At 39.4% G+C, this 117,561-nt stretch overlaps 1 protein-coding gene across 7 annotated transcripts; it reads right to left on the bottom strand.

Annotated features, from left to right (window-relative positions):
• Window positions 1–2,715: 2,715 nt before the first annotated feature.
• On the bottom strand, window positions 2,716–96,431 carry EYA3 (EYA transcriptional coactivator and phosphatase 3). Of its 7 annotated transcripts, none has more exons than XM_055573971.1 (19): window positions 96,221–96,428; window positions 95,715–95,835; window positions 73,726–73,826; window positions 63,954–63,997; window positions 59,718–59,797; window positions 54,180–54,246; window positions 51,229–51,365; window positions 42,483–42,620; window positions 36,016–36,101; window positions 33,378–33,561; window positions 30,090–30,229; window positions 25,927–26,010; window positions 24,618–24,707; window positions 22,497–22,555; window positions 20,041–20,201; window positions 17,854–17,968; window positions 16,756–16,877; window positions 11,018–11,118; window positions 2,716–6,367 (listed from the first exon to the last, which is right to left on the bottom strand). In XM_055573971.1, exons 3-19 carry the CDS (start codon window positions 73,756–73,758, stop codon window positions 6,287–6,289), a joined length of 1,722 nt encoding a protein of 573 aa, XP_055429946.1. In that variant the 5' UTR covers window positions 73,759–73,826; window positions 95,715–95,835; window positions 96,221–96,428; the 3' UTR covers window positions 2,716–6,286. The 7 variants fall into 7 exon arrangements, with proteins under 7 accessions (XP_055429946.1, XP_055429947.1, XP_055429945.1 ...); XM_055573972.1 differs by lacking the exon at window positions 95,715–95,835 and adding an exon at window positions 80,383–80,487; XM_055573970.1 differs by lacking the exon at window positions 95,715–95,835.
• Window positions 96,432–117,561: the final 21,130 nt, after the last annotated feature.

The following is a 117,561-nucleotide window of genomic DNA, read 5'->3' as shown; positions in this document are numbered from 1 at the left end:
GGGCCTGGAGGAGTAGCCACAACACTTGGTACCAGGAAGTGAATACAGGAGCGCAGATGAAGAAAGACCTTCTTGCTGGGAGCTCAGTGGGAGTGTGGTAGTGATGACAGGGGATGTGGATATGGGCTATGGTGTCGGGGAGGTGGAACTTTTTGCTGTTCTGGGAGGTCTGTGGTTTGGAGAAACAAGGAGCAGGAAAAGGGTGCTGGAGACAGAAGGAAAAGGTTCATCACGACTGGGAGGGGACCCAGGAGAGTCTATTATTCATTCATCTGGTGGAGACACAATAAACAGAGAGTGTATCAGTGTTAACTGCTAAAAGAAAAAGAAGGTAGGGGAAGTATGTGTGTTGGTGGGAGTTACTGATATTATTTTATATAGAATGGCTGGGAAGGCCTCCCTGAGAAACTGATGAGCCCTAAGGGAGAAGATTCTTGAGAGTCCCTTGGACTGCAAGGAGATCCAACCAGTCCATTCTGAAGGAGATCAGCCCTGGGATTTCTTTGGAAGGAATGATGCTAAAGCTGAAACTCCAGTACTTTGGCCACCTCATGTGAAGAGTTGACCCATTGGAAAAGACTCTGATGCTGGGAGGGATTGGGGGCAGGAGGAAGAGGGGACGATAGAGGATGAGATGGCTGGATGGCATCACTGACTCGATGAATGTGAGTCTGAGTGAACTCCGGGAGTTGGTGATGTACAGGGAGGCCTGGCATGCTGCGATTCATGGGGTCACAAAGAGTCGGACATGACTGAGTGACTGAACTGAACTGAAGGGAGGTGAGGGTGCACATGTGCTTTATCCCGGATGCCAAGTCAGCAGTGCCTGGATGAAGGAGGGCTTGTAGCAGTCATGTTGGCCTGGGGCCAAGGCGGACAGAGATGAGGGCTGGGAGCAGAGACGCTCTGGGAAGATGATGCTGGTGCTTTTTACACACACAGAATGGTTTACACACACAGAATGGTAGAGGCAGAAAGCATCTCCAGGATCACTTAGTTCAATGATTTCCAGACATTTGAATTTCATGAACCAGTAAAATGGCCAACATGTTTGCCAAGTTAATTTTAATAAAAAAGGGTAGTAAGGACTTCTCTGGTGGTCCTGTGGCTGACTCCGTGCTCCCAAAGCAGAGGGCCTGCCTGGGTTCGATCTGTGGTCAGGGAACTAGACCCCATATGCTGCAACCAAGAGTTTACATGCCGCAATGAAAACTGAAGCTCCCTCATGCTGCAACTAAGACCCAGCACAGCCAAATAAATAAAATATTTAAAAAATACTATGTATGTATTATGTATATATGTGTGTGTATATATATATAAGGGCAGTAAAAACTACCATCATCTATTATCTATATTACCTTATGAAAGGGTATAACTTCAAAAAAAGACTATTCTTTTAATTGAATATATTTAAACACACACACAAAAGCAAGATTGTTTTTCTTCTCAATTCAGATGGAATATCAAGGGTTGAGACCTCAAGAGGGCAGGCCTGACCTTTAGAAATCCCTGGTCTTAGTGGCCAACCCAGCCGCAAACATAAGAGGTTCTTAAGGAGTCCACTCAAACTACTTGCTATCAATTATACTTCAGTAAAATAGAAATACTTGCTACATTTACTTTTCTCTACTTCTTCCTGTGATATGTGGAAAAGACTAGGCTCAGGGGCGATCATCTCGGCTAAGCTTTCATCTGCATCGATTCCCTTTAGATGAAACTGTCAAATGAGAATAATAGGTCTGTAGCTTAAAAAGCTGTGGAATCGAGCGGTTACATTTGTAAATAAGTACAGAATCAAGAATTTTAAAAAGATGACAGTGTTATTACTTGCAATTAAAAATTTCTTTCAAAGACTCCTATTATTAAATGTTAAGAAACTTGTTTTTGAAGAATAAAGCAGCTCTTGATTTGCTCATTTTAACTTGCCACTGGAAAGGTTCTTGAGAAATGTGCAGATATTACACCTTTTGGAAGAGGAGGAGATGTTTTGCTCTTTGGGCTCAAATGGTAATTGATACTCTGATGTACTTCTGACCAATGAACAAGGTTACTTCAGCTACACAATGTGGCTCAAAATATGCACCTTCTGAGCAAAAGATTTAATGCCCCAGTATACAAGGCAATGTCCTCTTCTCTGGGGGTATTTATTTGGGGAAAAATATATCTTATAGTCTGACATGGATGGTATTTGGAAGCTAGAATTCAATTCTAATCTTATTTGGAATAAAAGGCAAAAGGACTCGTTTTCCAGACCAATGAAAAGTCAGACTCAAATCTAAAAAAATGACAAGAGAAAAAGTAGCTAATTTAACATGAAAACAAGCCAATCAGTTTGATTATCAATTTGTCAGCTTTATTGCTTTTGCATTTGAAGCTCAGCACAGCAAGGTATTGATTTCTTAGTAATTAAATTTCAGCACATTTGACAGCAAATGAAATCTTTTGGCATTCCAGTCCTAAACTTTGAAAAGCAATATTTTTAGAAACAATTGAGAGAGACTTTCCTTTGAAAATTATTTTAAAATATTTATTTTCTCATTTATCTGTACTGAATGGCTAGTGTTTTTGTTTTTTTGGGAAATTAATGATGAAGTTATTGAGAGGGTGCCATCTTTCTAATGAGCTATGCGTATTTTTTTGAAGCCTGACTCAGGAGCATACTCAGCTAGGCAACTGGGTTGATCCTACTCAGAAAAGACACAGGAGCAAACCATATAGAAAATAAAAACTTTATTTTTTCAAGTTTATAAGATAGTTCCCATTACATATAACATTATGGTCAAGGACTCGACAGCCACAAATGCCCGCAGTCACATAAATATATCCAATCAATGCCTTTTCCTGATAAATGAGGCACCTGAAGTCCAGAGGGTCATGTTTCGAGTAGAAGTCGTCCTTAATGGGATGGCTCCCATCAGTGCATTAGGAACTAGCCAAGTAACCTTGCATGCTAGAGCTCTCTGACTCGGGAGAGGAAGGGACAGGGCCTGCTGATCAGAGGTGGGCCAGAATTGGATGTTGTCTTGTGGTTAAGATATTTCAAAATCTAAGAATTTCGATTTGGCTTCTACAGCTTGAGTATTTGGGGAGTTTCAACTTTTGAATGAAAAGGGAAACCGATTTAGCGGTGAGAAACAGAAGCTTGGCTTAAGAGGGCTCCTAATGCCCCCTTCTGCAGGAGCAAAGCGAGAAAGGCCCAAAGCTCACCACCCCATGGTTTCAGCCATCGCTCCCCCAGGGAGAGGGAGTGTGTGGCTCCACCCCTTAACCCTCTCCCCCTTGGTTCAGTGGCACTGACACCCATTCAAGGCAGTGACACTGAGAAGCTCCATATGCTGCAACTGGAGTTGGCCCATCCGATTCTGCTTGGAGCTTTAACGCGAACAAGTTTGTGTAAACTGCGAACAAGCTGTGGCACAAAGTCTCCTGGGACACTAGGTTTGCTCCCCCCCGTTGCAGAGCAGAAGACAGAAATACCCCAAACCAAATAAAAGCCCCACTAGGCATCTAGATCTGGAGCAGGCATCCACTCTCCTGGCCACCACCTGCTGCCCCAGGGGCACCAGACAGGGTGATGCTAAGGCACAGTCAGTTTTACATTCGAAAGGAAAACCACCTCTTAGACCCAGGACACGGCTGACAATTCCAGATCCCTTACTACAGATGGCCCAGCTCTCACCATGAAACGTGCAGACCCATCTTACAGAACCCATGGTGCCCAGCTGGGAAAGGGACTCATCGGGTGGGGACTCTTTCTGGTAGAAGGCTTTCCCCTAAACGAGAAGGACCCATAGTATCCTTTGGACCTCAGCCTCCAAGAGCTTGCTGCGCTGCCCACTTGCTTTCCTCTCCAGATCTCTGTGCTGTGGAGGAGGAAAGCAGGTTTACTGAAGAGCACTGGGTTCCCCGGACGATTCATTTTGGCAAAGAGGAGCCAGGAAGCTCCCATTTTCTGTCTGCCCTCTGAACAACCAGAAAAGAGCAAAGACGGCACTGCCCAGGGAGCGTCCTCACCTCTCTTAGCCAGTTTCAAGTTCCTTTTGCAAAGACCTAAGCTGTGCAGTCAGAGCAGGAGTGGAAAAGGCCATCGAAAAAGGAGTCCAAAGTCATACTCTAGGAATAAAGAGCTCCCAGCAGGCAAGCAGAGGAAAGTATGTGAGTGTGTGTGCGTGTGCTTGTGAGCATGATGCGCGGACTGCTCGCAGTCTCAGCAGCCTGAAGCACGGCACCAACCGGGTGGCCTATGGGCAGGGCAAGAAGCCAACAGCTCTACTGCTAGGATGGGGTGGGCGTGGAGATCCACCACGCACCCTAGAGCACGCTAAGATCAATTATCAAGCAAGACAGAGCAGCATCTGGGCAACTATGGTGAACTCGGACCAAGAAGGTCCGCCTCAGACTATATATCCTCCCCCATCCAAAGGAAACAGCCCAAAGAGGCAGCTTGGTGATAAGCACTGATTTGAGCTCCTCTCCAAACACCTCTTCCCTACAACTGAGTTATGAAGCACTTTCTCAATTCGTTCTGAAGGAACGTGTACACCAGCCTTTCTCTGGGTGATCTGGCATTAGAGGGAATCTGGCCCCTTCTGTGCTGGGAGCATCCGCAAGTGGATGAGTGGAAGCAGTGATGGCTGTAGTTGGTCGAGGCCGCCGCCTGCTAGGGACCCAGGCTGCATCTCTCTGAGATGCTTATAGAATCACCTCTCTCCGTGCAACCGGGGAGAGGCTGAACTTCCTGAGCTCTAAGGAAGTTTATGCGGCCTGAGCACGTGTCCAGGCTGCTCGTGGAGGGTGGGGCATCCACAAATACAGCTGGACTGAAGGCTGTGACTCATGCCTGGGCACCCACCCAACTTCCCAGAGGTCAGGTTGGGAGGTGTTCCCGCATTTGGCCCACGGTTGAGTTTTCAGGCATGGTGTAGGGGATCTACAACCTCATTTAAATCAGGTGAGTCTTTCTGGCTTTCGAGTTTCCCATTTTAGAAAGGGACTTGAGAAGTGGGAAGCGGATACCATAGGAAAACTGGGCTTTGATCACAGCCATCTGGTCTTCAGTTTCAGGCTGAGATCTGGGTAAATACATGCCCAGAACACCACTCACAGGGCTTAAAGGATTCAGAGCATGAAGTCAAATTCCTTAGTAGTTTTGGCCAAAATGCAGTTATGAGCCTCTTCTCAGACTTGATTTGACTACTTGGGTCCAAAGCCTGGGGACAGGCCAGAGCTGTGTGGGGGTGGATATGAGGTGCAGAGGGCGGACTAGCCTGGCACTGCTGACTAAGAAGGCGGAGGCCCGGTGGGGATGGCCTCTGTTGGGGAAGGGTGCTTTTTTGCAGGAGGAAAAGTTGGAATCTTCCTGTTTCAAGGGCCAAAGAAGTGGAAATTCCTAAGAAGCCTTAGGTCTTCTCTCCAGTTTGAAGGTAAGCCCTCGTTAGTTTTGACGAAGAGTCAAGCTGAAGGCTTAAAATTTACTAAGAAGAGTTTCTAGGGTTGTGCCATTTGGTCAAAAAGGGAGAGGGACTGGTAAGGGGACTAAGGCTTCTAGGATGGGAAACAGCAAAGTCTAAAATTAATCAGTGTCCCAGGCCCCACAGTTCAGCCAACCAGGAGGTGGAAGCGTGGGAAGGAGCCCACCCTTGAGAGCAGACCACTGGAGCAGCTAAGGAGGTGCTACTGTCAGAGAGAGGTATCTCAGATATTTCAGTTACGATTTTCCAAGGAAACTTTACACACCCCTTTCTTGCTAGAAAAAGAAAGGGGGAGGGGAATCTGCTTCAGAGAGACCAGACCCTTACCTATAAAAATAACATATACATTCACTGGGAGTATGTTCTACAGCTAAGGAGATTACAAAGACTGCAAGAGATGTTACAAAAGTCTGCTGTGTTTATCCTATCACCACAAGTTAATAGCAGTTCTCAATCTGGTCATGGACGCAGAGTACAACTCTGCCCCAAGGATTTCCTTTTCTTTTTCTTCATTTTTTTGAAACAAAATAAAACAAACAAACAAAAAAAAACCCAGAAGAATTAAAAGCACTGTAGCTGCGGTGAGTCTATTGTTCTCTCAATGCAACCATCTCCCGCTCCTGTGCGAGGATGAACACGGGGCTGCAGCTCACGCACAGCAAAAATCAGCTTCATCTCTTGCAGCTGTTGGTTTTGATTGTGTTCTCGCCAGCATTCCATGGAGAAAGAGAGAGAGAATTCCCAGTTGGTTCCGGTCTCTGGCTCCCTTCAAGGAGTGAAAAGGAGCTCATGGGGAAGGCTCATCATTCCAGTTTTTAGAGAAAATCAAGCTCCAAAGCCTGGTGGAGGGACACCAGGTCTCCGTGGTTTGTGATCCTCCAGAAGGGCATGTTGTGCTGGAAGGGGGAGCAGGGGTAACTGGTTAACTCAACTTCTTCCGGGAGCTCATATTCATCCACACCCCTTCCTCCATAGACCTCTCCCCAAAGTACTTGGAACCCTCTCTACTACTACCTACATTGTAAGATCATTATACTGATCAAATATGTATAAGGACTTTGTACTTCCCATGTGGCGCAGTGGTCAGGAATCCACCTGCCAATGTAGGAGACATGGGTTTGTCGGGAAGATCCTCTGGAGTAAGAAATGGCAACCCACTCCAGTATTCTTACTTGGAAAATTCCATGGGCAGAGGAGTCTGGTGGGCTGCATGCAGTCCATGGCTTGCAGAGTTGGACATGAGTGAGCGACTGAGCATGTACACAGGGACTTTGTATACACTTACATATGTGAGCGATTTTAATTAGGTTTCAGTGGTAACCCTGTGCTTTGAGATATACTTGTTAGCTACTATGTAGGACACTCAGATCAAATAAGATGACCCATGTAAGAAATCAGTATTAATATAATATTATTTTATAATATTACATTTTCACATATATCCTGGAATGTGAAGTCAAGTGGGCCTTAGGAAGGAAGCATCATTATGAACAAAGCTAGTGGAGGTGATGGAATTCCAGTTGAGCTATTTCAAATCCTGAAAGATGATGCTGTGAAAGTGTTGCACTCAATATGCCAGGAAATTTGGAAAACTCAGCAGTGGCCACAGGACTGGAAAAGGTCAGTTTTCATTCCAATCCCAAAGACAGGCAATGCCAAAGAATGCTCAAACTAACGCACAATTGCACTCATCTCACACGCTAGTAAAGTAATGCTCAAAATTCTCCAAGCCCAGGCTTCAGCAATACGTGAACCGTGAACTTCCAGATGTTCAAGCTGGTTTTAGAAAAGGCAGAGGAACCAGAGATCAAATTGCCAACATCCGCTGGATCATCGAAAAAGAAAGTTACGGAAAAACATCTATTTCTGCTTTATTGACTATGCCAAAGCCTTTGACTGTGTGGATCACAATAAACTGGAAAATTCTGAAAGAGTGGGAATACCAGACCACCTGACCTGCCTCTTGAGAAACCTGTATGCAGGTCAGGAAGCAACGGTTAGAACTGGACGTGGAATAACAGACTGGTTCCAAATAGGAAAAGGAGTACGTCAAGGCTGTATATTGTCACCCTGCTTATTTAACTTATATGCAGAGTACATCATGAGAAACGCTGGGCTTGAGCAAGCATAAGCTGGAATCAAGACTACTAGGAGAAATATCAATAACCTCAGATATGCAGATGACACCATCCTTATGGCAGAAAGTGAAGAAGAACTAAAGAGCCTCTTGATGAAAGTGAAAGAAGAGAGTGAAAAAGTTGGCTCAAAACTCAACATTCAGAAAACTAAGATCATGGCATCCAGTCCCATCACTTCATGGCAAATAGATGGGAAAAAAGTGGAAACAGTGGCTGACTTTAATTTTCTAGGCTCCAAAATCACTGCAGATGGCGATTGCAGCCATGAAATTAAAAGATGCTTACTCCTTGGAAGGAAAGTTATGACCAACCTAGATAGCATATTCAAAAGCAGAGACATTACTTTGCCAACAAAGGTCTGTCTAGTCAAGGCTATGGTTTTTCCAGTGGTCATGTATGGATGTGAGAGTTGGACTGTGAAGAAAGCTAAGTGCCGAAGAATTGATGCTTTTGAACTGTGGTGTTGGAGAAGACTCTTGAGAGTCCCTTGGACTGCAAGGAGATCCAACCAGTCCATCCTAAAGGAGATCAGTCCTGGGTGTTCATTGGAAAGACTGATGTTGAAGCTGAAACTCTAATACTTTGGCCACCTGATGCAAAGAGCTGACTCATCTGAAAAGACCCTGATGCTGGGAAAGATTGAGGGCTGGAGGAGAAGGGGATGACAGAGGATGATATGGTTGGATGGCATCACTGACTCAATGGACATGGGTTTGGGTGGACTCCGGAAGTTGGTGATGGACAGGGAGGCCTGGTGTGTTGCCATTCATGGGGTCGCAAAGAATCAGACATGACTGAATGACTGAACTGAACTGAACATTTTCTTACAAGTAGTCTATTTTCTATTAGGTGCAGAGCTGCAGGCCCAAATCTTATTCATGACCAAGATGCACAACATAGAGATCAAGGAAATAGTCCAGGTTCAATGCTTGATACAGGATGCTCGGGGCTGGTGCAGTGGGATGACCCAGAGGGATGGCACGGGGCAGGAAGTGGGAGGGGGGGTTCAGGATGGGGAACACGTGTACACCCATGGTGGATTCATGTTGATGTATGGCAAAACCAATTCAATACTGAAAAGTAATTAGCCTCCAATTAAAATAAATAAATTTATATTAAAAAAAAGGAAATAATAATCCCACTATCTTAGGTGATCAGTCATGTACAGAATACTGTGTGCCATTCTGGAAGCCACATTTTAAAGAAAAGCTTTGAAAAATGTGAGTGGTGGAAAACATGTTCTATAAAGTCGATGCTATGCTAAGTCACTTCAGTCGTGTCCGACTCTGTGCGACCCCATAGACGACAGCCCACCAGGCTCCCCCGTCCCTGGGATTCTCCAGGCAAGAATACTGGAGTGGGTTGCCATTTCCTTCTCCAATGCATGAAAGTGAAAAGTGAAAGTGAAGTCGCTCAGTCGTGTCCGATTCTTAGCGACCCCATGGACTGCAGCCTAAGAGGCTCCTCCGTCCATGGGATTTTCCAAGCAAGAGTATTGGAGTGGGGTGCCATTGCCTTCTCTGATAAAGTCGATGGAGGTTAGCTTTACCAATCATCTTGTTCAGACTGGTTGCAAGTTACCTGGAATATTGAAAGTCCCGAGAACACAGTTCTTTTGGCATGGAGCTCAGTGCTTTTTCAAGCCTACTGCTCACATATAATATTTTAAAAGGTCTTTAATATACAGAAGAGGAGGGCTTCCCTGGTGTCCAGTGGTTAAGAATCTACCTTCCAATGTGATCCCTGGTGAGGGAACTAAGATCCCAAATACTGCAATTACTAAAGCCTGCACCCTCTAGAGCCTGTGCTCAGCAATTAAGAGAAGCCTGAGTATCGCAACTACAGAGAAGCCCTTGCACACTTCAACAAAAACACCCATCACAGCCAAAAAAGGAGAAAAAGAAAAAAACGAGGAAGAAGACTTGTGCTCAGCAGTGCAAGATTAAGACCAGGAAGCAAAGGAGAAATGTTAAGCTCAATGGAAGGAGGAACATTCTAAGAACCTGAACGACTCCACAGTGGAACAGGATACCTGAGAAGCAGTTTCCTCATCCTTAGGTATACTCAAGCAAGGACTTGACAGAAAGTCTTCTGGCAAAGAGGCTGCAGAAAAGATCCCTGACAGGGAGGAGACTGACCTGGATGGAGCTCTAAGACATTTTCCAATGGCTATAGTCTATGGCATCTACTTGGAGACATGAAGTCTGAGAACACTTGAGTTGTTATCTTCCCCACTCCCTTCTTTAGACCAAGCAGCAGCAGCGCCTACATCCACTAGTGACTTCCCCAGAGGGCAACAAGCACTTTAAAATTAAAGTTTTGGAGATAACATATGAAAAAAAAAACCAAAAACAAACCTTGAAGAAAGTCCTTGAATTGCTACCTAGAGTGGCAAATGAAAACATAATTAGGTAATAATGCCACTGACTATCAAACGTAGTTCATTAACAGCTGCTGAAGGTTTGTGTGTTAACTAGATGGAAAAAACTCAGGGCAAATGGTTCTAGCTGGCAACCCAGTGCCTCCATGTCTAAGAAACTGCTGGAAGAAAACTGAGGTAGAGAGGGAAAGAACTTCTGTAGGTCCATTTAGCAGCTGAAAACTCTCAAAGAGAGTAAGTCAACTGTCCAAAGTTACAGAGCTATTAAATGGATGCAATGAGACATGAACGAGTCTTCATAGCCAAGACTTTTTCATCTGCTGTTCCCTGTATTAAAAAGGGATGACCTGGAGTTGGGACTGCTTAGCAAGGAGGTTAACATCGGGATAATTTTTCCAGGGCTCAGGAGCAGGCAGGACTTTCTCTAAACAACTCCCAGTTGATCGCACTGGTTTTTTGAGAATCCAAAGCCTAGGAAAGACTGAATGATTGGTCTTTTTGGTAGTGGAGTCTCACCCTCTTGAGAAAGCATTGCCCTGTAAGATGAAGATGAGGCCCACATCAGGTTTAATCATGTGGGCTCCTTGTAGGAGGGCTCAAAGATTTTAAGATTTTTAGCATGGCAGGGAGGAGAGAGAAGGGGAGGATCTAATAACTTACAGGGAAAACTGCACGGAGCAGGGAAAAATGACCCTTTTGCTTTTTCTGATAAAAGAAAAATGGGGACTTCCCTGTGGTTCCGTAGCTAAAACTCCATGCTCCCAATGCAGGGGCCTGGGTTCAACCCCTGGTCGGGGAACTAAATCCCACAAGCCACAAATAAGAGTCTGCACGCCACAACTAAAAGACCCTGTATGTTGCAACTAAGACCCAGCACAGCCAAATAAATTTTTTTAAAAATAAAGATAAAATGGGAGAGGAAGGGAAAACAGTGTAAGTGCACAATAGATTGTATAATTTCCAAGTTTTAGGATTCTCCTAACTGCTCAATGTATTCGCATATAGACTATGTTTTTTGCCATGGTTACCTGTTTGGCTGCAATTTCTTCATCTCGTCCATCTCCAATCACTACATATGTGACTTTTTTTCCAAACCTCGACACAATTCTCTCGAAGCAGCTCTCCTTACCTGATAAGAAAAAGACATTTGCTCTTAAGACATTCCTTCTTTTTTTCAATATCAAAGAAAAGGGATGCTGCTAGGTTCACCTGCCTGTGCTTAGACAAAATCAGGGTGGCAGCTAGAGACCCAGCAGGCCCTCTGCCCAAAGAGTGTGCAATTGTTCCATTCACACCACAGACTTTTTAGGCACTGGCTCTCTAGGTTCTCACTTTAGCAGTGAGGGTGAAGTCCCGAAGATCTGAGCGTGGGGGTTTCTATAAACACAGGGTGAGAGCTGTGCACACTTCCCCCCTCTTCCACAGCTCCTGGACTTCACGGCATACAGAGCAGTTTTCAAGTAATTCTTCCGCTTAAGATAATCTGGTGAGATGAGATCCATCCTCTATTTCAGTAGATGGAAATACACCCAACTTGCCCCAGATTACAAACAAGCCAGTAGCTAGACTCTGAGCCTCTGACTCTAAGTCTAGGCTCTGGTCACTGTGCCACGAAGAAAGGATGATTTTTGAGGGGACACCATTAGTGAAAGAAAAAGATGAGGAAGTCCCTGATTCCTGTTGAGTAATGGGACAAACAGGCATTTCCTTCCAACCCTCCATTTCCGAGAGAAACAGTTCTAGGCGTGGGCCTTCTGTCTCTCAGGAGGGGAGGAGCCAGAGTATCGATGAATATGGCCGTGAATATGGCAGCCACGTTTGTCACAGCTGGAATTCCCTCCCTCATACTGTGTAACTACAACTGAGACCCTGTATCACTTTTAGTCACCTTGGGAAACGGGTGATTTTACGGGTGATTTAAAACCACTGAAGACAGTTCTTGGAAACACAGTAATGTATCAGAGCTCAAATCCCACCTGGAACCAACATCTAAACACTCACACATGACACTGCTTATGGCAAAGACACTATTTGCACAAGTAAATAAAATTATTTCTCTTGCTCTTCCTTCACCATCTCTTAGGCTTTATTTCTATTTCTGCCATATTCTTCACTTAAGTAAGGCCCTAACTCTGCTTCCTTTTTTTATTCTGCTCCATTAACCTTCTTGTCCTTCCCGATTCAAGTGACTTAACATCAGGGCTCCTGTGTGAATAAGAAAAAGGTGCCTCCTCCTCAAGGCACTTGAATGCCATCTGCTGGAAAACTGTTGTAATAAAATATACAACTACAGGAAATACACAAATCTCAGATGACTAAAACATAAGTAACAAGAACCTTACACCCATACTCAGAAATCCTGGGTGGTACAGCTGAGCAACTGCAAGTCTGTGACAAGCCTAGCTCAGGTGGCACCTCAAACCTGGACTAGACTCTAGCGCACTCTTAATACAAGGGGCTTCAACCTCCCACTCAATACAAGGCTCGGTTTAGATGCACTTAGGTCCTTTTCAACGTTCCCACTTTACAACAGCATTGTCACGCCTTACACTGATATCAAGCATTCAAACCATGTTTGCTGAGTAAATACATATTAATTTCACAAATGATTCAGGGGATGACACTAGTCCAGATCTTCAGCCCCAATTTAAGCATTAAATAATTCAACTAATAATGAGTTAATATATGTTCTTATTAAGTGTTAAAAGTTGTGTGTCTAATCCCACTCCAACCATTATGTCCTTACTACCTAATCCAACCTCTGCTAGAGCCACAGTCAAATTTATGATTTAGAGAAAAAACTTTTAGTAGGATCCTAAATCAGTAGAATTTTAGAAATTTCTCCTAAGACCTAACAAAGGGAAAGTCTTATATTTAGAAGTCGGAGACACTGAGATGTTTTCATTGTCCTGGCCTGCAATGATCAAGGAAGAAATACAATTAGGAATGTCTCCTCTAAAAGGATTAAGAATGAGCTATTAACAACTCAGAGTAAAGTAGTAGCCATTTGAAAAAATAATTCCAACATAGTTGGTAAATACATTTTCATTTTATACTTTCAAAACAATCCTAGAGATGAGCTTTCCTGTTGGGGAGGATGAGACCAATGAGTGGTAAGCTCACCAAATGTCAAGCAATAGACTATGGCTGTAACTGCAAGATGCCCAGGCCTGTGGAGATTTAAGTTCCTGGGCTTCCTCTATTAGAAATACTGTTGACATTTTCAGAAATGATCTTGAGAATTCTCTTTAATGTCCAGATCACAGAGTGGCCATGCAGAGAACTGCAATTCTGAAATAATTTCAGAGGAACTGAACAAACATTTCCTCTGTCCACTCTCATCTTACAGCTCTGTGAAGGAAAGCCTCAAGCCTCTTACTGTGGTTACCATGGTGCCAGGTACCACTGGAGCTCAGCTAATGAGCTCTGGATGAAATGAGAAAATCACCAAATAAGCACACTTATTGTCAGAAGGAATAAAGTCATGTCCATTAGTTTGATGAGCCTCTGAGTGCCAGGAAGCAGAATCAAGCACCACAGAAATCTCCCTTTCAGGTGTGGGAACCTAAGTGAATGATCAGAGTTCTTACAAAATGCACAGTAAAGCAGTGGCAGCAGCAAACTCTGAAGGGGAGGTTTCAGATGCATCTCCCCTATCAAATCCCTTGTAAATGAAGTAATTCAACACACAAAAAAAGAACAATAAAAACAAATGCCTGTACATCTACCACCAACACAGCTTTGTCAAACCTTAACACTATAGAGTTGCTTTAGATAAAAAAATATATATAAGAATGAGGGTTTCCCTGGTGGATCAGTGGTAAAGAATCTGCCTGCCAATGCAGGAGACATGGGTTCAATCCCTGTTTGGGAAGATCCCACATGCTGCAAAGCAACTAAGCCTGCGCGCCACAACTATTGAGCCGTGTTCCAGAGCCTGTGCTCCGCACCAAGAGAAGTCACTGCAATGAGGAGCCAGAGCACCGCAACTACAGAGGAGATGTGCTGGCCGCAGCCGGAGCAAAGCCCACGCAGCAACCACGACCCAGCACAGCCAAAAGTAAAAAGAATTATATATGTAAAGAAATACGAATGAGATCATACAATTTGAAATTTTTGATGTATGCCTACTTACTTGATGCTATTCTTTCTCCTCCTTTCTCTACATATCTATAAACAGTGTATGGTTATTATTTTGAATTTTTTTTACTTTTATGTAAATTTTGCATACTGTACATACTATTTGCAATGCGTTTTTTTGTGTTCAACACTTTTTAATACTAATCTTTAGGGATATATATAGCTTTAGTTCACTTACTTATGAGTGCTTTATAGTATTCCATTGTTTCATGTCTATTTTCTGTTCACAGACAGGTTCACCTGCTGTTTCTCATTATCTTTTACTATGAATAAGACTGCATAAAAAAAAGTCCTTACATGTACCTCCTTTTGCAAATGAGAATTACTCAAGGGAAGGAGCTGGCATATTTTAGGCTTTGCAGGTCATATGATCTCTGTTGTCCTGTGAAAGCAGCTATGGAAATAATCAGGCACGGCTTCTGTTTCAATAAAACTTTACAAAAACAGGCAGTGGGCGAATTCAGTATGTGGCTGTAGTCCAAGACCCTCAAAGTAGTTTTTGTCAACCTAGTAAATGGGCTATGTATCATATTTTAATTTGCATTTTCTTAACTTGCAGATCCTTAATCGATGAGGTCAAAAAACCTCTCATATGCATTTACTAACAATTTGGGTTTCCTTTTCTGCAAATTGGCTGTTCCAAGGTTTACGCCTACTTTTTTTTTTTTTTTAATTACGTTGCTTATTGATTTGCAGGAGTTCTTTACTAATTAACAACTACATGTATTACAAATATCTTCTCTCAGTCTGTGACTTGGCTTGTCACTTTATGTCATCTTTCACTGTATATAAAAGTTCCATGCAACCAAAATGATTGTTTTTTTTCTGTTTTTTGTGTTTTTTTTTTAACACTATTTTTTGGGTCTCTTAAATGAAATCCCTCCCTACCTCAAGGTCATACAGATAGTTTTATATTTCTCTTCAAAATTGCAAATTTTGCTTTTCATGTTACATTTTTTATCCACCTGGAATTTTAGTTTTGCAAATAGCATAAAGAAGAAATCCAATTCTGCTTTTTCCCCCCATACAGAAAACCAATTATCCTAGCACCACTGACTGAGGGTAAGTCCCATGAGGACAGAGGATTCTGTCACGGCTATATTCCTAGTGCCCTGGCAATGCCTGACACCTTTTAATCTAGTGGATACCTAGAGTTCACCTTCACACTAGAGCTGTCTCCTCTGCTGCGACAGGGAAGCAGGAACTGTAGACACAGACTAAAGCGTCTGCAGGGGGCAGGAGACGGTTGTCATTGGACCTTGTACAGCACATATGATTAGAGTGCGCTGCCTTCTCAGCAGAACAAGTTGGTTTTATACAAACCTGGTACCAATTAGTTTTATCAATTCAGCACATACTTATCAAGTACTTACTATTTCATATACTTAGTACTGAATACATTTTTAGCGGATAAAAAATACCTTCTCATACACAGTCTGGTTTGATTTTCAAAACCTCTCTCGTAGTTTCTCATCTTACATGAGGAAACTGAGGCTCAGGAGATATAGTAATTTCCCGAAGAGCTAATAAACGGGAATTAGGACTCTATCCTGGTCCTCAGTTTTTTTTTTCTTTTTCTAACCATTTAAAAATGTATTTTTCAGTAATAATAAGCATACTCACATTGTTGAGTGACAGTTCTCCAGAACTTTTCATTTTACAAAATTAAAATTCTATACCCACCAAGCAACAACTCCCTATTTTCCCTTTCCCCAAGCTTCTGTTAACCACCATTCTACTTTCTGTTTCTATGAATTGAACTACTCTAGGAACCTTATCTATAAGTGGAAATATACAGTATTTATCTTTTTGTGATTGACTTATTAGCATAATGTCTTCAGGGTTCATACATACCCATATGACAGGATTTCCTTCCCTTTTGAGATTGGCTACTATCCCACTGTATGTATATACCACCTTTCATTTATCCATTCATTTGATGGACATTTGGGGTTGCTTCCACCTTGGGGCTTTTGAGAATAATGTTACTATGAACACAGGCTTGCAAATATTTCTTTGGGATCTGCTTTGGATTCTTTTGGCTATATACCCAGCAGTGGGACTGCTGGATCACCTGACAGTTCTGTTTTTAATTTCTGTGCAACAGCCATACTGTTTTCCACAGCAGTTGCACCATTTTACAATCCCACCACAAGTGCACACGGGTTCCAAATTTTCCACATTCTTGCCACATTATTTTCTGCTTGTTTTTTTGATAGCAACCGTCCTAACAGGTGTGAGGGATTTAATCATTTTAAAGTACAGAGCTTAGTCCTTGATTTTTAATCTGGTGTTTTTTTGATTATACTATACTGCAGCGCTCTATGAAAGATAAATCTGAAATGAGGCACAAGTAGATTTCTAAACTAGGTATTATGTTCTTTCAAATGGAAAAGAAAAGAGCACAATACATTTTAAGTCTGATAGACTTGGATTTGAATCCTGTGAAGCTGTGAAGTCCTGAGTCAACCTGAACTGCCTCATTAGTAATGTCAGAAGAAAGCAGAGGATTATAGATATACCCATATGTAAAGTGTCTAACAGCAGGACTGGTAAATAATAAGAGCATCCTAAGTAGCAAGTATTACTGTAAGGCCTGTCACAAGAAACAGAATTGACACCGTACCAATTTTGGTAGCACTGTAGATGTTTTCAATAGGAAATATTTCTCCTAGCCCATATAGGAGAACCTTGGCCAGAGCTGGAACCAGTTGGGTTGTAGTGATCAGAACATTTACACAATTCTTTCTGCAAGGGAGAAAAAGACAATAAAAAAGTGAAATCAAACCAACCTGGGAACAAGAACTCAAATGAGTCTTCTCTGCAGGATCTACTTGTGTAAAATGAACCTCAAAGCTCCTGGTGTGGCCATCTGCTCAGCGCCAACGCTCAGCTCCTGCTCCAGCTCAGGTTTACTCATCTTCCAAATTAAAAGGCAGAGATTCTGTGGTGGACACAGAACAGCCCCCTGCTCTCCCCTCATTTGCATTCTAGCTCACTGCACTGCTGGCAAACCCCACGAGCCCACGGCACTGACACCACACTACAAGAAACACGGCAAGGCTTCAGCTGCAGCAGCACCTCATCTCAACGCAACTCAGCCCTTAAAGGAGATGCGACTTCAGTCCTCTCTCTCGTCACACAACGGCGACACACAGGTCAGAATATACATTCTTTTCACAAGTCTTTTCCCTTCACAGATATCCATCCGTGGGTGTCAGTTTCTGTTTACTCTACTAGGCTGTTCGTCTGGAATTCTTGCTTTGAAGGAGGGACGAATAAGGCTATGTTTTTATTTCCCATTCTAAGCTTTGAGCTCAAATCTCCTTAATCTGCTTAATGTACCCTTTTTCTTTTGAATCCTGCCTTCCTGAGTAGGCTGTGCTACATTTCTTTGGAGCTTCCTGTATTCAGGGTATTTGTAAAGTCTCCTCCATGTATTCTTCGATCTTATCAGGTGCATCCACCTCCAGTGCTGGACACTCTGGGTTACTGAGTATAATTTTGTGAGCAAAAAGTAAGAGAAAAGAAAAAGATGCTCAAAACTCTAAGGCATGCTGATAGAGTAAAATGGCCTTGCCTCCCATCTGTGAATCCTTGCCTGCATCACTGAACTCCTCTCACCCTTCCCCACAGCCTGTTTTCGGGAACGGCCTTATCCTGGACCAGGGTGGGAGAAAGAATCTCTCTGAGAGGATAAGACCTAGAAAAAGCATTTCCATACCTGGACTGGATGAGAAGTAAAGACTTCAAGGCAGTTCCTAACCAGGAATCTGTTAAAACTTCAATTTCTGCTCTTAGTCTCTGCAGTGCTTCCTTTCTCTGGGGACTGAGGAGCCCTTTGGGAATAAAAGAAGACACAGTCATCATTTGACAAGATCCATGCTGGCATCGAGAAAGCAACTTCTAAATTCAATTTGGAAATAGTGTGTTACTGAAGTATCTACTGAGCTAACACCTCTCTCTCCTTGATAAGGCCCTGGAGTAGCCTACTCAACATGCCTTTTTGACTCTTTCCACCAGAGTTTTTCGCTTGGTGTGGCATAACCACAACAAAATCAGCTGAGAGAAACAGTGTGATTAGGATCTGGCTCAAGCTCGTTCTTTCATTAACCAACCAGTAACATCATCTGTAGACTGGTGGACCATACTTTGAGTAGCACTGGTATAGACGTGACATCAAGAACCAAAAAAAGGGGGAACAATTACAGATGGAAAAGCCCATGGCATTTTCAGTCTCTTTCTAAAGAAAACAAAGCTCAGGGAGGAAAGGAGGCTGCCTAAGAATACAGAGCAATTGATGTCTTTTGGTCTCAGAAATCTTCCCACTGACATACGCTGCTCCCAAGGCGATGATGGTGCTTTCACCTTCTTCAGAACACATCAACCTGAGATTCCAGGTTGAATCACCAAATTCTGATCATCTGTACTGTACTTACTTCTGAAACAACTTCAGCTGATGAGAGACTGAAGCACTGCTTTAAGATCAGATAACTAAACACAAAACAAAAAAGAGTTCATCTGATTGGAACATGTTATCAGATGCTTGAGTTAGTATATTCAAATAATAAATCTGGCCCTAATTTTCTACAGTGAAGGTAAAAAGAAATTCTACTACCAGTATGCCATAAAAACAGAAATCTAGTGTAACTGTTTATAATTTATTTTCAGACAGATGGTTTCATAATGTAAGCCTGCAATTTGATGACTCTCAACATTTCTGATAAAACAAAAACCAAACAAATATATGTCATGTATGACATACACAAGCAAGCCTATGTCACAGGTTTAACTACTATGATGTAGCACTTTTGTTAATTCACTTAAAAAAAAATACAGGTGGATATTACTTTTAATATGTTTCCCAGGGTAGGCTCCAAGGATTCTCACAGAGGGTTATAAAGCCCTTTCTTCAGGAAACCAGGTCGAGACACTCACTGGGCAGAAAATGGACCAGACACAGAGGTTGTATATGAAAACTAATAAAAGAAAGGCTAATATCTGTGAGAGAGAAAAAACAAAATGACCTGATTGCCAAAATAAAAAGTACTGGGGCCTCTCTTGACCCAGGGTCATATATTTCTAGGCAGTCCAGGGAATCCCTGAAACTTCACGCAACGTTCTGTGTGGATGCAGGTGTTTGAGGGTGATGGTTCAGAGTTTTCAATATTTTCTCACAAGGGCATGTCACTAAAGAGGGGTCTGTATGAATGTAAAGTGCTCTGGACCAAAAGTCCAGTTGTGGTATGGTCACTAACTTGCTACATGTCCCGCCTTTGTGATCCTCATGATGGACCATCAGTTTTCTCAAATGCAAAATGAAGGATTTAGATTAGTTCTTTACTAATGTCTCTTCTCATCCAAACAATCTATGGCTAATTAATTCCAAATATATGAATTTTAGGCATAATGGCACCTGATATGTGAGACATAGCTGGGCAGAAAGAAGTCCAAGGTCCTTCAAATCACACTGCATGGATGGATACTGCCAACCTATCAAGCTGGACCTAGTTTTCCATCCACTATAAACCTGGTCGCTAATTCTACCTGACTTGTCCTGATGGCTAGATAAATCTGTCCAAAAATATGGCAACCTCTTCAATATTACTGACAGTAGCTGTGAGTCCAGAAAAAACACATGCCATTAAACATGATCTATGGAACACATTTCCTTTAAAAAGGAAAGCTGTCTAAAAAGAACAAGAGAACTTGGTGAAGTTATGCTAAGGAGAGTCCATGAGGAATGCAGAGCTTCCTCCCCAAAGGGTTTCAATCAACCCCATTTTTAAAACAGAGTTAAAATGTCCCTGTGCCACAAATTCATAACCCAGGAGCTCTAAGGTAAACCCCAGAAAGGAAAACAGGAAATCAGAGCAAAAGAGGAAATTGGCTGGTTATATGCCACACTTACCACCCACGTTGCTTTTATGCTTATCATAGATTTCTCTCACTTTTCGGTAACGGAAAGCCAATTTCCTCATCCAGTCCACACCTCCCTGGACGCCCACAGACGAACCATGGCTGCCACTGCCTCCCGAGCCGCTGAAACCATCTGTCGAGAAACTGTAGTTGCTGCAGAGAGAGAGGATGATGAAAATGAAAATCTATACTGCACCGAGTTTTCAGCTGAAGGCCACCTGAAATTCTCTGTCCTACTCCATAGGCATCTGACATCAAAGCCGTGAGACTCTTCTTCCTTAATCTCTGTATGTCAGAGGCTATCTTCCATCGGTCTGTCATCTCACCCCTGTTAGTTCTATCAGAGAAAGGATGGAGAGGGAGAGCAAGAGGGGCAGGAACAATTTGAGCGTCAGCATCCCCTAGAGGCTGGCTTCAGATAGACCATCCTTTCACTAATGATAGATGACATCTTACAGTGAAAAAAAGCCTTCAGAATATAAAATTTTTTGTACACACCCACGATATGATTGCAACTATGTAAAAAGGAGAAATGTGAAAAAATAATGGGAGGAATGAACCCCAAGTTCTAATAACAGTAAGAAAATGGGAATGTTCTCCTTCAGGGATCTGTCGACTCGTTAAGTTCATGGGCCACTATTCCTCTCTTCTAACTCCACTCCCTTCGGGTACAGACTATATTTGAACACAAACAGAATGTGGTGGAACTGATGGTGTCAGGCTTTAGAGACCAGACTTCTCTTATAGGGCTTGCTCTAAGTGTCAGCTGTCACGTGAGAACACTCAAGCTGCTACATGAAGGGACACAGTGAGGCCTGAGGCCTCCTGCTATGAGCCACACACAATAGGTTGGAAGCAGGTCCTTGGCTCCACTCAAACCTTCAGATGATTTTAGCTCCAGCTATCCTGATTTTAATCTCAAAGACCCTGATTCAGAACTACCCAGCTAAGTTACTTTCAAGTTCCCAAACTACAGAAACATTGAGATGATAAATGGTAATTGCTTTAAACTACCAGGCTTGGGAGTAATTTGTTACACAGCAATAGACAAGTGTTACAGTTAAACAGCCTGGGCAGGATGACTACTTCCTAAGTCAAGATTTAAAAATGACTGATGGAATTAGGGACAACTTGGTTCAAAAATCAAAACAGAATTCCATAAGTGTGAGATTCTATATTTAAGGAAAAGCTGCCAATAAAAAGATAGGCCATTACTAGTTAGCCATATGTATGTGCTGTGCTTAGTTGCTCAGTCGTTATCTGACTCTGTGACCCCCATGCACTGTAGCCCACCAGGCTCCTCTGTCTATGGAATTCTCCAGGCAAGAATACCGGAGTGGGCTACCATTCCCTTCTCTAGTGGATCTTCCCCACCCAGGGATCGAACCAGGGTCTCCCACATTGTGGGTAGATTCTTTACCGTCTGAGCTACCAGGGAAGCCCAGACATATGTATACGAGAAACAAAAGAGCACTAGAACTCAGAGTGGATTGTAAACTGCTTCAGACCAAGCTTTTTCCTAAAGTAAGTAAAATCTCTTAAGAATGGTGCCCTTCACAGCTGTGCAAGACACAACATGCACGGCTGGATGCTGCTCCTGAAGGGAAACCTCTCCTCCTCCTCAGCGCCGCAGGGCTGTTTGTGTCCTTGCTAAGTGATGTGTCCAGATCTGCTCTAGAGTTGAGAATGCACAGAGGAAACAATTTTAGGGTAGACACATGGAAAAACTTTTTGCCTATGGAAAGGGATAAACATTAATAAAATAAATTAACATGAAAAGATGTGACAATTTTTTTTTTTTTCTAAAAGTCTTTAGATATAAGGGAGACAAATTTTTGGATTATTCTTAGCTAAGACTGCTGGGCTAGAAGACTGTAGCCAAGAGAGACAGGAGGGGACTGAGCAAGCATTTTGCCACTGAGACCTCCCTGGTTTAGTGTTCACTGTGATATTAATGTTTAAAATTGTCTTCCATACGGTCATTTGACACCACCAGACCCCTACCATATAACTTCCTTGGTGAAATTACCTGATGCTTATTTCTATCTAAGACTAACCAATCTGGAAGCACACTTTTCTTGACTGAAAATCTGGCCAAAGAGAAACAAGTATATCCTTTACTTTGGAATGCTTTTGTCTCATTCCATCATGCTCCCCAATCTCTAAGATTATACTCAAAGTCTACTGTGTTGAGAAGGCCACTCCAGTGTTGGCACCACTGGCTCCCCACAACCATCGGAATTACTTTCTACTCTATATCCCATCACATTTTCTACAGTCACCTTCTCTCACCGCATGCCATCATCAGCTGTCTTTGTTTCTATCTTCTCTAATAGACTGTGAGCTCTTTTAGGCCATGTCTTAATCACCTTTGTTTGCCTCTGAACCTAGTCAGTGTCTTGTGCATAACAGGTATACTGATGTTTAAGATATCATTGTTTTTATTACCTCAAGTCTTGGCCATTGTCATCAGAAGCCACATCTTCCACATGCACCTGGTCACACTCCTGTTAAAAGACAAAACCACCCATTATTTCATCCCAGAGAGCAGTTCTATTATCACCATGATATATTGTAAAAATACCACAAACAACGGCAGGATGATGAAGTACCTTATGGTTTCTTATGTGTGGAGGATCAGTCTCACCCCCGTTGCTGTCCACCTTCTTTAAAGGCCTAATTTACATTCCTCAGTCTTCATGCAATCTTCCTTAGCCATACCAACCCGCAGTTCTGCTCTTATCTCAATAGTTCATTTTCCCCACAGCCCATGGGTATAAGCACAAGCTCCCTTACATTGTCAGGTGTGCCTATGTCCTACATTAGACTAAGTTCTATCACAGTGTAGGCCTCTTATGGCACAACCATATCTTACATCTCCTTTTGAACCCTCCAGTCTAGTCCAGTGCCCTTATGTAGCATGTACTCAGTAAGTTTTTGCAGACAAAAAAGATGCTGGTAGAGTGTGTGCAGTATCAAAACTGAGAATGACTGAAATAGAAATTTGTAAATTCAAACTTAGAATTAGAAGAGGTCACCTAAGTCAATCTCCTCATATTCTAAAAGTGAGATAAAATGATTGGCCCAAGGTCATAAAACTAGTGAGTGGTAGAAAGAAACTAGAAGGAGCTTAGGTCTTTCGATTTGAATCCACGGGTTCTTTAAGCCCACACTACTACTGAGGTAAAATACCACCCACTGCCTAACTGACAGATGTATTCCTCTGACACCACCTAGGGCGGTGCCATGGTGTCCACCTGCATCAGAATCCTCTGGGGAAGATTTTTTAAAATGCATATTTTTGAATAGAATTTCTGTGAGTGAAGTCCTAGAGTCTTCATTTTTAACAAGCTCCCCAGGTGATTCTTATGCCCCCTAAAGTTGAGAACCACTGACCTGGGGGGCAGGAACACATTCAGGTCAAATTCTTCACAGAACTTTCAGTCCTGAGTGAGGACTATGTCTAGAAAATCATTACAAATACAATTTGGCAACAATTACTGGCACATACTAGGTTTTCAATAAATGTTTGCTGAATAAAAACTATAATGTTCCAATTTATCAACATGTGAAGTTGATGGAAGATTAAAGCACTGTGGAGCTTACATAAAAGTACTGGAGTTTAGAGCCCTACTAACTTAACTTGTTGGAGAATTGCTGAGTAGAACTAGACTGTGTTTGAAAAGAGAGAGGATTACTTTGTGTTTATTTTACTTTAAAATTTCCACTATTTAAAAAAGTAGGTAATACACGTCGTACAGAGTTCAAAATTCAAAAGGACATTAAGTGACAAATCTGCTCCTTCCCACCCCAGTGTCTTGGCAAGGCATTCTCATCTTCAAACAGAACAACTGTTACTAGTTCCTTGTGTAGGATAACTGCTTAACTGAGGCCCAGAATGGGGAGATAACTTTCCTAACTTGGTACTCGAGTCTGGTCCTCTGACTCCCGGTCCTGTGCTCTCTCCACTACACCATGTTTACCTCAAAGATGAACTCAAATGTCAAACAAAACAATTAACCAAGAAGCTCTCAGTGTTTCCAGGTTTCCCTCCACCTAAATATAAAATGATCTGGACTTCACGGCTTACCTATACATGGACAATAAGCAGGTACAAAATACAACAAGTTAAGAGTAGCCCTCTACAGATCTGACAAATCAAGAGACTATCTTTTAAGAAGGTAAAACTGAAGAACAGTCAAAATATAATTAAGAGTACAACCGATGCCACCTTCTATATATTATTTAATATAGATGAGTAAATTAGAATATTGGTTTATGTATCAGTGCTTTACCTGATGGGATGTACTGCCCCTAGAGCTAGATCACTTCCAAATACGCTAACAAAATCAAATTTTTGAGCCAATAAAACTGAAGCCCAGAAACAAGACTGTGCTGACCTAACCAAGGAACTATTTCTTCAAGACTATGTATACCTAAGTGCCCAGCTGGCCTCACCATACCTACCCTGTTTAACCACACTTCCTCTAAATGCAAAAATCACACTCAATAAATAAGTTATGGAACAAAGTGTTTCACTGAAGTACAGAAACAATTTAAAATGCATACCTCTAGGTCATTGAAAAATAGATGTGTGTCAGCCACTTCAAAAATCATTTCTTCCATTGTTAAACCTGAGCCAATCACTACTGTTGGGTCCTGAAAGGCAATAAGAGGATTTGTTTGACTTGGCACTTACAGCACCAGTTCTTACCTCTAAATGTTTCAGAATTATTTGAGGTCAAGGCCAAAACAACACTGGCCCACAACGGTGCTTCTCACTATTACTGATGCAATTTCTTTCACAGGTGTAAGAAGCTTAGATTGTGCAAAGTTAAAAATTTCAGGACTTTAATCCACTTAAAAAAAAACAACAACAAATTGTGGAAAAATTCCCTGCTTCAGCAGAAATTCTAATTATTGCTAAAATATTGCTATTGTAATACTCATTATCTTACACACACACACACACACACACACACACACACACACAGTATAACGCTGGAAGTCAGTAATCTGACAATCTAAACAACCAGGAAATCAGTAAAGAAATATTTGTAGGAAAACCAATGCACAAAGCTTTAAAAGGAACTATCAGACCTTCACTTAGAGGTGGTATGATCTTATTTTGTATACTTTCATAACCAGTCTTGTTATAGAGTATATAAGCTTATGTTAGTTTACCAGCCTAGATACTAAAAGCCTATGGAAAATACTTCTAATAGAAACAAATAGTGACAATAAGAAATAATTAGGAGTAGATAAAGTAGGATGGTAAATGAGGCAGATGTTTTTATAAAATTTATTCACAGAAACTAAAAAAAAAAAAAAAAAAAAAATAGGAATCTGGAGGTAATTTAGTATAGAAATATACCAACAATACCTCAAAAACAGCTCACTCCTCTATCAAAACTGACTTTACTACTGATGATTAAACTTAAATTCTGCTCAGTACATTTTCATTTAAGAAGCTATACAATCTGTTTTAGAAAGTTATTTAATATTTTAAATGTACAGATCTCGCAGATTCTCAGCTAAATGAAATGCTCAGTTTGGATTGTCGCATGTGATGGAAGGGATAACAGATCAGTCTTTGGAGCACGTAATCCTGAGACTCCACTCTGTTTTGAGTTCAGTCCCATACTTAGTCTTTACCACCCTCCACCAACTTCAGCTTTCAGTACTAGTCCGAGGTCTAGTTCCCAGCTTTATAAACTCTGCCTGACCATGTAGTCTGCCTGCTATAAGCCACCAGGCGAAGTTCTATGTGAAAAGTGAAAGGTCAATAGGTAAGACGGAGATAACAGAGACAGTGATCTTGGTTACCTGCACGCATAGAGAGGGAAAGTTATAACAAAGGAAGAAAGACTCAAATTACCTTTCCATACTTCTGGGCATAGGATCCAGTAAGAAGGGAGTGGAAGATGATGATGGTTTCATCTAAGTCCCACAGAAATACCCGCTGAATGAGGGAAATATTTTAAAAAATGAGTGAGCATCTTTTTAAATCATAGTAGAATGAAACAAGTAATCAATAACAGAAGAAAAACTGGGAAATTCACACATATGTAAAAATTAATATAATCTTAAACAACCAATGGATAAAAAAGAAATAACAAGTGAAATTAGAAAATACCTTGGAATGAAGACCAAAAAACAACGTACCATAATTTATGGGATGCTGTGGAAACAGTTAAGAAGGCATTTTTTTTTCTTTTCTTTTTAAGGCCACACTGCACAGCATGTGGAATCTTAGTCCCCCAACCAACCAGGGATCAAACCTGTGCCCCCTGCATTGGAAGTAGGGAGTTTTAACCACTGGACCACCAGGTAAGTCCCAAAGGAAATTTTTAGTTCCAAATGTATACCCTAAAAAAAGATCTCAATCAATAACCAAACTGCACAATTTACACTGCTAGACAAAACCAGTAGAAGGAAGGAAAAAATAAAGGTTAGAAAAGGGTAGGAAAAAGCAGAAGATAGGAAAAAAAATAGAGAAAATCAACAAAACCAAAAGTTGGTTCTTAGAAGAGATCTATATAATTGACAACGTCTGGTTAGACTAGCTAAGAAAAAAGACAGAAGACATAAATTAATAAAATCAGAAATGAAAGTGGGGATATTAATACCAATTTTGAAGAAATAAAAAAGATTTTATAATCCTTTATACTATGAAGAGTTATACACCAATAAACAATCTAGATGAAACAACAAATTCCTAGAAATATACAATGTGATTCAAAAAGGAAAAGAAAATCTGAATAGACCTTTAACTGGTAGGAGGCTGAATCAATAACAAAAAACATCCCAAGAAAAGAAAAGGCCAGGGTCAGATGGTTTCACTGGTGAATTCTACCAAACACAATCCTTCAGACCTTCCAAACTGAATAAGCAGGAACACTTCCTAATTCACTCTGTGAAGGCAGCAATTCCCTGATACTGAAGTCAGATAAAGACAAGAAAACTACAGACCAATTGCTCATCTGAACACTGATAAAAAAAAAAAAACCTCAACAAAACAGTGGCAAACAAAGTTCAGCAGAATATTGAATTATATACATCAAGACCAAGTGGGATTTGTTCCCAGAATGTAAGAATGGTTCAATGTAGGGGAAAAAAAAAAAAAAAAATCAATGTAATATACTGCATTAACTGAACAGAGGAAAAAACCCACATGGTCATCTCAACTGATGTAGAAAAAGCATCTGACAAAACTCAGCACACTTTCATGATAAAAACACTCAATATACTAGCAACTTCCTTATCTTGATAAAGGTCATATATGAAAAACCTACAGCTAATATCATACTCAATGGTGGAAAACTGAAAGTGTTACCCCTGAGATTAGGAATAAAAGAAGTATGTCTCTGTTTTTATCAAGTCTAATCAAACATGGTACTGGAAATTCTAGCCAGAATAGGGGTAAAAGAAATACCCAAGAAAAGGGTAAAAAAGGTACCCAAACTGGAAAGAAAGAAGTAAAATGATCTCTGTCCACAGATGATGTGATCTCACACAGAGAAAACCTTTAAGAACCCACAAAAAATTACTGAGAGCTACTAAAATGAATTCAGAAATCAGATGTTTCTATAAGCTTGAAATGAATAATCCTAAATGGAATTAAACAAAAGCATAAAAAATAATAAAATATTTAGGAATAAATTTAACTGATAGTTCAGGACTTATATACTAAATACCTATCAAAATCACAACACTGTTTTTGTTGTTGTTGTTATTGTTTTCCAACACTTTTTTAAAGAGATAGAAAAACTAACCTAAAGTTTGTACGAAATCTCAAGGGACCCTAAAGAGCCAAAATAGTCTTGAAAAAGAACAAAGTTGGATGACTCACATTTCCTGACATTAAAACTAACTACAAAGCTACAGTAATCAAAATAGTGTGGTACTAGCATAAAGATAGACACACAGACCAATGGAACAGAGAGAGTCCAGAAATAAACCCATATATATATATATATAAAGAGAGAGAGAGAGAGAGTCAATTGATTATTACTATTATTTCTGCAAGGATACCATGAACAAAGGGGAAAGGAAACTGTTTCCAAAATAAGGTCCTAAGGGAACTGAATATCCATGTGCAAAAAAATAAAATTAGATCCTTACTTCACACTATGTACAAATTAACTCAATATGGATCAAGGACCTAAACTTAAGAGCTGAAACAATAAAATGCTTAGAAGAAATATAGGTGTTTTCATAACCTTAGACCCTTAAGTATAATACCAAAAGCACAAGTAATCAAAACAGAACTTCAAAATTTAAAATGGTTAATCATCAAAGGAAACCATCAAGAGAGTGAAAAGACAGTGCACAGAAAATATCTGCACATCATATATCTGCTAAGGGATTAAACTCTAGAATAAAGAACTCCTAAGATTCAAAAACAAACAAAACCCCCTGATTTAAAGAATGGGCAAAGGATTTAGACATTACTTCCAATCAAATAGACAAATGACCAATTCACACATGAAAAGATGCTCAATATTATTAGTCATTAAGGAAATGCAAATCAAAACCACGAGACACCATTTCATACCCATTAGGATGGAGTGAGCAAAAAAGGGAAGCAACTGGAACCCTATTATAAAGCTGGTAGAAATGTAAAATGGTGTAGTCATTTGGAAAACGTTTTGGAGGTTCCTCAAAAAGCTGAACACAGAACTACTATATGGTCTAGCAATTCTACTCCTAGGTTTATACCCAAAATAATTGAAAAGAGGGGCTCAAAGTGATATTTTTGAGTACAGCAGTGTTCATAGCAGCTTTATTCACAATAGCTCAAAGATGGAAAACCCCCAAGTGTCCATCACAGATGAATGGATAAACAAAATGTCCTATATATACACAATGGAGTTATTCAGCCATAAAAAGGAATGAAGTTCTGAAACATACTACAGAATAGATGAACCTTGAAAATATTATGCTTAGGGGAAGTAATAAGCCTGACACAGAAGGAAAGATTTTGTATGATGCCACTTATATGAAATACCTAAAACAGGCAAATCTATAGTGACAGAAAGTAGAAAAAAGGTTACCAAGGACTGATAGAAGGGGAGAACAGGAAGTTATTGCTTAATGAGTACACAGCTTGTAATCATGAAAAACTTCTGAACAACACTGTGAATGTACTTAAAACTGCAAACTTGTGGTAAATTTTATATATACTTTACCACATTTACCACATTAAAAAAATTAGTGAATTCTCAGTTTTTCCCATGAAATGTATCAGCTCTTTACATTTTCTTTCTATCTCTCCCAGCCCACTCCCATCCTCCTAGTAACAAAAGGAAAGAGAGGTTCCAAACATAGCCTCAATTTACCAATGTCTTATGAACAAATGTCAATGGACTCATTTTTAAATATGGCTTTTTCTTCTCATTAAACAATCACATTATAGAAAAATTAAAGAAAGAAAACAAAAAGATTAGTATCAAAACTCCATTATTATTAGAATTTTGTATGGCTTTCTAGTCTTTTTAATAATGAAGCCAAATGTATATCCATAATAAATTTCTATAGGGTTTACACAGTAAGTGAGAGCCAATCTATCTCATTTACAAGTTACCAGATCTGGTTGCAGATTTCACAGCAACTTGGGCTAAAGCACTTCAGTTCTGTCATTTTACTCTAAGATTTTGAAATGGAGAACAGTATGACATTGTTTGTGATACCCTTTGCTTTTTGAATATGATGCAATGTTCTTTCTGTTCTCCTCTGGAATACAGAACAGATTGTTCTTTCCCTTAAAAAGTTACCTGGCTACCTAAATTTGAAAAAGCTTTTTCAAATTTGTTGGTAAAAAGGATCTGAAAGTGATATGGTAAAATGTGGGCATAGAGAAATGTGTTTTTATACTTCTCTTTTCACACTTGGCCAATTCATTTTCTACTGCTCAGGAATTAAACAGTACACAACATAGAACCACATAATATCCATGAGTTTCAGAAATATATTTGACAAACTTAAAGAAAAGAGAAAAGAAAAAAGCAGGTGGTAACTCAAATGAGTTTCTTCCCATACTTCTAATTCACTGTCCTGGGAAGAGCTGGCGTCAGCTTTCCTCTTGCCCCGGTTCTTGCCAGTCATGTTTTTCCTGGACTGGTCATCAGCATCTTTACTTGGTGTGGTCTGGGTCAAAGATGGGCTTGGAGAAGGGTCTCCTGAAAAGGAAAAGTAAGACCCTGCTATTGCCAGTGTGGTCACAGGCTGTAAGAACCAGAGCAGGCTCTCTGCCTTTAAGAATCATGTTGCAGGGATAAAGGCTGGGAAACCAAACTTTACTCAAGGAATTTGGAAATTCAGACCTAACAGCACGAAGAGCCATAACTAGAATTTGTATGCCTGCCTCCGCAATGAAAAAACTTAACTATGAAGTCATTTTGCCCCACCCAAAAAATTAAGCCTGCAATCAGTTTCTCAACTTGGTACAACTGACGTTTTGGTCCAGGCAATTTTTGTTGTGAGGGGACATCCTGTACGTTTTAGGATGTTTGGTTAAGCAGCATCCTTGGCCTCTACCCATTAGATGCCAGTAGCACCCCCTTCCCAGTGTGACAACCAAAAATGCTTCCACACATTGCCAAATATCCCTGGGTGTGGGTGCCTTAGGGTGGAAGCAGGAGGCACAAAACCACCTCCAATTGAAAACCATCACCCTAGATCTATTTACCAGTTTAAATAAAATACAGAAAGTAGTAGGTTGCAGCAAGCTACCCTCTAAGCTTTTAATTGGTGAAATTTATACTGACTTTATTTTTCTGGCCTTCAAAATCACTGCAGATGGTGATTGCAGCCATGAAATTAAAAGACGCTTGCTCCTTGGAAGGAAAGTTATGTCCAACCTAGACAGCATATTAAAAAGCAGAGGCATTACCTTGTCAACAAAGGTCCATTTAGTCAAGGCTATGGTTTTTCCAGTAGTCATGTATGGATGTGAGAGTTGGACTATAAAGAAAGCTGAGCGCCAAAGAATTGATGCTTTCGAACTGTGGTGTTGGAAAAGACTCTTGAGAGTCCCTTGGACTGCAAGATCCAACCAGTCCATCCTAAAGGAGATCAGTCCTGGGTGTTCATTGGAAGGACTGATGTTGAGGCTGAAACTCCAATATTTTGGCCACCTGATGTGGAGAGCTGACTCATTTGAAAGACCCTGATGCTGCCCTGATGAGGGCAGGAGGAGAAGGGGATGACGGAGGACGATATGGTTGGATGGCATCACCGAAACAACGGACATGGGTCTGGGTGGACTCCAGGAGTTGGTGATGGACAGGGAGGCCTGGCATGCTGTGGGTTCATGGGGTCGCAAAGAGTTGGGACTGAGTGACTGAACTGAACTTAACTGATACTGAGAAAACAATCTACTTTCTTCAACAAATAAATTACACAGGAAATAAAAAGAGATGGGGGAATTTATAGGTTAGAACAGAATATATATCCACCAATCACAATGTATGGACCTTGAAAGTGAAAGTCGCTCAGTCATGTCTGACTCTTTGCCATCCCATGGACTACACAGTTCATGGAATTCTCCAGGCCAGAATACTGGAGTGGGTAGCCTTTCCCTTCTCCAGGGGATTTTCCCAACCCAGGGATTAAACCCAGGTGTCTTGTGTTACAGGTGGATTCTTTACTAGCTGAGCCACAAGGGAAGCCCTTACTTGGACTTTAAACAAAAACAAGACTCTTAACGTTTATGAGAAAACTAGAAATATGAATACCCTTAGGCATTAAGGAATTATTGTTGAATTATTTTATATGGGATAATGGCATTGTGGTTATGTTATCAAGCATTTATCTTTTAGAGACATGAGACCTGGAATTTGAGGAGGAAATTAGAAGAAGTATAGTTGAAACATACCAGGTCAAGGACTGATGCTGAAGCTGAAACTCCCATTACTTTGGCCACCTCATGTGAAGAGTTGACTCACTGGAAAAGACCCTGATGCTCGGAGGGATTGGGGGCAGGAGGAGAAGGGGACGACAGAGGATAAGATGGCTGGATGGCATCACCAACTTGATGGACATGAGTCTGAGTGAACTCTGGGAGTTGGTGATGGACACAGAGGCCTGGCGTGCTGTGATTCATGGGGTCGCAGAGTCGGACACGACTGAGTGACTGAACTGAACTGAGGTCACCAGGTAATGCTAATGGTAAAGAGCCCGCCTGCCAATGCAGGAGATATAAGACATACAGGTTCGATCCCTGGGTCGGGAAGACCTCTGGAGAAGGGAATGGCAACCTACTCCAGTATTCTTGCCTAGAGAATCCCATGGACAGAGGAGCCTGGTGGGTTATAGTCCATAGGGTCACAAAGAGTCAGACACAACTGAAGTGACTTTGTACACACATAGCTGAAACAAGATTGCCTGTAAGCTGTTAACTGTTGAAGTTGGATGACAGATATATAAGGGTTCACTATACTATTCTGACAACTTCTGCCTATGTTTGAAATTCTCCATTATTAAAAAGTTAAAATTGTTATGAAGGACAAAGCTATTTAGAGAAATGAATTAAAAACTAAGGTATTAACGCATGGAATGATCTCAACGTTATGCAGGTTTGAAGCAGTGACCATCTGTACGTCCATCTAGTTAGAAGACCAGTAGAGGCAAGATGCATAGAAGACTGCTTTAGGAGATGCAGACCACTGGTTTTAAAAATGTGTCAGTGTTAACGATAAACAGTCTTCCTTCAAGTTATAGGATGTAACAGCAAACCACCAAATTTTCATGAAAAATAGAGATAAATAAAAAGTATGTGCATATGTTTACTGAAAGTTTAAGTCTTTATGTCAGGATATTAAAATCTGGACATCATAATTCACTGATTCATTGCTAAAGTAGAAATTTAAATTTGTAGGTTAAATTCTATGTATTTCTTTGGGGAAAAAGGACCACAGCTTTTCTCAAAATCTTAAAGGGATCCATGACATAGAAAAAGTTAAGAACTACCACCCTGAGGTGTAACCAGAAGTCCAAATGATGCACAGACTAAAACTGGACTTCTCCAGCTATTACAAAATGTGCTAAGATTCTGAAGTTCTCTGTGACAAGCTACGGGGAGGGTAGAGTGCGAGTCAGAAATAAAGTATTTTCATTCTTGGTCCTTTTCTGTTCACAACATCAAGTTTTATATTCAGTCTGCCAATGACTCATCACAGTCTGGATACAGTGTTAAAAATACCTCTCACCTGAGAGGGAAAGCCAAGAGCATGGTAACAGTGACTTAGATAAGAACAAAATAATCTTCACCATCACTGGCTGGATGAAATGCCCTTAAGCCAAAGTTTTTAGAGCCGCAGAGCTTACCAGAGGAGAGTCTGGCTGCTGCAGCTGCAGGTACCATGACACTGGGCTTCTCCGTCTGGTATGTGGCTGCTGCTAAGGTGCTGTTCTCAGCATCACTGTTAGTCTGGCCTGTGACTCCAAAGCTGGAGCTGGGGTAGCAAGCTTGGTATTGACTCTGACCAAGGATGGTATAGGTGGGATAGTCCTGTAGGTAAAAGGGAATAAGGGAGGAAAACAAGACTCAGAAAGAGAAAAACATGAATTTCAACACCAAAGACTTTCATGTCCCTCTGTCTCATAATTATTTCCTTAAAACATTAACTTGACTTCTCGTTTACGTACCTATATAGTTTTCCACCTAAGCCAGTGATTTTCAAAATGCATTCTGTGGAAACCCAAGAGCAAAGAGGAGATGCTAGGGTAAGGCTGAGAGGGAAGTATCCCATGCATTGTACACACAATGTCCATTTTCTACTATACTATTCTTTTTCTCCTACTTTATGTACAGAATTTCTGCATAAATATTTGCATAGAATTTTTGAAGGAAAGATTCTACACTTTAAGAAGTTTATATACCACTGCACTAGACGGTAGTGCTTTTAAGGACAGATGAGCATGAAAAAAAAAGCACATATCCTACATAGTTCCCCAGTTTAAAAACTGAGTATGCTGCTGCTAAGTCGCGTCAGTCGTGTCCAACTCTGTGCGACCCCAGAGACGGCAGCCCAGATTCTCCAGGCAAGAACACTGGAGTGGGCTGCCATTTCCTTCTCCAATGCATGAAAGTGAAAAGTGAAAGTGAAGTCACTCAGCCATGTCCGATTCCTAGCGACCCCATGGACTGCAGCCTACCGGGCTCCTCCGTCCATGGGATTTGCCAGGCAAGAGTATTGGAGTGGGTTGCCATTGCCTTCTCCAACACCTGAGTACATCTCTCTTTAAGAAAAAAAAAAAAATCACATTTTCTTTAAAAATAAAGTTATTTCAAAATATTTGAAGGGAACTTTTGGTAGTTACATAGGCACACACATGACAAAATTTATCAGGTCATACACTGGAACCTGTGTGGTTTACTGTATGTCAATTAAACCTTTAAAAAGCTGTAAAAAATGGATATGATGCACAGCTCAAACACACCTTAAAAAAACTCCACTGATATTGATACTGATGACAAGTAGGAAGATGCTAATTGATCAGATCAATTATTTATAAAGAGTACTGAGCATCTACCATAAGTCAAATACAATTCTGTGTGTGTGTGGGTGTGTGTGGGGTGCATGGACAGGACAAAGGAATATTAAAGAAAAGAGTAAGTCATACGAGCCGAACTCAGGGAGTTAAAAATCTAGCAGGGTATAAGGCAAAAATACTTCCAACAAGTTAGCGATAAAAAACGAAAAAGCAGAGACTTCCCTGGCAGTCCAGTGGTTAAAACTCTGAGCTTCCACTGCAGGGGGCATGGTTCAATCCCTAGTCGGAGATCCATATACCGTGTGGTGTGGCCAAAAAAAAAAAAAAAAAAGAAAAGAAAAGCAAGAAAGAATTCCAGGAATGGTTGGATCAGGGCTGGGTAAGGAAAAAAAAAAAATTGACGATGACTGGTCTGGTTTTAGGTGTAGGTATATTAAAAAACAGTGTGCATTCTAAGTTGCTTCAGTCGTTTCCAACTCTTCGTGACCCTATGGACTGTAGCCTGACAGGCTCCTCCGGGCAAGAATACTGGAGTGGATTGCCATGCCCTCTTCCAGGGGATCTTCCCGACCCAGGAATCGAACATGTGTCTCTTATGTCTCCTGCACTGACAGGTAGATAAGTGACAAGAATTGAGACACCGTAGGAAAAAGTGGCATTCCTTTTGGAAGATAATGAACAGCAAAAGGGTGGAAAGAAACGTTGGTTTTAGATATGGTTAACTTAGGGAAACAACAGGATATTAAAGGGAAAAAGCCAATCAATCAGCAGGAAGCCTGTAGATATCATGAGGTCAGGACTAGACTCTTCATTTTGGAAGTAGTAAATGGACACTGTGACTGTGTAAACATTCCTGGGGATGAAACAGTAAACATGTGGAAACCTAAATACAGACTGTCCATGACCGAGGCCAGGATATGAAAGGGAGAGAGACACCTGAAGAGTTCCAGGTACACAGCAGGAACTCAATAAATACTTGGGGACTAGAAGAATGAACAAATACAAAAGGAGTCAAACATAAAATGTGAACCAGAATAGTTAACTGCAGCCAGGAGAAAAGATCCATGGAGACTGTGGTTGATAATACTAATTGCTACAGAGAAAACAACAGATAAAAACATAACAACACAACCAAAAAACTTCTAAAACACTGAAGATGTTACCAGTGATCTAAACATAAAGTTAGCACAAGAGTGATCAAGACCAGACCACAAGGAATTCACAATGAAATGAGTGGCTAAATAGGGAGCAGATACAATCATATCATTCAGTCTTAGCAGAGGAATGAGAGAGACTGGATAGTAGCCTGAGAAACCATCTTAGGTCCTAGCTCTGGGAGCATCCAGGAAAAGGTCTCTCCATGGCCCATACTGGTTGCTTCTTAGAAATGGCAAACTGATAATGAAAAGAAGGGAAGAGCTAGTTAGATGAACCGTATCAAGTAGGATGAACAAAAGGAGCACCATACCTGGTTTGAGATGCTGGAAACGGCTGCTGTTGGAATATTGGCAATAGCAGATGAAGTGGGTATCAGGCTGGCATTTGTGCTTGAAGCTATAAGATTGAAAGTGTTAAAAGATATTATGTGAAAGGCTCGAAGAAATTGAAAATATATTCTGTCCTAAGTAAACAGATTGACAAGGAGATAAGAAACACTGGCAAAGGAAATAAATACTAGATACCAGTTCTGCTCTTTTGCATGCCATACGTTAATTGAGATTTAATTAGAAATAAAGCAGTTCACACATTTTTCCTGTTTTAGCTTGAGTCTTCAACTATTCCTACCAAAGTCACTATTCCTACTAAAGTCCTAGAAGGACACAACACAATGCCCTGGTTCATGCTAATGATACCAAGGAAATAAGAAGCTAAACCAAATCATTCCAGTCCATCTTCTCTGGCAGCTGCAAAATAACTCACCTGCAGTGTGACCTACTGACACCAGTAAAAACAACAAAAGCTCTGGCAAATCCACATGTAATTCCTATACTGTGATATTTACTGTCACTTGCCCCAAATGATGCCTTTTCTGATGCAACACAATTACTTTGAGCAACTGAGGTAGCTCTCCAAATTCTAAAGTGTTTGGGCTTGCTCCAACAAACACCATCTTCTGGCATTTAATGATTTCACCAATGAGCCTGGAAAAACTCGGAAAGTATTCAATACTATTCTGGTCAGGTAAAAAATTTTAAGCTACTTAGGCTGCCTGTGTCAGGACAAGGAATTTGGGTTAAGTTTTTCACACCCTTCTATCACAAATTCCACCCGCGTTTTAATCAAATCCTCAGGGACTAGCATTTGCCAAATTGATTATTTTTTTTCCAGGCAGACAATATAAGTGAAATTGTGAGGCACTTACTGCTCTTGAACTTCTCCTTCACTCATCATAAACATACTTACACTTGGTTCCTACTGCCGTCACACACACCAGACTGTCTGACTACCTATCCCACTGGTGACGAAGTCCTCAGAGGGAAAGGTATTAGGAAAATCTCCATTAACAGTAGTGCAGGTGAACAAACGTGGCAGAAACCTGAGAGTACTGGTCAAAATCAGAGGGAATTTTTATCCCTTTCCCCAAGGCTACTCTGCTTAAAGTCTAGAAGAGACTGAAGCAAGTTAGACATAAGGAACAGCTACTGATGCAACAGTAGCTTCAGAAGATTTGGGACAAAGAGGAGTTCATTTGTCCACAGTCACGAAGTTAAAGGTAAATAGCCAAACGATAATTGGGATCTCCCAATTCTTCATTCACTGCCCTTTCCTTCCTGAGTTAGGGATCAGATTTCCTCACTACTCAGGGACATTTCCTTTTCTATGGTACTCCCTCCCTCAGGTAAATGAAAGGATTATTTACTTTCTTAAACCCAACAACTAAATGAAACAGATTTTATAGTCTTATAGATAATATTTTCTTCCCATCAATATTTTTCTTCCTAAGGGGAAGTCCTAAGAAATTACTGTATATAAGCTAGATGATTCTGTAAGTAGCTTTTAAATTATTCTTGAAGGAAAAGAATTTTGGGTACATTCCAGATTCTATTACTAGTACATTATGCTAGGCAGGCCTGTTGGCTGAACATAGGTGATTTGATGTAGGGAAGAAAATGAAGAATTTACTTAATCTCTCAAGGTTATCTCTTTCAGCAAAGTTTGTTTCTAGATCAATTTTTCTTTAGCTCTAGTCCTAGCATATACTCCTCTGTTCCTCCTGCTGCTGCTAAGTCACTTCAGTCATGTCTGATTCTGTGCGACCCCATAGACGGCAACCCACCAGGGTCCCCCGTCCCTGGGATTCTCCAGGCAAGAACACTGGAGTGAGTTGCCATTTCCTTCTCCAATGCATGAAAGTGGAAAGTGAAAGTGAAGTCACTCAGTCGTGTCCGACTCTTCGTGACCCCATGGACTGCAGCCTACCAGGCTCCTCCGCCCATGGGATTTTCCAGGCGAGAGTACTGGAGTGGGTTGCCATTTCCTTCTATATCTCTTCCTCCTATTTACCTTTAATTCTGTTCTACCTTCTTAATAATTTATAAATGGTTAGAGGTTCAACTTATTCATATCTGATCCCTACACACATACAGGGAAAAAGGTATTCTGACAAGGTAGTTTTATAAATTTAACAATTTTCAGATCGCTTACTGGAGGTAAAAAGGTAGACCTAAAAAACAACTGGCCACACACTCTAATTATCCATGACAGGAAGTTTAATGTCTTGATTAGCTAGTTGCTGATATCAAGTTTTTAACAAGTACAGTACTAAACATCACAAATTCCTCTCAGCAATAGTGGCTTCCATTACAGAAAATGTTGGCCTGCTAACCTAGAAAGTTTACAGGACTTAATAACAGTTCTTTCCTCATCTCAATCAAATCATTCCTAAACTGTCATTCATTTACTCATGTGTTCATCAAACCAGGGTGTATTGTGTGCCCAGAAACTGTTTCAGTCACTGGGCATAGAGGAGTGAAGACAATGCCTGCCCTCATGTTATTTAAATTCTAGTGATAGAAGTCAGATAACAATTAAGCAATATTTATTTAGTTCTTGTAACCAGCAGTGAACTCAAGCTAAACTCACCTTAAAATATACACAATCACTACATGCCCTACCTCTTGCACTATGACAAAAAGTCAGGCACCTCAGGAAAAAAAAAAAAAAAAAAAGCACTGATCATCCCACAGAAATATATATGTAGGTCTCAACAACAACAAATTCAACTGCTGACTTAAAGAATAAATTTCAAGGATCATTTAAAACTCAAGTGGTAACTCCTATTGATATACATATCTAAAGACTATTAGCTCCCCAAGTGCCAATGGGATGGCCAACTGCTTTTGGATAGTTTCCACTCTTGTTTTGACAATGAAACTGTGAAATCATAGGAAGATAAGCTTCTGAGAACCATGCCCCACTCAAGGTCCACCTGCAACAGTCAGGATACACAGTCAGCTTTAATGAGAAGGCTGTGGTTACAGAACTGTGAGGGGCACAGTTATGTGACATTATCCCACAGCTGGAGGGCAACCCCAGGGTTAATGGCACATAGAAGTTGGTGCAAGATTTAGTTCCTGCCCACCTCACTAATTTTATATATGTCTCTCCACCACCCTTGCTCACCCCAGCTTTCGAGTTACTGAAAACAAGACCCTCTTTCTCACTTGAGGACCTCTGCAATGTCGCTCTCGCTGCCTGGATTGTTCTCCTTGGCCTGTCCCTCTTGCCCTCCAGCTTGATGGTTCCCGCTCAGCATGTCTACATCCACAGAGACTCTGACTCCTCTATTAGAACGAACTCCTTTCTTGTCTTCCCAATCACAACAGCCAGTTCTTTTCTCCTTTCAGAGCACTTTTCAAAATTTATTTCTCCCTTTACTTCTTTGTTCTCTGCCTCCCCTCCTAGTTCGTAAGCTCCATGAAGGCAGAATCTTGCTATTTTATTCATTACCTCCAACATCTAGCAAAATGCCTGGTCTGTAATAAGTGACGCTCAATAAATACTCATGGGATTTATGAATAATAGTATGTCAAGGTTATCAAAAACAAGTGAAGTGTGAAAACCTGCAGTCAAGAGAAGCCTAAAAAAACATGACAATCAAATGAAATGTGGTGTCCTGGATGAGATCCTGGAATAGAAAAAGGACATGAGGTAAAAACTAAGGCAATCTAAATAAACCTATGATTTAATGAATAATAATGTACCAATATTAGTTCATTAATCATAACAAATGTTCCATTCTAATGTGAGATATTAATAAGGAAAACTGCGTGTAGGGAAGGGGATATATAACTATCATCTGTCATCAATAAAAAACAGAGTCTATTAAAATACAGAACAAATCTAGTCAACAGAAGGCTGTTATGTGTCACCAACACTATTCGAGCCCAAAGACATTCACTGAACATCAAGGCTGGGTTAAAATTAATTTTGAAAATTCTACATTTTACTATTTGAATTTTAATTATTTTAACCATTTCAACTCAAGATAATAACCAGAAACTTGGCCACATAGTCACAGACACTCTAGGAAAAGGTTGATATAAAGAACCCAAATCTATTTAATCAAAGGGTTTTCATGAGCATTGAAGGAGAAACTAAACAAAAGGTTTTGATCAGAACTGATCAAGCCAGAAGTGGAATTTGCTATAATTTCTCTAATTTCTCCAGGGAAGATGGGCTATAGTCAACTGTTGAAAGCTTTTGGAGGGGATGAGGGGACATTGCCATTTTGATTACTTAAAAAAAATCAGTACAATGCTCCTTGCTTTTATTCCATGCTGTGACTGGGTAGTTACACGGAAGTGGGTGGGAAATGGGGGGAGACGAAGCCCTGGAGAGCTAAATAACATTCATTAGCCGAGCTAACGGAAATGAAAAGTAGGGGTGAGAAGAGTGATACTGATAGTGGAGAATTCAGGTACTCAAATGTGCCAAAACATCCATATTTCATTTCAGCCAATTGTTACTACCTTCTTTCTACCAACTTTTTCTTTTTTGCTAGAATAAATAGCAAAAATTGACAACTTGATGGTTAATTTCTGCCTTAATTTCTACCCTGTGTCAAAGCTCTAATGAAGAATGTAAAGGGCCAATAGATTAACCAGAAAAGGGAAGGAAAATGAATTTAAATACTTGCTAGTATAGGTTCTCAGTTTGGGGAGCTGATACTGATACCATGACTTCAATACTGAAAATCATACATATTACACTCATGTGCTGGGGCCAGACTGCCCAGCTTACATCCTTGACTTATCCACTGTGTCTTATGTGCCAAATCCGTAAAATGAGATTAATGACATACTTCCCTCATAGGTGTGTTATGATTACATGAGTAACACTTATCTGCTGCTAAAACAATGCTAAACATACAATACAAACTTAATAAATACCAACAATAATCATTAGCACAATGGAGGAAACTGGGTTAACTGATCTAAAGGGAGAAAATGTCCTAAAAGGTAAAGAAATTAGGATAGTGGCAAATTAAGTCACAGAATGGCTTTGTGACTTTTGTTTTTTAAAGCAATGGATCTTAAAAGACCCCCACAAGGTGGTTCTTCTTGTTTTACAAGGAGGGAGAAGTTAAACTCAGCTACCAGGTTCCACAAATTCAAGATACAACTACACAGGAGTGGTGGTTCTACACCTTGGAAGAGGATTATTAATATAACAGAAGAGAACTTGGTTTTCTTTCATGACCAAGGTGTAGTCATCAGAGATATAAATGTTTAGGAGGGACCTGTCTACTAGACTTGCCTATAGTTGGATCCCAAAGCCTACCAATCTAGAGAAACATTTTATAAAAATGAAGAGGGTTAGAGAAGATAAAGTCACGCTCTTAAGTTTTTCCCTTCTGGCTTGTTCCTATTTTAGAAAGAAAGAAGGGGGAAAGGAGGAAAAAAAAAGAAAGGAAAATAAGAAAAGAGGAGACATGGTAAAATAATTCAGAATAGAGGAGACTTGCTAAGCAATAAGAGATAGAGGTAGCTCAGAGTAAGGTCTTAGGAACATAACCAGTTCTGTTTCCAACAGACCAAGAAAAAGTAGTTCTTAATCATTTTATTGAAAACAGTTAACACCGAAAATCAAAACATTTTGTTTAATATCTAAATAAAAACATTTTTTATCCTCAAAGTGTGTATCTTAAGTTTACCTCAGACCAGCTGTCGCTGTCCTAATTCATCTCTCTAGCACCACCATTTTATAAAGAATAATATTTAAAAGCTGGGAGAAAAGAGGCAGATGAGAAGCCAAGTTGATGGACGTTAATTCTCTATTTGGAGCTATGACAAATTCCCTGCATTGGACTTGAAAGGATAGGGAATTAACTCCATAGTGCCTTTTGAGTTTCTTTGTCTTCATTCCTAATAGTCCTGTCTTAATTCTAACCTTTCAGAAGAAAAATTCGGGAAGGCAGAGAGGTTTAGAGTTCAAGCTTTAATGCTATGCTTTTCATCACAAAATAGAAACAAGACTGAATTTTTTGGCAAGAAAAATGCTTACCAAGAAGTACAAAATGGGGGAGGAGGTATGACAAAAACCACAGCAGAAAAGCAGCACACACCTTACAGAGCATTCATCTCACGTTCCATTCTATTTGCACTGCACAGAAAAGAAGTCAGCGGAGCTCTAACCTACAGTCTTCTGCTCATTTACAGGACAAGAAGTCACTGAAAACAGACTAGAACAAAATCAGACAGGTTTTCTGGACACCAACATGCAAAAGAGGAATCTTCAATTCTATTAAGCAGTTCACGAAGGCTTAAACTACTTATGAACCTCACTCCTAAGTTCTGGTTTGTCTAACACAAAAAGCATGCACAAATGCAAATATCCTGTATTACCCAGTATGTTTGGAGATACAGGTAGATTAAAAACAAAAAACAGTAATAATTAAAAAAAAATGAAACACACACAACCATGCCTGTTTACCTTGAATGGGATAAGAATAATGTGCTGGGCTTGGCTGGCTTGTGGTTAACCCTGTAGTGCAGGTAAGAACACTGTGTTGACTTGGAGATGGAGTCTGAATTAAACCACTTTCAGGTTTCATACCTGGCCACAATGCACCTGAATCAGATAAATTGGACCAATTACAAACAATACACTGGGACTGAGGAGCATATCAGCCAGTAGGTTTAAAATCTAAATCTTAAAACAATAATAAATTTGCTTGTAAGAGAAAATTACTGAATCTCCCACTTGTAATATACCACAAGCAAATACAATTTCAAAGAATTGGGAGTGGGGCCATAGAAATAAAAATCCTATCAAAAACCCCAATAGTAATATACATATGTAAGTTCACCTCAGTGGTTGGGGGAAATTGATCAGGAGTCAGAAAAAGAGCTACTGACACCCAAGCATTGTTGTAAAGAGTGTCTGACATTCAAATCATTTGTGTGCATTGTCAAGGTGGGAGATATTCCACATACGTTTAAAATCCACTTACCCATTAAATAAGAACCAGTATATATTTTTCTAAAATGTATATATACTTCTCTGCCTCCTTAAGCTGGTTATTTTGTTACCTTTTTTTCTTCTGATTAGGAAAGATATACCTGCTTACTTTCATAAATTAAAAACATTAACAGAAATATGTAATTCCTAATTTTTAGAAAAAATAAAGTCACATATAATCCCATCATCCAAACTTAACCACTATTCAGTTTGCATAAGAGCCACTAAGATTTCTTCTGTTTACAATCTTGTTTTTCCTTTTTAATAAAAATGGGATGTTACCTGCTGTTCATAATTTGCTCGTCCACGCAATATCTGAGAGACACATCTCCCTGTCAGAACATAAAAATCCACCTCACACTAACAGATATCACAGCTATTCACTTTTTTTTTTTTTATCACAATGCTCCTAGGTGGCAATCTTTTAAAAATATATTCATACCCTTTCCTATCTTCTTAGCAGGCGGAACATACCTTTTTTCAGAATTATTGTTTCCAAGAGCACTTCTGTGCTGTGCTATGTACATTACAGAAACATCCCCAGAGACTACTGCAATATGTCAAAACATCTGCTTAGTACTAAGGAGAACTCAATTACAGTTCTATGATTTGAAGGTTCTTGTATTGTTTCGCCTTTTCTCTGTGATCTGTCACTTCTTGACAATCTTCTGTTTCTGGCCGTATCTCCTTTTTCATCTGCATTAAACTAGGAAACTGTAAGAAAAGCATGCTTCTACATGAGAGTCTCAGGATATCCTTTATGCATGAATTGTTTCTGTCATAATTTTGGCCACGCAAAAGTCTATGAAAAACCTCACTGTGCTCTGAATAGTTATGGCTACCAGATCAATATAGTTGAAGCTGATAATTGGGTCCAAGAAGATTCATTGATGAAACACGTTCCAGGTAGGAAATCAGGATGAAGGTCAGCCACAGCTTCAAATTCAGTATTACCTTATTTCACATACTCTTAATCTCGTAAGAAATTTATAAATATATAATGCTTTGATAGTAAAGACCTCTGTTTCACCAGGGCATTCAGATATCTTAGTGTAACTCAGATCTATAAAATCTGTTGATAAGTAAATGTAAGAACAGTAAAAGGAGATGTGAAAATCTTAAAAGGTTGACAATGGAACATGGTAACTGCCTTGTCTCAAACTATTTTTTTTTAATTGAAGTACAGTTAAAATGTTGTGCTAGTTTCTGCTGTATGACAAAGTGATTCATATATACATGTATATATACATACACACACACACACAGATTCTTTTCCATTATAGGTTATTATAAAATATTAAGTATAGTTTCCTGTGCTATACAGTACAGGTTCTTGTTGTTTACCTATTTTATACATTGTAGTGTGTATATGTTAATCCCAAACTCCTAATTTATCAAACCCTTAAAGCATTAAAAAGTCATAGTCTTTTCTCACCTATTAAACACAGCAAATAACTTATTTGAAGAGATTAAGAAACACCAACATCTTAGCATGAATTAGAAGGGCCGTCCCCCTCCTTACTTAGTTCATGATGATTTTAAGTCTTGTCCAGGTAAGCCACAGCTAAAGTCCTTGCTATGGTTGACATTTAACAATAAATAACATTTCAGAATGTAGTTTTTTAAACATTCATGATGTGAAATTTGAATATCAGGGCTAAGACTCTTGGTGACTGACTAGCACAGTTTTTAGAAACAACTTGCCATTCCAGTGTCACAATAACGTTCAGATTTATTGTAATCAATTTTTTTTTTCCTAAATAGGTTCTGAACCTGGGGTGCTGGATTTCTGAACATGTTTATTATTACACTGTACTAAAATACTATCTTACTAATAAGAATAATATTAACTGAGAGGGTTTTGCTAGTCTCATTATTTAGTATGTATTCTTAAAAAGTTTCAAAATGTATAATTTCTATAAATTGGTCTTTCTTATAAAGTCAAAAATTAGAGCAAAATGTCCAAGACAAGTTAGAGGAAATAGCTAGTTTTGAATGTTCTGGGCCAGAAAAATGAAGTATAAACATGAAGAATATTTAATACTGTTTTATAAAGAATAAAGGACTAAAAGACAACATGGACACTGCTTCCGGCATCACTGCTGCTGCTGCTAAGTCGCTTCAGTCACGTCCAACTCTGTGCGACCCCATAGACGGCCTCCTACCAGGCTCCTCTGTCCCTGGGATTCTCCAGGTAAGAAGATTCTCCAGCCTACTGGAGTGGGCGGCCATTTCCTTCTCCAATGCATGAAAGCGAAAAGTCAAAGTGAAGTCGCTCAGTCGTGTCCGACTTTTAGCGACCCCATGGACTGCAGCCTACCAGGCTCCTCCGTCCATGAGATTTTCCAGGCAAGAGTACTGGAGTGGGGTGCCACTGCCTTCTCCATCCGGCATCACTGTAGCCCTACTCTTTAAGCCCTTCCTTTAAAAGCGCTCTTCTTAGAATTTCAAGTAACAAGCAGCATGACCACCAAACAGTCTGACTGTAGAGCACTACTGCCAACATCAAAGAAATAAAATCCTGGCTTCCTGACTCCTAGTCCACTGTTGCCCATAAGTTCAGACTTTCTCAAGTCATTTAAGCACCAAGAGCCTGATGTAGAGCAATAGCTGATCAAAAAAAGGTAAAGGAATTTTTGTCTCTGAGTGCCATGCTCCTGCTGCCCTACAGTGGGGTCTCATCACTAACTCTACTCATGTTTCTCAGCCCAAATACTTCCCTATGGGTTAGTTACTAACCAAACTAATCTGAGCACCTCACTTTGCAGTAACGTATGTCAGAGTAGTGGACTTTTAGAGAAGACTGTGCAAGCTCAGTCGCTAAGTTGTGTCCGACTCTTTGCAACCTGATGGACTATAGCCCACCAGGCTCCTCTGTCCATTGGATTTCCCAGTCAAGAATACTGGAATGGGCTGCGGTTTCCTTCTCCAGGTTAGAGAAGATTAGTTTGGTTAAAAACTGAAGTGCATGTACATGCTAGGAAAAAACATATGAAAAAATATCTGGTTGATTTAATAGCTCACTAGGATGAGCTATTATAAATACTAAATAATCTGAGTACTTTGTTAATAATAAAATAAGTAGATGCATATCACAGAAAATTGGGAAACTACAGAAAGTGAAAAGAAAAATATTGCATAGTATCATCATATAGAAAAAAATGCAGGCAGTTCCCGCTTTTGCGCGGGTCTGTATTAACTGAAACCGGTGCACAGTGGGACTGTGCATGCTTCTTCAGTAACTGAGACCAGACCTGTACGCCTGTTCTGTTAACATTCAGTTTTTCTTCCAAGTTATTCTTTATCTAGTATTTTAAAAAACTGCTTAGTATATTGTATTTTCAGTTTTATATACTGCTTTTTTCAATTAATAATGAGCTATGTTTTCAAGATACTAAGTGTCAGGAAGCATTTAACAGGAGGCTTCCTGTGTGCTGTTTTGGATCTGTCAGGAATCCTCTGTCCCTTATTAATTTCTGAATATTCAGGAATTAAGTGGAGCAGCAAACTGCTCCCGGGGGGCTTAGGAATGCATGCATTTCCTTCGTTCATTTTTCCATACACGCTGATAAGTAACTATTTATGACCCTCTTCCTTTTTATGGACCATACGGTAAAAGTAATTATTTACAACCCTTTCTCTTTCATATGGATGACCTCATGTTTCCTTGATAACTTGTAAGTTTTGATTTTATCTCCACTGAAAATAGCTACCTTGTAAGACAGTATAAATACTCACACAATGTTGAATAAAACACCCTTGCTCCATCAGAGCTTGGGTCCCAGTTCTCTCTCTCTCTCTCTCTCTCTCTCTCTCTCTCTCTCTATCTCATATTAAACCTCTTTTAAAAGAAAGCAGAACAATGGAGGTTAAGCCAATCTTTTGTGAGCTCCTAAAAACAAATAAGTACCCTTTCTCTCACACATATTCAATCAGATCACTGGAAGTTAAACCTCAAATCCTTATTCTGGCATCTCATCATTTCTATATAGCTGTGAAAAGATGACTACTATTCCTTTACTTTTAAATATCTGTCATAATATGGGATTCCTAGATTTCCTTTGTCTTTTCTCATTTCTTTAAAAGGAGGAAACTTTAATTTCATCTCAACTCTAATATTAACTTTTTCATACAGACCTAAATTTATGAGCACTTCTGGATTTAAACAGACTGGGGTGCAATTCTAATCCAAGGCATTTACAGGTTAGTCACTGAATCCTTCTAAATGTGTTTCCTCATCTATAACCAGGGATAATGCTACCACTTACTTTTTATGATGGTTGGTTTGGATTAAATAAGAAAATAATGTAAAGTGTGAAGTACTTATTCTCAGCATATTGCTTGGCACAGTAAGCACTCGTTATTATTTCAACGGCAATGCCAAAGAAAGCTCAAACCACCACACAACTGCACTCATCTCACACACTAGCAAAGTAATGTTCAAAATTCTCCAAGCCAGGCTTCTACAGTATGTGAACTTCCAGATGTTCAAGCTGGTTTTAGAGAAGGCAGAGGAACCAGAGATCAAATTGCGAACATCCGCTCGATCACTGAAAAAGCAAGAGAGCCAGAAAAACATCTATTTCTGCTTTACTGACTATGCCAAAGCCTTTGACTGTGTGGATCACAACAAACTGTGGAGAATTCTTCAAGAGATGGGAATACCAGACCACCTGACCTGCCTCCTGAGAAATCTGTATGCAGGTCAAGAAGCAACAGTTAGAACTGGACATGGAACAACAAACTGGTTCCAAATAGGGAGAAGAGTACGTCAAGGCTGTATATTGTCACCCTGATTATTCAATAACTTACTAAGATCATGGCATCTGGTCCCATCACTTCATGGGAAATAGATGGGGAAACAGTGGAAACAGTGTCAGACTTTATTTTTTTGGGCTCCAAAATCACAGCAGATGGTGACTGCAGCCATGAAATTAAAAGACGCTTACTCCTTGGAAGGAAAGTTATGACCAACCTAGATAGCATATTCAAAAGCAGAGACATTACTTTGCCAACAAAGGTCTGTCTAATCAAAGCTATGGTTTTTCCAGTAGTCATGTATGAGACACAGACCATAAAGAAAGCTGAGTGCCGAAGAATTGATGCTTTTGAACTGTGTGTGGTGTTGGAGAAGACTCTTGAGAGTCCCTTGGACTGCAAGGAGATCCAACCAGTCCATCCTAAAGGAAATCAGTCCTGAATATTCATTGGAAGGACTGATGCTGAAGCTGAAACTCCAATACTTTGGCCACGTGATGCAAAGAACTGACTCACTGGAAAAGACCCTGATGCTGGGAAAGATTGAAGGCAGGAGAAGAAGGGGAAGACAGAGGATGAGATGGTTGGATACCATCACCGACTCAATGGACATGAGTTTGACTAAACTCCGGGAGTTGGTGATGGACAGAAGGCCTGGTGTGCTGTAGTCCATGGGGTCACAAAGGGTTGGACACAACTGAGTGACTGAACTGATTATTATTATTATTGCATAAATATATTAATATAAAGTCATATTATTACAATAAGATTTTCTAAAGCTCTGTTTACATCTGAAATAAAAAACAGACTAGCTAATTGAGTGTTAGTGCTAAAAGTAAGAGAATAAAATTACTGAAACCTTCACAAGAATAAGGTCTTTCCTGATAGCTCAGTTGGTAAAGAATCTGCCTGCAATGCAGTACACCCTGGTTTGATTCCTGGGTCAGGAAGATCCACTCGAGAAAGGATAGGCTACCCACTCCCCAGTATTCTTCGGCTTCCCTTGTGGCTCAGATGGCAAAGAATCCTCCTGCAATGTGGGAGACCTGGGTTCGAGCCCTGGGTTGGGAAAATCCCATGGAGAAGGAAAAGACTACCCATTCCAGTGTTCTGGCCTGGAGAATTCCATCTACTGTATAGTCCATGGGGTTGCAAAGAGTCTGACATAAGAATGAAGAGTGAATGACATAAGTGAAGAGCAACTTGCACTTCACTTTTTCACAAGAAAAGGAATGGAGAGTTTTTTTTGTTTTTTTTTAACCGAAGGGTAGCTGATTTACTATATATGCTAGTTTCAAGTGTATAGCATAGTGATTCAGTTTTTTTGCTTCCCTGGTGGCTCAGTCAGTAAAGAATCCGCCTGCAATGCAGGAGACCTGGGTTCAATCCCTGGGCTGGAAAGATCCCCTGGAGAAGAAATGGCAACCCACTCCAGTATTCTTGCCTGGGAAATCCCACGCACGGAGGAGCCTGGCAGGCTACAGACCATAGAGTAGTAAGAGTTGGACACAACTTAGCAATTACACCACCACCACCACAAGTTATTATAAGATATTGGATATAATGCCCTCTGCTATACAGGAAGAAATGGAGTGTTTTATATCTGAGTGATATAAAACAAAAAAAGCCATGTGGTAAAACATAAGAAAATATCTTTAAAAAATACAGTCACTTAAAGTTATCACACACATACACATAAAAAGTATTACAAGTATTTCTTTGAAATTTCCTTTATGAAATTTGAGGATATGCCATACCTATCATTCAAAGGCAAATTAAGCTAATGAACAGTTCTCTCTGAACTACTGATAAGAATTTAAGAAACAAGTTTCCTTCATCCCGATTATTAAACAGAAACAGATTAATAAAAGAGCCTATTATAACCAGTATTTCTTTATAAAATACTGTCTCCTTCAAGTTTTTAACAGGGATCTACTTTACAAAATTTTCTTTCCTTAATATGAGGGAAATGCAGTGATTACAGAAGATACCATAATATCTAGAACCTACATGCACATGGCACTGTGCTATGTATTCCATAATCTGAGTTTAGAGATATAACAAGAATTTTACCTAACACTGAACAGCAGGAATAAACAGTTGTTCAACAATGTCATAAAGGGCTTTTGGCTTTCCAATAAAGAATTTAAATCAAAACAGAGAGTAAAAAAAAAAAAGAAATACTTTATACTTGCTAGCCTATTGTTGATATTAGGCAGCTGCTGGTAAATTAGCTTTAATATATACAAAAAGAAATAAACACAAGCATATTCAGGGAGAGTTCTGCATCTGAAAGGACTGCTCAGTCTTGGCTGGTTAAATATGTCAGCAACATAAGATTTTAGTATCCTTGCTGATACTGACAGGCACTGAGGCGTGGGTATACAAACAGGAAAACAAGAGCATTTCTGTTTCTTTTCTTTCACGAAGTTATCAGCTACCACTACCATTAAACAGAACTCCCAATTTTTGTTTCTAATAGTTATCAAGAACCAAGGAATGCTAACAAGTCTCAAAGTAAGAAAGTTGTAACTACCATAGAAGAGTAGCCAAATAGGCCAGGAAAAGTAGGAATGTCAAAACCAAAAGCAAACAACACCCAGAATCTGTGGCAATCTCTTAGAAAGATTTTCTAATTCCCAGCTAGTTGCAATAAAGGCTACCAAGTTATATTTTTATTAACATACTGAATATTTTTTTAAAAATACAGTATTCTTTCAATTTCCTGACATCAGTTCTAGCAAAGCAGCACTAAACCACACTGAACATATCTATCAGTACACGCACTGAAAAATCAGCAGATATTAAGTGCTCAAAGAACCTCACATTGACTTCTAGTAAATCATTCTAATTTATAGTTCAGTCCAAGATACCTAAAACCAAAGAACAAAACTCTCTATGCACAAGATAAGGCTGTACAAAATCAGGGATTTCCCCCTCTAAGATGACTTTTTGGTTCAGCAGAGCAACAACTGATCACTTTGTGATATGGGATAAGAAGGAAGGGGAGAGACTGACAGAGAGAGAGAACTATAAGGTATATTCTACCTGGATATGTAGATTACTTAGTTTTAGTAAGAAATTAGCCACCTCAAAATATATTTGTCATGGTACCATGTTTTCCACAAAGTAAGTCAAATCAATAGCAATTCCTCAAAGAGTTTCCAAAAACTTGAACATTCCAAGTTTTCCAGTCAAGACTTAGCATCTTGGAAATATCTAAATTATGGCAGATAAATAAGTGAGTACTGAAAAGTTATGATTTTATATTACATGCATCAAATACACTGTGGAAAAGCACACCCAACTTCCATCACACCTGTAACAAGCAGATGCTGTCAAGAACAACTTGCTTTCTCTCAGCTTCCTGATTAGCCATGCTTGCTTTTGGGGGAAAGATGGAAATTTCTGTGGGATAAAATCAATATTCTTAGAAACTGCTTACAACAGGATGCCTTACCGAAAGGAGGTAGTCCGTACGTCTGCGTTGCCTGAGGGTAAACAGCATAGGGTTGAGACTGCTGCAAAGTCTGGTACTGAGTCTGCCCAGGGTAAGCAGTTTCCGAAACAGGAACTGAGAGGATATGTGCATAAGGTCTAGAAAAGTTCAAGAAAATAAAAAATTTCACATAAGAAAAACAAAAAACAGCTAATATCACTAACAGCAAAGAATCAATACTGAGTAGACTAACCTGTCACATAACATGTCTCTTACTATGGTCAGAAAGCAGAATTTTTTTTTCCTTTTCAGGTCTACTTATCATCTACCTAACAAACAATTTTATAGAAAAATTAACAGTTTCAAATATCCTCCTAAGGTCCAATCACACCACAAACATTTGTGGTGTGCTACGTGCAAGGCCCCACGTGAGATACAAGTACTGACTAAGCTCATTTATGCCCTTATGTCTAAATATAGAATAAAATCCTAAAAGGACAGACAACTGGATAGAACAGATTGGCAACTGACTCCATTCCCCACCGAGCCCTCCAGGCCAAACTAAAGTTTTGAGAGTGAAAGTGGAACTTGGAAAAGAGGGTGAGACCTTCAGAGAAAAAGCAGGCAACCACCATATTAGAAAACCAGGATCAGGAGTGTGGCCCAATAGCCCTAGATCAAGCCTATAAAATCAAGAGTCAAGTGACTAATAAAATCCAGGAAGTCCTAGACGGGACACTGACTTGCCCCGCTGAGATTTAAGCCAGAGTATACTGCCACTAGTTGGTTTAGCTAGAGATGAATTCAACAGTGAAACTTCTAGGATTTTAAACGAGCTAGCTGACCTGCTCATTTCATCCATGGAATAAGATGGCGCCACATTTTATGCACTGAATTTTTAGATATGAGTTATTTTATTTGCTGAGTTATCCTGTACTTATAAAGTAAAAAAGTAAGTGTCATATGTACCATGTAGGTCATAACAATAAAATAATGGGGGGAGGTAGTTTCAGAGGGGAAAGTTTTTTGGGTTTTTTTTTGCAGTTTTTGGAGAGAAGAAAATGAAGAAAGGCTATAAAGAAGTGATCTGTGAGCAGACAGAATGTGCAAAAATAAGAGAGAGAAAAGGTGTTCTAGAAAAAGAGAAAGCCTCTGTCAAGGGTACAGACAGGGCTTCAGCCAACAAGGAGCAGAGATTATACTAAGGGAAAGTCTAAGACAGACAGCAAAGACCTTGAACCAGGCTAAAAGTGTTCAGACAAATCTGAAACAATGAGGAGTCACTGAAATTGTTGAGAAAAGGATGACAAGATCAAAGCTGTTCTTTAATAAACATTAGTTTGATATTTCTTTGTAAAATGGATGGGGGAAGGGGACTTGAAACAGAGACAGTTAAAAAATGCAATGGTTTAGATAAGTGGTAAGGAGGTCTGCTACTGCTGCTGCTAAGTCGCTTCAGTCGTGTCCGACTCTGTGCGACCCCATACACGGCAGCCCACCAGGCTCCCCCATCCCTGGGATTCTCCAGGCAAGAACACTGGAGTGGGTTGCCATTTCCTTCTCCAATGTGTGAAAGTGAAAAGTGAAAGTGAAGTCGTTCAGTCGTGTCTGACTCATAGCAACCCCATGGACTGCAGCCTACCAGGTTCCTCCATCCATGGGATTTTCCAGCAAGAGTACTGGAGTGGGGTGCCATTGCCTTCTCCGGGTAAGGAGGTCTACATTAAGGTAGAAAGCTAACGAGGTGTCCTGAGTGCAACAGGTATACAATACTTTTTTGAATAAATGAATGAATTTGGAATTTGCTATATTCACATCTCAGTAGACTCTAAAAGACTGAATTTGAAAATTTCTAGTCTTTTTAGCCAGACCTGAGACCAGAAAATAGCTCAGGCTGTAGCTGTTAATCAAATCATGTGGGAATGATTTAAAATCTTAGTAACTTCAAATGGATTAATCTCCAGATATGATAAAGATCATAAAATCTTTTTTATTTAGTGTCTTTATAGCTCAAATTATTTTATCACCTTCATAACGACCTCAGAGAACAGGTTCAGTCATTTCACAGAAGAAAAACACGGAAAATGACTGGCCCAAGGATGTTATTAATGTTAATGATAATACCAGATTAGAATTTGGAGAATTCATTGAGATGATTTTTCAATCAGCTCCTTTTTTTTAAACTGATGCAAAATTCAAAAGGCACTTAATACAAATGGGCACAAAAAGGAAAAGTTTTCTTTTATAAGAGACCCAGACATATTACTCACCTCTGTCACCAATTTCTTTATGTAACTTGCCTATGTAAGTACGTAAGAATTTATCCTGGGTTAATAAAGCACGCTTGTACGCATCTATGTATGCAGGCTCAACCTTTATCAATGTGCAATTGGTAGCTTGATATACACACTGTTCTGCAGCTACTCATCTTGGAGATGATTAACTTAGTGGATCTTAAATGCTGATCTTATCTCATGAGGCCCAAAATATTGCCTCTTAGTGATTTAAACTCACTAAACCTGTCTAACCTCAAGCCTACTTTCTACTTGAGGACACTTTTAAAAGAATAAGCTTCTAAAGCAGTAAGATGAACACAGATTAGGCCCAGAAGTCCCAGTCTGAGGCTGGCTTTAGCTTTTTTAATTGATCTCTCTTTTAAAGTGGAGCAAAGAGAGAATAATGAGAGGTTAAGCAGTGATATATTTTCATCATTAATGGTATTTTACACTTTTCAGTGCCTATTCACTTTGAGAAAGCTCCTGGGTAACAGTGATCTATTTCAGACAATCATTAACTTTTTAAAAGGACGATACCTAGACTATATTTACATGGAATAAAAAAACTGGAGTAGGGCCAGAGAGAACAAGAGAGGTGAAAATAAATGTCAACTTAATAGCTTAAATATCAAGTTACATTTTGCAATGAATCTAGAGAAAAAGCATACAGACTTTTGAAACAATTATTCAACTTACTTTGCAGAATACATTTGTGAGGTATAATCATTGGATGAGCGAGGGATGTAATCGGTGCATGTCATAACTGAAAGAAAGATATCACCAGGTAAAAAGTTAGAACATTCCAAAAATGAAAGGGGGAAATTTCATGTCTCACTGTATAGTCTTTCAAACTAAGGAACAGAATAAAGCTTGGACATCAGAAATTTAAAAAGACTACACAGTAGAAATACCTCACTCTTCTAATAATGAGTTTATAGAGACAGTAAAAAAATCTAGAATGTCGGCAGTATAGAAAAGAGCTGCAGGTCAGTACCAACTGATCTCTATTTTTGGCTGTGCTGTGTGGCGTGTGGGATCTTAGTTTCCCAACCAGGTATCAAACCTGGGCCCTTAGCAGCGAGAGTGTGGAATCCTAACCACTGGACCGCCAGGGAATTCCCAATACCGATTGATCTTAACCATCACCATCACTGTTCTAAAACCATAAATGAAGCAATTTCTTAAGCTCTCATCTATGCTCAAAGGTGAAGTTAAAATGCAAGATCCATGTCTAGGAAGCCACATTATACTTCTTCAGCTTATTCATTCTCTGGATGCTTACCCTATTCTGAGAAAAGGTCATAAGGATGACCTGCAGGAAGACAGATTTGGAAAAAGTATCCAATAACTATTGCTACTGCTATATATAATCAGCAGCAGAAAGATGCAAGCATGCTTTTATACTATTATTTTTTTCAGCTTTGTAATAAAGCTTTAAGTTTGGTAAAGCAGAGACAGACCTGAGGAACTGATGTAATGCTCTGATAACCCATCAAGTAAAGGGATTTTCACAGCTACTGCTCTCTTGACCTTCATGATTTCATCTAGAATAGATACTGTCATGAGGCTTAATCTTCATTATTTCATTTGGGATAAATACTATAAGTTTGACAGGTAGCAGAATCCTTTTCATTAGCAGTATTTCAGTCCATATTATAGACAGAGCTACAACACATAGAGCTTGTACCAGATTCCTAAATTGTTCAAGAACATCCTCCACTATCTAGTATAAGGGAGGTTGCTCTTGTAAATAAGGACTAAGGGTGAACCAACTAACTTTATGTCTAGCTGGGTTTTCTTTCTTTTTTTTTTTTTTTCCTAGCTGGGTTTTCTGAGTGTCTTACCCCAAAAGGAACACTGATCGAGATCAGATGTGGGGTCAATTCATGCCCAACAGTAACACAAACCATCTGCGAATGAGCTTATCATGGATATTGCCTATTGCCACTGTTCACAGTCTATGAAAATAATTCATAGCAATTTGTAGATTATACTAATCATTAATCACTTTGACAAAAATGAAGGGAATCTCAGTTAGATCTAAGGTTCTTATCGTCCATTACATAGAACAGAAGTTCATTTGATTTCTACATAATGGTTCTTTCTCTGCTGACAAGTATTTTCAAAAACCCAAATCCTTCTCCCTCTCTCATTTAATTCTAGAAAGTGAAAAGTGAAAGTGAAGTCGCTATGTTGTGTCTGACTCTTTGCGACCCCATGGACTGTAGCCTACCAGGCTCTCAGGAGCCTCTCAGTCCATGGAATTTTCCAGGCAAGAGTACTGGAGTGGGTTGCCATTTCCTTCTCCAGGGGATCTTCCCAACCCAGAGATCGAACCTGGGTCTCCTGCACTGCAGGCAGACGCTTTACTGTCTGAGCCACCAGGGAAGAGATTCGCAAAACATTCTAGGAGATCTAGGCCAATTTTTACTTTTCTAGAGAATGAATGAGCCTTAATCTTTGTGGTACTTTGGAACTATGAAAAGATTAAAAAAAGTCAAGGCATAATCTGCTTAATTATAACTTCTCTGCCCGCCCTTCTTCCCCCTCAAGCTGTGGGACAGCTGCCTTCCTACTAAATTGTAAAGCAGTATTAAGACCATTATTGTATGTGCATTAAAAACCCAAGTTTTCTGTTCCCTTGAGACACAAAATTGCATGTGAGGTGGGATAATCAAGTTTCAATGACCTATGTCAGTTATACAACAAAGTTGGATCCCAGAATAAAATTCCACAAAACGGAAATAGAACTCAAATTTCTTTAGCATTGTGTAAATAAATTTAGATGTGTTCAACTCTGCACTGGTTTAAAAAAAAAGGTAACAGCAGTGGAAAAAAGGCAAAAACCTAGAAATATACTCTGAAAGTAAAACTAACAGGAGACTCTGATGAATTTGAATTAAGGAATAAGGAAAACAGGGAATACAGGATAATTTCTAGATTTTCAGCTTGGGAAATTGGAGGGATAGTGAAAATACTTCCAAAGATGAAGAAGTTGGGGAAGAGAACAGCTTTGGTGAGGGCTAAGGGCAGGGAAGGAAAGTTATGACCAACCTAGATAGCATATTCAAAAGCAGAGACATTACTTTGCCAACAAAGGTCCGTCTAGTCAAGGCTATGGTTTTTCCTGTGGTCATGTATGAATGTGAGAGTTGGACTGTGAAGAAGGCTGAGCGCCGAAGAATTGATGCTTTTGAACTGTGGTGTTGGAGAAGACTCTTGAGAGGCCCTTGGACTGCAAGGAGATCCAACCAGTCCATTCTGAAGGAGATCAGCCCTGGGATTTCTTGGGAAGGAATGATGCTAAAGCTGAAACTCCAGTACTTTGGCCACTCATGCGAAGAGTTGACTCATTGGAAAAGATTCTGATGCTGGGAGGGATTGGGGGCAGGAGGAGAAGGGGACGACAGAGGATGAGATGGGTGGATGGCATCACTGACTCGATGGACGTGAGTCTGAGTGAACTCTGGGAGTTGGTGATGGACAGGGAGGCCTGGCGTGCTGCGATTCATGGGGTCACAAAGAGTCGGACACAAATGAGCGACTGAACTGAACTGAACTGAACTGAAGGGCAGAGAAAGCTTTTACATATTTTAAGTATGACTTTCCTTTTAGATATCTACGTGGAGATATCAAGTAGGCAGTAGGATACAAAAACAAAATTAGAGCAAGAAGTCAGACTAGGAACACAAATTTGGAATTCATTAACTACTCATCAAATATTTAAAGTAACGAAATGGGTGAGAGAATTCAGAAAGAACAGAGTGAGAGAATTCAGAAAGAACAAAGATGGTGGACTAGAACCAAACCCACTAACATTCAGAGATTAGACAGTAGAAGAAAGGCCAGCAAAGAAGAAAGGCGGGAGAAAGAGTGGTAAGAGGCAGGATACAAGCAGATAGGAATACCCACTGGAACTAGTACTTTCAGTTATTGAAAGGAACTAATGACCTTGACAAAAGCAGTTTCACTGGAAGAATGGTGACAAAGTTAAGTTTGAGAGGGATGAAGGGGGAATGGGAGGAGCAAAACAAGTGAGGGCAACTCTTTCCAGAGGTTCCAAGTGGGGTCATGGAACAACGAGGTCTGTAACTGGTGGGGAAGATGGACTTCAGGGAGGGTTTTGTTTGTGCTTTAAGATGGAAGATACTGGATCATGTATCCACAGACAGGATGGATTAAGAAGAGAAGAATAAGACAATGCAAGAATGGTATTAGGATAATCACAGTACCAAAGTCCTTGGGGTAGGTGAGAACAGACAGGATATGAAGCACAAATAAAAGGTTTTACCTTTCACAGGAACAAGAATACTATTTCCATTCTGACAAGAATAAAACAAGGTAACATGGGTACAAACACAAGTAGGGCTGAAGACTTGGTGGTGGTAGGTTAATAAGGGAACCTCCTGTCAGACAGCTTCTATTTGAGAAGAAATCATCAGTCAAATATGAAGAAAGGTGAGTAGTATGGGTGCTCTGAGAGGAAAGAAATGGTAAAAGGTAAAACTCATGAGTAAAGAGTAGTAGGGTGCCCACTTGAGGCCCTGTGAGTAAACAGTCAGCTAAGTGTATAAATTACCCAGTAATGTTCAGCTATTTAATGTAATACCTACAGAGAAGGTGGACAGTTGGATTAAATCAGGATTGGGGTTTAGCAAGGACAGTACAAGAGGCAAAATTATTGAAGGTATTAGTAAGGGAGTACTTGTAATAACTGCAGAATCCATGTAGAGTAAAAAGGGATAGGAAAAGAAGAGGGACATTATGGGTGTTGGATAGGTCATCTACTTGGACATTCAAATTACCAAAAATAATAAAGGTCTGGATGGAGAAGAAAACAAAGATCTAGTCTTTAAAGAGCAAAATGACTAGGAGTTCAGTCTGAGGTAAAAAGAAAGCTGGAGGAAGGGGCATACATATAGACTTCAACAGCACTAGTTTTTGAAGGAAAAAAAGAACTAATTTTTAAGAAGCAAGAACACTCAACTTACTTCTGGGCCCTGAAGTATATAAGGAACAGACCTTTTTCTTGGGGATGTGAAGTGAAAGTCGTTCAGTCATGTCCAACTCTTTGCATGGACTATACAGTCCATGGATCTCCAGGCCAAAATACTGGAGTGGGTAGCCTTTCCCTTTTCCAGGGGATCTTCCCAACCCAGGGATCAAACCCTGGTTTCCAGTATTGTGGGCAGATTCTTTACCCCTGAGCCACAAGGGAAGCCCAAGAATACTGGAGTGAGATATTAAAAAAAATTAGAGACTCCTTTCATTGATTAGAGCAGTTCCCATATGTATCAGAGTTACCTAGCTATCTTCTTGAAAATGCAGATTCTCATCCACAACAGGTCTTATAAATGATAATCACTGAAGATGAGGCTAGAATGCTACCTTACAAATAAGCACTCCAGGTAACTCTCAGGTATGCTACAAGTTTGAGAACTACTGGAACAGCATCTTTAAGGAAGCAATATATACAACTCAAGACATAACCATTTTTTTTTAAAGGCATACCATCTTTTATTACATGGGAATTATTTAAGGTTAAGCATCTTAAGATATATCTCCTAAACAAATGTCTTTTTATAAAGCAACATACACAAATTTATTCTTCTGAAGTGTGTGGTATAATATGAAAGGGCATAGCTATTTAATTTCAAGGAGAACTATCTGCCCTATGGAGCATACCACCATGATATTCCAAAGAAAGCTTAGATCTCCACAAGAAAAAAAAAAAGAACATTCTACAAATTTTTGGCTAAGGTTTGGTAAGCAGAGGGTGTATCTTATTGAAATGGGTCTCCCTCAGGGCCCAGTATCAATCTTGGGCTCTCAGGGGACTACTTTTCTTTCTTTTTTGGTACAGATGGATAGGTAGAATCATTTGGTTATTAGAAAGCTGGAAACACATCAAGCCATCCAGAGAAGGAGTCAGAGGCTGGCCCACAAATTTTTCTGATTTTGAGTAAAGCATTATTTATTACCTTTAGAAGAACATTCAATCTCAAAACAAAAACACAATCACCAATCCCTAGGAGTGGATCCCATGTGATTTTGCTCCTTAGCTGGTATGCAATAAGGTTTACAGGAGGGCATAAGGATGAACACACATACAAGGCAATGAAAGGATTCTGGATACTCTGAGACAAGTGAGGCAATCAGTGAAAACCAGTTATAAAAGGTCAGCATCACCTGGTCACAGGAATACGTCCATGATGCACAGAATATGGTACTTACTTTCCTCTGACATGGTAAGGTTTGAAGCAAGGCTTGAAGTTTCAGGTTTCTGATCACTGACTTCGGGGTTGCTTACTTGACTGGGAAAACCAAAATGAATACATTAGCCTCTGGTTGATCTGCTGCATTGCTAAAAGTGATTAAATCAAACCAATTTCTTCCTAAATAAGGGGCAAGGTAAATCTACTTCATGAAGTCCTTATTCTTGGTTTTTATCAGCTACCTAACAGCTAAGGCCAAGCCTAGTACCTTCAGCATTCCAGTTCTTTGTCACATCCCTAGACCATGACTGTTTTTATACCACGTGGAAATTTCATATAAGCAACAAGCAACTCAGATTTTCTCTAAAGACCACATGGTAAAAGAAAAACTCTACAGCAACCTAAAACTGCTCTCACTTTATTTCCAAAGTACCAAAGGAATGTAGGGAGATGACTAACTTCAGACAATGGTCCTCACAATCACTTGAAAAGCTTTTTCAAATTACACATGCTTACACAAGAAGGGGTTCTGAACCTGAAGATGGTGCATTACACTGCACTTCTGTTTTCCCTCAATTAAAAACAAATTTTTGTTCTTATGCCTCAAACTGAGCAAAATCTTCCTTAAAAAAACTTATAACACAAATTAAGAGAAACTGAAAAAGACTAAGTCATATAAACTAGGATGATAAATCATTATGTTAGATACTTTAATGTTGGGAAGATCCTCAGTGAGATTCTGAAATGGAGATCACCCTTTGACTTTCACAATGTTCTGCCTCTTCCTCTTACCTTACTTTCCAACTCTCCCCGTATTCCCTCAACCACTAGTATAGAACAGCGCTTAAGGGTTCAGACTCTGGAACCAGACTGCTTGAGCTCATATTGCACTTTGTCAAAACTAGCTTTATGGCTTTAGGCAAGTCACTGAACTTCTCTGTACTCCAGTTTTTGCAACAGTCAATGAGGGATAATTACAGAACCTACCTTTCAGGGCTGTTATAGGGCTTAATGAGTCAATACATGAAAAGTATTTAGAGCAAAGACTAGAAAAACACATGTAACTGTAGCCAGTACTATTATAACACAACTTCTCCCCAGTCCAGGTATCCTTCCCACATTCATGTTCCTGCAGCAAGAAATCTGCTTTGCTGTTCTACACTCTAGGAAGAAGCGGAGGACACTGTCGCAGATACTCCACATACCGGGAAAGATATGACTTTTTTAAAGACTAGAACAAAACTTTATTTTCACTTATTAAGTTAGCAAAGACAAAAAGTTTGTGACACGATGTTGGAGAAGTATGAAAAGAACTATGGTTACATATTCATGGTGGGTGAGTAACTGGAACTGGTGTTTATAAACTAATGAAGAAGTATTTTCATTGCAACATGATTTGTTACATAAAATTTTGGAAACCAATGTCCAACTGGTTAAAGAACTGGGTAAAAAATACGTAACACATCCTCATTCAAGGGAACACTATGCCATCATCAAAAATTTTTTTTCCAGTTTTTCTTTTTTTGGAAAGATAAGACTAATAAACAGTAAGAATAGTTTCTACATAGAAAAATTTAAAAAGAAATGTTACTTATTAAAAATAAGTACAAAGCACCAAAATTCTTAAAGCTCTCATATCTTTTCTGAATGAACCTTTAATATTCAAGCATAGTATCAATAAAGGTTTTTTCCCTGGTATATTCTGAATGTTCAAACAAGTTTTCCTCAGATGTAACTAATTTTAAAAAAGTAAATCTCCAGATGAAGTTTATCTTAATCTATTTACTCAAATGTCTGTACTTTCAAAATAGCACTTAATATAGTAACCAAGACATGACTTGGGAATTGAAAGGTAATTGTATCACTGTTTCCCAAAATGGCTTATTTCTTATAATTACCTGAATGATTGGTAAAAATACAGACTTCTGAGCCCCATCTTATGCCTAATTAAATAGGATTCCAAGGAGAACGGTATAAACCCAGACAAGAACTTCACATTTCTGAATATAATGACTGGTCTTCTATGTGTAAGACTAGTCTGAGTAAGTCTGGGGATCATTGTTATACCAACTGTTGAAAGACTATTTCTAGATCTTGTATTGTAGAAGGTATACTTGTATGATCTGGTGTACAACGGACAAGTTCCTAAAACCCTATGGTCCTGGATTCTTACAGCAAAATCTCCTATGTATTCAACTAAGTATCTAGAGATTAAACAGAAACAAAAGCACCAAGACAGTGAATTAACTCTAGCACTTTGTTAAATATTTGAAATTATATCTAGAAAAATTACTATCTCAAAATATGATTATCCTCAGTTATATAAAATTTTCTTAACGTGTGTATGATAGAAAAAAAAAATACTCCAAAATAAAACTTCCCTTCTCCAAAAAAAGAGCAAAAACACCCAAACTCCAAAAGTAAGCATCACAAATACCTCTTTCTCATTCAATGAAACTCTTGACAATAATGAACACAATCAACCAATGAATGGATAAACAAAACGTGGTATGGACTACTATGAGTATTATTCAGCTTTAAAAAGGAAGGAAACTCTGACACATGCTACAAATGGATAAGCCATTAAGACATCAGGCTAAATGAAACAAACAAGTCACAGAAAGACAAATAATTTATGACTGTGCTGATATAGGTTACTTAAGAGTTGTTAAAATCATAGAGACAGCCGAATGATGGTTGCCAGGAGCTAGAAGAAGGGGGAAATGGAGAGTCTGATGAATACAAAGTTTCAGTTTGGGAAGATAAAAAAAGTTCTGGAGATAGATGGTAATGATTGCCCAACAATGTGAATGTACTTAGTACCACTGGATTATACGCTTAAAAATGACTGAAATGGTGAATTTCAGGTTATTTGTATTTTATCCCAATAAAGCAGTTGCTGAAGGAGATGGAATAATAGCAGGAAAAGATGAAGCTGATAGGCTCCATTGTACAACTGGAGAGAGATGAGCAAGGGAATTAACTTCAGAGAAAAGGGATGCAGAGAATATTAGAAGCAGTGAAGCAGTTAAGGGGGTAGATTCGGTGATAAGACAAGTAAGGCAGTTCCTATCCACTTCTGATTTCTCTTTGGAGTAGGGCGTCAGATCCCCAGCTGAGTAAATGGAAGGGGAAGGGTGAGGAGACGCAGCAGATAGAGGGAAGAAGGGAGGGAGGGAGGCAGGAAGAAAGGCAGGCAGGCTGAGAGGCAGGGAAGAAAGGAGAGAAGGAATGAAGGAAGGTAAGGAGGAAAGAGAAGCAATTTTACCACTGTGAAATAAACCAGGAAGGGTGACTGGATCACCAAGAATGTTTAAGTGCCCACTGAGATGTAATCATGACTGGAAACTGAGACCCGTGAGCAGTTTTGTGTTTTCCTATCAGTGTTCAGATGTTTGGGAATAAGGATGAAACTAGGGTTTTTAAACACTAGGGTTAGGCTAGGGAAGGATGACAGGGAAAAGGGAGAGAAAGTTATGAATGTTTGTAAGAAATTGATTAAAGTAATAGATCTTATCTTTTGAGCAGCACAGGAAGATATGGAAGTCTTTTTTGAGGGAAGGGTCAATGCCTGACAGTGAAAATATGATAGTTCATTGTCATTATAAGTGGAAGTGTAGAGTAAGACACAGGGCTAGTGTGACAATAGAATAAATGAGCTGGAATGCTACTGTGTGAGGTGCAAGATTAGGATTCTTGAAATTAAGATGTTAGTGTGGTATTGGTTCATCTGGCTGGTAGACAAACAACAGGAGGTAAGAACTGTGGACAACTGAAAATCATGGTGCTGTGGAAGCCAGAGTATGACATGCAAAGAAGCTGCCTCTTTTCTGTAAGGGGAGCAGAGCTAATGATTAAGGTGTTCCATGTCCATTTGGTAATTAAGGATTAACTCCTTGGATTTTTTTAATTTCTATTTTTCCTATTATGTATACGTAACTGAAGAATATTCACCATTGTGTCTCCTTCACATCACAGGATCTGAGTGATAACGTGAGATTGGTACATTATGCTGAATAAATAATGAATAAAAAAGGAGAAAAATTCAGCACTTAAGTGTTTCAAGGACAAACTTTATTTTAAGGACAAAGTTTCAGAGGATAATTTTCACCTTAAATCAAATAATTTCAAAACATAAAAACTGATGCTGAAAACCAAAATGAGGGTAAGTCAATCCAAATCATGTCCACATACTGGTCAGCAGGTAAAAACAAATTATAAGTAGGTCATTAAAAAGAAATTCAACTTTGTATACCTTAAAGTTTGCTCTCCTGATTCCTGCATCTTGGCTTTCTTCACCTATAAAATAAATATACAAAAGCATCAATGTCATGATCTGTTTTTAAAATCATCTAGCTACTCAAATGGCAGCCTCAGATTAACTAATAAATTACAGGGTAACTTTCCTTTTGTCTTGCTTAGACTTAGATTTATTTCATTAACCCCTGATATATTTTAAAGATGGACTCGTTTTTCACATGGGGCTCTCTTTTTTCTTTTTAATGAAAACAATGTCTTCTAAACTCAAGGTAAAATAAATGGTTTACCAGGATTTTTACTCAACACAGAATGTTTACTAGGATAAGGTATCCAAACTTGAAATCAAACTGCTTACTTTAAAATTTTAACAGACACATAAATATATTTTCAAACAGTAAGTATGGTAATTTTGCAATCATCTAACCATTTATTTAATAGAAATATCTTTATATTTATATTACTTACATACCAAAAATAAAAATAAATTCCTATCAGGTTACTAGTAATTTTAAAAATATGCTTCACACTATTCTGGTTTTTTTCCCCATATTCTCATCTTCTCTAAATCCTTCTAAGATAAAAGTATTTCCATTGAAACAGTTTAAGAAGTCACAAATAGAAGATCTATGGTTAACATTACTAATGGTTTTCCCTGTTGTTGTTGTTTTAAATATTACAAAGAATCTGATTTTAGAGTTTTTGAATTAGAATAACTAGTTACAGAAGTAAGCTTAGTGTGCTTAGCCATACAAATTATGAATACTTAAAAAGTATTTCAAGTTCGCAAAGTACAAAGAGTACTGCCAACCCACTACAAGGAGTTAGGTATGCACAGAGGCAGAAACTCTGCTGAACAATTTATTTTTTTAGGCATGCAGAATCTCAGTTTCCCAACGAAGGACTGAACCTGTGCCCCCTGCATTTGGAGTCTTAACCGCCGGACTACCAGGGCAGTCCCTGCTAATAAACAATTTTAAACAAACATATTAGGTGGGAATATAGCTATTATATATGATTAAATTTAAAATTTCAAAGTAAATAATAAATACAACATAAATCCCAGGTCCATTCAATTTCTCATGGACATGTATTCTTCATGAGAAAACATGACAAAATAAATAGAACCAAATACTCTTGGATCCTTGCTTATGGCGTATCAACTGACATTATATAATGCTGCCTTAACTTTCATAGGTGCCAATAAAGATAAAATTAATAAGGGGTATTAAAAAAATCCTCTAAGTTTACAAACAAACACAAAAGTATATGAAGAAAAGGAAACAAAGACAAAACCTTTGAGGTAGATAAACCCTTAGTAAACATGATATTAAATTAAAAAGCCATAAAGGAGAAAATAGGTTGATTTTACAAAAATTCAAAACTTTCATATGATAAAAGATACCATACACCAACCAGGAGGTAAAGCGATTACAGGACGGTATATACTGTGACAAAAAAATTTAACTGTATTACAAATACATGACATAACCTCAATGAAAGGTATGGGAGAAAAATGCACTCATGTAATAATGCTGGAAAACTGTTTTGACTGGAAACTGCAAGGCTTAAGACAAGAAAAATTCAACTTAATACAGGCTCTTATAAGAAAATGTGCTGTCCTTCCCACCTGAAGATGACAGTATTTACATAATGCCAGATAATAAAGTAATTTTCCAATAGTGGTGATGAATTTATGCTTAGCTCACCCAAAGACTCTCTTTGCAATCAAAGAAATGAAGTTAAAACAGTCTATGGTTTACAAACAGTAACCTATACAAAGAAAACTAGAGCAATGAAGAATCTAATTTATCAGTCTTCATTTTATTAGAGCCACAGTGTAACAAATTTAGCTAGAAAACTCTCAAAAAAAAAAAAAAAAAAAAAAGCCCTGGAGCGAAATTTTAAAATATATTCATAATGGCCTTTCAAGGAAGAACTATGCTTTTTCATTTTTTATCTAATACATTGCGAGCTCAGTACAGTGCTGCTGCTGCTGCTAAGTCGCTTCAGCCGTGTCCGACTCTGTGTGACCCCATAGATAGCAGCCCACCAGGCTCCCCGGTCCCTGGGATTCTCCAGGCAAGAACACTGGAGTGGGTTGCCATTTCCTTCTCCCTCAGTAGAGTACATACACACAAATAGAAACAGAGAAAATGAACCTAAAGACATGTCTACCAAACAAAGAAGTCAGGGGGTGGAAAATGTGCTCCCAGCTAATTCTGTACCTTTCATGACCCACTGCTGGCCTTGATTTAGGCAATTCCGTCCTCCTGTAAGTCAGGGATAGGAAATATGGTACCTTGGCATAGAGGAATTAAACTAACTCAAAGGATACAGATTTCATTGGATTACAAAAGGATGGGTTCAAATAATACAATCCAGAAATGGACAAAAAGTAAAACAGTGCAACTACTTTGGAAAACAGTCTAGCAGTTTCTCAAACAGTTAAACATAAAGCTGCCATATAATCCAGCCATTCCATTTCTGACTATATAACCAAAGAGAAATGAAAACATATATCCACACAAAGGCCTGGACATGAATGTTTGTATCAGCATTATTCAAAATAGCAAAAAAGGGGAAACCCAGTGTCCATGAAGAGATGAATGGATAAACACAATAATGACAAACAAAAATGATGAATGATAAAATAAATCCATATAATGAAACATTCAGCAATAAAAGGGAATGAGGTATCAATACTTGTGCACGCTAACACAGATAAACTTTGAAAAGATTATGCTAAGTGAAAGGAGCCAGTCACAAAGGACCACATACTATATAACCTCCATTTATATGAAATACTCACAAAAGGTCAACAGGAAAAGTAAATTAGTAGTTGCCTAGGATTGGGGCGAGGGCAGAATTGAGGGGTGACTGTTAATGGGTACAGTTTCTTTTTGGAGTGATGAAAATGTTCTAAGATCAACTCTGGTGACAGCTGAAAAACTCTGAATATACTACAAACCATCCAATTGGATACTTTAAAATGGATGTGAATTATATCTCAATAAATAGAGCTGTCATTTAACAAATGACATAATCTTATGGGCATGGTATAACTAAAGGTTACTAAAGGAAGATACACTGACAAATTCATGAATCAGAGTTCTATTTGCGTCTCTGCTTAAAAACAACAAAATCATGCTTTAAATATAGCAGAGCAAAGGAATACAAATAACAACATATGAATTCAGAATATACAGGTTCAAGGCTCAGTTCTGCGAGTTAATTCACTGTGTGTCTACCTCTCTGAAAATAAAACATGACTATCTACTTCAAGAAAGCTGAGCGTAGAAGAATTGATGCTTTTGAACTGTGGTGTTGGAGAAGACTCTTGAAGAGTCCCTTGGACTGCAAGGAGATGCAACCAGTCCATTCTAAAGGAGATCAGGCCTGGGATTTCTTTGGAAGGAATGATGTTAAAGCTGAAACTCCAGTACTTTGGCCACCTCATGCGAAGAGTTGACCCAATGGAAAAGACTGATGCTGGGAGGGATTGGGGGCAGAAGGAGAAGGGGATGACAGAGGATGAGATGGCTGGATGGCATCACCGACTCGATGGACATGAGTTTGAGTGAACTCCGGGAGTTGGTGATGGACAGGGAGGCCTGGCATGCTGCGATTCATGGGGTTGCAAAGAGTCGGACACGACTGAGTGACTGAACTGAACTGATCTACTTCAAAGACCTGCTTTGAAAATGAAACTGGTGAAAGGGAGTGAATAGGGAGAGAAAGAATGAGTGAGCAGTTTATGAAAAGACAAACTGATATACAACTGTTATATTAAGAAATACCACTTTTTAGATAAGAAAATTACATTATGAATCTCAAATGTCACTCCAGAATTATTCTGAGATGCCTTACAAGTATATAATTATTATGCTTCTTAAGTTTTAACAAGAGGCTAAGTCATACTAGAGCTTGATAAACTGTAATCTTGGGAATAATAAATCCAACAGAAGTCTGCATGAAGTCTTAAAAAGGAAGACGTCTGTGTCAGAATTTATCCACCACTGTCCAACAAAGCATATCATTCTCTTTACTAGAAAGTAATACTGTATGTTCTAGTAGGGGAAAGAGTTTGATCATAACCTAGATGAAATTACACACACACACACAAATTTAATATTATTTTCTTTGATCACACTTACCAACGGGCAGTGGCAACATTAGTCGCTCAGCTGTGTTTGACTCTGCAAGCCCATGGACTGCAGCCTGCCAGGGCTCTCTATCCATGGAATTCTTCAGGTGAGAATACTGGAGTGGGTTGCCATTCCCTTCTCCAGGGGATCTTCCCAACCCAGGGATCAAACCCAGGTCTCCTCCATTTCAGGCAGATTTTTTTATCAGCTGAACCACCAGGGAAGCCCGTACCAATAGTCACCTAATTATTAATTTGACTTCCAGAACTTGATATAAGGAAATCAGCATATAGGGGGTGAGAACAAGCATTCCAAATGACTAGAAAGGTAAATACCTGTGGCAGAGACAACTGCCTGTTCCACCACTGCATATGGAGCATGACTTGCAATGGGAGGCAAGAAATTCGTCTTTTTAAGTTCACAGGCTACCAGTTCAAAAGAGGTCACAACTGGATCTAGTAGAAACTAGTGAGCATCAGATCCTGGACTTGATCTGGATGCAGCAATGGATGGAATTTGGGGCTGTTTCTCTTAAGAGAAATGAATAGGGAAAGGAGTTACATATTGTTTTTTACATCAGAAAATCAAACAGGTGAACCAAAGAAAAGATTATGGTAGATTCACATAAAAACATTCACTAGTCTTTTTCCTCTCCCTGGTTACACAGGATGCTACAGACTGAATGTCTGTATTACGCCCCCCCAAACCAATTCATATTTTGAAATTTTATCCCAAATATGATAAAATGTGCAAGTGGGGCTTTTGGGGTGATAAGATTATGAGGGTGGAGCCCTCACGAATACGATTAGTGCCCTTATAAAGGAGACCTCCTTTGCTATACAGCAAAAATATAGGAGTCTATGAGCCAGGAAGCAGGCCCTTACCAGACACCAAATCACTTATATGTTTGGAATCTAAAACATGATACAAATCAATTTATCTATGAAATAGAAACAGACCCACAAACATAGAGAACTGACTTGTGGTTGCCAAGGGAGAGTAGAGTGGGAGAGGGGTGGATTGGGAGTTGGTGATTAGCAGATGCAAAGTATTATATATATGTATAACTGAATCACTTTGCAGTACACCAGAAACTAACACCAACCACACCTCAATAAACTAAAATTAAAAAAAAATCATGACTTTATCATTATCAACTTGGGACAGGACCATTCTTTCCACTGAAGCTTTAGAACTGAACTGAACTGAACAGTCTGTGAAAATTTTCAATATCTGACATTAACTCTTCTTATCCTAGTTATTTTTAACAGTTAATACATGTTCTACATTTTCTGTATTTGTCTATTTCACACCCATTAATCACAGGGCCAAACTAAGAGCCAAAGTTGCTTACATCTCCCCTGCAATTCAGAGCCTATATTTTGAACCATATTCTGAACTATATTCCCCTGCTCTAAATAAACCCAGGGCCAGATACCTAGTGATAGTTTCTGTACCTCAAACCTCCAATCCTAAATAAACAATTACCCTGCCTTACCTTGCCTGTTCAGTTTAGTTCAGTTCAGTCGCTCAGTTGTGTCCGACTCTTTGGGACCCTTTGAATCACAGCACGCCAGGCCTCCCTGTCCATCACCAACTCCCGGAGTTCTCCCAAACTCGTGTCCGTCGAGTCAGTGATGCCATCCAGCCATCTCATCCTCTGTCGTCCCCTTTTCCTCCTGCCCCTAATCCCTCCCAGAATCCAGGTCTTTCCAATGAGTCAATTCTTCGCATGAGGTGGCCAAAGTATTGGAGTTTCAGCTTCAGCATCAGTCCTTCCAATGAACACCCACGACTGATCTCCTTTAGGATGGACTGGCTGAATCTCCTTGGAGTCCAAGGGACTCTCAAGAGTCTTCTCCAACATCACAGTTCAAAAGCATCAATTCTTCGGCGCTCAGCTTTCTTCACAGTCCAACTCTCACATCCATACATGACCAATGGAAAAACCACAGCCTTGACTAGATGGACCTTTGTTGGCAAAGCAATGTCTCTGCTTTTCAATATGCTATCTAGATTGGTCATAACTTTCCTTCCAAGTAGTAAGCGTCTTTTAATTTCATGGCTGCAATCACCATCTGCAGTGATTTTGGAGCCCAAAAAAATAAAGTCTGACACTGTTTTCACTGTTTCCCCATCTATTTCCCATGAAGTGATGGGACTGGATGCCATGATCTTAGTTTTCTGAATGTTGAGCTTTAAGCCAACTTTTTCACTTTCCACTTTCACGTTCATCAAGAGGCTTTTGAGTTCCTCTTCACTTTCTGCCATAAGGGTGGTGTCATCTGCATATCTGAGGTGATTGATATTTCTCCCGGCAATCTTGATTCCAGCTTGTGCTTCTTCCAGCCCAGCATTTCTCATGATGTACTCTGCATATTAAGTTAAATAAGTAGGATGACAATATACAAGCCTTGATGTACTCCTTTTCCTATTTGGAACCAGTCTGTTGTTCCATGTCCAGTTCTAACTGTTGCTTCCTGACCTGCATACAAATTTCTCAAGAGGCAGGTCAGGTGGTCTGGTATTCCCATCTCTTGAAGAATTTTCCACAGTTTATTGTGATCCACACAGTCAAAGGCTTTGGCATAGTCAATAAAGCAGAAATAGATGTTTTTCTGGAACTCTCTTGCTTTTTCCATGATTCAGCGGATGTTGGCAATTTGATCTCTGGTTCCTCTGCCTTTTCTAAAACCAGCTTGAATATCAGGAAGTTCACGGTTCACATATTGCTGAAGCCTGGCTTGGAGAATTTTGAGCATTACTTTACTAGCATGTGAGATGAGTGCAATTGTGCAGTAGTTTGAGCATTCTTTGGCATTGCCTTTCTTTGGGACTGGAATGAAAACTGACCTTTTCCAGTCCTGTGGCCACTGCTGAGTTTTCCGCATTTGCTGACATATTGAGTGCAGCACATTCACAGCATCATCTTTCAGGATCTGAAATAGCTCAACTGGAATTCCATCACCTCCACTAGCTTTGTTCATAGTGATGCTTTCTAAGGCCCACCTGACTTCACATTTCAGGATGTCTGGCTCTAGGTGAGTGATCACATCATCGTGATTATCTGGGTCGTGAAGGTCTTTTTTGTACCTTGCCTGTAGAAGCCTCAATTACGAGTGTGGCCTATGCATTCCCCTACGATACATTCTAGGATTGCTCTATGCGTCTCTGCCTCCTGAATGACACTGGTGCTCTCCCTGGGACCCTTTGTGGCATGCTATGTCTCTTATTTCTAAGAGAATTATAACAGTAAACTTTTCTCTCAATGGCACTGATCTCTTTGTGTTGTCACTCAGTCACCTTCATAAATTAAGACCCAGGTGCAAACCAATTAAAAAAAAAAAAGATGTCCCATGACAATCACCATCTACAGTCAGCAGAAAATTTTTATTTTTTTTAATTAAAAAAAAATTTTTTTGGCTGCGCCATGTGGCTTGTTGAGATCTTAGTCTCAGGTATCACACCCATGCCCCTGTTCGTGGAAGTGGAAATTCCCAGCCACTGGACCACCAGGAATTTCCAGAAAATCTGCTTTTAAACCACTTTAATTTCTCACCTCTCTCTGAAATAACAATCAGGTTTTGCACGTCATGTTATAGAAACTAAATAGAACGACAAGGAGATGAAGCAGAGGGGGAAAAATGACTCACCAACAGGTCAGCTTCATAATTCTCACTATCTTAAATAGGTAAGGAGCAACTAACAATACTCATTTCAGCAGGATGTCAACATTTACATAAGCCTTTTGAAACTATGACTAGACGTTTGTCTTACAATCTTCCTTGGTACATTCAGTGTCTCTAACTCAGCTATTTGTTCTCACACTGTATATCTTTGAAACATTGCTGAGGATGATTTTTAACCCTACCATTTCCCTGATTATTAATGTTCCACCAGGGATAGGGGAATGACATTTTAAATGTTTCAAAAGGTCATTTTACCAACTGCTTAGGTCTTCCTAGCTTTATACTTAAATGAGGGGACTAAAAGAGTAATAGCAAAAGAATCACTGATATGCATGTCTGAACATAAAGTAAAATACTTAAAATATATTAGAGGACTTTATCATTTAAATGGAAGCAGGTGACCATCTTTCGTTGATGTAAAGAATACATCTAGAACATGAAAAACATACTCTGTTATCTTCTTTCAACATTCAAAGTTTTTTAGGCTGGACTTTTACTGAGAGGTAAAAATGTACCACTCACTATTCTCTTAAAATGCAAGAGGCTTATTCAGGAGAGCAAATTGAATCAGTATTTATCTTATTTCAGAAAAAGAAGCTCAAGTAAAAGGAAAAGATTCTTTAACAAAAAAGTATTTTAAGAGAATGATTACTATGTCTTCCTTTTTTAAATGCTATGGGTTAAAAAAGAAAAAAAAAACCACTTAAAAAGACCAAAAGAAAAAAAAAAGAAACCATGGTAAGGCAATAAATCTGTAGCACCCAAGTACATTTAAAATTAATTTATGTTAAATATTTAAAAGAAATTAAGAATTCAACTTATTCTCGAGGGTCTTATCAATTTTAAAGAATTAGCCAGTGGTCAAATTATATTTTCTTGAAGAAACTATTACTACTTAAAAAAATTTAGTCAGGGAAATTTAGGCAAAAATAAAACTAGATTTTCCAGCAGAAATGGTATATACTGTTTGGTAAATGTCCTCTTTTATTTTCTAAAAACTTTAAGAATAGCACTGCTTTAAAAATGACAACAATTAATTTTCTATTAGAGCACAGCCGATCAACAATGCTGTGATAGTTTCACGTGGACAACAAAGGGACTCAGCCATACATATAGACACATCCATTCCTCCCCAAAGTCCCCTCCCATCTAACACTGAGCACAGTTCCCTGAGTTATACAGCAGAACCTTGCTGGTTATCCATTTTAAATATAACAGTGTACACATGTCCATCCCAAATCCCTAACTATCCCTTCACCCCATCCTTCACTACAGGCAACCATAAGACTGCGAGTCTGTTTTATTTTATAAATAAGTTCATTTGTATCATTCCTTTTTAAATTTTACATGTAAGGGATGTCGGGGCTTCCAAGGTGGTGCTAGTGGTAAAGAATTCACCTGCCAAAGCAGGAGACATAAGAGATGTGGGTTCGATCTCTGGGTTGGGAAGATCCCCTAGAGGAGAACAGGACAACTCCATGCCAGTATTCTTGTGTGGAGAATCCCATGGACAGAGGAGCCTGATAGGCTACAGTCTGTAGGGTCCCAAAGAGTCAGACATGACTGAAGCAACAGTCATGTTTTAGCAGCAGCAGCAAAAAGGATGTCATGATATTTCTCCTTTGTCCAACTTACTTCACTCAATTTGACAATCTCTAGGTCCATCCATTGCTGCAAATTAGCCACTGCTTTTTTAAAATGGCATTTCTAAATACAATACTTATTTTGTAAAGCTGAATTTTCTAAGCAGACTCTTTGGCATTGTCAGCAAAATATAAATTTAAGTACAGTTTTCTTAGAAGAATATTATTAAGGAGTCCTTTCATCAATTTTATTTCTAACTTAGAATCTGTAGTATAACTGAATAATATTTAAAGTTTCTTAAAATTAGCCTTTCTACAATAAACTTTAAATTGTTAAAGGAAATACTTACTGGTTGCTCTGGTAAATCTTGCTCTTCTTCCATCAGGACCACTATTTCTTTATTACGCTTTTGTGACTGGATTGCAAGTATCCCCCAGCAGTCTTCACAATCTGTTTAAAAAAGAACAGGGATTCAACACTTTATGTACTCTTAGAGCATTATCATTGAGGCCATCAGAGAATAATTTTTAAAATATTTTGCTACCTCAATCTTTCTACGTGAGCTCTAATCTCAAATCTGCACGTGGCTTTTCAAAATTGACATGCTGCACCAAGTCAGGTAGGTTTACCTGACTTTATAATACCTTGCAAAAGCCAACACGTGGAACCACTTCTGCTGTACTTAAAACACGGTTACTATAGTGCCCAAGGCATTAAACACTGTAACAGCCATGTAAATGAACTAAGACACAATTTTTTAAAAATTTGGGTTATATTAAAAATTTTAAACATTAGCCGAGCCAGTCAATAACTTACGATAACATCCAGCCTGCTTTAACATGGACTATTTACATAACTGCTAACACACACAGGATCACTTTAAATAGTAGGTAAACTGAAACATCGAGTAAATACTTTCACAACCAACTATCTGCATATATGTAATTAACACAAAGGAAACTTTTGGATCTATTTTAATAATGCAAATAAATAAAGTGAAATATTGAATCACAGAATTAAGGAAAATAAAAATGAAAGCTAGGATCCATTTTATCCTGAAATAACGAGCTCCACTAAATTTACCACTTAGTCAATTATTAAAGCAAAACCTTTACTTTCTCAGCCTCTGCTCTTCCTGTTCGGATTTCCAAACTAGAGGAGAAAAACAGGACTCTAAGCCCCACATTTACTGGTGAAAAAAAAGAAAGAAAGTGAAAGTGGCTCAGTTGTATCTGACTCTTTGTGACCGCATGGACTATACTGTCTATGAAATTCTCCAGGCCAGAATCCTGGAGTGGGTAGCCTTTCCCTTCTCCAGGGGACCTTCCTGACCCAGGTATCAAACGGGGTCCCCTGCACTGCATGCGGATTCTTTACCAGCTGAGCTACCAGGGAAGCCCACACTTACTGGTAAGAACACGTTTTTGTGTCCTGCTGCCAGAAGAACAGAAAGATGTTAGAAAGCAAAATAATTATAAAAACTAAAAACTCCTCATTTCTATTTAACAAAAATGAGAATAGTACTTCTCCAAAACACATGATTATTTTTGCTTCTAATTAAGGTCACACCTGTTTTCACTTTTTACCAACCACTCTAACCAACTTAACATACAAAGCTAAATAGAGTAGAGAATCTTATTGCAGATGTAATGAATAAAAAGGGAACTGAAAAACTTCAATTGTGCCAATTTACCACCACTCCACTTCTACTGCTCTATCCTGGTACAATACAACATACTTTAGGGGCACACTCCAGAATGGGGAAAGGAGAAAAAACACGTGTAAGGGATACAATCAGATGCACAACTGTCCAGCTCTGACACAGCTTTCCTCCCTGCCCTGATCTAAAATGTCAAAAGAAAAAAAAAGTTTGAAGGTCAGAAGCACTTGATGCTCAATGTACTCACGTGTAGCTCATCCACAGAGCCTCAAAAGCTAAGTTCTCAAACTACATGACGCAGATAACTAGTGCTGCAGAATTACAGTGCGCAATAACTAAAGCTCACAGGAGCTATCTTCCCTGCACTTGTTTTGCTCTACTCAGGAGAGCATAACCAACGTGACGTGAAACTGATTCACAATTATGAAAGATGAAACGTTTTAATGTTTTACCAGCTTATATCTGATTTAGTTTTAAAATGAAGTGTCTTATCTCTATGGGATTTTTACAGAGCCAATGTACACAATATACATATATGACTTTATCCCGAAACAGGAAAATAGAACCAAATCATTAGAGAAATGTAATGCCTTTAAATACCTTATTTGTTAAAATTTTGTGTGACCAGCTCTCACCTAAACAAAAAGTGATAATATTCTATGTCTTACTTAATTGAAGGCTGTAACGACTGACTCTCTAATCAGTAGATTCTCAGCAAAGGAGAGTAAAGGGATATTCTTTCTCTTGGAGGAAGGGTTATAAATCTACTCCTGAGCAAGACGAAGGGAAGAGAAATAGTGTTTTTTTAAAAGAAAAAAGAGGGTACTCAATAACATGTGCTTTCCTTATTTTCTTGATTTTAAAAATATGAACAACGTTAAAGGAGAACACAGATCTCTTTTATAGATCAAAGGGGTCATGGGTTTTAAAAGATACTACTCTTAATAGCAGGGAAATAGATTCTCAAGCCATACAAAACTAAATGGTAAAATCTTGAATTTTGTTTTTTAGAAAAATGGTAATACTACAGTGATTTTACAACAGAAAGGGAATAGCTTCCTAGTTTTCTTGAGATAAATCCTATGGCAGGTTGCAAGAAAACTTTCGTTAAGAGAACAATTGGAAGACAATCTTTCTACCTCTACTTTTTTGTTTGAAAACAAGTACCCTTGGTTGTTTCCATCTTAAAAATTACCTTTATCTTTTTCATTTTTCAACTGAGAAAAATAAAAGGATCATAATTTTTACATTTTAAAAAAACTTTAAAAATCGAGTAATCAATGAACACCAATAATTTTGATAATTTTAGAGTTAACACAAAAAGCAAACTACAAAGGATGCATATGGCTTAGCGCTGCAGAATTTCTGGGATTCTGCTGGCATGTGATACATGTGAAGTCTGTAAACATACACTCTGGTACACTTGTATATAAAATATATTAATAATGACTATAACATATGTGATTCTATTACAACATGCATGTAAGAGACTGAGATGTGCTGTGGTTAGTTGCTCAGTAGTGTCTGACTCTTTATGACCCCATGGACTGTAGCCTGCCAGGCTCCTCTGTCCGTGGGATTCTCCAGGCAAGAAAACTGGAGTGGGTTGCCATGCCCTCCTCCAGGGGATCTTCCCGACCCAGGGATCAAACTGGGGTCTCCTGCATTGCAGGCGGATTCTTTACCAACTGAAGTACCAGGGAAGCTCCATGTAAGATACTTTCCATCAATATAATATTCTTCCTTCTTTCCAATAATTTGTTAAATATCTGAATTATACTAAATAAAAGAACACAAGTATTTATCATATTCCTAGCATTTATCAATGTGCTAATAAAACTTTTAATATTAAGACCTTACATCATTTTCTACAAGTGGCACATGCTTACAATAGAAAGTCACACTTACTAACCACCAAATCAAAGTGTTGTAAGGTGCTCCAGTACTTGATAATAATAAAAGTACAGAATTACCATACAAATCTTAGTTTTCTTACCTTCCTGTACTCGCTCTGAAGTTTAACTGCATGTTTTGTCTTTTTGTTTTGGGGTGTTTCTTTTAACCATTAATATAACCTGACATTATTTTTACGTTCAGTGAGATTCATTTTTTTAAATTCAGTTTAGTCGCTCAGTTGTGTCCGACTCTTTCCAACCCATGGAAGACTGCAGCATGCCAGGCTTCCCTGTCCATCACCAACTTCCGGAGCTTACTCAAACTCATGTCCATTGAGTCAGTGATGCCATCCAACCATCTCATCTTTTGAAATATCCAATATCTTCTGAATTAAAATATCCAATAATATACAATGGCTTGACTTAAAAGTGGAAAGCAGATTCTTAACGTAGTGTAAATGAATGTAATTACAACTTACTCAAACAGCCAAACAAAACATATCCTGAGTGCATTTTTTGTTTTAAGTACTTTTAAGGCATTTGGATAGTAACAGCTTTTCATAATTTTCCAGTTTGAATTCTTACTATCGACTTTTAATTTAACCCTTTTACCACCATTTTTGGAGAGAGTTTATATCCACATGCCTTCATGGGCAGAAATCTGGAAAAACTATAACTAAAGGTGGTGCCAGTGGTAAAGAACCTGCCTGCAAATTCAGGAGACGTAAGAGACACAGGTTCGACCCCTGGGTCGGGAAGATTCCCTGGAGGAGAAAAGGCTATCGAAGTTTCCCCGGGGAAAATGAACAGCCTGCTTCCCAAAATTAAATAAATCTCAGCAATAATAGTTATAAGCATCAGGAGCCTGAAGAAGGTATCAAGAAGTAGGTAACTGGCAAATGTTTACCATGCTGTCCTCAAATATAATTACACATGTACATTGAAGAATGAAAACAAATAGCAAAATACCCTCTTCTATGTGGCCTGAAGAAAACTGCTTCAAGTACTATTATTCAACAGTAACTGAAATCTTCTAAAGGGGATCTATCAATTAATTTAGAAACAAGTGTCCTAACACCCAAAGTACCATGATAAAGCCTAAAGATATCTCTTCAAATTAAATTCTAATTTATAAACTAGGAGGCTTCATAAAGCAAAATCACAAAAGATGTAATGAAAATGGCTCAAAACATAAGAAAACATATCAACGGTCTCTTGCAGAACAGTACTTAGTAGTAAGTATCGGTGGGATGATACTAAATGCTAATTTGGGTATCATAATCTATACAATCTATCAGGATGTTTCAAATAAATAAACAAAGGCTTATTCTAATATGTACAAACTTCTTACTGAAATTAGACAAAAATAATGATGGGTACCTTGGAGGAGAATAACAAAGTCAATTAAGGAAGATCAGTCCTACATCAGTCTTGAAAACCAACTATAATGGGAAGGATAAGAGACCTATTGATTACCGAGCATGTAAAACCCACTACATATTTTTACATTCGTTGTCTTACTTAATTTTATCTCCACAACCATCTTAAAACACAATTGGTATATCTTCATATCCCCTATGCACAGGACAAGTGGAATTCAGAAATTTAAACAATCTACCTGAGGTTAATAGTAATCGTGTTTCAGCTTAAAGCAGAACTATATCAAATAAGGATAGTAGAGGATAATGGTGAAGGATGGCTGTGCAACACTGTAAATGTACTTAATGCTGTGGAATGATACACTGAAAATGGTTCAAATTATTAATTTTGTTATGTATACTTACCACAATTAAAAAAAAATACAAGAAGATCCACGAGACTAGAAAGACCAAAATAATGATCAAATCTCACAAGTGCTTAAAGTGCAGAAAACCCTTATTTAAATATTGTCAGAAAAACTGAGGATAATGTGGAGAAAAACATATCCACATCATACATTATGAGTAATTCTAAATACATGAAGAACTGAGCATTCAAATAATACTGGAGAAAACAGAATAGCCTATTTATCTCATCTGTGGGAAAGAGATTAAATTTGGGTCAATAAAACAAAGCATAAGCAACAAATCAACAGATCTGGTTTTGTAAAACATACTTTAATGCAATGAAAAATAACAACTGTAAGAGTAAAAGGATATAAACAAATGGAAGCAATACCTACAATAATTATAACAGATAAAACTTAATGTCTACAACATTTGAAAGAAAGTAAAAGTGAAGTCGCTCAATAGTGTCCAACTCTTTGCGACCCCATGGACTGCAGCCTGCCAGGCTCCTCTGTCCATGGGACTTTCCAAGCAACAATACTGGGGTGGGCTGCCATTTTACCCATCTTCTATTATGGGGGCAAAAGGATACAGACAATTTAGGTAACAACAAAGATCAAATCGGCACTCAAGGAAAAAAGATTCTCACTACTAACTGAATAAATTTTAATATTTAAAAAAAAACTTCACACATATTAAACTACAAAAAATAATCTAAACAACAAAACCTAAAGTTATCTGAAACATAAGAAGAAAAGTAATATTCAGGCCCTTGTTGTAAAACTGTATGTATCTTCAGACTGTTTTCTGGTTAGAGTATAAAAGATGTCATAAAATTGCCCGTGGCCTGATTAACTTTTCTTGGATTTTCCCCCCAAAATTAAATACAGGGGTAGAAGCTAAATTTATTTTAAAAACCAAGTGTTTCTTGCTCACAGAAATGAAAAATTAGAAACAATCAACATGTGGAGAGATTTACCTAAGCTGTAATTCTACATTCTGTATTAAATGAAATTGTAAATTTTTTTTAAGCTGTGCCAAGCGGCATGTGGATCTTATAATAGTTCCCTGACTGGGAATCAAACACACACCCCCTGCAATGGAAGGGTAGAGTCTTAACCAACAGATCACCAAGGATTTTGCTGTAACCTATTTCAATACAAGTCCATTAAAAAGGTGAAAAAAAAAAAAAGGTAAGATTTTACACTGATTATAGCTTATAATAATAGTTTAATAAGACTCAAAAGCAGATACAAAGGGATACAATTTGGATGTCTTAAGGTTTGTACATGCGTGCATGCCTGCTTAGTTGCTCAGTCATGTCTGACTCTCTGCAAGCCCATGACCTGTAGCCCGCTCCTCTATCCATGGAATTTTCCAGGCAAGAATACTGGAGCCGGTTACCATTTGCTACTCCAGGGGATCTTCCCGACCCAGGGATTGAACCCATATCTCTTCCATCTCTTGCACTGGCAGGTGGATTCTTTACCACTGCGCCACCTGGGAAGCCCAGAGAGTAGCATGCTTCTTCATAAAAGCATTTACTAAACATTTAATTTAAAATTTTTTAACACTATGCTAAGCACTGTATCAAGAAAATTAATAAATATATTATACAGAATGATACTAGATAATCAGAAATTTTTGTCACTAGAAAAATGTGACTTTTATAACTTAGTAAGTACCTTTTTAGTTTTTTTGCATGTATTTCTTTCTTTGGAACTCCCTTTTTTGTATTTCCTGGATACAGCCTTAGAATTCTTTCTCAACATAAAATATTCATTGAATATCTGAAACCAGAAGAAAAATACTGAAGTAGAACACAGGATAGAATATGCTGGTATTTAAAGACATATTCTGAAAGAAATCATAATTACTTAGAGTGTTTTGCCTGCTTTCAAAAATTCATGTCAGTGTTGAAAATGCCATTTAACTAAACACTAAAATGTATATATCAAACAGAGTAAAAATATAAAGGCTTCATTAATTGAACCAGTAAAAGCTATTAATGTTAACTTCAAGCAACGAAGTAAACAAGAGTAAATTTTAGGAATTTACTCTTTTCCTGGATAAAGACTCTTAACTGAAATAATTTCCCCAGAGACTATTATTTTCTTGTTCTTCTAAAATGAAGGAATCGAATCTACAGAGGCCAGCAGTCTTAAACTCTGGAATCTTCTCTGAAAGCAACTTAAAAAGGATGATATACAAATTAAACTTAAATCACTAAAAGAAAAGTATATGCTTACCAAACAAATTTCAGGATAACATTATGAAAGTTTTGTTTAAAAAAAAAAAAATTGTAATTTAAATTGCATTAGACCACAAAGGTCTAATTTAAGGATGAGTTTACAATATTGAGTTCTATCTAAGAACAGAGTATGTATTTCCAGTTACTTAATATTTTTTTTAGTCTCTTAGCAGATCCTCTACATTTTTTTGTGCTGGCATTTTATCTTTTTGCTTTGTTATATTTTTCATTATATTTTCTAAAGAAGTTACTTTTTATATATAGGAAAGCTGTTAATATTGGCACATTAATTTTGTAATCTCCCCTGTTACCAAAGTCTCTTATTGTTTCTAACAATGAGAATAGTAAGATGGTTGATTCTTGAGTTTCATGTATATATTTTCCCCATCTGCATAAAAATAGTTCTTCCTCTTTTCCCAATATTAACCTCTTTATTTCTTCTGCTTGCCTAATAATATTCTTACACCTCCACTATAATATTAAGTAACTGCTAACTGTTGAGCATTCTTTTCTTTTCCTCACCTTAATAAGAATACATATTGCATACCACTACTAAGCATGACACTGGTGAAGTGATTTTCTGCCATCCACAAAAATGACCATATGGTTTTTCTCTTTACTATTAATATACTATGTTACTAGATTTCCAAACATTGAACCACATAATGCACTTAGTTCAGAGATGAACCTCTTGCACTATACAGTATTATTTTTAACGTACTGTTGAATCTGTTTTCTGGTACTGAATCCATGATGTTCAATAACTATCTCTAATTTGAGAGGGGAAAGGCTATTTTTACAGGGTGAGTTCCCATTCAGGTCAAATACAGTCTTGCAAATGAGGTCTTTCGAGGAACCACTAGAAGGCTAAATAATAATGTTTTCTGGGAACAGGGCTGTGAAGGAGCTCCATTCTTGTCCTGCCCCTTCCAGTGGCTTCCAGGATGCTAGTTTTCACCATGACTGTGGGCTGTTGGTTTCCAAGGCTGGAGCTAGAGAGAGGAGAATGGGCACAATGCAAGCTAAAATGCTACAAAGTTCACTGCTTTTGCTGAGATTCAGCTATTTTTCTTGACTAAACATTCAGATTGCTGCAAGCCTATAGTTAATTTTCAGAGTCCTGAAAGCGTTGACTATTTTTGCCAGTATCCTCATTGCTTTTATGGAGAATTTTCAGAGGTTCTTACTCTGCCATTATTGTTGATATCCTCTGCATTTGAATTCCACTCAATCTTTACACTTATTAATGTGCTGTTCACCCTTTATGATTCTTAAAATTTCAATATTTATTTCCTTTTATATTTCCTCTGAAATAATTCTTACCTTTAAAATCTATATTACATTATACTAAATTTAGTGTTTTACATTAATTTATATTACATTATACTAAATTCACACTGTTCACTATTTCCTTTAGTGCTGGATGCACTGGGTACCTCTCTTTCACAGTATTAATTTTCCTTAAGTGGCTGATAAATCTAGGTTATTATTAGTTCATATTTGTAGTCAGGAGTTTCAACTAAGCATTTTTTTCTGAGTGGCCGAGAATCTTTGTTCATCTGTTATCATACACAGGTTCTAGTTATATACAATGACTTCTAGTGACTATGAACAGGCAGATAGGCAGTGTCTGCAGGCCACTTGCTTTCTGGATATGAATTTCTGCCTCTTCTGAATATCACATAAATTACCACGGATATATCTGGTCTCCCATGCCAGGACTCTACTTTAGAGAATACCTATCATAGCTTTATCTGGGCAAGAAACACTGGAATTAGCTACTCACTTTGCTTTTTGCTTCTGCTGCTTTTGTTGTGGAAGTCTATAGTTGCTTCAGACTGTGCTTGCTTCTTTCTAACCTCAAAATTCATTCATTCATTTATAAAATAATTATTGAGTGTCTACTATAGTGCCAGGCACTAGTTTAGATACTGGGAATTCAGTGATGAACACAAAGTTCCCAGCCTCAAGGAATTTTGTATTCTCACAGGAAGAAAACAAATGCATAAGGTAATATAATTTCACAAAGTAATAATTCTTTGGAAAATAAAACAAAGTAAAGTATAGAGCATGACTGCAGGGGAGCTATTTCAGATTAGGTGATAATTTACCTGAAGTGGTAACATTTAAGCAAAGCCGGGAATAATGCAAAGCAGAAAGCTATAGAAAGACGTAAAGGAAGGCTTTCAGAAGGAAACAAATGTAAAGAAACTAACAGGGTAACACCTAGCACTTTTGAGAAACAGCAAAAAGGCTGACTTTTGCAAGTTATAGGTGACAGGAAATGAGTCCGAGAAGCAGGCGACCGGGGAGATGACACAGAGCCTTGTAACACATGATGAGCAGTTTGGGGAGGTAATGGGTGCTTCAAGCACGAGAGTGATGTGTTTTGATTTATATATGCCAAATGCCATGGGGAGAAGAGAGACTATAAAGTAAGCCCTCCCTGAGCAGATTGTTTTATATGTTTCGAAAGCATTTCTCTGGGTTTTATCCAGGAGACGAACACCAGATGCTCAAAATCAAGAGTAAGAGCCAAGAAACTGATGAACCTCCAGGCCCCCTCCCATTCTCTACTTGAAGTCTGGTATATTTCTGAAACTTCTGCATATACTTTATGGCATGATTTCTTCTCCTATCAATCCAATTAGAAATCCACTAAAGTCTCACCAGCTGATGGCAACCTTTCTCAAGTACTGCTGCTGCTGCTGCTAAATCGCCTCAGTTGTGTCCGACTCTGTGCGACCCCACAGACGGCAGCCCACCAGGCTCTCCCGTTCCTGGTATTCTCCAGGCAAGAACACTGGAGTGGGTTGCCATTTCCTCCTCCAATGCATGAAAGTGAAAAGTGAAAGTGAAGTCGCTCAGTCGTGTCTGACTCTTAGCGACCCCATGGACTGCAGCCTACCAGGCTCCTCCTTCCGTGGGATTTTCCAGGCAAGAGTACTGGAGTGGGCTGCCATTGCCTTACCTCATAAAAAATACTTATCTAACTTACCCATTAACACAACCACTCAAGAGTCCTCTGTACCCTGGAGTCTGCTGAAGCAGACACAAATATCCAGCAGACCTATACTAAGCTGCCCTTAAGGTTCCCTTTAAAGTAACCATAAGAGAGCCCTTCAGCTTTCACAATTTAGGCATCAGCACAAATCATGTTTCTGTGGCAAAAAAAAAACTGGAAACAACTACACCTTCCCGGTGGACTTTATGTGGACATACAAAAGCCATCATCACGTTGGTTAACTCCTTCTGTAAATAAACAGCCCAGTCAACTGACTGTGGTAAAGCTGCTGAATTCTTCTGGCTACTTTATTGGGAGGCATGACTGACTAATGTATCATGGTATTGTCAGCCAAAGGAATATTTACAGTAACTTTACACTAAATACACTAATCAGAACTTACTGAGAAAGAATTAAAAAAAAAAAAACACATTTAGGCTGTACCAAATTCTTATTAGGAAAAATATTTTATCAGGAATAGATTCTCTAAGAAAAATTGTTTTCACAATTTCTAACCTTCTTGGAAAATCATCCTTTGAAGTTATCTGTAAATTAACACAAACTTTTCCCCACAAGCTTCCAGTAAAATTGGGAGACAGTATTCCACAGGAAAAATTCCAAAACCACAGTAGAAAGTATTGAGAAGGGATGAGACAACCTGAATTAGTGTCAAAGTGACCTTAATAATAATCCCACAGGTCTACTACATTCCTTCCAACTGTCTTCAAATCTCTCTTCAGTTTTCAGTAACATGTCATGTCATTCACAAAGCAAGAGTTTCTCTAATGTGTGGAGATTCGGACTCCACAGAATTCTCAGCCTCCAACACTTTATCTCTACCCTCCCTTAATCTAAAGTTAACATTTCTAAGAGAATCATATACTTTTCTATAGGTGCTCTGGCCTGACCCATGGTATTCTCCAATATGAATGTTCTATAAATGTGTTGCTTCCAGGTATATAGAAAAATTTATACCTTACACTATCCATTTTCTAAACTCAAAATCCTATATAGCATTCTATATATCTACACATCACATCTATTAATCAGCTCTCCAGTATTCAAACAAAATTTACTACACATTGCATTAACAGAACTGAGTCTTTTGAAACATAAGTCTTTAGCTGTCAAAACTATAAAATCTAGGTTCAGATCTTTTATTAATATTTTACTTCAAATTTATTTGCCCCTTCAAAAATCCATCAGACCAAACATCATCAACCATAATTCCAGTGTATCATCACCCATTCAGTGTAGAGAGTAAAGAGTAGTGAAGTAAGTTTTAACACTTGTTATTTTACCTTTTTCAACATAATTCACCTCTGTAAGAGGCAGGTTTGGCAAGCTTGGAGCATGACCTCAGGAGTCTGACTGTGCCTGCTTAGTCACTTCAAATGTGTCTGACTCTCTGCGAACCTATGGACCGTGGCCTGCCAGGCTCCACTGTCCACGGGATTCTCCAAGCAGAATACTGGAGCGGGTGTGTCTGACTCTCTGCGAACCTATGGACCGTGGCCTGCCAGGCTCCACTGTCCACGGGATTCTCCAAGCAGAATACTGGAGTGGGTTGCCATTTCCTTCTCCATGGAGTCTGACTGCTGCTGCTGCTGCTGCTGCTGCTGCTAAGTCGCTTCAGTCGTGTCCGACTCTGTGCGACCCCATAGACAGCAGCCCACCAGGCTCCTCTGTCCATGGGATTCTCTAGGCAAGAACACTGGAGTGGGTTGCCATTTCCTACTCCAATGCATTAAAGTGAAAAGTGAAAGTGAAGTCGCTCAGTCGTGTCCGACTCCTAGCGACCCCATGGACTGCAGCCCACCAGGCTCCTCTGTCCATGGGATTTTCCAGGCAAGAGTACTGGAGTGGGGTGCCATTATCTTCAAATCCCAGTTCTGGCACTGATGAGCGGTGTGGGAGCTTAGACAAGTTATTTAACTTTCCTGAGCCTCATTTACTTCATCTGTAAAATGGGAAAAATACTAATGTGTCTTTCTCAAAAGCTTGTCATGGGTTCAAATGAGTTAATATCTGTAAAACTCTTAGAACAGTGTCTCGCACATAGTTAGCATAATCTAACTGTTGAAGAAAAAAGTTTCTTTTAACAGACTCGGGACAGAAAACTGGTCTTGGTGAAAGTCAATTCATTACTAGTTCCTCTTAGTTTTTCAAAGGGCAAAACATTAATATTATTAAAGGTCCATGTAACAAGAGATTCCTGCAAGAGAGGCAACAGAATGGGTCTACAGCTCATAACCTTTGTCATTGGCTTTGATTCCAACACCACACAAGAACTTCCAAGTCCTCAAGGAAAGCTGTTGTCAAGCTCCTGGGCAAGAGAACACTGAATGTCAAACATGTCCTGTTATTTAGTGATATGAACTCATCATGGTCACAAACACTTTCAGGAGATTCAACTGTGTGTTATTAATAGCTAACATTTATGTAATTTGTTTTATGGGTCAGGCACTGTTCTAAGTACTTTATGCATATCAACTCATTTAATCCTCTGGATAAGTCTCTAAGATATGCACTATTTATTATTATTACCATTTAATAGATGAGAAAACTGCAGCACAGACAGTAACTCATCAACCTGGAATTCAAGCCCCGGCAGCCTAGCTTCAAAGCCTGAGGTTTTAAACCACAGCTATGTGCCTCAGTTTAGAACACCACAGACAGGACTAATGATTTTAAAAAGCTGATCAAGCTAAAAATGTATGCTATGCTGTGCTATAGTCACAAACAGCCAGAATTCACAAGTTAGATAACAAGAAGATACTAAGAAGGCCAGTTTTCTTCTTTATCATTTCTCATTCTTGTTCTTCCCCAAGGCCTCCTAAGTAAATATGAGTTAATACAAGTTAAGTGCCTTAAATAGTGCCTGGCACATAGTAAGTGCTCATTATGAGCTAAGAGGCGATAATGGTAAAAATAGTAGAGTCTGCCTGCTGACCCTGCCTCATTCTAATAGCTGTGATATGCTAGGAACTGTTGATATCTCTACCGTATTTCCCCTTTATGATTACAGGAAATGAACAGGGATAATAAATAAATCCACTATAACAAACCCTGAAGACTTTCCAGTCGTGTTGCTTTCACATGACTACATACACAGGAGCAAACTGCTTCGCTCCTCCGTTCTCTGTTCTTGGTTTACAAAGACTGGATGGGGGCCAGAAAAAAGCAGAATAAAGCACCTTTGTAACCTTTTGACCAGTTTCCAAGAGCAGAAGTAAAGTTTGTAAAAGCAATTTAATCAAACTAAACTTTGACTGTTAGATGGAAACTAAAAAAGGATTCTAATGATAGAAGCTCTACATACTACCAAAGCAGTGTCAACCTCATGATTCTGTATTACTGCAGTTTTTTAAAATGATGTGCCTGAGACAGAGGTGACGGAAACAATAAACAAGGCCTCCTCCAATCAACTGCTCTGCACAATTATTTAAGTTAACAGCTTAAGATAATCAAAATACATTTTGGTGAAAAAAAACAATAAATCCAAGCATCTTCAATTCCAAAAAAATTTTATCCTGGTAAAAAAATCTAGTAGTCACTAGAATTTTTCAAACTGTAGGTTCAATTCATTATTAGATTATCATATCCATTTAGTGGCTATTAATAGTTTGTTTTGAGTGAAATGCAACTGGTGGTGGTTTTAGTTGTGTCTGACTCTTGCGACCCCATGGACAGTAACCTGACAGATTCCTCTGTCCTTGGGATTCTCCAGGCAAGAATACTGGAGTGGGTTGCCATTTCCTTCTCCAGAGGATCTTCCCGACCCAGGAATTGAACCTGTGTCTCCTGTGACTCTTGCATTGCAGGCGAATTCTTTACCACTGAGCCACTAGGGAAGCCCAATGCAATTAACCAAAACTAAAACAAAATTAAATTAAACATTATAATGCATTACCAACATTAAAGATAAGTATTGTTTCACAAAACTTCTTTCAATTTTAAAAATTAATATGTACATATATGTGTATAAGTACTGGATAACAATGAAAAATGCATCTTATGGTGGGTTGTGATCAAAAAAGTTTGAATGCCGTTTTACCCAAAGATTAAGGAAAAAAAAAAACTAGTCAAAAAGGAGAAAAATATCCACTTCAAGCTATGCATGATAAAACATTCAATATTTTAATGATTCTCTAAATTAGTTTTTTTTTTTTAAGGCAAGCCTCTGAAAATGAACAAAAAGGGGAAAAGGAACCATCTGGGTAATAATCAATAGTTTATCATAATTATTCCAAATAAACAACAATTTCACAGAATGAGAGGTACCAACACTGAATAAATATATAACAGGAGATACACAGAAATGAGATAAATATATACTAACAGGAGATACACAGAAATGAGATAGTTTCAGTTTGTCTAGCTATTAAATACCACACCAATACGACAGATAAGCAAAAGCTATAGAACTCACTCTCAAGAACATTTATTTTTCAGTGTTATCTAATCACTCCTTCCTAAGGGGACAACAGAGGTTGAGATGGTTGGATGGCATCACTGAATCAATGGACATCAGTCTGAGTAAACTCCGGGAGGTGTGGATGGTCAGGGAGGCCTGGCGTGCTGCAGTCCATGGGGTTGCAAAGAGTCGGACAAGACTGAGCGACTGAACTGAACTGAGCCTATAGCAAAGTTAAGAACTGGTGAAAAGGCACCAGTCAGAATGGCTGCGATCCAAAAGTCTACAAGTAATAAATGCTGGAGAGGGTGTGGAGAAAAGGGAACCCTCTTACACTGTTGGTGGGAATGCAAACTAGTACAGCCACTATGGAGAACAGTGTGGAGATTCCTTAAAAAACTGGAAACAGAACTGCCTTATGATCCAGCAATCCCACTGCTGGGCATACACACTGAGGAAACCAGAAGGGAAAGAGACACGTGTACCCCAATGTTCATCGCAGCACTGTTTATAATAGCCAGGACATGGAAGCAACCTAGATGTCCATCAGCAGATGAATGGATAAGAAAGCTGTGGTACATATACACAATGGAGTATTACTCAGCCATTAAAAAGAATACATTTGAGTCAGTTCTAATGAGGTGGATGAAACTGGAGCCTATTATACAGAGTGAAGTCAGCCAGAAAGAAAAACACCAATACAGTATACTAACACATATATATGGAATTTAGAAAGATGGTAACAATTACCCTGTGTACGAGACAGCAAAAGAGACACTGATGTATAGAACAGTCTTATGGACTCTGGGAGAGAGGGAGAGGGTGGGAAGATTTGGGAGAATGGCATTGAAACATGTAAAATATCATGTATGAAACGAGTTGCCAGTCCAGGTTCGATGCACGATACTGGATGCTTGGGGCTGGTGCACTGGGACGACCCAGAGGGATGGAATGGGGAGGGAGGAGGGAGGAGGGTTCAGGATGGGGAACACATGTATACCTGTGGCGGATTCATTTTGATATTTGGCAAAACTAATACAATTATGTAAAGTTTAAAAATAAAATAAAATTAAAAAAAAAAAAGAACTGGTGAAAAGGAAAAACAGATTTGAAAAATTCAGTGAATACGTTAATTACGAGGGTATGTTTTTTAATAAGATATACATGTGCTATTTTGTATCCTAAGTTGTTGTCCAGTCTCTAAGTCGTGTCTGACTCTTGCAACCCCATGGACTGCAGCATGCCAGGCTCCCCTTTCCTTCACTACCTCCTGGAGTTTGCTCAAATTCAAATCCATTGAGTCGGTGATACTATCTAACCATCTAATCCTCTGCTGCCCACTTTTCCTTTTGCCTTTTGTTCTCTAAATTCTGAAATATTTCAAGAAAAAAGAAAATCACACACACATTTTGGATTATGCTGTCAGTAAAGAGTGCGATTATCATAAATATCATCAATCTAGTAGGAAAAAATTAACATCATTGTGCTAAATTAAAATGCCCTCTTATTTTCAAAAAAAGGAACAGGTGAATCTGACCTAAAACTTCTTCAACTACTATGGAAACTAAAGAATAAGTTCAATTTCACCTAAGAGCTAATCATTCTAATTTATTCCCATAGTAATAGTACTGGCAGCAACAAACTGCCAGTTTTCCTAAATTCAGTAATTGCTACATTATTAAATTTCAGGTGAAAGAAAATTACTGACATTTTAGAAACTAAACTGATTATCAAACCCACATATAAAAGAGAGCCCCTTTTGAAATAAAAATCAAACGTTTAAATCAAAGAACATTCTAAATACCAGTAAGTAAATCACCATGGCAATGCTTATACTTTTCACTTAATAATACTTTTCTGACAAAGAAGGGAAAAAAATCAAGACAAAAGCCACCATTGAAAAATAGTATACTTAATTAACATGTCTGAATTAATAAGGAGGATTAATACATAAGAATTAAAATAAGCAGTATCTGTAACCAAGCATCACTTGTGACCAGAAACAATGTAGTTTTTTGTTAACCAGATCCCATGATTCTCAGTTATATTTGAAATACTCAGAAAAATAACTTCTCATCACATATAAGTTTCAGGCTCTGGCATTCAGATGCACCTCAACTAATATTAAATCATCTCCTTCCCTTAGAGAGGCAACAAAATTTTTAAATTTAGAAATAATAAAAGCACATAAAAAAGTAGTAGTAATATGATTAACAATATTCTAAATAACTATTTGCATTTTAAATTAAAAAAGGAACTGTTTTATGAAACAGTTTTCTAAAGTAAAAATAAAAACACTAATTTAAATGTATTACTCTAAATATGGTAGTCCTGAAGCTGGGTGCACTTAATTTTGCACAAATTTCCAAATCTGGAAACGAGACTAGAGGTAAGTCAGAAATTTCAGTTTTAGTTTTCTGTTTTATATTTCAAAGTTGTTAAGTTCATACTGTGGTCAGTAAGATTTCAAAGTTCAAGACTATTACATGAATTTATTTAATATTCTGCAAATCAGAGAAAGTGAAAAATTAATGTCAAGAGGTAAACATTTTAGTAACAGAAAATACATTTTGTTAAACTCCCTTTTCTGCAAACACCTCAAAAGTAATTAACTTCCATATAGTAATTTTTTAAGAGGGAAGGATACGGATAATGATTTGCTTCAATTTGTGGTTTTGGTCATCTAAAAAACCTAGGTAGTAAATGGTTTGCAATTTACCTTAAGCCAGCATTTATAAAACGACCAGGTAAAGTTCCCAACCAAAAGCAGTATTCTTCTGTGTTTCAGAAAAATTGGATTTTTTAACTGTTATGAAGGAAAAACTCATTAAACCAGTGGAACTTTGTACAAAAAGGTCATGAACTCTGGAGCTACAAAAACTAAATTCAAATCCAGCTCTCCTGCCAACTAGCTGTGTTACTTTGGGCAAATTATGTAACTTCTGTGTCTTGGTTTTCTCATTTGTAAGTGGAGATAAATATAGTACTTACTTCACAGTGTTGTAAGGATAAAAGAGTTAATACTATAAGTAAACCGTTCGGTAATTCCTGGCACAGAGTAAGTGCTACATAAAATGTGCTTAAAAAAAAAAATTACTGTTTTAACACTACAGATTTTCACAGTTCAGTTGTGAAAAAGTTTCCAAAATGAAAATTATTTAATTATATGTATAAAGAAAGAACATGACTTTATATTAAGCTGTAATAAAGATTGATACAAGAACCTTAAATAGTGAAATCACTGAGTATTTTGAAAATTAAAAATCATAAAACCTAGTTTAAAAAATCAGGGGCTTCCCTGGTGGCTCAGTGGTAAAGAATCTGCCCGCCAATGCTGGAGCCGGGATGGATCCCTGGTCCTGGAAGATAACACATGCCGTAGAGCAACTAAGCCCATGCACCACAACTACTGAGCCTGTGCTTTAGAGCCTGGGAGCCCCAACTACTAAAGCTTGCTTGCCGTTGAGCCAGTGCTCCTCAACAAGGACAGCCACTGTGATAAGAAGCTCAGGCACCCCAACTGGACAGTAGCCCCTGCTCACCATAACTGAAGAAAAGTCCTCACAGCAACGAAGACCCAGCACAGCCAATAAATAAATAAAAATACTTAAAAAAAACACATATGCCATTGCACTAATAAGAAATGACACTTTCCTAAGATGGATTAAAGCTTATTTTAATTCTAATATTTTTCTTCCCTCTACACCATAAGTTATGTTTACTCTTATATTTTAATTCAGATATACACAAATAAAGGCACATTCAGAATCTAAGTGTAAATGTCAGCCTTGTATAATGTCACCTACTTCAGATGAACTGCCTATATATGTAATACATATATATGTACTATACAGCAGGTATCAAACATTTTTGCTGAATGTCTTACAAAGATTGTTACTATTTTCCAGGGTGAATAAAAACCTATCTACCTAGTACAAATATTAACCAAGCTAATAAGTTAAAGTGCACCCAACACAATCTGCAGCAAGATCTGTAAGATATTAAGCACGGACTGCCTTGGGCCAATCTGTTAACTTACAATAGGTCAGCACGAACTACTATTTCTCTTCTGATTTAAAACACTACCACATATTTAAAAGGGGAAAAACAGCAAAGATAAATTTGATGAAGCCCATATTTCAAATATCTTTTTTAATATATTACAAATAATAGAGAAAATATCCTTATTATTCTACATTTAATAATTAGATGCTCTAGAACTTGGGCTAATGTGATCAAGTAAAAATATCAAGATGATGATGTTGCTGCTGTTCCATTGTTTGCTATGTTCTCTGCAAATAAAACATATCAATAAGACAATTTATAGCTTAAGCTATATATTCTGTGGAAGAACATAAACCTGTATTAAGTTAATCAGCAGACAGAAAGTCCACCTATTTTTTCCCTTTACTATAAATAGAACAATTTGGTCCCTTGGTATAAACCAATTAAATGAATGTGGGGGGGGGACTATTTCTAATAACCTTAAATACATTTTGAACTATTTTTATGTTGAACTATTTTTATTCTTCCTCCATTTAAATCACACATAAGTTAAAATATCTTGCTATTATATGCAGAACACAAAAATCTTTTAGACAACTACCAAAAAAGATGATCTATGAGCCTTTTGTCTGTAAGCAAAACAAAAAGAATGAAGTCATGGGGTGGCTTATGCAGATCACAGGAACCATCATACTGCAAGGTACAAATCACCAGGACATTGTAAAAATTAAAAATTTTTAAAACTGTATTTTCCTTAAAACATATCCTAGGATTCAAGGATAAAAATTAAAGTATGTAAAACAAAGTGTAGTAACAGGTAAAATGACAAAATATCAAAATCAAAAAAGAGTCAAACGAAATCAAAACAGAAAAACCCTACAGGCAAAAAACTAATATGCAGAAATGTTATCTTAAATTAAGCGAACAGGCTTACAAACTAGGACTTTGCCAAACTAAAGCAGAAAGTTTTATGGAAAACCAACAGTGACTCCTCTCCTCAACTTTAAAAACACATACAGTAAGTCGTCTCCAGTGGTATTTTTTTCCTTTGGCAGGTTAAGAGGGGCAGGCTTTTCAGTAAATGGAAAGTCTATCACTATTCTGTGCAAAGAACAAGACCATGAACACAACTGCTCCAATGAGACCACAGGATGTTCATTTCATGTAAGGGCTTTCATGCAGAATTTATATCATAATAAGCCAAAGTGATTTTAGAGAAAAGAGAGAAAGAGACTCCCTAAGACTTTTCAACCTCTACTTCCATACAACACAGTTTCTTTGTGAAGTCTCTCTTTGAAGGCAAAAATGACTTAAGTCTTCAATTTTGTGGCTCAGCTGGTAAAGAATCCACCTGCGATGCGGGAGACCTGGTTCAATCCCTGCGTTGGGAAGATCTCCTGGAGAAGTGAAAGGCTACCTACTCCAGTATTCTGGCCTGGAGAATTCCATGGACTCTATAGACCATGGGGTCGCAAAAAGTCGGAGACAACTGAGCAACTTTCACTTTGAATTTTAAATTCCACATCGTAGATTTCTTATCCCGAAACTTTTATTCCTAAGACATAAATTTACTGACATTAATCACTAACTACAATATTGTGCTCTCTAGCTTACAGCTTTGATAGAACTAAAACCCATTTCTCTAGTTGCTTGAAGAGGACTTCTTTTGTGAAAAATGACCTTGGAAAAAACATCACCAATAAGCCCTAATTTCCTTATTTTGTAAAATGAAGGGTAAGTTTGAAATCTATGGTTCCCTCCAGCTGTAAACTACAGTACCCAATCAAGGTTTTAAACTCAAGACATGCTGAAGATGTAAAAAGTTCAGAAATGAAAAAGGTTGAAAGAGAGCCTTGCATCAATCCAAATATGGGTATATGTGTGTACAAAAGAAAAAAGAGTCCACCATCCTGGAGATAAGGAAACACAGAAATGTCAGACCAGACTCATTGGGGTTAGATTTTAAGGACTGGGAAATGATGAGGTCAGGTTGAACAGAAGCTAGAGTTTTCCAGTGTTAGGTGCTGCGGAGGAGGTAGTAGTAAGGAGCTTTCAAAAGAGCTTTCCTCAGTATTTAAAAAAGTCCTGCAAGCCAACCACAAGGGTCCTTTTCTGTGGCTTCTAGCACTAATATGGCCAAGCTCCAAAGTCTTTTGCTAAAAATAGCTTAAGGGATCAGCCCAATTTTGGAATAAGCCAAGGCCTATGCTATGCTTGCATATGTCTCATATAATGAGGGACACTTTTCTACAACTTATTAGTCAAAAGAAAAGCAGATGCTAAATGCTGTATTTATTCTGCTTGCTGAAGTACTAAATTTGAGAGCACAATTTACATGAGTACAGAAACTGATCACACAAAAACATTTACAATCAAGTGTGAGACATACACCATAAACACTGGAAAGACAAAAATAAAAATTATCCAACTCTCTGTCTCAAAACATACCTCAGATAACAATTTTTGGAAAACACCACACAATTATTATTAAAACCAACCCTTCAATTCAGAGATGACTAAGAGCCTACAGAGTCATTTAAGAAATTTACAAGAAACTTTAGCCTCAAAAATGAGAAAAAGATGGTTCTAAGGCTGAAACAGTTTAGCAAATTAGATGGTTTATGGCGAAAACAGTAAAAAAAAAGTCGTCAGAAGAACAGGCTAAGTAATCAAATACTGTAATGTCTGGTTTATTAAGAAACAAGAAAACAGAAAACTTGTCAATACGGTAAAAATGAAGAGACAATATACAACAGACAAAGATATATGCACGCTAAGTTCAACAAAAGAAAAGGTACTTTGAAATTACTATAATGAACTCTTTAAGCATAAAATTTTTCAGTAAGAGCACACTAAAACTTTTGGCAATAAACTTATAAATCTGGGGCTAATAATCTCCCAAGAAACTCTGTCCTCCATCACAGCAACTGTTCTATAAGTAAAGTTCGTACAGAAAACAGAGCCGATCGTCTCAAAACATCCGCATTTTTGCCTCGGCTGTACATATCCATTCTCATGGGATAGAGAACACGAAAATGACAGGACGTCCTGATGACCTGTCGATTAACAAGATTGCACAGGCCCCACTGCCAGCAGTTCCGCGTGCCTGCCACCTGTTAGCCTGCTTTAGCGAAGCCCCCTAAACTGTGCTCCAGCGAAGAACCGGGAACGCCTTTGTTGTTTCCTAACTACGGAAGCTACCCGAGTTCAATCCAACCTAGCGCCTTAAGGAAAACTTCCCCCGGGCCGGGTAAATCTGCCCAGATGGTGACTTGGGCAAAGACCTTCTCTAGCTAAGAAAAGGCGGGAGAACCCCAAGCGAAACACAAATGTCACCTACTCGTTCCGGGAGGAGCTAGGCGTCAAGGGTGAAGAAAGTTGGGGAACTAGACCCAGGAACCTTGAGAGAGGCTCAGTTTCGCAGTTGGAGCAGGGTGAGCACAACGAGGAGGTGGGCCGCCCTGATGGGTGAAAACACAGGAAGATCCTGAGACCACAGGTCGGGGAGGAGAGGTGCGAAAGTGAATATGGGCAAAACCGATAGGCAGTGGCTTAGGGAAGCGCTGAAGCAAAAGGCAAGAAAACCAAGGCTTTTAAAAGGCAGATGAGGCAGAAGGAAAAAAGCAAGGCGAGAAGTGAGCAGCGACGACACAGGCTGAAACTGAGGTGAAAGAGGCGAGGCCGGCGTGAGAGAAAGGAACCAAATGAACTCAGGAGGCTCTGCAGGGACAAGGGACAAGCAAAGAGAACCCCCACCCACAGGAACCGGGACACAAGTCTTGACCGCCCGTCTACAGGCATTACCCGACCGGCTGCACTCAGACCCTGTCCGCAGCAGAGACTCACCCAAAGGCTGCAGAGGCCCCACAGTAGGACATGGGGACTGGTCCAAACACTCAGGAATACCAAGCGGCTGGAGGAAACGGCGGCGTTAGTGTGACCCGGATGCGCATCCCTAGGAACCGGAAGTCGGCGGTCAGGGTCATCACACAATCCACACATCGTTCCACCAGAAGCTTTCGGGCGCATGTGTCAGGCCTCAGGGGGCGGGGGCGGGGAAAACGCCTAGACTCCGCCCACCTGGCCGGCCTGGGAATCCCGCCCCTGGTTACGCCCCGCCCGGCGTCTGGGTGGTGCTTGGTGTGTGGATAGGCTGGTTGGTTCATGCAGCTCCCAGGCCAAGGTACCACTGAGGCACAAACTGCCCGCTTAAAAAAACAGCGCTCAGGTTTCAAGAAGATCTTTTAAAACGCGTGCAATCCCTCTCTCTCTAAAACGAACGTGAAATATTGGATATATTTGGTAGATTTAGAAAAATCGTGGGAGGAGAAATGGCTGGGAAGTTCTGGAAGGCACTTTTGAGGCTAGACCAAGGGGATGGTTTTATTCCCAGTATCAGTTTATTCATAATATTGTATTGAGGTTACAATTCATTTCTGTTTTGTGCACAATATTTTATGTAATAATTTTATCAGAAACAATTTTTACATGCTTCGTTAACTTTAAATTACTAACCCATCATGGGCAATGAGCACGGTTGATTTCAGGTTTTGTTGGGGCCTGAAGTTTATTCAATTGGAGGACTCTCTTTAGGGAAATCCACAATTACAAATAACAATGTTAGGTATAAAAAATGAATGTTTAATGTGAGAAAAGAAATCGCAAATTACAAGTTTTTAAAATTTCATAAATAACACAAAGTCCGGAAGAATTAAGCACTACAAGTACTATTAGGTGCATGTCTGAACTACTTTTTTCCTACGTTTTTTGGCTGTATCTTCTTTGATCTCCTTTTCCTATGGCAATTTGCTAAGGAATGTCATTTACTGAAATCCTTGACTCCTGTCTCTCACACTGCACACCTAATTCATCTGTAAATTCTGCAGAATTTGTCTTAAAAATCTGTCCAGATTCAGACTATTTCCCGCCTCTGTTTGTACAAGCTACAGTCAATGTGTGACCATTTGCTGTTTTTATATCCTTGCCCTTCCAGGATCTATTAACACAGCAGCAGTGGGCTTCTGTTAAAGCCTTAATCATACCAGGTCCCTCCTCCAGTGGATCTCTATTTTAAAATGAAAATCAAAATCCTTATATAAGCTGAGAGGACCCTCAAGATTTGGCACTGCCCAGTACAAGTAACCTTATCTCTGACTTTCTCCATTATCCCTCCTCTCAAGACACACTGGCCTCTTTGCTATTTCTCTAATCTGCACATACACTCTGGGTCTTTGTGCTTGCTGATCCCTCTGCCTAGAATGCTCTTCCTCCAGATAACAGCATCATTCACACTTTCGCTACCTTTACATCTTTGTTCAGATGTCACCCTCTAAATGAAAACTTTCCCAGACAGTGTATTTAAAATTGAAGCATTACCATCCTTCCTGAATTTCTTAGCCCAGTTCCCTCACTTAATTATTCTATAATAACAGTTATTCTAACAATTTGCTAGTGAATTTAGTTTAACATCTCTACTCCCACCCCTCAGACTTCCTCTCCCCATTCTCCTCTCACCAGAATGTGAGCTCCTGTTTTGTTCACAGATGTATTTCAGAAGAAACGCCAGCACCAGAAGAGAATTTGGCATGTTGAGGGCACCCAATAAATGTTTGTTGATTTAAAGGATAAATTGCTCATTTACTTTGCTTTTGCTCATCCAAAACCATACAAGCTGAGCCACCAACTCCACCAGGGGGGAGCCCATGAGTAACCAATGTGGTATTCCCAGAGAAGTTCTTCCTAAAGCATATATTTACACATAACTCCAAAATGTGGGGCTTCCCAGGTGGCTCAGTAGTAAAGAATCCACCTGCCAGTGCAAGGAGACGCAGGAGATTCAGGTTCGATCCCTGGGTTGGGAGGATCCCCTGGAGGAGGAAATGGCAACCACTCCAGTATCCTTGCCTGGAGAATGCCATGGACAGAGGAACCTGGGGAGCTATGGCCCATCGGGTTGTGAAGAGTCAGACATGATTGAACTTACATGCACCACGCAACTCTATAACACAGCTATCGGAAAGCACACCAACTCCTCCCCAGAGCAAAGAGTGCTGGCTGCTGCTGCTGCTAAGTCGCTTCAGTTGTGTCCGATTCTGTGAGACCCCATGGACTACAGCCCACCAGGCTCCCCTGTCCATGGGATTTTCCAGGCAAGAGTACTTGAGTGCTGGACCTACTATTAATAAAAACCCTCCAATGTCTTCATAGTCCCCTAAGAATAAGGTCCAAGCTCTTTACTATGGTCAGCAAGGCCCTGTTGGCCTTCCCTTCCTAACTCTCAGATGTCATTTCCAGCCTCCGTTACTCTTGAATTTCCACTTCCAAACTCTGGGAGATAGTGGAGGACAGAGGAGTGTGGTGTCCATGGGGTTGTAGAGTCGGACACGACTTAGCAACTGAGCAACAGCAACAACCCTCACATACAGCCATCCTACTCTTCTTTCTGCTTCTTGTACAAAACTAGCCTTCTTGCCTCAGGGACTAAACAAATACTGTTCCTGCTCTCTCCAACTCTCTTCTCCGAACCTTCCATGAATGGTTTCTTCTGTTTCTCTCAGTGAAATAACACCTCTGAAAGATTCATACAGCCCCTCCCCCCACCCGCACCCATGACCCCTTCTTCCTGTCTGAAGCAGCTCCTGCATTCCCTTCCCATACCTTATCTTTTCTCCAGGGTCCCTATCGCAGTCTGAAATGACCTTGTTTATTTATTGTCTGTCACTGGAAAGTAAGCTCCTCAGGGGTCTTTTTTCACTCTTATTCACTGCTGAATTCTCAGCACAGCACTAGAAGTGTGACTTGTTGTTCAGTCACCAAGTTATGTCCAACTCTTTTCAGCCTCATAGACTGCAGCATGCCAGGCTCCTCTGTCCTCCACTATCTCCCAGAGTTTGCTCAAATTCATGTCCATTGAGTCGGTAATGCTATCTGACCATCTCATCCTCTACCGCCCCCTTCTTTTGCCAAGAGCTGACTCGTTGGAAAAGACCCTGATGCTGGGAAAGATTCATGGCGTATAGTAGGTACTCAATAAACAAAACAAATATTTACTAATAGTTATTGAAGCTTTACTATGTGTTACTTACCATACACAGTAAATATAAATACTCCTGTTTCTCTTTTAAATCCTGCTGGTGATCTTGTGAAATACTATGATTATCTCTATTTTATAGATGAGGAAACTGAGTCAGGGGTAGGTTAAACAACTTGCTCAAGACCACCCAACTGGCAAGAAGCAAATCCAGGAGTTTAGTCCAGGTCTGCAGGACTTCAGAGTCCAGGATGCCTCTCAAATAACAGGCAGAGCAAGTATGGATTCATTTGCTTACAAGTTTCTTTTCTCTGAATTCAGACAATTTTGCTTGCTGTGATGGTCAGCAAGACTGGAAAAGTTTGTTGAGTTGTATTCCCTGCCCTACTGCACTATTCCTGGGGACAGATCTCAAGAAATATATCAAAAATATGGTTTTATTCAAGCCTAGTTATAACTATTTAGATATTTGCGATACTCTTTCTGTAGATTTGGAAATATTTCATTCAAATTTTAACACAAAAGAAAGCTATTAAAATAGTCCAAAAGTATCATAGCCGTGTCTTTCTAAACAAAAGCCAATTGTAAATCAAAACACAAACCTAATTACACTAAAACTATCTAAAAATAAGGTCTCTAAATTATATATTTCCATTAAAAAAGACATAATGAATCAGTGTTTTGAATAGGTATCAAATTAAACCCTCCTGGTTGATCTTAGAGGATAATAGTCTAGGTTTTGTTTCTGTTTATTTCTCTTAAGGTGCTTAAGGCAATACCTTATTGTGTGCATGATAGTTGAGCCTCTAAAAGCAATCTACAGTTGATGGGATTGTAAAATGGTGCAACTGCTTATGAAAACAGTATAGCCATTCCTCAAAAAATTAAACATCAAACTACTATATGATCCAGCAATCGTACGTCTGAGTATATAGCCAAAAGAACTGAAAGCACGGTCTCAAAGTGATATTGGCACACTCGTGTTTATAGCAGCACTATTCACAATAGCCAAGAGGTGGAAGCAACCCAGATATCCATTGACAGATGAATGGATAAGCAAAATATGGCATGTGCATACTTTAGAATACTCTGCAACCTTAAAAAGGAAGGAAATTCTGTCACATGCTATATAATATGGCTGAACTTTGAGGCCATTATGCTAAGTGAAATGTTAGTCAAATTGTTCTTCAAAAAGAACAAATACTGTGAATCCACTTATCTAAGCTTTCTAAAGTAGTCAAATTCCTACATATACCAGTGGCTGGAGGGAGGGAACAAAGGGGAATTATTTAATGGGTATAGAGTTTCAAATCTGTGAGATAAAAAGATTTAGGAGTCCTGTTTCACAAAAACATCAATACACTTAAACCAACTGTTTAAGTGTACACTGCACAGCACACTTAAAATGGTTTTGTGTGTGTGCTTCAGTCGTGTCCAACTCTTTGTGACCCCATGGTCTGTAGACCACCAGGCTCCTCTGTCCATGGAATTTTCCACGTAAGAATATTAGAGTGGGTTGCCTCTTCCTTCTCCAGGAAATCTTCCCATCCCAGGGACTGAATCCACATCTCTTTGGCCTCCTGCATGGGCAGGTGATTCTTTACCACTGAGCCACTGGCGAAGCCCTTAAAATGGCTTAGATGGTAAATTTTATATGTTTTTACCACAACAATTAATTTTTAAAAAGAAATCTACAGTAATCTAGTCATTACTGTAATAACGATGTGGGTCATTTTATGCCTACTTGGCCCTGAGTGGACATTATTAGAGTCATTTTCACAGTTTTGTCCAAATTTACACAGGTAACAAGCCTTTGGAGTGGGATAAATTCACATTTCCAAGATATGCAGTAACCTTTGCTATCTTTAGAGCAAAGCATTTCCAGCCTCCTGCACATATTATCTTCAGTTCAACCACAGACATCTTTTCCACATGGTTACTATTATTGTTCATATTTCTCCCCAATAAATCATTATCATTTGGAAACACTCAAGATCTGTTGCACTATAGAGAATGAGTTCTGAACAAAACTCAGGTGTTTTAGGACACCTCACCAGGCAGAATTTAAACTACAGCCCTGGAAATCTACATGAGATTTTGAAGTAGGAGATAGATATGCCCCGGGCCAAACAACTGATGTTTGTCAAATGGAATAAAACTGAAGCTTTGTCCTCAGCCAGATGAGAACAATGCTTGATTCCCTTTCTCCATTGAAATGAAGGGAGTGAACTAGCAGTGGGTACTGTGCTGCAGCAAAAATGGAAATGAGACTTTTCTAATAAACAAAGAAAATAAGGAAACAATGAACAGGCTAGGGAAACAGCATAAACAAGCCTGAAAGAGTTAAGCAAATCTTGGTTATTCTTCAGCTGTTACCACTAAAATCCACTTGTAGCTAGACTTGTCCTTCATAAAACTAATTCCTCTCTCACTCCTTATGAATTATACTCTGCACCCGGCATTCTCCTTCCCCTACTCTCCTTTGTGGGAAATCCCTGGTGTCTCAGTGGTAAAGAATCCAACTGCCAATGCAGGAGACACGCATTTGATCCCTGGGTTGAGAAGACTCCCTGCAGAAGGAAATGGCAACCCACCCCAGTCTTCATGCCTGAAAAATCCCATGGACAGAGGAGCCTGACAGGCTACAGTCCATGGGGTCACAAAGAGCCAGGCACAAATTAGCAACTAAACCACCACCACCACCACCACCACCACCACCACTCTCCCTTGCAGCATTCTTCATTTCAGAAAGAAGGTCATAGGCTGAGAACCTCAGGGACACAAGACCAGGTTGCTGAGCCACTTGATGCCAGCTTTGCCTGTAAATTTGCAGGATGAAAGAAATGCAAGACCTTCATTACTTTGAGACTTATCACCTACTTTTGAGACTATCTCCCTCTTCTCCAGGGAAGAGGGTAGGGCACAGTTCTTGAGGTGCTAGCTTGCTGTATTCCCTCTTTGCCTGGCAAAGAAATATAGCTACTCTTTCTCTCGCCTCTAGATTCTGTCTCTGTATTTCTATTTGTCATTAGTGCACAGGGAGCCAAGATTTTGGCAGCGAAGTAAATGGAGCATTTTCTTCATCTTTACTGCAGGCAGCTATGTATTCATTAAGATCACACTTGAAGTGTACTCTGGTTTTCTATTTCTATGTAACAAGCTATCCCCAAACTCGGTGGTTTAAAGCAACCACTGTATCATATCTCACAAGTTTTGAGTCAGGAATTTGGGCAGGCCTGAGTTGGATGATTCCTTTCTTCTATATGGCATCAGTCAGAGTTAGTTGATGACGTTGTAACTGGCAAGTTGGTCAAGAGGGTCCAACACAGCCTTACTCATATGCCTGGCACTTGGTGGGAATGCCTGGGTACAGCTGCCCTCCGTGTAGTGCCAGAGCCTCTCCACATGGTCTCTCCATCAGGGTAGTTGAACTTTTTACATGGCAGAGACAGGTCTTGAAAGCTGCTAGTCCCCTAAGACCAGCCTGGTAACTGACACAGCATCACTTGTACCCATTGGTCAAAGCAATCATAAAGCTCATCTAGATTCAAGGAACGCAACTGAGCCCCTAGACATTGGCACAGTAACTTGGACCTCTTGCTACTATGGTTAGCTTTCTGATGGTCACTCAAAGAGCTCCTGAGCAAACATTCATTTTGATGTGTATCTACCTGTTTAGTGAGTAACTACTCTGTAAATTCTAGACTCTGAGGACACAGCAGAAAAAAATTGAGAGAAAAACCTCTACTTTCACAGAGCTCACATTCCAAGCAAGACATAGTCAGAAAATTTTGTGTTTGTAGAGTATGTTCACTTGGGGTTCAACATCCATTCCCACTTTCTCCTAGTGAGACTTCCCATATTGCAGAAGTGGGAATGTTAAGATGGCGTTTCTCAGGCTCCCTTACAACTCAGATTTTGGATGAAATTTAGGTATTCCCAATTAGATGCACTTGTGTAAGATTTATAAGATGGAAATGAGGAAGAGATCATTTTCCTGAGCTTTGACCTTGTCTACTGGCCAGTAGGGTCATCACTGGAGACCTGGACTTCTCCAGCAATCTTTTGCTTCCAGTCTTCAGCTCCATGAATTGGAAAGGCAATGGCTGCCACAGTGGCCACTAAGGCAGAGTTACTCAGTTCTAGCTTTCTGACCCCCTGACCCCTGAGTCTTAGTTGTAGAGATATGTTCTTAAAATTAGTCATTCCTGAGTTGACCTCTGATTCTCTCTTCTCCAGATTTTCAATGATTTACAATGATTTTGTAAGCATTCAATTTCCTGAAACTAATTGGCGCTAGTGGTAAAGAATCTGCCTGCAGTGCAGGAGACGTAGGTTCTGTCCCTGCATTGGGAAGATCCCCTGGAGAAGGGAATGGCTATTCACTCCAGTATTCCTGCCTAGAGAATCCCATGGACAGAGGAGCCTAGTGGGCTACACTCCATGGGGTCGCAGAGTCGGACACAACTCAGCGGTAAATACTTTCACTTTCACTGTCCTAAACACCTAGAAAGATTTCTGTTGCCTATGCTAAAAACTGACTGAGAAGGTATGATATTAAAATAGAAATACTCAGTTCCCACTATCTCTGCCTTCTAGGTAGACCCCCGCCCCTATTTATCTGATTGTTACGTTAGTATCCCTCAAGTGGAAATCTGAGCATCTGATGTTCTTGCCTTTGACTCCTCCCAGAAAGCTCTACAGCTTCCTAGGCACAGGGTGAACCTGATCTGGCCCCTGGCAGAGAGAAAGCCAAAAGCAGAATGCCAAGTGTTAGAGCAGAGAGTAAGTCCCAGGAATCACTTGAAGCTTGGGGAGCGCAATCACGGAAGCGAAGGATCTCAGGGTACCACCTCAGCATTTCATCTTGAGAGACAGACCAGCCTAGTCCCTTCCCTGCTCCACAGGAGTGTGCTTTTCTTTGCTTTTTTGTTGCTTGTGGGATCTTAGTTCCCCTACCAGCGATCGAACCCACACCCTTAGCAGTAAAAGTGCAGAGTCCTAACCACTGGACCATAAGGAATTCCCAGTAGTGTGCTTTAAAGCTATAAAATGAGAATGAAAATACTTTTCCTGATTCAAGGCACTTCATAAACTATACAGTACTACACAAATATAAGATGCTATCTAGTATCTAGACTAGCTGTTCTTAAAGTGTGGAGCTTTCTGAGACTCTGTCAAGAAGGAGGAGGAGGAGGAGTGTTAGTCACTCAATCATGGTCAACTCTTGGCTACCCCGTGGACTGTAGCCCCCCAGGTTCCTTTGTCCATGAGATTCCTCCAGGCAAGAATACTGGAGTGGGTTGCCATTCCCTTCTCCAGGGGATCTTCCTGACCCAGGAATCAAATCCAGGTCTCCTGCATTGCAGGCAGATTCTTTGCCATCTGAGCTATAGGGAAGCCCCTATCAAGGAGTAAGTGAAATCAAACTACTGTTCGAGGGCAGAACAGTGACACAAATGTGCAGACACAGGATTAGGGGGGAGGGGAGGGCAAGATGAATTGGGAGATCAAGTTTGACATAAATACTCTAATATAGATAACGTAATATAAATAGCTAGAGGGAACCTGCAGTATAGCACAAGGAGCTCAGCTCGGGGCTCTGTGGCGACCTAGTTGGGCAGGATGGGAGGGACATGGGAGGGAGGTCCAAGAAGGAGGGGATATATGCATAGACACAGCTGATTCACATCATTGTAAGCAGAAACTAACACCTCATTGTAAAGTAATTAAAATCCATTTAAACAATAATGATGATAATATTAATGCAGCATTTTACTTTTTTACCCTTATTCTCTCAAAAACATGTTTTCCAGAGACTCTGTGATGCCATCATTGCCCTGATGGCTCATGGAATATGTGCTGGTATATTCTTCATTTTTAAAATTATAGCATTTTAAAATTCTGTTTTAATCTCTACGAAAGACGATATTAATAGCTATAACCCAAATAGACAAAAGCTCTTTGGGGTCCTCAATGATTTTTAGTAGTGCTAAGTACTGAAGCAAAAACATTTGAGAACTGTTGTGTACACCCATTCTGGTGCTATCTATAATGGCTCCCACTCTAACAATTTCCAGATGCCTGATTCCCACTCATGGTCATACCCCTGCTGTGTCCAACACTCGTCTACGAGGATGCCTTTCTATTTTGACTAACATGCTTGAGACAGTATCTTCTGGAACAGATGTCCAGTAGCAGCTGTCTTGGCACAGCCTTGGGACTCCACATAACTATGAACTGTCTTCATGGGCAACACTAGATCCATCCAGTCCCTTGTTTTATTGCTGCTGGGTCATTCTTTCTGGCTAGATTTGCCTGGGATACCTGGTTTCTGCCCCTGCTTTCACCCTATGTAACATTAATCTCACCCAGTTTGGTCCCCTGTTTCCACTTGTGGTCCCCCTCCTGTTCAGGTGGCCACCTGCTGTGAGGGTCATTTTCAGCTGCCCACAACCAAGCTGAGTCATCCCCACCCCTTAGGCCTGTCCAGTTGGAGAGCTGGACCTGGGTCAAACTGAAGCCTCTTGGAAGCTTCCTGCCAACCAGAAAATGGATTAATTTTTTGCTTTTAATTATGGTTATCCTTTCCCCCAAGAATGTTGTTAGTTATGTTACTTGTACTCTAGATTTGAAACTAAAACATAAACTGTTAGCAATGAATATTTCTTGTGAGTAGGATTAAAGAGACTATTCATTTCTATGTTATATGTATCTGTAAACTTTGCTTTTTTTTTTTTTTTAACTCTAGTGAGAATGTGTCTCCAGTACTCTTGCCTGGAAAATCCCATGGACAGAGGAGCCTGGAAGGCTGCAGTCCATGGGGTCGCTAAGAGTCGGACACGACTGACCGACTTCACTTTCACTTTTCACTTTCATGCATTGGAGAAGGAAATGGCAACCCACTCCAGCGTTCTTGCCTGGAGAATCCCAGGGACAGGGGAGCCTGGTGGGCTGCCGTCTCTGGGGTTGCACAGAGTCGGACATGACTGAAGCGACTTAGCAGCAGCAGCAGTGAGAATGTGTAGAGGTTAAGAACAAAGGCTCTGGAAGGAGATTGTGTCTGCTCTCTCTGAACTCCCTGGCTCTCCCACTGTTGTGTGACTTTGGGCAGGTCAAGTATCAGTACTTTTTTCTCAGTGTCTTACTTTTCTCATCTGGTAAAATGGAAATTTGCAAGAATACTTATCGAAGAGAAGGAGGAGGAGGGGGAAACAGAGAGAGAAGAAGAAAGCCCTTAGAGGGTTGTATGAGGACTAAATATATAAAGTGGCTTAGAATTATTATAGATACATATCTATATAAGTGATTAAAAATCAGAATAGAATGAAGATATAGAAGGTACATTATGAAGCTTTCAGGAGTTTAGAGATACAGAAACAAAAATGATAATAAATCCTAAAGTCCTGATCTTTATCAGGAAACTTGAGAAGACGAGAAGCTATTAATCCAAGTGCATTAGAGGATGCCAAGCACTGGATTAGAAAGATAAGGAAGAAGGCTTATCTTCCTTTGTTTAGAAAGATAAGGAAGAAGGCTAATGAATTTTTACATAGGGGTTACCATAAAATTTAACAGATCCATATGACTTCTGAATCATGTAATTATAAAAATAGACTGTCTGTATCTTTTAATTAAAAAGACAAACAGCTTTTGTGTAATATTGGAATGTTTATTTTAATAATTTCAGTAAGTGCTTATAGCCCTGAAGCTAATAAATCTTAATATAGAAAACTACATTTTAAAAACTGTTTGTTGTAGAAAACAAGTGATTATTAATCTAAGCTGTAAATTATGTTTGTTATAGAAGGTTTAATTTTATTCCAGTTTGGTGATAAACTAACCACCTGACTCTGACCCCACTAATCTGGATCTAAATTAACTTGACCAGTATAAAAGTTTAGGCAGATTCTCTTAAATTTGATAATGCATCTAAAAATATTCCTTCATGTTAAAAAGTTATAAAAAGTTATCTTATAAAAAAATTAAATAGAAAGTTCTAACAGATTAAGTTTAAAAAGCAATACAAAGAATGAAATTCGGATACATGGAGGAACTTTGAAAGCATTATGCCAAGTAATAAGCCAAACACAAAAGGACAGGTAATGTGTGATTCCACTTGGGGGGCACCTAGAATAGGCAAATTTATAGATACAGAAAGTAGAATGGAGGCTACCGAGGTTACCAGGAGCTGGGGGAAAGGAGAGTGAAGAGTTACGTTTATCGGTACAGAGTTTCTGTTTGGGATGATGAAAAAGTTCTGGAAATAGCTAGCTGTGATGGTGTACAACCTTGCCAATATAGTTAATGCCACTGAACTGTACACTGAAACACAGTTAAAATGACAACTTTTATGTTATGTATATTTTACCAAAATAAAAAAAATGCTATACAAAAAAAAAAGCATTTCAGAGGAAACAATGTAAAATTTTCTGTAACACAACTAGCCTGGATTAAAATGTCAATGACATGAAAAAAAATCCAAAAATGTAGAGGAATTGCTCTAAATTAAAAGAGAATAAAGAGATCCTAAAACCAAGTGTAATGAGTGACATTTTATTCAATCCTGATCTGAAAAAAAAATCTATAAAATGTATTCTTGTATCAGCTGAGGGAATTTGAACATGAATTTGCAATGAGATGATGTTATGGAATATTTATTAACTTTCTTAGGTCTGATAATGAGACAGAGCAGGACCCTATGGTCTTTGCCCCTTATGTCCTCTGCCTGCCTTTTGTGGGTGGAAAAACTTTAGCCAAAGAATAAGTTTAATCAGAAAAGTAAGGAATTTCAGAAACAAAGGAAAATAGTCAAAGGAGACCAAATAATATGAATAGTAATGTACTCATTAGGCATAGTCAAGGACCTTTAGTTCCTTCTCAAGGGTTATGGATAATATTCTGAGCCATATCCAGTGAGCTGTTTTATAGATAGAAACCTCCATCAGGTGGAAGAAGCTAACTACATGATGACCATATTGTAGTCATGATATAAGCTGCTACAATTCCAAGAATTCGCCTCAAGGAAATGAGAACAAACAATCATGGAACTGAAGTTTAACTGTACTTAAATACAGTTAAACAATCAAGATGATGCTGGTCAGACCACCGATGACCAATTTCAAGATGACTGTCAGAGCTGACTGTACTGTTTCTACATGTAGACCCTCCCTCCATCTGTAAAAGCTCTTGCCCTCTGATTATGTGTGTGGTGGGGGGAGCTGGCCTTTGGACAGGCATCCACCACCACCCCACCCCTCTCCCAGGGTTACCAGCATCCAAAATAAAGCAAACTTTCCTTTCCACCAACCTGCCCTCTATAGTGGCTATTTTGAGCGGCGAGCAGCAGAACCCCGCTTTTGGTTACAGTAATAGTATTGCATTTATGTACACCAGTGTTTTTATCCTCAGGAGATACAGGAAATATTTAAAGCCCAAAGGGCCATGATGTCTGAGGCTTTCAAATAGTTCACAAAATTTTAAAAATGCAGGGAGAAATGTAAGCAAATGTAGCAAAATGGAAGCAGGTGTTGAATTTAAAGTGTAGATAAGTGCTCATTGTTTTATTCTTTCAACTATCCTGCCTATTTTTGAAAAATCCAGAATCTTGATATTTCATCACAGCGAAAATGGCCTTTTTAGGGAACACCTGCTGTTTGCACTTACCCAGCATCCAAACTCCTCTTCCTGTAATAGTACCTGCATTTGCTTTTGGGGCATTACCCTCCCCTGGTGTATACTTACTTATTCTAAATTTCAATCTGTAAATAAGGATCCTCTCCCTCCCAGAACAAGGGGGTAGGTGCACAAGCCAAGTCAATCAAATGCTACCTTGTAAGAATTTCACATTGGGTAGATTAACCCAAGGCACATCTGATAGCACCTGGAGGTACTGCTCATCACTTCCTATTTCCCAAATCCCTAGAGCTAGCCTGTGTGCTTTTTCTGAGGCTTGACATTTAACTTTTGACTCAGTGAGCTATTCCATTCTTTCAAATAAAATATTGTTATTGTTGTTGTTATCATGAAAACCAAAATTGGTCACTGTTTTTGACCAGTGAACCATTTTAACACTGATCCAATGTTTTGTCTACAAAATAAGAAAGAAAAAAATCTCATAGAAAAATAACATAGAGAAAATTCCTAGCATGAAAAAGCTACTGCTTTTATATGATGGTTAGTATCTTCCAGGCCAGAGACAAGTTGCAGTTATGAAATGAAATGAGCTGTGAATCATAAAAACAAGTTAAAAAATTCAGTAAGCAATGGGAATGAAAGCAAGCTGAAAGCAGAAAAATGATGATTCCATCAGCCAAGGATGGAATCTCAGGATAATATGGCTGCCATTTACCAACCAACCACCCACAGCCCCAGGCACTGTGTTAGTTTTTCGTATCCATCACCTCACTGGATTCTCCCAACAGCAAAATCATTATATGTTATTTGACTATATATACTCTGATTATCCACCCTTTACAGAAACCTGGGGCTCAAGATTGTTAAATCTCTAAGTTGAAGACTCAGGAAGAGGAGCAGAATCCAAACTCAGACATGTGACTACAGCTCAGGGGCAGTAACACCAGGAGGGCTAGTGAGCTCCAGCTTCCTGGTTCAGATCTGCATCCCACAGGCCTAATCCCCTCCCCTTCAAGTTCCTGAGCCAATCCAGAGACCAGTCAATGGATACTGAAAGACTGCACCCCTCTCTACCCACTCTGGACCAAGGAGCTTCCTCTGTGGACATCTTCCACAGCACTCAATTCCTGGCTCTTAAGGGTCTCCTGAGTCACCTCTGCTACCCACAAGAACTGGGTGCCACACCCTCCCAAGTTAACGCACCTACTAACCCCTGCTTCGGAGAAAGCAATGGCACCCCACTCCAGTACTCTTGGCTGGAAAATCCCATGGACGGAGGAGCCTGGTGGGCTGCAGTCCATGGGGTCGCTAGGAGTCGGACACGACTGAGCGACTTCACTTTCACTTTTCACTTTCATGCATTGGAGAAGGAAATGGCAACCCACTCCAGTGTTCTTGCCTGGAGAATCCCAGGGATGGGGGAGCCTGGTGGGCTGCCATCTATGGGGTCGCACAGAGTCGGACATGACTGACATGACTTAGCAGCAATCCCTGCTTTAGGGTGTTAACTTCATCCACAGAAAGTAGGTTCCTCTGCTCCCATTCGCCTTTACCTGGTAAAGTTGAATGGATAAAAGCAATGGCTTTGGAGCCAGATATACCACCGTTCAAGTCCCTGCATGACAGCTGCCTGCTGCTGCTGCTAAGTTGCTTTAGTTCAGTTCAGTTCAGTCGCTCAGTCATGTCTGACCCTTTGCGACCCCATGAATCGCAGCACGCCAGGCCTCCCTGTCCATCACCAACTCCCGGAGGTCACCCAAACTCACGTCCATCGAGTCGGTGATGCCATCCAGCCATCTCATCCTCTGTCGTCCCCTTCTCCTCCTGACCAATCCCTCCCAGCATCAGAGTCTTTTCCAATGAGTCAACTCTTCACATGAGGTGGCCAAAGTACTGGAGTTTCAGCTTTAGCATCAGTCCTTCCAAAGAACACCCAGGACTGATCTCCTTTAAAATGGACTGGTTGGATCTGCTTGCAGTCCAAGGGACTCTCCAGAGTCTTCTCCAACACCACAGTTCAAAAGCATCAATTCTTCGGCGCTCAGCTTTCTTCAGTTGTGTCCAACTCTTAGCGACCCCATGGACTGCAGCCTACCAGGCTTCTCTGTCCATGGGATTTTCCAGGCAAGAGTACTGGAGTGGGTTGCCATTGCCTCCTCTGTCACAGCTGTCCACCCGTGTGTAAATTTATTCATCTTCAGGCTTCTAACCTAAAGTTAGGAATGATAACCCTACCTTTAAAGTAGAGCTGTTGTGAGGATAAGATGCACTAACCTATAAAAAGCACCTAGGACAGTGCAATGCACTTTGTAAGCACTTTATAAACAATAATTGTTATTTTTCTCTTACTTTCACTGTTATCCCCACATTGAAATCTGTCCAGCCTTCAACCCTGATTTTTTGGGGCCTAAATCTCTTGCCTTCTCTTGTCAATTGTTTTTTTTCTCTCTGGAATTGAATACAAATCCGGGTTTGTCCCAGTTCACTGCTGGGTGTTCTTCAGGAACAAGAATTTAGGCTGCCTGACATTTTTATTTATAAAATTTATTTCCAGGTAGAGTTTGTGCTTCCCTGGTGGCTCAGATGATAAAGAATCTGCTTGCAACACAGGAGACCCGCATTCAATCCCTGGGTGAGGAAGATCCCCTAGAGAAAAGAATGGATACCCACTCCAGTATGCTTGCCTGGAGAATTTCATGGACAGAGAAGCCTGATGGGCTACAGTCCATGGGGTCAGAAGGAGTCAGATATGACTGAGCAACTAACACACACAGGTAGAGTTTTGTTGCAATGTCCAGCAGTTTTCATCTAAAACTTGAATGTAGGTGATTAGGCCCCTTGAGGCCTAGGCCTCAAGTCAGTGGGGCCTGACCCTGCACTTGCTTGCCATGAGGTGTGCACACTACTTCTCACCTCTGAACCTCAATCTCCTCAGTTATAAAATGAAGAGTCTGGCTCTTAATCTGCAGGGATGTAATGAGGAATCCATAAGAGAGCAACAGTAACACCCATGTGCCTGGCATAGAGTAGGCAAGGATAAGGCTAGTTTCCTTTCCTCAAGCAGACCATCACTGTATTTTTAAATTTTAATTTAATTGGCTCTGCTGGGCTTCAGTAGTTGAGGCACACAGACTTAGTTGCCCCCGAAGTATATGGAATCTTCTCGGACCAGGGATTTAACTCGTGTCTCCATGGCAGGCAGATTCTCAGCCACTGGACCACAGGGATGTCCCCATCATCATCTTAAAATACTGCCATGAGGATCCTAACAGAGAGGTCCCACCCCTAAGAAAATAGCAAGGCTCCCCCTCTCCTCTGGCACCTTCTACCTCTTCCTTACACCTTTTGTTTCTCTGAAACTCAGTCATTCTGCAGTTGGGGATGGGGCAACACAGGAAAGAGAGGTGGTCCTGGGACTCAGCCAGCCCCAAAGTGGCCCTGCTTAGATGCCATCTGGTGGGGAACTAGACTTGCTGCTTAGAAAAACACATCCGTTCTGGGCACCACTGCCTAAGGGAAAACTCTGATAGACTTAAAAAACAGCAGTAAAGATGATTAAAGAGTTAGAGCAAAGGGCCCTGTGAGGAAAGACTACAGAACCTGGATTAAGGCAGGGTGCAGGAGGGGAAGGTAGGGCTGCTGAAAAACTGTTTCCAAAGAGATGAAGCCAAACAAACAAAAAAAACATAGTAGAAGATTAATGGTATAGATTGGGAGGGATGAATCTGGGACAGGGCAATGGATGGGTCTTGGCAGGTCTACTGAGGCAGTAACCTGAAGTTGGGGAATTTCTTTATGAAAAAGGATGCAAGGGACTTCCTTGGTGGTCCAAAAGTTAACACTCTGCCTTCCAACGCAGGGGGTGTGGTTTCAATCCCTGGTTAGGGTTAGGGTTAGGGTCAGGGTTAGGAGTTAGGGTTAGGGTTAGGGTTAGGGTCAGGGTTAGGGTTAGGGGGAACTAAGATCCCACATGCCACGTGGTACAGCCAAAAAAATAAATAAATATAAAGTTAAATTTAAAAGAATGCTAAATTATTCCCACAAAACTAGTAGGGTCCTTTCTGGATTTCAGGTGAGGGACCCTGAAGCTCTATTGATTTCACCTCTATCAAGTAAATTTACCTCTAGTCGATGGTGTGACAGGTGAGCTGTTAACAGATTTGGGAAATGGTCCCAAAGCTTGATTGTTCTGCAAACTCTGCCTGGCAACGCCTTCTTCCCCTAACGAATGCCTTTTAGCCTGCAAAACACAACACCAGCGTGCTCTCTCCTCAGACATCTCACCAGTACAGCTTTCCCCTGCCACAGTGGTTCCGGGCCTCACCTCACCTGTCACCTGTCACCTGTCACTCACGCACAGTGTTTATATGGACCACTCCACTTGTGCATTAGTTGTCTAATGCTGTATAATACATTTCTCCAAATATAGTGGCTTAAAATCATACTCATTATCTTACTGTAGATGAGGCATCCGGGCATGGTTTCATCTTGTCTCAGCTGTAAGAGATCAGCTTCCCAGCTCACACGATTGTTGGCAGGATTCGGTTCCTCAGGCTGTTGGACTGAGGCCTCAGTTCCTCAAGAGCTGCTGGCCGGAGGCCTCCCTCGGTTCCTTGCCATGTAGACCTCTCCAGCCAGCAAGCATGGCAGCTGGCTTCATCAGAGCAAGCAGATTAGAGGGCAAAAGAGAGAGTGGCAGCAAAGCAGAAGTCACAGTCCTTTGTAACCTAGTCACAGAGGTGACACCCCAGCACTTTGGTCATATTCCACTCATTAGAAGCAACTGACTAGGTCCAGCTCGAACTCATAAGTAGGGAGTCACACAAGGTCATAAATAGCAGGAGGTGGGGATCATTTGGAAGCCTGTCAGAAGCTGCCAGCTACAAATATCACTCCTATTCCTTCCTGTCACTGCCTGTTGTCCTGCCTGTCTCTGCCAGACCCTTATGAGTGCCTTGAAGATGGGGAGCATAGTTTATTCATATCTTAGTACTCCTCAGTGACTAGCCCAGGCCTCTTAAACTTGTTAAGAGAATGGATAATGAATAAATGAATGACTGGTTACTCGCTGTAGCAGAAATGGAACCAAAGGCAAGGGTATCACATTTCTTAAGAGAGAGTGCTATTTATTGCCCTTTCACCTATCACTTCGTTTCTAGAAAATTAAGGAAATAATCAGAAAAATAATAACAAGGATGTATTCAGAAGTTTGTAAGTTAGTTGCAAGAGTATTCTATAGAATTGTTTATAATAGCAAACCTCCCCCTCAGAAACAAAAACAGCTAACCTGTAAACTACCTGAATGTCCAGTGATAAATAAAGGTTGATTAAGTGCATTATGCTATGGTTCTGCAGTGGATAATCTGTTGTCATAAAAGTGAAAAATATGGAACAATACTAAGTGACAGGAAAAGATGCTTGCAATGTTGAACATTATTTTCAGTTTCAGTTCAGTTCAGTTGCTCAGTCGTGTCTGACTCTGCAACCCCATGGACTTCAGCACACCTGGCCTCCCTGTCCATCACCAACTCCAGGAGTTTACTCAAATCCATGCCCGTTGAGTCAGTGATGCCATCCAACCGTCTCATCCTCTGTCATCCCCTTCTCCTTCCACCTTCAATCTTTCCCAGCATGAAGGTCTTTTCCAGTGAGTCAGTTCTTCACATCAGGTGGCCAAAGTATTGGAGTTTCAGCTTCAACATCAGTCCTTCCGATGAATATTCAGGACTGATTTCCCTTAGGATGGAGTGGTTGGATCTCCTTGCTGTCCAAGGGACTCTCAAGAGTCTTCTCCAACACCACAGTTCAAAAGCATCAATTACTTTAATACCGTATAATATTGCACAGTATTTGTTGTACATCTACAGATTACAGAACAGTATATGTAGTTCACATTTTTACAAAGTAACTATACATATAGAAAAAGTCTGGAGGATTTCATCAGTTTTGAATGGCCATGAGGTTCAGATAAACCGATTTTTTTAAACTTGTTGGAGTATAGTTGATTTACAAGGCTGTGTTAGTTTCAGGTGTACAATAAAGTGAATCCATTATACATATGCACATATCCACTCTTTTTTAGATTCTTTTCCCATATAGTCATTACAGAGTATTGAGTAGAGTTCCCTGTGCTACACAGTAGGTTCTTACTAATTATCTATTTTATATACAGTAGTGTGTATATGTCAATCCCGATCTCCCAATTTATTCCTCCCCCACACCATTTCTCTACTGGTAATTATATGTTTGTTTTCTACATCTGTGACTCTGTTTCTGTTTTATAAGTTTGTAAGTTCTTTTTTTTTTTAGGTTCCACATACAAGTGATATCACATATTTGTCTTTCTGTCTTACTTCACTCAGTATGACAATCTCTAGGTCCATCCATGTTGCTACAAATGGCATTATTTAATTTTTATGGCTGAGTAATATTCCACTGTATATATGTATAACATCTTCTTTTATCCATTCCTCTGTTGATGGACATTGGGTTGCTTCACGTCTCGGCTGTTGTAAATAGTGCTGCCATGCACATTTTGCATGTATCTTTTCAAATTATGGTTTTCTCTGGATATATGCCCAGGAGTAGGATTGCTGGATCATATGGTATCCCTATTTTAAGTTTTTTAAGGAACCTCCATACTGTTCTCCATAATGGTTGTACTAATTTACATTCAACAGTGTGGGAGGATTCCCTTTTCTCCATACCCTCTCTAGTATTTATTTTTTTTTGTAGATTTTTTTTTTTTGATGATGGCCATTCTGACCTCATTATAGTTTTAATTTGTGAAGTCACTCAGTCATATCTGATTCTTTGTGACCCCCCATGGACTGGGGCCTGCCAGGCTCCTCCATCCATGGAGTTTTCCAGACAAGAATACTGGAGTGGGTTGCCATTTCCTTCTCCAGGGGATCTTCCTAACCCAGGAATCGAACCCAGGTCTCCTGCATTACGGGAGGATTCCTTACTGTATGAGTCACCAGGGAAGTCCATTTGATTTGCATGCCTCTAAAAATTGAGCATATTTTCATGTGGTTTTGGCCATTTATATGTCTCCTTAGGAGAAATGTCTTTTTAGATCTTCCACCCATTTTTGATTGGGCAGCTTGTTTTTTTGATATTGAGCTATGAGACCAGTTTCTGTATTTTGGAGATTAATCCCTGCTCAGTTGCTTCATTTGCAAATATTTTTTTCTGTGGATTGTCTTTTCATTTTGGTTATGGTTTCTTTTGCTACGTAAAACTTTTTAAGTTTAACTGGGTCACGCTTATTTATTTTGTTTTTATTTTCATTACTCTAGGAAGTGGATCAAAAAAGATGTGAAAAGAACATTTTAAATTGCTTAAACAAGCAGGTATGTGTTTCTGGGGGTTTTGTTTGCTTGTTTTCACATAACAAGATGCTAAAGCAAGCTCTGGCCTTGGTTCTCTCCGGCTCAGTACCACTGCAGGAATTTTGTCCTTTCCCTCATGCTCGCTACCCCATAGTCATAGATGATTGCCCCAGCTACAGGCCTCACATGCACTTCCAAAGAAGGAAGAACAGCTAAGGGGAAGCTCCAGTCACGGCTAACTCTTTACTAGGAAAGCAAAAGCTTTCCCAGAAGTCCCCCAGTATACTTCTCTAACTCTCTCATTGACTGAGTTACACGGACATTTGGTGGTACTGAAAGTCAGTGGTACTGACTAGAATGGATATGAGCATCACTTCTTCTACATCATGTCCTAAAAGGAAATTGTTAGCCATCTACTTCCTCTTTGCCCCCTTTCCCACAGGCTGGGAATGTAGATGTAGCAATAGAGAGCTTGTTTCAGCAATGTCCTAGGAAAAATATATATAACAAACAAACAAAGGAAAACAGAAATAACAAAGTCCTAGGAAAAGGCAGATCAACAAGATAGAGGGAACTGGTGTCCTTCAGTGACACCTGGGGCAGAGCCACTTACTCACCTCTGAATTCACTCTGATCCACTCAGAGGCTTAAAGAGATAAAACAGCAACAACTATTAAAAAGACATATATATTTAAAGTATTCTGTATTTTTAATCTCTTTATTAAAACAGCTATTCTGTTCCTCAACTAATACAGAAAACAAACTGCATGATACTAATGGTTGTCATTAATAGTTAGAAAGGGAGTTAGGAGCTAAGATGAAAGAAGAGAGGGGTCAAATAAGTGCAGGAATGGGAAAAGAGGTTTTTATAAAGAGTTCTTGGAAAATACAAAAGCCTGTGTTATTGGGGGAGGCAACTGAACTATAACAGGCAGGGCATTGATGGAGCTCGGTCAGAAGCCCTGCTGGGCTGTTTTGGCTAGAATTGGGGCTGCAGCTAAACACAAATACCAAGATGAAGCTGAACAGTGCAACCTTGTATATGATGCAAAGATCCATGGTTGAAGAAGGGTCTGTGAAGCTTTGAATCAGGTGAGATGGCCATCAGTCAGAGTCTTTAGGTTTGTAAGCAGGCAACCTGGACAGAAGGCAACTCTGGCTCTCTTAAATACAGCAAAACCAAAAAG

The sequence above is a fragment of the Bubalus kerabau genome, chromosome 3 (assembly GCF_029407905.1).
Source record: "Bubalus kerabau isolate K-KA32 ecotype Philippines breed swamp buffalo chromosome 3, PCC_UOA_SB_1v2, whole genome shotgun sequence".
Taxonomy (NCBI): domain Eukaryota; kingdom Metazoa; phylum Chordata; class Mammalia; order Artiodactyla; family Bovidae; genus Bubalus; species Bubalus kerabau.
The sequence above is the reverse complement of the archived record's forward strand: the minus strand, read 5'-3'. Positions and strand labels throughout refer to the sequence as shown.

What these genes read in the sequence shown, in the direction of transcription:
- EYA3 (XM_055573971.1), bottom strand. Translation starts at nt 73,758, where the DNA reads ATGGAAGAAGAGCAAGATTTACCAGAGCAACCA. An exon ending in AAGATTTACCAGAGCAACCA is followed by an intron (nt 63,998 to 73,725) that starts GTAAGTATTTCC and finishes TTTATTTTATAG; the next exon opens with GTGAAGAAAGCCAAGATGCA. An exon ending in GACAATGGCCAAGACTTGAG is followed by an intron (nt 20,202 to 22,496) that starts GTAATAAAAACA and finishes CTCTCTCTGCAG; the next exon opens with CAACTACAGTTTCTCGACAG.